Source organism: Anabrus simplex, chromosome 6, assembly GCF_040414725.1.
Source record: "Anabrus simplex isolate iqAnaSimp1 chromosome 6, ASM4041472v1, whole genome shotgun sequence".
Classification (NCBI taxonomy): domain Eukaryota; kingdom Metazoa; phylum Arthropoda; class Insecta; order Orthoptera; family Tettigoniidae; genus Anabrus; species Anabrus simplex.
Window position 1 is genome coordinate 54,360,980 of NC_090270.1, and position 144,179 is coordinate 54,505,158.

A 144,179-nucleotide genomic window follows, 5' to 3' on the forward strand; every position below is an offset into this window, starting at 1 on the left:
AATAAGTAGTAACAAGTAGAGTCTACCCGCACGAAGGTTAATACTATGAGTTTTGCATAAACATTAGGGGTTCGGCCCATTAGAACCCCTAGAATTCATGTTACTCCCACTACATTACGTTAGAGCGGGCTAGTCGACATTTCCTACTAACAAAATTATTTAGTAACAAAATTACTAACAAAATTATTTAGTAACAAAATTACTTAGTAGGAAATGTCGACTAGTCCGCTCTAACGTAATGTAGTGGGAGTAACACAAATCCTAGGGTTTCTAATGGGCCGAACCCCTAATGTTTACGCAAAGCTCATAGCATTACCGTCGTGCGGATAGACTCCACGTATTACTCGCTTCAGTAAGTTTGCATTCTAACCTAATACTGCATAAACATCCGGGCCCTAGTAATCACTATTACATTTTTATGTGGTGGTTGATAGTGTAGTATGTTGTCTGAATATGAAGAGGAGAGTGTTGGGACGAACACAAACAACCAGTCCCCGAATCAGAATAAATAATCACTTGCGATTAAAATCACAGACCTGGCCGGGAATCGAACCAAGGACCCTACGAACCGAAGGCCTCAACGCTGACCATCCAGCCAAGGAGTTGGACCTCATCCATTTTTCTTCTGATTGGTGTTATGGGGATGGTTACTTAGACAATAAACACCACCGCCATGTCACTTTGTAGCCAATATTCTGAAAGATACTTCTCCCTTAATGCTGCCACTCTCCTAGTAGGAACTAAAAAGTAATAGTTCCTGTTACTCAATACTGAGCTCCTGGTGAAAGGAAGCAGGTTCAGATAAAAAAGAAAGTTGAGACCAATATAGTGTGGCGTCTCTCGTTAAGAGACCTCTCAGTTAATTGGTAGGCTCTCCAAACCTCACGTAGACCTTCCCTGTCACTTCATAATCACCTGCGCCCACGGACCGGTTGATGACATAGCACCGCTCGATTGAGGAGCTCTTTCAGAATACACAATCACAGGAACAAAGCTGTAGGTGTTCTCAAATAAAGAGCGAAATATCGTTCGAGTAAGGCTAAGAATATCAAAACTGAAGTTCCCAGAAGGAAACCATAATTTAATTTAATCGATTGCAAATGTTAAAGAACATTTAGGGCATTTTTAATCGCGAAAAAGTGTAACAATCCAAATGATGAGTCCACTGCTCACTGGGGTGAAACGCTGGTAATTTCACGATTGAAAAGGCCTGAAAGGGTTAAATGTTTTTGAAATCTAAGAATTTTAACATTGGAATAGTACCTCACTGTACAATTGGTCCATTTTCACAAATCGCTTCATACTTTGAAGGGCCGGAACTCCTAGTTCTCACCCCCTATCGGGGTGGTAGAATAGACACACAGCATCCCATGACTGTCTAAGGAGGCGACTAAACGGGAAACCAGAGGCTCTCACATTGAGAACGTGGAGTAGCGTCCATGGTACTCCAAGCTGAGCCTCGCATTGCTTCAATTTACTCATGTCAGGCTCTTCATTTTCATTCCAACAAGCGAGTTGGCCGTGCGCTTAGAATCATTCAGCTATGAGCATGTAATCGGGAGACAGTGGGTTCGAACCGCACTGTCGGCAGCCCTGAAGATAGTTTTCCATTGTTTCTCATTTTCTTACCAGCTGGAGCTGTTCTTTAATTAAGGCTACGGTCGCTTCCTCCCCACTCCTACCCCTTTCTTATCCCATCGTCACCATAAGACTTACTGTACCTGTGTTGGTGCGACATAAAGCCAATTGTAATAATTTTCATCTTCCCATTCCAGTCTCTCTTGGTCAACTCTTGTTTTCTGTCGACTACAACGGTGCTAGGTTTGCGAGACCTATGAAGTCTTCCATATTCCCGCCCTTCGTACCCTTGCCGATACATTCTCTCGTCAAAGTGTCAGACTTCCTCTACTTTAATTTCTGAGAAGAGTTAATAGAGGAAGCTTGCTCAGTTGAACTACCTCTCACAGTAACCTTCCTGTTGTAAAAGGTGAATAAAAGGGGACCGAAGAGTTTTCATTTTGGAAGCGTGGGTTGTATGCCACGGGTCTTCTGGTTGAATCTGGCAATGCTTCCACTTACTTGTGCCAGACTCCTGACTTTCGTCAGCCGGGCTGACTGGCTCAGATGGTTCAAGCGCAGGCCTTCTGACCCCAACTGGGCGTGTTCGATCCTGGTTCAGTCTGGTGGTATTTGAAGGTGCTCGAATATATCAGCCTCGTGTCTGTAGATTTACTGGCACGTAAAAGAACTTCTGCGGGACAAAATTCCAGCAAATTCTGAAAACCATCAAACGTAATTAGTGGGACGTAAAACTAGTAGAATTATTATGAATACTTTCACTTTCATCTTTTACTGTCCGACCTCCGATCCTAACCGCACGGCCAACTCATTAGATGACAGGAAGGAGTAGCTCAGTTGTAAGTTCCCTTAAAACAATAAGTACCGGACGAGTTGGCCGTACCTTTTAGGGCGTGCAGGTGTGAGCTTGCAACCGGGAGATAGTGGGTTCGAACCCCATTGTCGGAAACCCTGAAGATAGTTTTCCGTGGTTTCCCATTTTCTCACCAGGAAAATGCCGGGGCTGTACATTACATAAGACCACGGCCACTTCCTTCTCACGTCCAGGCCTTTCGTATGTCATAGCCGTCATGAGATCCCTCTGTGTCGGTGAGACATAAAGCAAATTCTAAAATAATAAAAAAACAATAAATATAACTAGGGGCATGACATTTTCGCATTACTGTAATTTCGCGAAAAGGAAACCAGTTTTTCGCGTTAATCGCTTTAATTTTGAGTTAAAATATTTCTAAAATTATTCATGAAAATTTAATCTGTGAGGTTTGTGTATTATTTATATGAAAGGTACATATATAAAGAGACAAATTGATAATTATTTATCGTTACTTAAGTAATCTTGATTATAATAATATAGCCCGAATCACAATTACATAACAAATTATTATCCTTTCAGCCTAAATGGCCATACCATTAAGGAATTTCTTAGAAAATTAATTCGAAGAGATACTTCTGTCGAAATGAAAAGTCCTTATTCAGTCTTGTGTTTCTCTTGACACATGCGATATTGGAATACAATTTTAAGATCGTTATTTTCCACAAATTCCGCTGCAGTTTCGCACTTGTCGCAAAATAAGTAAATTTCGCTTCAAACTTGTCGCTTTAGTTCGCTGTAATTTGCGAAAACAGAATCACTGATTTCTTAACCAGAATCATATGATTCGTTAAGATATCTCAAAATCGCTCAAAATATTTTAACGGGTTTAACGCTAATGCGAAAATATCATGCCTCTAAATATTGACACAATACTGACAATAGTCAGTTTCAGCATCAACCTGTGAACGCTACAACGCACACGTTGTCTGAATGTGGAGTAATTACGATATTAACCGGGTTTGAATAGGCCCACTGTCAGCATCTAGTAAACTGTTCAGAATTCGAAGTAATTAATACGAAGTCCAACACAGATGCGAAGGGAATTGAAATACATATAATATTACGTCGATGCGAACAGTAATCGTCCTGCCAGCCATTAATATCGATAGGTGGTCATATTTCAAACAGTGAACAATAGAAAATGACATAACACCTTGTCATGTAACATTTTTCTGATAAAATAACAGATATGCATGGAACATAATATAGCTAGTATTTATTTCACGGACAAAGTAAATCTGTCTGAGGTAGTGTTTGACTCATGATATCAAGGTCTGTAGTTCAATGCTGGCCTAAACAACGTGGTGATAATTCTCATGAGTTCATACCATATTTTTTTTATTTTTAAGAATTTTATCATTCATAACGGGTGTCCATCACAACCAAATCCCATGTGCAACAGCCCCGAAGGGCCATGGCCTGTCAAACGACCACTGCTCAGCCTGAAGGCCTGCAGATTACAAGGTGTCGTGTGGTCAGCATGACGGATCCTCTCGGCTGTTAATCTCGGCTTTCTAGACGGGAAGTCTCCATAATAATGTGCATAATAATATATATTCATTTTTAAGGCTTCTTCTAAGTTTTCTTTTATTTATTTATTTATTTATTTATTTAATGTTTTTTGTATAACTGGGCTGCTGAGAGTCGGGTTCAAACCCAGTAATTTCTGAATTCAAGCTCACAGAGACGTGACAAAAACCGAGTAGCCAACTCGCTCGGTTTATTGAACGCGACAGGTGTATTTTACTCTCAGTTACGTCGAACCATCCTCACGTCCTGGCAGTCGAACTCCGATGAAGCTGAGGGAAATTAAGAAGTCTGCTGTGGTGTGCGTGTCCTCATTCCGGCCTTCACGAGGAGAGACCACTGTTTTGTAAAGGTAGACGAGAGCTCAAGGAAGATCTAGCCACTCTTACCTCCTAAGGAGAAAAATCCCTGGGTGTACTTATATGGTGCATCCGGGAGATAGTAGGTTCGAATCCCACTATCGGCAGCCCTGAAAATGGTTTTCCGTGGTTTCCCATTTTCACACCAGACAAATGCTGGGGCTGTACCTTAATTAAGGCCACGGCCGCTTCCTTCCAACTCCTAGGCCTTTCCTATCCCATCGTCGCCATAAGACCTATCTGTGTCGGTGCGACGTAAAGCCCCTAGCAAAAAAAAATAATATTTATATGGTGCCGGTTTCTTTGGGGTCTGCCGGGCTGAGTGGCTCAGACGGTTAAGGCGCTGGCCTTCTAACCCCAACTTGGCAGGCTCAGTCCGGTTGTATTTGAAGGTGCTCAAATACGACAGCCTCGTGTCGGTAGATTTACTGGCACGTAAAAGAACACCTGCGGGACTAAATTCCGGCACCTCGGCGTCTCCGAAGACCGTAAAAGTAGTTAGTGGGACGTAAAGCAAATAACATTATTATTATTATTATTCTTTGGGGTCTTCTCTCTGAATGAATGCATGGAGCACTCTGGACTAAGACGGAACCTCGGTCTGAAAGATAACACTCGAGTTCACACTACCTGAAGACGATACGGGGTCACCGGGCGAGTTGGCCGTGCGGTTAGGGGCGCGCAGCTGTGGGCTCGCATCCGGGAGAGACTGGGTTCGAACCCCACTGTGAGCAGCACTGAAGGTGGTTTTCCGTGGTTTCTCATTTTCACACCAGGCAAATGCTGGGGCTGGACTTTAATTAAGGCCACGGCCTCTTCCGTCCCATTCCTATGCCTTTCCTGTCCCATCGTCGCCATAAGATCTATCTGTGTCGGTGCGACGTAAAGCAAATAGACAAAAATCCGATACAGGTGATCTTGTTACTTGTGTCACGGGTGAGAAGGGCACGTAAAGTACCGGGTGCGCAATATAAAACAGATCCTGTAAATGGCTTCATTTGAAGAAATAAAAAACTGAGGATCCAAACGACCTGACTCCACTTGAGTCAGAAACCACCGGCAGAACTTAACACGCGAAGACACTTCAACGCATGCGCAATAGTATAAATTTGTAGGGATACAGGTAGAAGTCCTTCTTGATAATGTTTCGACACGATGATCTCTTAACTCCGTCTTGCACAGATAAACGCCGTTTTGCCACTGAGTTTTGCATTGCTGGAGGTTTGGCCAAAACACTTCCAGTCTTAAACTCTTGCGCAAGCAGTTCTGCACAGGTTTTCCACGAATCGTGCTTCGCATAACACTCGACAATGAACATTCGCTGTTTTATCCTGAGCACCATTTTGTGTTGCGTTCAAATGGTCACTAAACACGTCTGTTCCTCTCACTCCGACTCGTTGGCTGAACGGTCAGCGTACTGGCCTTCGGTTCAGAGGGTCCCGGGTTCAATTCCCGGCCGAATCGGGGATTTTAACCTTAATTGGTTAATTCCAATGGCACGGGGGCTGGGTGTATGTGCTGTCTTCATCATCATTTCATCCTCATCACGACGCGCAGGTCACCTACGGGTGTCATATAGAAAGACCTGCACCTGGCGAACCGAACCCGTCCTGGGATATCCCGGCACTAAAAGCCATACGACATTTCATTTTTACTCACTCACTCACAATGACACAGCGACGTATTCGGGAGATGGGCACGTGCAGACATGTGACAGCAACCAATTAGTGCATCTACAGGGTGGGTGGGAAGTAGCTCCCTAGATTTAAATGTCCATAAGATTTTTGTTAACAAATATTTTCACACGGAACAAGTTGTGTTTTTAAACAGACCCGGCCAATCGTCTCCAACGATAACTCCTGAACATAATGGGGCTTCCATGGTCCCCAGACAAGGTCCTTCTTTAACACAACACGCACTGTATTCCACTCTCACGAGCTGCCTGGCGTGTTGATTTACCAGGACTGCGAGTGAATAACTCCCTCACTGCCGCTACAGGTTCTGGCGATCGCGCTACCGAAGATTGTCCTCTTCTTGGTTTATCCACAACTGACCCAGTTGTCAATAGCTTGGTGTGACAATTCCTAATGGTTTTAGCATCAAGTGTGGCATGAGGACCATGAACACCCCGCCACCATCGCTGAACAAGGGCTACAGATTGCCACACTTCAAACCGCGAAGCAACCTGGGCGCGCTCTTTTAAAGTCAACCTTCCTGCCATCTCGTCGTTCACTGGAAGAAGATGCTACTGCAGGTCAGGGTATTCTCAGGGATACCGTAACAAAACAAAACAATTTTCATTAATAAATCTCAATAATTATAAAACTTATGGACATTTGAAACTAGGGAGCTACTTCCCACCCACCCTGTAAATCGCGGTTTCTAGCATTTCCTGTGATAAGTAATTCTCCTGTTCACTAACTAGGGTCTTATAAATGTAACCCGGACCAGTTTTATATTACCCACCTAGTATATCTAAATTTCAAGTGATCTACAAATCAAAGAACTTACGCTCCATTTTGACGTGTTAGTGTCCCTTTCTATTTCATACAACATAATAATTTTATGTACTTTTCTCCCTTCATTTTAAAGTTTAAATCCCTGAATATATGAGGGTCGAGTCGTAAGTCATGGCAACTACTTTTTTTCTCGCCACCAGGAGACAACACGGAAAATCTAAGATATGCATTTGGAAATATAGGGCATGTACTTATGCATAGTGCCTGAAGACAAATTCTGACTTCAGGAGATTCTCGTAGGAAAGTGACAGAACACAGGCCATTGGTAAACATTGTTTTATTATGGTATAGACAGCAAATACACAAGACTACGTACAAAGGACAGGTCTCCACTGGTTACAGACCTTCCAAATAATCTCCCAAGGTTTCCACTGTGCGTTGCCAGCGGTGGGGCAAGCGCTGAATACCATTCGCTGCATCTGTATCGCTAACGTGTGACACCTCTCTCCGAAATGCTGTTACGATGACCTCTTTGTTAGCAAACCGTTGTCCACGTAGTAGCTTCTTGACTTTGGGGATTAGATCATAGTCACATGGGCTCAGATCAGGTGAATAAGGCGGGTGTAAAAGAACCTGCCATCCCAACCGTTGTAAGCGACGCTGAACATTTGCTGCTGTGTGAGCTGTCGCGTTATCGTGTAGGATTATGGCGTTGTCCAAAAGATCTGGACGCTAGAGTCCAGCGCATGTCCTCATATAAACACAGATCGATCACCATTAACCGTACACTTTTGTCCATGGACACTGGACGGCCTGGGCGAGGCAAATCGGCAGTTGATACTCTACCCCGTTTGAACGTCTCCACCCACCTCGCCACTGTTCTATAAGGCATGGCATGCACACCTAATGCTTCCCGCAGCTCTGCATGGCATTGGCGTGCATGTCTGCCGCGGAGAACTGCTATTTTAATATACGATCGTTGCTCCTGCTTGTTGACTTCAATTTTGTGACGCTCTTACTCACACACTGAACTTGGGGGCATGCTTAGACCCACACTGTTGTTAACATACACCATCTAGTGGCATCATACGCAAGTACATACCGTACGTTTCCAAATTCATATCTTAGATTTTCCGTGTTGTCTCCCGTTCGCGAGAAAAGAAATAGTTGCCATGACTTATGACTCGACCTACGTATATATCTTTGTTTACATTTAATTTGCTAAAGCAACAAGTCACCATCACCAACCACTCCCTTCTGATTCAAGGAACATATACGTGAAGTTTTGTCATTAATTTTTGATACACCCTGTATTATTTATATCGATATGTAAAATAGTCGAGGTTTTCCCATCATGTATGGCTGTCAATATAATTAAGAATGTACAGGAGTGAATAGGAATTTATCTATAAAGTATTCAAACAATACCACGTATAAATTGGGCACTGAAAATGAATATCAAGATTCATAAATAAACAGTCATTGGGAAAACGCCCTGTATTCACAGGCATATCGAGAATAGGTTGTAACTTACACCACAATAAATTGTTAATTAACCAGTGGGCCAACTGTCAAGAGTCGCCGAACGTGACTCAAATGTTCTGTTAACGCCAACTGATTTGAATCTGCAGGTCTGCAAAAGGAGTTCAATAATATCACATTCCTTACTCACCGAAATGGTTGCTTTAGATTTAACTGTGATGTTGATATTAGTTTAAATTAGGGTTCTAGTAAAGATGTAAAACAGGGGGCATGTAAGTCTCTGGCAGGACCCTAACTAGAGTGTGATTCCAGTGCATGGGAAAATCCAAAGAAAATCAGCCGGATCTGTTCTGGGTGATTTCAGGCAAAAGAACAACCTTACGAAACTGCTGCAAAGTTTGGGCTGTGAAGACTTGGAATAAAAGAGACGAGCTCATCGACTAAGTGGTACGTTCCGAGCTATCACTGGAGAGATGGTGTGGAATGACTTCAGTAGACGAGTAAATTGCTAGAATTTAGTCCAATATTTTGAAATGTCCATAAGGCATGTACCACCTGGGCGACATCCTGAAAGCAGATGGTGATGATTATTTTCGAATGCAGGTCTGTAATGATTGCTTTGTTTGTGTTCCTAGAGGTCATATTTGATTCTTGATTGATACTACTACTAAACTGTTTTAATTTCTCCCCTGAAGGGGGAGCGGGCCTCTTGGACACTGACACCTTCTCTCAGGTCAGGGGATATGTGGTGGTGGTGATGGGGATGTGTGGAGAAGGTGAGCGATTAGGCGGCCGTGACCTATTCTAGGAATTGTCCCGGCTTTCGCCTTAGTGCAGGAGAATAGAAAACAATTCTCAGGACAGCCGATGATGGGGACTACCCAATCTTCGCGTCCCGAATGCAGAGGTGTAGAGCCACGGAGAGCCCACCGATCCTTTTTTACAGTTACTAGTAAAATGTTTTCATTCATGCCGTTGAATGGAGGAGGCGGGCCTGTTAGAGGGTTACGCAGTCTCTCAGGCCGGGAGATTTATTACGGTGAAGGAGTTGCTCGGAGAAGGTGAGGGGTTTGGCAACCGTGGCTGTACTAGGAGCTGTCCCGGCATTCTCCGTAGTGCAGGAGAACCATTCTCAGGACAGTCGACGGTGGAGACCAGTCCCTTTCCGTTTTCCAAATCCAGAGGCGTGGGGACACGGCAGAGCCGCGGCCACCCTTCCTCTGCTCGGTTGGTTGATCAATGTGCAGAGCTGTCGGAACACGGATCAGCCGTGACTACCTGCAGGCCGAAGCCCGCTCTGCATCCGCCGACGCCTTTCACTGTTTTCTCCGTCTCCATTTAATTTCTTGAGAGGGACAAATTGTCTTAAAACAATAATCGCAGCAGAGTACTTGGGCATGAATCCCCCAAAGCCACAAGTTCCAATTCATTTTCCATTTAAGCTGTATTAATTGGTTAATTAATTTGGAACTGCCGGCTGGAGTAACTCTGGAATACCAAGGATGAATTAGATGAACGCTAGAAAGACATGGGGCTATTGAATATCAATCAAGGGAGTGCGCAGCGTCCTAGGAGAGAAAGATAACCACACACTTGGTTCGGCTAATACAAGTGTAGCTGATTACATTCATTATCAGAAACTGCCCCGTGTGGATTTCACAGTGATGGACATTGAACATTGACAGCCTATTAACCTTCATCCGGTAATCAAAAGCGATTCAATTTCTAACAGGACGAAATAACTCTCAGGAGGTGGTGATTATTGTTTTAAGAGGAAGTACAACTGTGCAACCATCCTCTATTAACAAGAATCAGAAGGATAATGGAAGAGGTCTGACATTGCGAAGAATAAAGGTATTGGCAAAAGAAATTAAAGGGAACACTGAAAACCTTCAGTCATTTGCTGGGCCAGGTATGGAATGAATGAACTAGTGGCGAGGGTAGGAATTGTGCCAGCTGGCGAAGCCTGTCGCACTCCTACCGGGAATGACTGACAGATGAAATGAAATGATAATTGCAGTGTTGCTGGAATGAAAGATGACAGGGAAAACCGCAGTACCCGAAGAGAAACCTGTCCTGTGTCCAGCACAAATCCCGCATGGAGTGACCGGGATTTGAACCACGGATCCCAGCGGTGAGAGACCGGCGTGCTGCCGCCTGAGCCATGGAGGCTGAAATGGGCCACTAAGGATGTGAAATGAAAGTCTGCTTAGACTTCGTAAACCTGATATATTCGGGGTAGGAGGAGAATAAGGGTTGACCAAGAGTGGTCGCATAGGAAAGATGAAGGTAATGACAAGTGGACCCAAAGCCAGGCTCAGGCAGGCACCAACCCAATCTCCCAAGTTAGATCCATGTGTTAGTGCGAAATGCTATCTGATTCCCCTTTTAGTCGCCTCTTATGACAGACAGACGTTACTATGGATGTTATTCTACCGCCCCCTCCCAAAGTAGGTGAATAATTATAAGTTTAAATTATTAGTTGTCTACTCTTATCTTATCAGATATCATATCATTATATCGTTGCCTGCTCGATTAGATTAGCGGTTTGCCTTTCTCTACCACAATGCTGACACTGCACTATGTCTTCTGGTATGGGCTAGAACAAATTTGTTACCTTCATTGATCTGTCTCTGTCTCATCCTTGGCTTTGACAATATTAAAGTGACTGACGTATGAGCGATGCTAGTAATACCATTCCTTATGCAGCCAGTCCCTGTTATGAATGGTGTGAAAATATCGCTCATAGGGTCGGTTGTTGCATGCATTTCAGTGAGCTTGGCAGACTGATATGTAATAGCAACTTCCGGCTCGGTAAGGAAAGCAACGGGAAACTACCTCACTCCTCATTTCCCTAGTATGCCTCTTCAGTGACGCTTAGGCTATCTATGACAGCTTTTGATGTAACTGTGGAGAATCAAAGCAGCCTTTGGGCTGAATACCCAACATACACGAGCGCTAATGTGAGTCAATGCAGAATTTCACTTAAGCCCTTATAACTACATTCAGTGTGGGCATTTTTCCAAAAATCAAAGACACGCCTGAGGGTTGAATCAAAGAATACATTATAGAAAGAATTATGTAAATAAGTTAATTTGACTAGGATTTAAATCAAAAAGAAAACGAGTAAAGAAACAATCGATTTTAAGGGCCTTTTCCTGGAACTGCATTGAGGCCGAAAAGAGTTACTACATTTTATAAATAACCAGGTAAAGCAATTGTTATCACCATCACATCATTGAGGTTTTTTTTACAATGTTGAACACCACCATACAGAAGAACTACGTAGGCTACTCATTTTTTTTCACGTTTACAAATCCATTATGGTTTCAATATTATCTTAATAAATTATAATTTTACATTATTATACATATACATTAAGTACATTTGTGTGTATTCAACGTCTGCTTGTTTACTTCTACAGAGGATGGAATTTGCGACCAATTAAACATAGTAGTGAGAAGTCAATAGGACGCTGAATATAGAAAACTGTCATTATTTTTATAAAATTAACCAGTATTTTTCTAGTGAGGACACAAATACACGAGCGTTATTCCTACGCTGTTTATGCATAGATACTAGAAGGTTTTAAGCAAACAAGTGAACTAAATATTCGAGTTAAAATTAAAATGGTGTTACGTAAACTAATAATCTGCTGTTAAGCGATAATTTTAAAAGAAATGTCTTCTTAACAATTCATTACATAATCTAACATTAAGGTAGTTATTGTAGATTAATTACAAACTGACCGAGCAGTGTCCAGTATTCGGGAGATAATAGGTTCGAACCCCACTGTCGGCAGCCCTGAAAATGGTTTTCCGTGGTTTCCCAATTTCACACCAGGCAAATGCTAGGGCTGTACCTTAATTAAGGCCATGGCCGCTTCCTTCCCACTCCTAACCCTTTCCTGTCCCACCGTCGCCATAAGACGTATCCGTGTCGGTACGACGTAAGGCAACTAGCAAAAAAAAAAAAAAAAAATGCTTTAAATATAGAGTTATATTACTATGCAGAAGAGGTGCTGGTGGTGGTACTACTGTTTTAAGAGGAAGTATAGCTGGGCAACCATCCTTTATTAAAACTAATCACAGGCAAAAGAAATGGAAGAGATCCGACACTTCGAAAAATGAAGGTATCGACCAAAGGAAGGCAGGGGTCACGAAGGGCGTGAAAATGAAAAACACCCTAGAATTCGCAAACCTAATACCGTCGGTATCGGAAAAGAACAATAAGTTGACCAAGAAAGGTCGGATGCGATAGATGAAAGTGAGGAACCTGGCACAAGTAAGTAGAAGCAATGCCAGGACTCAGCTAAGTCCCCTTGGTCGTCAAGCCACGCTCCCAAGTTGAGACACTGGGGCTCCTTTTAGTCGCTTCATACGACAGGCAGGGCATAACGTGGGAGAGAAAAGCAATCTAAACTCAGGCCTGCGTGCATATATAAAAGCACCATCCTAATTCAGGTAGTAAACATTGCCAGCATATCCAGTATCCACATAATATGCATTGTTTCCGTCCCAAAATTTATTTATAGTGACATAAATGAGTTCTATTAACGAACTCTTAGAAACTTTCTCTCTTAGCCTTACTAATTTCTAACGTTAGACTGCATCTGTAACGCTGCAACATCACACAAACTATCCACTCATAGAAGAAGGTCGTTACTTCGATATCACCCGCCGGCGAGTGAGACATTAACCAAAATGCGCCAACTTTCTAACTTGGGGCAAATATTCCAGTAATTTCTATTACGCTTCACTTTATGGCAATACTTATTTCTTTTTAAAATGTTTGCAGTTTAATATCTCTTCAACGACTTGGAACTCCAAGATACGCCAGAACTCTTTCCTAAATGAGGTAGCTATCACGGGATATCAATCAAGGGACCCCCGGTGGTGGAACGGTAGAATGAACCACCACCACATCATTAGGCCCGGATGTTTATGACCAAAAATGTATTAAAATATGGCAATAAATATGACTTTAAAATTTTCTGGTCACATTTCTTGAAATCTTCAAAATTGTTCCGCCCTTTAAATTAACATTATATCGAAAATATACCTTTAAAATCTAGAAAATTCAATAATAATAATAATAATAATAATAATAATAATAATTGTTGTAACCAAGGTTGAAGTTTACAGAACACAACTTTATTTGCTTCACTTTATAATATTTACACAAATAACTGAAATTTATTTTGAAGCAAAAAGGAATATTGAATCTTGAGAAAAGTCTGTCTTTATACAATATGTACAGGTTTTCAGTCTTTATATACACTTCTATCTTGAAAAGATAGTCTTTGTGAATTGACACGTTGATAGTCGAGAACTATCTGGCACACTAACATAAATGTTCATGAGAGTCCTTGTTTGTTGAAGTGCTTGAATTCCTAAAAAGCAAGTTCAATTGATTGAAGAAATTCCACCTAGCGAAACTAAGGGAGCCTGCATAAGTTAGGGAATGAAAATGGCTTGTAAGAGAATTACGGAACATAGGCAGCGGAAACAGGTAAGGGAGCGGTGACCAGAGGTGAAACCTCGTACTGCCAGAAATTCAGTCCACCTGGTCGAAGCACATTTTCAAGAGGAGTAGCCTCCGTGCTCGACGTAGGGTGTATTCTGGAGCTGGACACCGGGGCGAGTGGGCGATTGAGCAGGAAGGGAGCTCCTATTTATACTACACTCGATGGTCAGGCACGCGCACTGAGGGCTGCGCGTCGAAGCTAGCAGAATGATACACAGGCGCGCGTGCAGCTGGCTGACGGAGCGAGAAGAGAGCGCCGGACATACAACACCCTCCCCTCCTAAATGCGCCGGTACGGCGTGAAACGGCGGCGGCGCTGGCGGCGACTGCGATGCTGGGGCGGAGCTGCTGATATCTCTGTTGTATTGTCCGGAGCTGGAACTGGGCGGAGTGGCGCTGTCTCGTCCTGAAAGGAACCCATTGTTATTAAATGATCTAAAGCGCGTTCAGCAATAGATTTATCAGGTTTAGCAATAGCATCAATAGCTGGACAGGGGCGGTAGCGCAGACGTATCTGATCTTGATGGCGGCAGATACGTTTCTCCGTAGTCTGTATCTCGTATAGACGATGACCCAAAGATCTGCAGATGACTCCAGGTATCCAGAGTGGGTTGGATTTGAATGTCCTGGTGTAGACCTTGTCGTTGAGGGAGAACTTCGTTGGTGATGTCTTATGCTGGGCCGGAAGAGGCTGTAACAGAGAAAGTAAAGTTCTGTGAGGTCGTCCATGGAGCTTCTGTGCAGGAGTGATATTACCAGCGCCGGGTAGAGTTCTGTAGTTGTTTAAGAGTTGGAGCAAGGCTTGGTCTTTAGTTAAGCCTGAAGAGACAGCTTTCTTCATACTTCTTTTAAATGTTTGTACGAAGCGTTCAGCTTCACCATTAGATTGAGGGTGAAAAGGTGGTGCAAGGATATGACGAATGCCATTATGTGTACAAAAGTTCTGAAAAGCAGTAGCTGTAAATTGAGGTCCGTTGTCTGAAATGAGTACTTGCGGTAAACCTTCTGTAGTAAAGATTTTCTGGAGAGCACGAATGGTAGCTTCGGTTGTAGTAGTCGAATGCATATCCACTACATATGGAAAGTTTGACAGTGAATCGATGACTATTAACCACATGGAATTGAGGAAAGGACCTGCGAAATCGATGTGAACTCGTTCCCATGGGGTAGTAGCAGGAGGCCATGAAGCAAGATCAGAAGACGGGGCGTTCTGATTCGTTTGACATTGCTCACAATGACGTATTAGCTTTTCAATGGCGGCATCAATACCGGGCCAGTAGCAGTGTTGACGGGCGAGTTGCTTTGTTCTGGATATACCCCAATGGCTTTGGTGTAATAATTCGAGAACTTGTTTCTGTAGGCTAAGTGGGATAACCACTCGGAAGATGGTGCCTGCTTCTAGTAGTACAACTCCGGCACGAGTCGTGAGACGATGCTGCATACGATGATAAGGTGCCAGGTGGGCAGGAAGTGTGCTCTGAAGAGGCCAACCGTTGCGGATGTAAGTACGTACAGTTGCAAGTGTACTGTCCTTATCCGTAGCTTTAGCTATGCAGGTAGCATCAATAGGAAAACTGGATACAGTATCTTCAAGTTCTATGTCCAACTGAAGACATTCAGATTCTTGAGAATCGAAGGCAGTATCAGGACCAACGGGTAAGCGGGAGAGGGCATCAGCATTACAATGCTGGGATGTGGCTCGATATACAATCTGATAGGAATAATCAGAAAGGAACATGGACCATCTTTGAAGCTTTCTGAGGGAATTCTCTGGGATCTTATTACCAGGATGGAATAAGTGTACGAGAGGCTTATGATCGGTAATGATCAGGAAATGGTTGCCATAAAGATATTCATGGAAACGGCGAATACCAAAGATGATGGCTAAAGCTTCTTTCTCTATCTGGGAGTATCGACGTTGATGGTCATTAAGTGTTTTCGAAGCGAAGGCGATGGGGCGTTCTTGTCCATGACGATCCTTCTGGGAGAGAACGGCACCGACACCATAGTCTGAAGCGTCAGTAGCTAGCGTGATGATCTTGTCGGGCTGAAAATGAGTGAGTTGTATAGCTTGAATTAAGGCGTTGTTGATTGTTTTCCATGCCTGTTGGCATTTCGGAGTCCACTGAAACATAACACCTTTTTTACGTAGAGCGTTTAATGGAGCTGCCACTGTAGCGAAGTGTGGAATGAACTTATTATAATAGTTCGCTTTGCCTATGAAGGACTGAAGCTGCTTGAGGTTCTGCGGTGCTGGCATGTTTACTATCGCGGAGACATTCTGCATACTAGGACGAATTCCATTCTTATCAAGTATATGTCCGAGGTAGTGAACTTGAGGCTGAAAGAAGGTACATTTAGCGAGATTCGCTCGTAGGCCATTGTCTTTCAATTTCTGGAGAAGAAGGCGGAGATTGGTGAGATGTTCCTGATGATCTTTTCCAGTAACAATAATATCATCCAGGTAGTTAGCACAACCGGGAATGGAGGCGGTGAGTTGAGCCAAATAGCGCTGAAAAATAGCCGCTGAGGATGAAACACCGAATGGGAGCCGCTGGAGCTGGAGCAGTCCGAGAGGCGTGTTGAGTGTGAGAAATTTCTTAGATTCTTCGTCTAAAAGTAGCTGGAGATATGCTTCTTTAAGATCAACTCGAGAGAAGAATTGTCCACCAGAGAGACGACGGAATAAGTCTTCTGGACGTGGAATAGGAAAGATATCGGTTTCGAGTTGTGCGTTGACTGTAGATCGAAAATCGCCACAAAGTCGAACATTACCATCAGGTTTCTTGATTACCACGAGTGGAGTAGCCCATTGACTAGAAGTAACTGGTACTACAATTCCAGTTTGTATCCATCTTTCTAATTCTTTCGTGACCTGGTCTTGAAGTGCTAGGGGTACTGGGCGTGCTTTGAGGAAGCGAGGCTTAGCTCCGGATTTCAGCTGTATGTGAGCTGTATAGTCTTTAGCTGTTCCGAGCTGAGAGTCGAAGACTTCAGGAAACTGCGCTAGGAGAGCGGTAACGTCAGAAGTAGGATGCAATGTAGATACGACGTTAATGTTGTCATGTATCTGGAAACCAAATAAATAGATCCATGCCCATAATGTTTGATGCAGTGTAGTTGTTAACTACGAGAAGAGGAATGGCCTTCTGAATTCCTTTATAACTAGCCTGAAGCTTGATTTGACCTTTGATGTCAATTTTCTTCTTGTTAAATGTCACGAGCTGGATGTCAGCTGGAGAGCATGCAGGTGAACCTAAGTCGTGGTAGGTAGTCAGGTTAATAATAGAGACAGGTGATCCAGTGTCTAATTGAAAATCGACAGATCTATCAGAGAATGAGAGAGGAATGATGATTTTGTGAGAATCCTTTGTGGGAAGAATAAGATTGATCTGATCAACTTCCATGTCTTGGCGGGGCTGTATATGCTTCCGGCGCGCTGCAGTAGTCGTAGCAGGGTGGAGCGAACTTTGACAGACAGTCTGAATGTGTCCAAGTTTATTACATCGTTGACAAGTAGCTTTGAAAAAACGACAGTCACGACGTTCATGATGCTTGAAACAACCTCGGCAGGAAGGCAGGAGTTTCGAGGTGTTTTTAGAATTGGGCTTCCGTGTAGCATGACGAGAGGGAACCTGGCGAGAATGTTTGGTGGAGAGCGCCTTATCCGTACGGTTCACTGTAGCAGAGGACTTGCGGGCCTGAGGCGAGACTTGTGCAACTTCGTGTGGAGAAGCTATGGCTGCGGCCGTCTTGGTAGTAAGCTCATAAACCGTAGCAATACGCTGGACGTCTTCTAAAGAAGGGTTACTCTGCTTGACAGCGTCAAAACGTATTTTGTCTTCAGGAGTATGTAAAATTATCATGTCCCGAATGAGAGAATCAGTGTAGGATGAACCACAACCGTCCTTGGAGCAGATGAACTGGCAGGGTTTAGCTAGACCACGCAATTCAGTTATCCATTCAGTATGTGTCTGATGGGGTTGCTTTCTGCTCTGAAAAAATTTATAGCGAGCAGCCACTATGTGAGGAGCTTTGGCATAGTGTTCCGTGAGACGGGCCAAGAGCTGTGTGAAGGGTACCTCAGATAAGTGTTCTTCTGGACTTAATTTACGTAGTAAGTCACACGTAGCATTGCCAACCGAACTAAGAAATAGTGCGCGGCGGCGTTGATCATCTGTGACAGAATGGCAGATGAAATGCTGTTGCAAGCGGGCTAAATAAACTGACCATTCTTCCTTAGCCGGATCAAAAGCAGAGAACGGAGGAATAGCTGATGGTTGTGTAGAGACAGAAATAGCTTGAATAGCCTGAATTAATGCTGCCTGTTGTTGTTGCATAAACTGTTGTTGTTGCTGTTGTAAGGCTTGGAAGACCGTAGCGAGTTGTTCCGCAGTAGCCATTGTGAGATGCGTGCAAGAAAGAGGAAGGTAAGCTGTGTGTCAGAACTGGTTGGAGTGTCGTTGCTGTGTAGCACGTTGCCGTAGAGTTGACAACTGGGCCCGTTGAATTGTAATGTTGGTTTCGTGTGTACCTCGTCGCTATAGAGTTGGCAACTGGGACCGAAGAATTGTAGGTGGTTGCGTTTTTACCTCGTCGCCATAGAGTTGGCGACTGGGGCCGATGAATTGGAGTGTCGCTTTTTTACCTCGTCGCCATAGAGTTGGCGACTGGGGTCGAAGAATTGTAGTTTGTTGCCTTTTTTACCTCGTCGCCATAGAGTTGTGTTGTAACCAAGGTTGAAGTTTACAGAACACAACTTTATTTGCTTCACTTTATAATATTTACACAAATAACTGAAATTTATTTTGAAGCAAAAAGGAATATTGAATCTTGAGAAAAGTCTGTCTTTATACAATATGTACAGGTTTGCAGTCTTTATATACACTTCTATCTTGAAAAGATAGTCTTTGTGAATTGACACGTTGATAGTCGAGAACTATCTGGCACACTAACATAAATGTTCATGAGAGTCCTTGTTTGTTGAAGTGCTTGAATTCCTAAAAAGCAAGTTCAATTGATTGAAGAAATTCCACCTAGCGAAACTAAGGGAGCCTGCATAAGTTAGGGAATGAAAATGGCTTGTAAGAGAATTACGGAACATAGGCAGCGGAAACAGGTAAGGGAGCGGTGACCAGAGGTGAAACCTCGTACTGCCAGAAATTCAGTCCACCTGGTCGAAGCACATTTTCAAGAGGAGTAGCCTCCGTGCTCGACGTAGGGTGTATTCTGGAGCTGGACACCGGGGCGAGTGGGCGATTGAGCAGGAAGGGAGCTCCTATTTATACTACACTCGATGGTCAGGCACGCGCACTGAGGGCTGCGCGTCGAAGCTAGCAGAATGATACACAGGCGCGCGTGCAGCTGGCTGACGGAGCGAGAAGAGAGCGCCGGACATACAACAATAATAATAATAATAATAATAATAAATAATAATATTAATTTTAGTATTATATTTTGAATTTTGAAGATAACTCTTAACTCTGCACAGAATTAAATAAAAGTCACATTCTGATGGACAGTCAGAAGGAATTACAATACCGTAGCAAATTATAGATACAGTATTTTACAGTTTTCAAATAGGAACGACCTCCTACTTTCTCGTAATATTGACTTGAATTCATGAAATCTGTCAGGAATGTGAGGGTATTCCTGGGATTTCTTGATGATACAGACCACTATCTGATCTGCAGTGAACTAAGAAACTTTAGGCCTAGGATAGAGAAAATGAAATCTTTCTGCAAATGAATAAGTATATCAAATTTCCAGGACGAGGAAATTAGACAGAAGTACACCGAGCTCGATAGCTGCAGTCGCTTAAGTGCGGCCAGTATCCGGTATTCGGGAGATAGTAGGTTCGAACCCCACTGTCGGCAGCCCTGAAGATGGTTTCCCGTGGTTTCCCGTTTTCACACCAGGCAAATGCTGGGGCTGTACCTTAATTAAGGCCACGGCCGCTTCCTTCCCACTCCTAGCCCTTCCCTGTCCCATCGTCGCCATAAGACCTAACTGTGCCGGTGCGACGTAAAGCAACTAGCAAAATAAAAAATGACAGAAGTACATGGATATGATTAGTGAGAAGTTTCTAGTAGTGGACAGTAAGCATGTTCAGGATATAGAAAGAGAATGGGTGGCATACAGGAATGCTGTAAGTAGTATAATGGGAGAGTTCGGGCGCCTCATCCTCCTCCCGCCGCCGCCTCCTCCTCCGCCGCCGCCCGCGGGAAATTTGAATTTTGGCGGGAAATTTGAATTTTGGCGCGAGATTTGAATTTGTAAACAAAGCCACGTGCTTTTTGACAGCTGTCATCGACAACAACGCATCGCTAACCTCACTGCTGCCATCTTGACGGGCCTAAACCTCACTAGTGCCAACTTAACCTAACTAGCGAGAGGTAAACAAACCCACGTGTTTTTTGACAGCCACGTGCTTTTTGACAGACAACAACGCATCGCAAACCTCAGTACTGCCATCTTGACGGGCCTAAACCTCAGTAGTGCCAACTTAACCTCACTAGCATGAGGTAAACAAAGCCACGTGCTTTTTGACAGCCACGTGCTATTTGACAGATTTGTAAACAAAGCCACGTGCTTTTTGACAGCTGTCATCGACAACAACGAATCGCTAACCTCAGTACTGCCATCTTGACGGGCCTAAACCTCAGTAGTGCCAACTTAACCTAACTAGCATGAGGTAAACAAAGCCACGTGTTTTTTGACAGCCACGTGCTTTTTGACAGATTTGTAAACAAAGCCACGTGCTTTTTGACAGACAACAACGCATCGCTAACCTCAGTACTGCCATCTTGACGGACCTAAACCTTAGTGGTACCAACTTAACCTCACTAGCTTGAGGTAAACAAAGCCACGTGCTTTTTGACAGCCACGTGCTTTTTTGACAGCTGTCATCCGCCATCTTTAAACCACAAAGCACTGTGCTGCCCTCTATATCGCAGTAGCTGCAAAATTCGTCACCTGTCATCGGCAATGCTACCATCTTGACGGGTCTAAACCTTAGTGCTACCAACTTAACCTCACTAGCGCGAGATAAACAAAGCCACGTGTTTTTTGACAGCTGTCATCCGCCATCTTTAATCCAGAGAGCACAGTGCTGCCCTCTTTAGCTACTTACCTTTGAAATGTGGTGGCGGATAATTTGAAAAAATGCTTTTTTGACAGCAGCCATCTTTGTGCACCGTGCTGCCCTCTTTAGCTAGATACCTGTGGTGGCAGGCAATTCCACGTGACAGCAGCCATCTTTAATCAAGAGAGCGCCGTGCTGCCCTCTATGTGGTGGCGGCAAATTGAAAAATTCCACGTGCTCTTGTTTGGAAACAAACTCATGTGCTTTTTTTTTGACAGCTGTCATCTGCCATCTTTAATCAACAGAGCACAGTGCTGCACTCTTTAGCTAGATACCTTTGAAATGTGGTGGCGGCAATTTGAAAAATTCTATGTGCTCTTGTTGGGAAACAAAGCCACGTGCTTTTTTGACAGCTGTCATCGGCCATCTTTAATCAATAGAGCACCGTGCTGCCCTCATGCGGGGCAATTTCGTCAGCTGTCATCCGCCATCTTTAATCCAGAGAGAACAGTGCTGCACTCTATGTGGTGGCGGCAAATTCCACGTGCTTTACAAACCCATGTGCTTTTCTGACAGCTGTCATCCGCCATCTTTAATCCAGAGAGAACAGTGCTGCACTCTATGTGGTGGCGGCAAATTCTACGTGCTTTACAAACCTATGCGCTTTTCTGTCATCCACCATCTTTAATCTAGAGAGAACAGTGCTGCACTCTATGTGGTGGTGGTAAATTCCACGTGCTCTTGTTTGGAAACAAATTCTACTCGCTCTTCAGCTGTCATCCACCATCTTTAATCAGGAGAGCACCGTGCTGCCCTCTTTGTGGTGGCGGATAATTTGAAAAAATTCTTTTCGACAAGCAGCCATCTTTAATCCAGAGGGAACAGTGCTGCCCTCTTTAGCTACTTACCTTTGAGGCGGTTAATTTGAAAAATTATTTTCGACAAGCAGCCATCTTTAATCCAGAGAGAACAGTGCTGCCCTCTTTAGCTACTTACCTTTGAGGCGGTTAATTTGAAAAATTCTATTTAACAAGCTGCCATCTTTAATGAAAAGAGCATCGTGGTGCTATCTTGCGGGTAATATTTTACGTCACAGCTGTCATCCACCATCTTGCATTGCTAACCTTAGTGCTGCCCTCTTTAGCTACTTACCTTTGACAAGCTGTCAACCGCCATCTTGCATCGCAAACCTCAGTGCTGCACTCTATGTGGTGGCGGATAATTTGAAAAAATCTTTTTGACAAGCAGCCATCTTTAATCAACAGAGCACCGTGCTGCCATCTTTAGCTACCGCCATCTTACATCGCTTACCTCGCTGCTGCACTCTATGTGATGGCGGTTAATTCGAACAAGTTTAATCACGCATCGGGGAAAGCTAGAGTAAGCACGTGCTGTTGTGATGACGTCATTGTGCATGTTTAAACCCGTTCGTTGACTAAAAGGTTTAGTCTTCGACAAACAGTGATAGAGTGTAGAGTGTAAACATGACGAAAACATTAATAGTTGATGTGCAAGGCTTTAAAGTAAATGGAAACAAATTTGTGTTTAAAGAGGTGGCTGTGTTAGATTGCAGTGTGTTGTGGGCTCCAAAACTTGTTAGTTTAGTATTTAGTCCACCGTTCCCTTACTGTTTGCAAACAGATGAAGATAAAAAGCAGACTCAGTGGATTGAAAACAATTTAGGTTTGAAGTGGGAAGAAAAAGGAATACCTTATCGTTTTCTACCTTTAATGATGAATGCACATTTGTCAAGAGCAGATCTTGTTCTTTTAAAGGGTTGTGAAAAGAAAGAATGGTTGCGTGATTTTCTACCATCATCGTGTGAAGTTATCGACATGCATGAATTGGGGTGCCCATCATTTAAAACTCTTCCGAAAGAGCATAGCAGAGAAACAAGTAAACAGTCTTTACAACATGTAGGTATGCTCTTTGATTGGTTATGTCGCAGTGCATGCCGGGAAGTGAACAACATATGTAACGTGCAGTGTCGAAATAACCTTAGTGTAAAAGAAACATTTGTAGAGTAAAGACATCATGTCATTTCTAACAGATACTAAGTGTAACGCAGTTGAAAAGGCGATCGTAAAGTTTTATGCATGCAAAAAGAAACTAAACACTTTTACTGAAGAAGAGTTAAATGCATTACCAAAGGCATTTTTGGTTAATGTAGCTGCGAATGCTGTAAAGAAGATTTGGGAAAAGGTGCCTCGTGAGTGGACTCAAGATCCTGTTTTGTCAGAGCTTCAAACGTGTAGTTTACATCATGAACACGTGAGTTTAGCTAGAAGACCTTCTGTGAGACAGTGCCGTACATGTCAACTAATTAAACTGTATCACGGACCTAAAACTAACGAGTTGTCTTCGCTTATAAACACTTATCATGGCTGTGGAGAGAGTAAACAAGGAAAAGGTGAAGAAACGTGCTGGGAGAAAGATGAGGAAGCATGTTGGGCGTGGACTCATCAATAGAGTGATTGATCTTCTTTTCTTCGTGCTTCATCTCCCCTGCAGCCCTAGAACACATTCGCCTGATACGTAGTTACATGCTGCCTGCATAGAGTGTAGCTGTTAAAATCTGCTTCGTAAAGTTATGCTGTGTGTGTATGTGTTATTACCTAGTGCTTTAGCTGCTCAGAAGAATATAGCAGCACTTGTCGTTGTTGGTGCAATAAAACGAGAACTGAGTGTCAAAGACCGTAACATAAACAAAGGATAAAAATGTATGTATATAGTCTAAAATAAATATGAATTGTCAAAACATATTACAGGTGTTGTTTAATCCTACAGCATGTCCTAGTGACTTAGAAGAAAGGAAACGTAGAGGATTAAAAGAAAACACACACATAAGATTTAAAGTACATCCTCTTTATTAATCCATGAATTAAAGCTGTTATTAAAACCAAGCCATTTAACATACAGTTTATTACCACGACGTCGAATAACACGTTCAACTAAATAGTGATCAGGATATTTTGTTTTCTGCAGTTCTTCGATGTAGAATCCTCCTTCAATAGGCTGTCCTCTGAGATCGCGGAGTAAATACGTAACTGGATTAGTAAGCTTAACACTTCTGATTTGAAAAATTTCAGTGCTCCAGTTAGGTGTGTATCCTTTCGCAAAGATAGACTTGTGTTTGCTGATGCGAACGAAATCACCTTCTTTAAAGCGATGGCGACGTGGATCAGCTGTTTTGATTACAAGATGAATAGCATCTAGACGAGGTGTATTCTTTGTAACAAGACGTGGCTTTGTTCCGATAGTGCGATGAGGTGTATCGTTGTAGGTAGATAAAAGTCTAGGTAGCAGATCAATCCAACGATATGAACCTTGCGCTGTAAATTCTCGCCACATCATTGTTTTGAGTGTACGATTAAAGCGTTCTACAACACTCGCCTTGAGATTGCTGAACGTAGAGTAGTGTTGAATGCCAAGTAACTTGAGGTAAGAAGAAAAATCCTTGTTGTAAAACTCTTTACCTTGATCAGTTTGAAGAAGCCTTGGGCAGCGTTTCGATTCTTCAACAATATGTTTAAATGCTTCTTTAACTTGAGCTGCTGTTTTAGAACGCACGGGTTGTGCAAAAGCAAACTTTGAGTACACATCGATAACAGTAAGTAGATACTTATAGCCCTTATTACTAGAAGCATATGGAATCATTTCTACTAAGTCTGCTTGCCAGAGATCATCTTTTCCTCGTGTAATAACGCGTCTGCGACAGTAGGTGCGACGTGCTGGTTTATGTAACTCATGCGCGATGTTTACCTTTACAGGTGAGATCTTCTCTTGACGAGCCATTACAAAATAATACCGGCATAACGTAGTTCTCTTTCTATTTCTAGAATTTCTGATCCGTGACCAGTGTGACCAGCCTCTTGCGATGCTCTTAAAAGTTGTAATCGTTCAACGAGTAAGTTTGGGTCATTCCAGTATCTTACATCCACATACGGCAACAAAGGCTTGTAGATAACGTCTAGACTACGTGCAGTCGGAAACAGCTTAGAAATAAACTCACGATACTTGTAACTCTTATTCGCATTTACAGCTTCTGTTCTCTTGTAATTACGTCGTGTTGCATCAGTAGCAAAAAGTATTGCTTTATACTTTTTAAGATCATCTTGTAAAATTATATCCTTGTCAGGTATTCGTGAGAAAAGAAGTTCTAAGAGTCCTTTCGTAGGTTTATAGGTAACACCTTTTACAATGAGTTTGTTGCTATTAATCTTAACATTTGAATTTCCTATCCGGAAACAGTCATCTTCGTAGCGAATACCATAGGTAGTGTCAGTTTGTCCTGTAAAACGTTTTTCTATATAAGGTGCAAAGAGAGATCCGTAGGTATCTTGAATAAAAGTTCTAAACTGATTGCGATACTCTGGTGTAATCATCACCTCAGACAAAGATGGTAGATTTTGCGTCGATGTAGTAGGTGTTTCTGCAATAACATCTGTAGTTAAAAACTCAACACGCTTAGATGGTGATGCATCATTAAGTTCTTCTTCTTCTTCTTCCTTATCTTCCTCTTCTTGATCTACATCCTGCTTCTTCTCTTCCGTATCTTCTTCATGCTTTTCTTCTTCATGCTTCTCTTTATGATATGATGTTTGCATAGAAGCAAAACTTGAAGTAGGCTGCGGTAATGAAGTAGAAATAAAAATTTCTTTGAGTGGTGTACTTAGCTGTGTTTTTAAAAATAAATCCGTGTCTGCTTGAATACGTTTAAGCTCTTTAAATTTCCGTCGAATATTGTTTCGAGCTTGGATGATATGTTTTGTGATCTCCTTGCTAGATGTTAACATGATGGTGGTTTTTAATCAAGTAGTTACTGTAATTCTGTGTTAATGCATATAAAATGATCGAAACCCATGCGATATCATCCATGCTGTACATCACTTTCTTTATCAATAACTAAAAAGCTGTAACGGTGTAATGACCAACATTTAGCACACATACGTTTAAAGTCATCGAATGTCATATCAGTGTTAACATGATCGTTATACACATGTCGCATGTTGCGCTCATCTTGCCGAAAAAGCACAATAACATTTGCGTTGTCGCGTATCAACTGCTTAGGCACACGAGAATAGGTTTGGCACAAATAGATGCAATCAACATATTTATGCCGACCCATACTAAAGAATGCACGAATAACGTTTTGCTGTTCTGTTGCAACATCATCAAAGATCATTCGAGAATTAGGAAGCACATCGTCTGGTGATGGTACTTGTTCATGTGAATTAAATTTAAAATATCTTATTCCATCTTTAACTAGATCGTGCATTACAGTTTGTAGAATAGTATATAGCGGCTGATAAAGTGACTTTGCGAAAACGTAAATATTCTCGAAGCGTACACCATTTACAGAAGTAATAAGTGTGAGTAAAAGATTTGTTTTACCGCATCCCGACGGACCTGATATAATACATCGGACAGTAAAAGGAAACAACGTTCCATGACGTTTTCTTGTAGTTGTACTAGAACTAGGTAAGAGATGTGGTACAATGTCGGTAACAGGTAGCGTGTCTTGCTGCTTTATAATCTTCATGATAACTGAATCATAAAGTACATAATAGTAATATATATATTAAACGAAACAAGAGGCAACGGTTAGTTTATGATTTGCTCTTGACTAGTAAAGTCGTGTCCAGCATGGTGAAACAACGATATCCAAACGACATGAAGAAGAAGAAGAAAGTAAAAACTGTTGGATGGAAAGATGTTATAAAGGCTGCGCAAAAAGCTATTCGAGGGGAATACAATCCTCGTGTAGCTATTACTAAGGCGTTACGCGCAGCAAGAGCGAGAATTTCTCCAAAGTGCAGAGCAATATTTAGTAAACGTGCGCGAATTATTCCTGTACCAAAACGAGGAGGATTTCTTCCTGCGCTGTTTGCTGGCTTAGCAGCTTTAGGGTCATTACTAGGTGGTGCTAGTGCTGTAGCGAGAACTGTCAAAGCTGTAGAAGAAGCGAAACAACAGTTGAAAGAGAGTGAACGTCATAACAAGACGATGGAGGCAATTGCGTTACGAGGCAAAGGTGTGAACATGAAGCTAGCGCCATACAAGAAAGGGCTTGGTATCTACATTTCTCCAAAAAACGTCTACTGAATGCACTGCCATATCGAGCTCTAACGCATGATGAAGTTTTTACGTTTGCTAAACAACTAGGAATTCATTATTGTCGAGGAGTGTATATGCGCGATCAACTACCAGCACGTCCACGTGAACGTGAAAGTGCCGTAATTAACTTGGACGACAGTCGTGGACCTGGAAGTCATTACGTTGCTTATGTAAAACGTAAATCTAAAGTATGGTATTTTGATAGCTATGGAGATTTACCTCCTCCTTTTGAGCTCATACGTTATTTCGGAAGCAGTGCAGACATTGTTTACAATAAAAACCGTGTGCAAAACTTTAATACACGCATGTGCGGACGATTATGTCTTATGTTCTTATATCAAACCCAGACAGTAGAGAAAGTGTATTAGTGTCTACGTGATGACGAACAGTGAAAGAACGTTTGCTGTACGTGGAGAAGGACCTGAAACAACCATCTATTTTAATCCGCCAATCGAACTTGGTTATCAGCCGCATAGTCTTGGACTAGTATCGTTTGAAAGCTACAATAAAATCTATAATGTGCGTGATGGTTTAAACAAGTTCTATTACGATGAGTATGTGCTAACACTACCCTCAGGTAGTTATACAGTAGATGATATTCACGACTATATTGAAAGTACGTTAATTGATCAGTTTGGGGAAGATAGTTTTAGTAATCATAATTACAAGTTCTCAATCACTATAAGCAACATTACGCATAAATGTGTTATTGAATCATCATTTAAGATTGACTTCAAATCACAACCTGATTCGATTGGACCACTGCTTGGATTTTCATCGAGGGAGCTCCTACGGAACGTACGTTACGAGTCTGATCAACCTATAAAACTCTTCGATGATTATAATGTGAACATTACTTGTAATATTATTACAGACTTGAATAGTAATCTACAACCTTCGCGCGTCCTGCATGACTTTATTGTTACAGAGGAACGTGGATATACTATTTGTGAGAAACCAGCAGTAGTTCTTTATCATCCTGTGTCTGTAAAACACATTAGCAACATTACTCTTAGACTTGTAAATAAACATAATCAGCTTATTCATTTAGATCAGCACGCGTACGTACCTTACAAACTACATCTTAAACCAGTATGAAAACCATCTATAAAACACGGTGTACATTCCGAAGACATACTACATGTGTGCAGAGACTCATCGAGTTAACAGATACCCATAAGCAGATACTCCAAGATTTAGGATATACACTACTACAACAGAATGGAAGAAATGCTAGACATTACGAATACAGTAGAAAGTCGTGAAGGTGTAGTACGAAGTGAGCTTCATTCCTATCAACCTTTTACGTTTGGATTAAATAACAATGATGAAATTCATTTTATTATTAATCAACAAGATGTTTACACCTTACCGCACGAAAGCTACCTCTATATTGAAGGACGATTAGAAAAGTCTGATGGAAGTGGACCAAGCACTTCACAACTAAACAACCATGCTCTAGCTTTTCTCTTTTCTGAAGCGCGATATGAAGTAAATAATGTTGAAATAGATCGAACGAAGAATGTTGGTATTACAAGCGCAATGAAACTCTACCCTTCTTTCTGTGATGAAGAAAGTAATCTTTTGCGGATGGCTGGATGGTGTCCAAAAGCTACTAACAACTGGATGATTAATGAGGATGGAACGTTTACGGGTATGTTATCACTGAAACATATTTTTGGATTCGCAGAAGACTTTACACGTATTATAATCAACGTAAAACAAGAGCTTATTCTAATCCGTGATCGAAGTGATTACAATTCTCTTAAAGCAGTAGAAACACCTGTAGAATCGAAAATAACACTGCATCGTATACTGTGGCGGATCCCACATGTAACCTTATCTGATCGTGAAAAACTTCGATTGCTCAAGATTGTAGAAAATGATACACCATTACCTATACGTTTTAGAAGTTGGGAGCTGCATGAATATCCTGTGTTACCACCTACAAACAAGCATAGCTGGGCTGTTAAAACATCACGTTTTACTGAGAAGCCCTTGTACATTATTTTTGGATTTCAAACTAATCGTAAATTCAATCACGAAAAAGATAGCTCACTGTTTGATCACTGCAAATTAAGACACGTTAGACTATATCTCAATGGAATTACGTATCCCTACGAAAACATCGACATTAACTTTGAGAAAAATAAGTTTGGGATGCTCTATGACATGTTTTGTAAATTTCAATCATCGTATTATCAGAAAGAAGATCGTCCGCTATTTACACCTCAAGAATTTAAAAATAAAGCACCGATTGTAGTTATAGACTGCTCTTATCACGAAGAATCTATAAAAGAATCTCCAGTTGATATTCGTTTAGAATTTGAAACATCTGAAAACATTCCTGCTAACACAGCAGCCTATTGTCTTATTATTCATATGAGTGATGTTACTTACCATCCGCTAACGAATATTGTTACGAGACTATAAATAAGAATAGATCTTTATCATTTTCATTAGTGTGTGCTTCGACATCGTACGCTATGGAACAAAACTGTAAATGTGCATGCTGTTTGCATGCTCATACGCAACATCTTATTTATGTTTCACGAGTGAGTGAGGCTATTAAGATGTTCTATAAACGTAGATCGTCGATGCCGAAACATCTTATTCAATACTTACCACCAGGATTTTTATATACGTACGCTGCCTCTTACGTACATAATTTTTGGGACATCCTTCCTCTACACAGTAAGATGTCAATCGAAGTAGCTTTATGCAGAACTTGTGAACGACATTACAAGCATCGAGGAGAAAATGGTGATGATGATTGGGATGGACCAAATCCGAGGATTGAACACTGTACACAGTGTATGAATGAACTTTCTCTAGTACTTCATGATGATGATGATGATGATTCCGAAAAGGAATAACAGCAAGGTAAGAAGTATATGATCTTCTCTGTAAAGCATAACATACTTAGTATAATATATTTCTAAATGCTTTGTTTAATTTGAATGTTGCAGGAGGCATTTCAGAAGCATACGTTGTTAAGAAGCACACCAACCTTGTCAGCAGCAAAAAACGAACACTGTTGTAGTACATTTGTAAATAAATATTTGATCGCATTCAAAAATGTTGTACTTATTGCATTGCTTTACACCGACTTACTCTTAAGAAAAACGATCAGGTCTAAACATGCACAATGACGTCATCACAACAGCACGTGCTTACTCTAGCTTTCCCGATGCATGTTTAAACTTGTTCGAATTTACCGCTACCACATTCCTTTACATCGACTTACTCTTAAGAAAACGGACAAGTCTAAACATGCACAATGACGTCATCACAACAGCACGTGCTTACTCTAGCTTTCCCCGATGCGTGATTAAACTTGTTCGAATTAACCGCCATCACATAGAGTGCAGCAGCGAGGTAAGCGATGTAAGATGGCGGTAGCTAAAGATGGCAGCACGGTGCTCTGTTGATTAAAGATGGCTGCTTGTCAAAAAGATTTTTTCAAATTATCCGCCACCACATAGAGTGCAGCACTGAGGTTTGCGATGCAAGATGGCGGGTGACAGCTTGTCAAAGGTAAGTAGCTAAAGAGGGCAGCACTAAGGTTAGCAATGCAAGATGGTGGATGACAGCTGTGACGTAAAATATTACCCGCAAGATAGCACCACGATGCTCTTTTCATTAAAGATGGCAGCTTGTTAAATAGAATTTTTCAAATTAACCGCCTCAAAGGTAAGTAGCTAAAGAGGGCAGCACTGTTCTCTCTGGATTAAAGATGGCTGCTTGTCGAAAAGAATTTTTCAAATTAACCGCCTCAAAGGTAAGTAGCTAAAGAGGGCAGCACTGTTCCCTCTGGATTAAAGATGGCTGCTTGTCGAAAAGAATTTTTTCAAATTATCCGCCACCACAAAGAGGGCAGCACGGTGCTCTCCTGATTAAAGATGGTGGATGACAGCTGAAGAGCGAGTAGAATTTGTTTCCAAACAAGAGCATGTGGAATTTACCACCACCACATAGAGTGCAGCACTGTTCTCTCTAGATTAAAGATGGTGGATGACAGAAAAGCGCATAGGTTTGTAAAGCACGTAGAATTTGCCGCCACCACATAGAGTGCAGCACTGTTCTCTCTGGATTAAAGATGGCGGATGACAGCTGTCAGAAAAGCACATGGGTTTGTAAAGCACGTGGAATTTGCCGCCACCACATAGAGTGCAGCACTGTTCTCTCTGGATTAAAGATGGCGGATGACAGCTGACGAAATTGCCCCGCATGAGGGCAGCACGGTGCTCTATTGATTAAAGATGGCCGATGACAGCTGTCAAAAAAGCACGTGGCTTTGTTTCCCAACAAGAGCACATAGAATTTTTCAAATTGCCGCCACCACATTTCAAAGGTATCTAGCTAAAGAGTGCAGCACTGTGCTCTGTTGATTAAAGATGGCAGATGACAGCTGTCAAAAAAAAGCACATGAGTTTGTTTCCAAACAAGAGCACGTGGAATTTTTCAATTTGCCGCCACCACATAGAGGGCAGCACGGCGCTCTCTTGATTAAAGATGGCTGCTGTCACGTGGAATTGCCTGCCACCACAGGTATCTAGCTAAAGAGGGCAGCACGGTGCACAAAGATGGCTGCTGTCAAAAAAGCATTTTTTCAAATTATCCGCCACCACATTTCAAAGGTAAGTAGCTAAAGAGGGCAGCACTGTGCTCTCTGGATTAAAGATGGCGGATGACAGCTGTCAAAAAACACGTGGCTTTGTTTATCTCGCGCTAGTGAGGTTAAGTTGGTAGCACTAAGGTTTAGACCCGTCAAGATGGTAGCACTGCCGATGACAGGTGACGAATTTTGCAGCTACTGCGATATAGAGGGCAGCACAGTGCTTTGTGGTTTAAAGATGGCGGATGACAGCTGTCAAAAAAGCACGTGGCTGTCAAAAAGCACGTGGCTTTGTTTACCTCACGCTAGTGAGGTTAAGTTGGTACCACTAAGGTTTAGGTCCGTCAAGATGGCAGTACTGAGGTTAGCGATGCGTTGTTGTCTGTCAAAAAGCACGTGGCTTTGTTTACAAATCTGTCAAAAAGCACGTGGCTGTCAAAAAACACGTGGCTTTGTTTACCTCATGCTAGTTAGGTTAAGTTGGCACTACTGAGGTTTAGGCCCGTCAAGATGGCAGTACTGAGGTTAGCGATTCGTTGTTGTCGATGACAGCTGTCAAAAAGCACGTGGCTTTGTTTACAAATCTGTCAAAAAGCACGTGGCTGTCAAAAAGCACGTGGCTTTGTTTACCTCATGCTAGTGAGGTTAAGTTGGCACTACTGAGGTTTAGGCCCGTCAAGATGGCAGTACTGAGGTTTGCGATGCGTTGTTGTCTGTCAAAAAGCACGTGGCTGTCAAAAAACACGTGGGTTTGTTTACCTCTCGCTAGTTAGGTTAAGTTGGCACTAGTGAGGTTTAGGCCCGTCAAGATGGCAGCAGTGAGGTTAGCGATGCGTTGTTGTCGATGACAGCTGTCAAAAAGCACGTGGCTTTGTTTACAAATTCAAATCTCGCGCCAAAATTCAAATTTCCCGCCAAAATTCAAATTTCCCGCGGGCGGCGGCGGCGGCGGAGGAGGCGGCGGCGGAGGTGGCGGCGGGAGGAGGAGGAGGCGCCCGAACTCTCCCATTATACTACTGCTGTAATAGGAACAACAAGGGAATGCCTAGGAACGAATGTGTGTAAAGATGGGAAAAAGCGAACGAACATCTTGCTGAAATAATGAAGTAAGAGCAGCTTGTAAACGTAAAAAGAAGGTTTGTTAGAAATGGCTCCAAATAAGAGCCGATGAATAAACGAAATTGTACCTAGATGAAAGAAACAGAGCGAAACAAATAGTTATTGAATCCAAATAGAAGTCGTGGGAAGATTTTGGTAATAACTTGGAAAACCTAGGTAAAGCAGCAGGGAAATATTTCTGGACAGTAATAAAGAATCTTAGGAAGGGAGGGAAGAAAGAAATGAATAGTGTTTTGGATAAATCAGGCGAACTCATAATAGATCTCAAGGTATCAGTGGAGAGGTGGAAGGAATATTTCGAAAATCTTCTCAAGGTAAAAGGGGTATCTTTCTTGTGATGTCGCGAACCGAGCTCATGGGGAGAAGGACAATGATGTAGGAGAAATTACACTTCATGAAGTGGAAGTGATAGTAAATAAGCTCCATTGTCATAAAGCAGCAGGAATAGATGAAATCAGTGGGAAGCCAGGGATAAAAATGGTTTTATAGAGTAATACGATTAGCATGGAGTGTTCTTAAGGTATTTTCAGATTGGACAAAAGCAGTAGTTGCACCTGTCTATACAAAAGCAAGTAAACAGGAAGGATTGCAACAAATATTGACCTATCTTATTGATTAGTATACCAGGCAAAGTATTCACTGGCATGAAAACTGGTGTGGTTTCAGACCACAGAGTGGCTGTCAGGATCAGATTTTCAATAAGAGGCAGGTAATGGAAAAATGCTACGAGAGGAGTAGACAGTTATGTTTATGTTTCGTAGATCTAGAGAAGACATATGACAGAGTACTGAGGGAAAAACTGTTCGCCGCTTCGCCGTACTGGGCGACTATGTGGCTGAGAGTAGATTATTAAAATCAATCAAGGCATTTACCTTGAAAATTGGGCTACAGTGAGAATTGACAGTAGAATGAGTTCAAGGTTCAGGGTACTTACAGGGGTCAGACAAGGCTGTCATATTTTACCTTTAGTTTTCATAGTTTGCATGGATCATCTGCTGAAAGGTATTGAGTGGCAGAGAGGAGTTCAGTTATGTGGAAATGTAGTAAGCAGTCTGGCCTATGTTGACGACTTGGTCTTAATGGCAGATTGTACGAAAGCCTTCAGTCTAATACCTTGGATCTTGAAAATAGATGCAATGAGTATGGTATTAAAATTAGCCTTTCATAAACTAAATTGATGTCGGTAGGTAAGAAATCCAAGAGAATTGAATGTCAGATTGGTGATACAAAGTTGTTTTTTTTGCTAGTTGTTTTACGTCGCACCGACACAGATAGGTCTTAAGGCGACGATGGGACAGGAAAGGGCTAGGAGGGGGAAGGAAGCGGCCGTGGCCTTAATTAAGGTACAGCCCCAGCATTTGCCTGGTGTGAAAATGGGAAACCACAGAAAACCATTTTCAGGCCTGCCAACAGTGGGGTTCGAACCTACTATCTCCCGAGTACTGGATACTGGCCGCACTTAAGCGACTGCAGCTATCGAGCTCGGTGATACAAAGTATTTTAGATTTGTGTTCTCCCAGGATGGTAGTATAGTAAGTGAGATTGAAACAAGGTGCAGTAAAGCTAATGCTGTGAGCTCGCAGTAGCAGTCAACATTATTCTGTAAGAAGGAAATCAGCACCCGGAGTAAACTATCTTTACATCGGTCTGTTTTCAGACCAACATTGCTTTATGGGAGGGAAAGCTGGGTGGACTTAGGACATCTTATTCATAAGTTAGAATTAACAGACATGAAGGTAGCAAGAATGATTGTGGTACATACAGGTGGTAGCAATTGCAGGAGGGTAATCGAAATGAGGAAAGAAAGGTTAACCTTGGGAGTAAATCAGGATGAAGCTGTACGCATAAACCGGCTCCGGTGGTGGTGTCATGAGAGGCGAATGGAGGAGTATAGGTTACCTAGGAAAATAATGGACTCTCTTATGGAAGGTAAGAGGGGTAGAAGGACACCAGACGACGATGGTTAGACTTAGTTTCCAATTATTTAAAGATAAACTAAACGAGGTCATAGGACTAGTTACAAATAGAGGATTGTGACGGCGATTACTAAATTGACAGAGGCTTGCAGACTGTACGCTGAAAGGCGTAACAGTCTATAATGGATATTTATGTATGTTATATTTGGTGGGTGGGTGGGAGGGAGGGTTGGCAACCACGGGATTCCTAACTGAGTCAGCATTGCTTTCGCTTGCTTATGTCAGGCTTCTGACTTTCATCTTTCTCTTGGTCAACTCTTGTTCTCTTCCGAGCCGGACGGTATTCGGTTTGTGAGGCCTAGGTAGTCCGTCATTTTCAATCCCCACTGTTGCTATTCCCTTTCATCTGAGCACATCCTCATGTTTCAAATCGTCAGAACCCTTCCATATTTGATTATGATTAGACTTAAGAGAGACTGTTTTTGCACTTCTCCTTAAAACAATAATCGGCGCCGCCTTCCCTTAATATTAAGACGCTTGTGTTTTTTCGTGCAAGTAGCAAATTACGCAGGAACAGTTGCAAAGAGAAAGGACATCTCCCTTCAAATACACAATATATTGTATTCCACAGAACAAGAAAGAGTCCGCAAAGAGGGACAGCATAAACGTGACAAATGAAGAACTAAATACAGTCGATGGTGTTATAAGAAGACTCAACGGAGCAAGACAGACTTGAAGCATCGTCATAATCGGAACGGTCAAAGAAGAGGGTTGAGATAAATGTAATATCCCAGACTTTGAGCAACAAAGTTTGCTCTTAAGCTTCTGGAAAGAAAGACGAATACACGTTGAAACATCCAGAGACAGGAGAGAATCGAGAGAGAGAAGACTATTCATACTTTTGAAAGAAGAATTTGTAAGCTATGAAAATGGCAGGGATGAAAAATATGAAATTCTAAGTGCAAGGCTCATCTGTAAAGATGATAGGCAGTTGATGTTCTGCGGGTTTGCAGATCTGAAGAGGGGGATGCTAACGCTCACACGGAATTTTCTGATAACACTGGATGACAAGGTTTTCTTCACAAGAAGTCTAATTAGTGAATCTAGTGCATTGTGTCGTACTGAATTAAGATATTTAGTCAGAATGTTTCCATCAGGCACAGTCTTTTTGTGACAGCAACTTTTTTTAAATTTTATTTTAGCATTCTCTTTTACCTGTCATAGGAAACTTTATCTCATATATATCGATTTCATTCAAACTGCATTTAAGGAATTGTGTGTAATATCATGCTGAAGCACCGAAAGACAGGACTGGGCAGATTCATTCCTGTTTTCACACGCGCAGAAATGCACAAACCTGTTAATCTGGCATGATGGTGTGTCAGTATTGTGTAGACTGTGAGCGTGTTAGCATGAGTATCACTAGTCAAATATTTATTTCCTTTCTGTTTACACTGTATTGTGTATGTTGTGTTTTAGTCTTTCGTCTTGCCATCATGCCAAGGAAGTTCGTAAATCATGCAGATATTTTCTGCTATATTTATGGTCTCAAGTCTCAGAGACGACATTTCACGCGACTTGTGAAAGAGTGTTATTAACTTTATTTTGACTGTCGAGTGGGTAATTCTGATAAGAGCTGGGCACAAAATATATGCTGTGTTTCGTGAGTTAGACTATTGAGTGTGTGAAAAATGGTACACATCGTATGCCATTTGCACTTCCCAATATTCGGAGAGAACCGGAGGATCATTGAAGCGATTGTTTTTTGTTTTCTTTAACACATATTAAAGGAATCACATCTAAATCAAAATATACAAATTCACATCCGAATTTGCCATCTGCAATGAGGCCAGTCTTACGAAATGAAGAGTTCCTTGTACAAATTATAAAATGTAAACTCCTGCCTGATGGGGTAAAACTGAAATGATATTTGAATTCAGCATGAAAAATATTTCTAGGAGCCTCCGTGATTCAATCGGCAGCGCGACGGCCTCTCACCGCTGGGTTCCGTGGTTCAAATCCCGGTCACTCCATGTGAGATTTGTGCTGGAAAAAGCGGAGGCGGGACAGGTTTTTCTCCGGGCACTCCGGTTTTCCCTGTCATCTTTTATTCAAGCAACACTCTCCAATCTCATTTCATTTCATTAATCATTCATTAATCATTGCCCCAGAAGAGTGCAACAGGCCTCGGCAACCGGCACAATTCCCATTCTCGCCACTAAATGGGGGCTTCATTCATTCCATTCCTGACCCGGTCAAATGACTGGAAACAGGCTGTGGATTTTCATGAAAATATTTCTAGAATCTCTTATTTTTATTCTTGTGAAAGAAGAAAGTTCAGTTTTGTCGACCAGTTTAAGATAATCAGTTATATGGGGAGATACACAGAAAGAAACGAGCCTGTAACAAGTGATCTCATTTTACCAAATATAGAGTGGGAAGATAATGAGAGTGACAGAAAGTATAAATAACATACTTAAGTTAATCTTGGATGGAGAGCTAAATAAAAATGTGAACGAATCTACTAGAAGGAAGGATATTCAGAACATGCTGCTGATAAAACAAAATAAGCTCTACAGAAAAATGAAGTTATAGATCATCAAGCTGTTTTAATAGTAGTTAAAATAAATGCGATAAAAGGGAAGGTTGTAAAATTAAGACTAACAAGAAGTACTAAAGATGATTGATAACAGAAGCATGAGGGACATTTTAGAGAGTAATTTTGATCGGCGGAAAAAGCTAAAGTATGCAGGATGTATCCGTGATGATGTTACAGACTTTCAGGAATGAAAGAGGACGGCAAATGGACCAATTTGGGATAGGCAAACCATACTCCGGAAACGATCGAGTCAAATGTTAAACAAAATTCTACTCATTTAAGTCCATTTACCAGCACAAGTTTCACAAGTTGCTTCTTTTACAACAATTGTTTGAAATGGCGTTCCCCTGCTTCAGTGCAATCATGGAATCGTCACACAAGCTTCTGTCGTACCCGTTCGAATATCCCCGGTGTCGTTTGAAAAGCGTCTCAGGCAGCGAGAATTCTTGCCAAGAGATCCTCTTTAGTCTCGACGATTGCCTCATACACAAGGCTTTTCACATGTTCCAACAAGAAGAAGTCAAGTGGGATAAGATCAGGTGAACTAGCGGGCCACGGAACACGAAAACTTCTTCCTACCCACTTTGCAGGGAATGTCTGACGCAGGTGTTCACCAACCCTCAGTCTAAAGTGAGGTGGGGGTCCATCATGTTGGAACCAAGAGCAAGTGGGATGTATTCAACGAACGTGGGTAGCACATCTGTGAGTACCACTGCTGCATATAGGCGGGGAGGAAAAACAACTTTATTAATAACTTCTGAATCGAACGTTTCTGGACTACGGATCCTTATCTCAAATTGTTCCATTTTCCGTCTTCCATCATTCCTGAAAGTTTGTAACATCATCACAGATACACCTGTATAAACCTTCTATGAGATGGGTTTCAAACAATTATTGAGAAGTGTTAAAAGAGGTACTTTTAAAGGCAGTAAGGAATGGTAATGGCCCACTATATTACAACGGACAAATAAAATATATTACGTGGAAGTGCAGGTTAGAAACAGATAAGAGTTAGGAATGGTTCTAGAAAGAAAGGAAAATTTAACTTAGCAAAAAAATCAGCTGAGGACAACATGATGACTGGCATAAATGGCAATCATATTGATAGCAAATAAGTGAAAGTGTATATACTTTCATCCAGGAACAGTTTTCAGGAAGGTCATTCCAGGAATAACACATGAACAAGGGAAGTGTATAAGTTAGGATTTCCAGAAGGCAGAAGTATGTAGTCAGCTGTACAGGGAGGTCGTGAACAGCATGTACCGTGCATATTGCACCCGACAGGGGCATGATCCAAGGACCTTTGGTTAACATCATGGTTTTATAAAAAGTTAACACTGGTATCACGGAGACCAAATCTATACACTATTTATGCGAATTCTATTATTTCACTTGAAATTGAAGTTAAATTCTCTTGAACAAGGAATTAATGAGAGCTTAGCAAACATAGCCCCGCCGTCGGCAAGATGCGAGTCCCGAAAGAGAGGCTGCGCCCTCGGCAGTGGTTTATACAAGGAGGCACTTTCCCTCTTCCCAAATCTGTATATGGCCTATTCACGGAACATTAGTGGTGTAATAGTAATACTATCAGGTGACCAATATTCACCTGATGTGATTGAGAACTATCCATTCAATTATTCTTCGTTGGATCTGCTTTAATTAATTTAAGGCTGTCCAGCTTCCCCTACCACGCGAGGGTGAACTCCCTTGTTGAGGATGTGTGCTGACGATAACCAGATGGCCCTCGGTAATTTTCCATGCAGAAATGACATGGTATTCTTTCTCCCTCCAAAAGTTAACAAGTAAGAGGGCATTAGAGACTCTAAATAAATGACCCAGTTATATTTATCTGTTTTAAATCGGGAAACGGCTCCAGAATTCAAATTACATTAATTTTTACATCGTAGATAATTAAGTTGGCTAGTCCGAATTAAAGATGGCGCCCATATTTCGTTTCGAAAAAGTTGGTTCCCCTCATTCTCTGAGTCTTGAGGAAGGGATGTCTTCTCTCGAGTTACATCACGGTGAATCCCCAATCGTAGCCCCTCCTGGGTCTAGATGGGTTTGCCTTCCGCTGCTGACCCCCACTGCATGAAGAAATGTATTGCGCAATAGGTCGCAAACAAAGAAATCCTGTAAAATAACTTTAAAAGACTCAATTTATCTGTCTTAATGATGCGGATATTAATTAATTTCGGTCTCCCTTTTTTAAAACAGCATTCCGTCCATAATTTCAAGGATCAGTATTAACCAACGGTCCTTGGATCATGCCCCTGTCGGGTGCAATATGAACTATACACAGTTGGTCACAGCAACGTTTAATTTGAAAAGATCCACAGATCTAGGCCTAGGGATATCCCAGGGATTTGCGCTACGTATTTTAGGTAAATAAAATAGGAGAAATAATTCAAGAAAATGGTTAGACAAATCTTCAGTGGAAGAAAGGGTACGCAAGATGGAAAGAGGATATGGTTTCACAAAGAATTTTTATAACAAAAGGTGTCTATCTAAAAATCTGAAAATAAGGGACTATTACTACGGTGGAGACACCTTAATGCCTACATTCAAGTGAATGCGTGGTACTAAACTATAGATTAGATAAACTCGAGGTACTCGAAAGGAGAATCATGAAAACAACAGAAGAATGGAAATTAAGATCTAAGGATGAAATATGCAGGAACATTTGAAACATAACAGAATCTATAAGAGACCGGGCGAGTTGGTCATGCGGTTAGAGGCGCGAAGCTGTGTCTTTCATCCGGGAGATAGTGGGTTCGAATCCCACTGTCGGCAGGCCTGAAGGTGGTTTTCCGTGGTTTCCCATTTTCACACCAGGCAAATGCTGGGACTGTAGCTTAATTAAGGCCACGGCCGCTTTCTTCCAACTCATAGGCCTTTCCTATCCCATTGTCGCCATAAGACCCATCTGTGTCGGTGCGACGTGGAGCTATTACCAAGAAATTATAAGACGAGGAGATTGCAATTTTTTGGACTTATTTACAGAATAGATGATTCTAGATTAACAAAAGGAATGTTCAAGTACCTTTGGGGCAAAAAGGCAACAACTAGCTGGATTCAAGAAGTAAAGAAAGATTTAGAAAAAAGTAATATAAGAGAAGAAGAAACTATGGACCTGGTGCGAAGTGGTCCGAGGACATAAAGAAACAGCATAGTGAAAGGATGAAGTATATTGGATGGAACGGAAGAGAAAACAACGAAGTATGAAGAATTGAATTGAAATTGGCACGTGGTCCTTAGAAAAAAGGAAAGAAAAAGAAAGTATGAGTATATATTTTTTATTTTACCTAAAAATTATACACTTTTCTTAATCAGCGTTAGTCGGTCGCTTACATTAGCATTTTGCCATTTTCTACCACCACGAGCGCTAATGTGAGTCAATCCAGAGTTCCACTTAAGCTCTTATAACTACATTCAGTCTGGATATTTTTCAAAAATCAAAAAACGCTTGAGCGAATTGAACCAAGGAAGACATTTCGAAAATCACTCCTGGCCTAAATGCAGTTACGGAAAAACAGCCTAAAATCACTTGTTGTCTTTACTCGTTTTCTTTTTGATTCAAATCCTAGTCAAATTAACTCTTTCTGTAATATGTTCCTTGGTTCAATACCCTCAGGCCTGTTTTGATTTTTCGAAAAATGTCCACACCGAATGTAGGTATAAGGGCTTAAGTGAAACTCTGCAGTGACTCACATTAGCACCCAATTGGTGCTTAAGTGAAACAATGCTTTGACTTGCATTACCGCTCGTAGTGGTCGAAAAAGGCAAACTGCTAATCTAATCGACCGGATAACGATCATTAAGAAAAGGATTGCAAATTTTAGGAATTTATATTATTTATTCTTATTATTCTTATTATTTATTCTCATTCTTTATTACATTTTATTTACCTAAAATTCGTAGCTCATATTCTAGGGATGTATTTAACAGATCTCGACGGTATTAGGATTGCGAGGCCTAGGGAATCTTATATTTTCAAGTCCTTCACGGTTGTTTTACTGATACTCTCTTTCATTGAAAATTAGACTTATTCCACGAACTATTTGATGAAGGATGCAATCTTTTAACATATGTTTGTCAACGGAATGAGGGAAATAATGAAATTCGACCCTTAAGATATACCTTGTTCGGTAACCCCCAGCCTATCCCATGAGGTGACCATAACGGGGACCAGGGACTCTCAACTGATTACTATCTGAGTCCTGGCATTACAGTACTTCCATTGACTTGTCTCAGGATCCTCACTTTCAGCTTTCCTATCAAACCATTATTTGTCAACTCTTGTTCTTTTCCGACGCCGACGGTATTAAATTTCTGATGCCTAGCGAGTATTTCATTTTCGAGCCGTTGGTGGCCTTTGCTTTTCCTTTGGAGATACGTTCATATTTCGAAATGTCGGACTTCTTCCACTTTCCTTCTGATTAGTCACCATCACCACCTCCATCTACGATGAAAGTGAGTACATACAAGGGTAGCTGTAAGATTTTTTGATTACAACTTGTTTTACGTCGCACCGATAGAGAAAGGTCTTACGCCGACGATGGGATAGGAAAGGGCTATCAGTGGAAAGGAAGTGACCGTGCCCGTAATTAAGGTACAGTCTGGTGTGAAAATGTGAATCCACGAAAAACATCTCGAGGGCTACCGACAGTGGGGTTTGAATCCACTATCTCCCGCATGCAAGCCGACAGCTTCGCACCCCTAACCGCATGGCCAACTCGCTCCGCGCTGCGAGAATTCCTGATGACAGAACTTCCATATTAATGTTCCTCTTTTGGTATGGTATAAATTGCAATAAATAATTTCCTTTTCACTGCGTTACTTATACACTTTGCCCGTAGTTTGAACCGTTTTATTTACCTAGTTATCTATTTATTTTCGATACCGGATGTAAGCCTTCATTGTCAAGACATGTATCCTGCAAATGTACCTGAATAAAATTGGGAGAATTACGTTCCAATCTCAAATTTATAATACATTAATTTACTGTGCAATAAGTAACAAAGGTCAAAAAATGTAGGCTAGGACTGTAAACTCCCATTCCGACATCCGCGTAACTTGAGCCATGGAGTTGGTAAACCATGACAACATCAATATTCTGGAAACAGCATGTTAGGCTGGTATTACACTATCAAAGAATTTACATGTAATAAATTTGTCGTTGTGCCATTTTAACAATTTACAATATAATAAAAGAGAAGGCTAGTTGTCCACCTAGCCAATAAAATTATATTTTATTTACAATTTAAAATTCAAAATACATTACAAAATTAGTGGTCAGGACATGTTTTGGCCTATTTTGATCATCTCCAGCTGCATTATATTATACCATAAGAAGATATATGTGAAATATCTGAATAGTGAATATTGCATTTCAGTTTCAAGCGATACGGAAGTAGGAGTTAGGAGTATTCTGTTATATTATATTCAAGTTCATGTTCAAGTGCATGAACATATTGTGATTATTCTTTTAATGAACATGGAAACAACAAATAAACTAGAACATCAAATGAAGGGGCTGACAAAACTATGTGAAAGTTAAACAAATACTGAACGCTTAATTTTTGAGTTTGAAAGAAAACCGGTCCGCCTCTGTGGTCTAGTGGTTAGTGTGATTAGCTGCCACCCCCAGAGGTTCGGGTTGATTCCCGGCTCTGCCACGAAATTTCAAAAGTAGTAAGAATGCTGGAACGGGGTCAACTCAGCCTCGGGAGGTAAAGAGAGTAGAGGGGGGTTGATTCCCACCTCAGCCATCCTCGAAGTGGTTTTCCGTAGTTTCCCAATTCTCCTCCAGGCAAAAGCCGGGATGGTACCTAATTTAAAGCCACGGCCGCTTCCTTCCCTCTTCCTTGTCTATCCCTTCCTATCTTCTCTTCTTCCCACAAGGCCCCTGTTCAGCATAGCCACCTGGGTGAGGTATTGGTCCTCCTTCCAAATTGTATCCCTCCAACCCAAATTCTCACGCTCCAGGACGTTGCGCTTGAGGCGGTAGAGATAGAATCCCTTGCTGAGTCCGAGTGAAAAGCCAACTCTGGAGGGAAAAAATGAAATGAAATGGCGTATGGCTTTTAGTGCTGGGAATATCCGAGGACAAGCTCGGCTCACCAGATGCAGGTCTTTTGATTTGAAGTCCGTAGGCGACCTGCGCGTCATGATGAGTATGCCATGATTAAGACGACACATACACCCAGCCCCCGTGAAAGCGAAATTAACCAATACAAGGTTAAAATTCCCTGATCTGCCGGGAATCGAACCCGGGACCCCTGTGACCAAAGGCCAGCACGCTAACCATTTAGCCGTGGAGCCGGACACTCTGGAGGGTAAACGGATTAAGAAAGAAAGAAAGAAAGAATGAAAGAGAAAACGGCCATTCCAGGATTGAAGCTTACCCAAAGTAGAAGAACTGTATTCTTGTAACAGGATTTTCAAGAACTTCACTCCAGAATGCGAAGGAAAACCTAATTAGAATTATATTAAATATTAAGTTGATCTCAGAAGGAAACCATAATTTAATTTCATCGACTGCAAATCTTAAAATCATTTAAGCACCTTAGGTGTTTTTAATCGTGAAATTACCAGCGTTCCGCCGCAGTGCAGCAGTGGGCTCATCAGTTGGATTGCTACACCTTTCCAAGACACTTTGCTCACTTTCAACTTTCTTATCCGACCTCCTATGGTCAACTCTTGTTCTTTTCTGACCTCCATGGTATTAGATTTGCGAGGCCTAAAGAATCTTTCATTCTCACGCCCTTCGCGGCCCTTGTCTTTCTTTAGCCGATACCTCTATTCTTTGCAGTGTCAGAACCCTTCCACTTTTCGCTCCGATTAGTGTTAACAGAGAATGGCTGCCCAGTTGTACTTCCTCTTAAGACAGTAATCACCGGGCGAGTTGGCCGTTCGGTCAGGGGCATCCAGCTGTGAGCTTGCATCCGGGAGAGAGTGGGTTAGAATCCCACTGTCGGCAGCCCTGAAGATGATTTTCCGTGGTTTCCCCATTTTCACACCAGGAAAATGCTGGGGCTGTACCTTAATTAAGGCCACTGCCGCTTCCTTCCAACTCCTAGGCCTTTCCTATCCCATCGTCGCCATAAGACCTATCTGTGTCGGTGCGACGTAAAGCTACTACCAAAAAAGACAGTAATCACCATCACCAGAGTACTAAAGCAAGCATGCCTGTAAAAATCGTTATAAAATTCAGTCTCCGTACACTGAGTTGAGCGGTACAGTATATATCTCGCCCTTAGTTTACTGAAAACATCAAACTCTCGCACAACCCACGACTTGGTGAACAAGACTCTGCAGTTTGGAATCACGCTCTGATTGTTTCCATTGTGCTAGGCCAAGCATGCATTTATTTGAGAGACGTTGAAGGAAACATCACTTATTATGTCTGTAAAAATAATTGTGTTCGTTCAGGAGTAGCATGGCTATGTCGAACATGTATGTTTCTGTGATAGCTGTTTATGTGATTTGGCTCCGTCACGTATACAGTACATGGTAGCAGATCCTCGATACAAAAATAGCGCTACCAGGGTTCCGGAATAGCACCCACAGATTGCCCTTTCCGAAGGTCAGGGAAGGTGAAAGATTTAAGCCCCTTGCTCCAGTCGTGACCTAGAGTGTCAAATTCTGAAGGGGAAAAAAAATTGAAATTAGAGGTTCGAATGGAATGAAGACTTGGAGGCCATGATCGTTAAGGTGTACAGACTTTCCGGAATGAGGCAGTGGGCAGCAGTTCGAGTCCTAGTGGTGGAAAAATCACCACAGAATGCTGGCCGGGGGAGGGAGAGAGATTGTGATGTACAGTTCCTAATCATTAGATGGGTACCGGTTCCACTGAGGGTGAGGATTGCAGAATATACCCATGGAATGTCCTACTTGTTGTAAGAAGTGACCAAAAGGGGGACCAGTGAGCAGGCACGGCGACTGCGGTTACCCTAGCTGAGTCTGGCATTACTTCCACTTGCTTGTGTACGTCTCCTATCATTCATATCCGACCTCACTGGGTCAACTCTTGTTCTCTTCTGACCCCGACGTTATTAGGTTTGTGAGGCGTAGGGATTCTTTAGTTTTCACGCCCTTGGTGGCCTTTCCCTTCCTTTAGCCGAAATTTCCGTCTTAGAAGTGTCGTAACTCTTTCAGATTTGTACTATAGAGGATGATTGCCGAGGTGTACTTAAAACAATAACCACCACCACCACCACCACCACCACCACCACCATTCTCACCCTAATCCACCTGGTTCTACCACGCTCGACGTGAGAACCCTATGGGTCGTACGATTGAAATGCTCCTTTAACAAGTTGAAACGTATTTTTTTAAGCAAAGTGTTAGAATTACAGAGAAAATGCTTATGGATATTTTCAGGAAATGACATTCTAAATCAGCGCTTCTCAAACGCCCAAAACCTCACGTGTGCAAACCGAGGCGCAGAGGTTCTCTGCACCGTGCATCGGTCCGAGTCGATTCGGTTCGGACCAGCGTTTTGTCTCGGGGCGACTCGGGTAAGCTCGGGTCAACTCTGCTCGGATGGTGGGGCGCTGCAGAGCAAGTGAGGAAGGAGGAAACAGCGCTATTGTTGAAAATCGAGGAGTGGGCGTTCTACACTCTGGTCAACCTAGAAAAGTCGTCTTTTGCACCTTGCGCCGCGCAATGCACTGGTGCATCCACCCTGAGAGGCCCTGTTCTAAATCATTCAGACGTGTTCCTTTTTGATACCACTAACTGTTTGCTCGTTTTTTTAGACTTTATCGGATAAAGAAAGCACCAAAACACAGACAGATTTATTTTTCGAAAATGTGCTAGTTAGGAAGAAAATGCATACGTGGGTTCAATTCCCCGTCAAGAAGTCGAAACATTTAAGAAAACAGATTGCCACTTCAGGAGGTGCACAAGGCCCTGAGGTTTACACAGCCTGCACTAAAAATGAGTACCAGGTTTTTTGCCGGGCTGAGTGACTCAGACGGTTGAGGCGCTGGCTTTCTGACCCCTACTTGGCAAGTTCAATTCTTGCACATCCCGGTGGTATTAGAAGGTGCTCAGTTAAGTCAGCCTCGTGTCGGTGGATTTACTGGCTGATAAAAGAACTCCTGCGGGACTAAATTCTGGCACCTCGGCGTCTCCGAAAATCACCAGAGGAGTTAGTGGGACGTAAAAACAATTATTATTATTATTATTATTATTGTTGTTGTTGTTGTTACGATGTTTTGTGGATTTGTAGAGGTGAAAGAAGGTGCTGGGTGGAATAGGTCTCAACTTACGAAATTAAAGTTAATTTAAAACTTTAACAAAGGTTATATTTTCTTTTCAAAATCAACAGATAACAACAACAGAGTAACAGGTACCAAGTAGCAGGAAAACAATTTAAGAAATTACAATAGTTCCAAGATTTGGGCTTCGAGCCCCAAGATTAATTTCTGAGCTCTCAGCTCACCACCACAAGAGCTAAAGGGCAGAAAACCCCTAAGTACAAGGAGCACTTGCTCCTAATTACAACGTTAAGAAAAAGAGCAGACCCGCTCTCAATTTGACAAGCCTATCAAAGGCTACAACAAACTCCATTTCTATCTGCCCTTATGGCACACCAAGAAACAGGGGTATTTGATACCCAACCTACAGGGCCTTTACACGAGGAAAATAAAACATCAGGTTAAGTTACTGGCCCATAATACAAAATAGAATGGAGGCGAAGCTTGCACTCCTAATACACTTTTGAAACCTACTTGGACTAGGCCGCTTACGCAAGGGCTAATCCCATACTAAGGAGGTGATACGATAAGAAAACTTTATTACGGTTATGAAAACGTAGTCACCTCAAAACAATATGAGTGGGAGCTCGAGAGGGTAGGCACTCTCTACCCCAATTTGTAGTTAAAGAGACGGAATGTTACCAAATGTCTATTACATTTTAAAGATAGATTACATGAGAAAAGTTTCGAACCTGCCCCTAGGGTTAAACTGCTGAGCTAGCAAGAAATAAAGTTATTAAACGGCCATTACCTTGTGGGTGAACTGCTGCCCGAAGAAAGAGGCGCTTCCCGCCCCCCGCTACATAATCACACACTAAGCAAAATGTCGATGAAGTGGCCCCGAGACAAGAAAGTCAGCAGTTTATATACCCTCGTGGAACATTCGACACCTTTCAAGAATGAGTACGCACACCCCCCTCAACTTTATTGGATAGCTTAAAGCAACCTCTCCATATCGGAGAAGACATACGTTATTGGTCAAAAATTAATTAGAGGAATTCGGGATTGGCTAAATTCAAAACAAGCGGAAAGAGAAGGGTTATACTGCCAACCCAAAAAATGACTGAAAGAAATTTAACAAAGAACAAACTTATGAATACCAAATTTCTTCAAAAAAACAGTTCCTTCACTTCGCACTAAGGTGCACAATTATAGTTCTTAAGTAGTGCCATCTAGAAGAGAATGTCCACACTTCTTGCTACAGAGCAAACAAATACAAATCGAAATAGACATCGTTCAGAACACTTCAAAATTTACAGTAGAGACATCTTCCGAGAAACCTTTGATTTAATACAGATTTTAAAGTTCAGAGTTTCTCCTGTAGAGAAATTTCAACTGGTGCAATATTTGAATTCGCGGCGTGGAGGTGTACCGCCCGGTACAATAATAATAATAATAATAATAATAATAATAATAATAATAATAATAATAATTGTACCGGGCGGTACACCTCCACGCCGCTAATTTAAAATGTGCGCCAATTGAACCTCCTCTGCTGGAGGAAGTCTGAACTTTATTGACGGTATTAATTTTCAAGTTTCTCAGAAGATGTCACTACGTGGAAAATTTGGAGTTTTTGAACTGTGTCATTTTCGACGTATTTTTGTTTTGCTTGTAGTAAGAAGTGTGAACTTTCTCTTCTAGAGGACACTACTGAAGATCAACAATAGTGCACCCTAGTGCGGAGTGAAAGAACTGTTTTTTTGGAGAAATTTTTATTTCAAAAGTGTGTTTCTTGTTAAATTTCCTTCTGTTATTGTTTAAGTTGGCTGTATACCCCTCTCTTTCCCCTTGTTTTGTATTTAGCCAATCCCGAATTTCTTTAATTAATTTCTGACCAATTGGATATATCTTCCCCCAACTTGAATATGTTGCTGTATCCTACCCAATAAAAGTTTTTGTGGGAGGGTTTTCTCATTCCCCTAACGCCTCGAACCTTCCGCGAGAGGATATAAACTGCTGATTTTAGGGTCTCCGGGCCACTTCTGTTCCATCTTTCAGTGTGTAAAGTACATAGCAGGGGGCGGGAAGCGCCTCTTTCTTCGGCGACAGTCAACAACCAGGTAATGGCCGACTAATTACTTCTTTTCTTGCTAGCTCAGCAGTTTAACTCTCGGGGCGGGTCCGAAGTTTTTCCTTTATGTAACCTTCCTTAAAATGTAAAGAAACTTGTATCTATTCTATCTTTTAAACTCATATGGGGATAGAGAGTGCTTAACCCTCTCGAGCTCCCACTCATATTGTTTTGAGGTGAACTTATTTTATCAACCTATTCTTCCTTAACATTATGTAAATTTGTTTCTTTTCTAAAGTCACCTCCGTAGTATGGGATTAGCCCTTGCATCAGTGGCCTAGAGCCAAATTAGGTTTTGAAACAAATACATTAGGAGTGCAGATCGCCTCCTCTCAAATTGTTATTTTAGAGGTCATGTAATTACCCTTTTTCATTTAATAGACCTCAGTAGGTTGGGTATGTTACCCCTGTGTCTATGTCCAGAGAGGACAACTTGAAGGTGGAGTTTGGTGTGGCCTTTGAGAGGCTTAAAGTTGAGAGCGTGTGGCTCTTTTTCGAAACTTGAGTGTTGTATGCCTCGAGGAGGCTTTTCTGTGTAATTTGGAGCAAGTGCTCCTGAGCATGAATGGGGTTTTCTGCCCCTGTGTTAATACTTATTTTGAAGTAAGGTTGGGCTGATTGCCCAAGCATTGTGAAATCGGGGCGCGAAGCCCAAATCTTGTAAATATTGTAACTACCTTTTTGACTTGCTACTCTGTACCTGCCATGCTTGTTATTTCTTTCTTTTGAAAAGAAAATATAACCTTGTTAAATTTTAAATTCACTTTAATTTCGTAGCCTGAGACCTATTCACCACCCCGCACCTTCTTTCACGCATAACTACCGCAAAAACACGGTAACAATAATAATAATAATAATAATAATAATAATAATAATAATAATAATAATAATAATAATAATAATAATAATAATAATAATAATAATTTATAATTTATTATTATTAATAATTTATAATTTAATTTAATTTAATTTAATTTAATTTAATAATTTATAATTTATTATTATTAATAATAATTTATTATTATTATTATTATTATTATTATTATTATTATTATTATTATTATTATTATTATTATTATTATTATTATTATTATTAGGTACCATGTTAATTCCTGGCGGCAAAGGCGGCCGGGCATTAAGCTAACCATTCTGCCACACCATGTGCCGAGGTTACGGATAGCGGAAAACTTTACCTTCCACCCCTTCACGGGCCTTCATGGCCTCAACGGATATGACTTTGTTTTGCTTACAAAGACTGCACATAATTTGGAGAAAATAATTATCCGTTGCGACAGGACAATATGTAGAAATTAGGTAATTGTATATGCCCGGTCCTTATTTATGTGTGACTATAAAGGATTAAATTTTAGCATAGAGTGAGAGAATTGAAACTTTTCATGGATCTCAGCCTAGACTAAGGCGGTCATTCGTTATCATTAGCCGTACGAAGTTCGTAATCTGCAGCGTTTTAAATTGATAGCTTCGACACAACGAACGCATTATGGCCAGTTTTGGCATGAACACATTCTACTACAATATCTCCAACATGAACCTGCGGTACTATTTACCAGTAATAGGAGGAATTCATTGTAAAGCAATCCGTGTGTAACTTACCAACAGACAGGTGGCATCAGGTGAGAGAGCGCTGTTGAAGAAAATTGTAATTCTGGTACATACCTGAAACAAAAGAGACACGATATTATATACCGGGTGAATCTCCTGTCATTGGAACTGAATTCAATGAAATCATAATTATATGCAATTAAAACAATACTGAAATAAACAGATCCACAATGGTAACTATTAGAGGCCTATACGAGTAAGTGGTAATGTAACCGATTAACCTTTTCATTCCCAAGTTTTTTCAGCCTTATGAATGTCTCATACCAGATTTTTCTGAATGTTTCGACAATGGTTGAAATAGGCTGAAAATACCTTTTATTTACACAGCTGCTGGACAGTAATGGAATGAAAACAATATCAATAGTTTTATCTTGGCTCTTTTACCAAAACATTACAATGGCGTGATAAATATCTACAGCTTGTTTCATTGCAGAGGTGCATACGGCCCTGAGGTTCACTCAGCCTACACCAAAAATGAGTACCAGGTTAATTCCTGAGGGCGTAGAGCTAACCACTCTACCCCATCTCGTGCCGAGGTTAACAATGGTGGAAGCCTTTACCTTCCACTCCTCCAAAGGCCTTCATGGCCTGTACGGAGGTGACTTTGCTTTGCTTTTTGTTTCATTGCAACTTATCTTCACATTACTCGCGAAAGTCAGGCTCATCATCATTCCCTCAAATTTCTAAAATATAATCTTCCTTCAGCTTTGTTTACGCTTTTGTGAACCCATCTCAGAAAACAGCTGTCAAAGGAAAACACGACGCACGTAACTATCGTAAAAATACGAAACGGCGATTTATGAATCGTCCGTCGTCTGAACAGAGCATGTGATGATCAGCGAAACTACAGTGTCAGACTGAACTCGGAAGTAGAAAAGAGCGTATTGCTTGAAATCCGAGTTTACTTGTGCCTGGGACAATGGGAAATATGTTGACATCCGAGTTAACTCAGGCGTGGCATGGAAAAGGTTAATAACCGCCGGATACCTTAAGCTCAATGCGAGTATTTAATTGTAAACTCAGCATAGCAACACTGTTGCACCGTTGGCTCGTAAAGACATGGCCAATAAGCAAATGTCGGATTTTTAGATTGAAGGAAAGAAACATTAGGTTCCTTCAACCCATTTTTAGGATTCTTTTACGATTCCAAATCTTCTCTTTAGGAATGTATAGCTTTTATGAAAAAAAAATGAAAAATATAAGCAATATATTAATGTATTGCAATAACTATTAGACATTCAACTATGTGTTATTGTAACGTTATTACCCTGGCAAGTAGCCTGGAGATTCACGTGGGGGGCTCATGGAACTATTTAGCAGTATGAATTAACTGTACCTTCTTAAAATCACTGCACCAGAAAACTACTCGTTTCCTGTGCTTCTAACATGACACTGAACGCCGAGGTATTTTCATAATTTTCAGGATTAAACAATCTATAGAAATCTGTTCAACCCGTCGGAAAACTGCGTTCCATGTCGTACGAAGTAAGACTCCGAAGATCATAGCGATGACTTCCTTAGGATTCCAAGCCAGTGCTGCTTGCAACTTCTCTTCACAGAGTAAACGATCCACTGAAGAAATTATCTCATTCATTACGGAGTGTTGCTCTCGAAATTCCTAGAGTTTACCACCCCCTGTGGGAAAGTTTTGGTAGAATACATCACTCACATCCCCTACTGTCGTAAGAAGTGAATTAAAGGAGAACTAGGGGCTGGTTGGCGACCACTGGTCTAGCATACTTGTTACTTGGCATTACTGACCACAAGTATAAAATTAGAAGGAATTTTAGCAGAAGCGACTGGGGTAAATTTTCATTCATTGGGACAGGCGTGAAGGAGTGGAACAGTTTACCAGTGGTAGTGTTTGATCCTTTTCCAAAATCTGTCCAGGTATTCAAGAAGAGAATAAACAGCAACAGGGAAAATAAATGAAATGTTAGAGGGCATTCGACCAGTGCAGGCTATTGTAAATAAAAAAATGTGTGTTTAAAACAAAATTAATTCCATCCCCTGGTCCATGGAGTTTGGACAGCCAAAGTAGGGGACTGCCCATAGGGGTGAAGTACAGTGGGGACTTCGAGGGCCCTGGGACCGCTACGGTAGCTGTGAAGGCCCTTCAGGAACTCCGAAAAGTGGTGGCAAAAGGGGCTCTGGTTAAGACGCAGCAGGTCGTTATGCTACTTAGGTTGCAAAATGGGTTTTAAAAAAAGTAAATAAATGCAATGTAAATTTTAATCTTATACCAAGTGCATAGTATTATTTGAAGTATTTCCACATACTGTATGTATATCTCCTTATAATATAGGAGATATTATAAGTAGAATTTTGTAAACAATATAAATTAATTAAGGATGATCTGTGTGTTTTATAGAAAAAAAATGTTAGCATAAATTGTATATTATTGTATTCTAGAAAAAAAATGTTTTCTCTTGTCAATTTAAAATTTAGTTCTTGACAATAATGTATTTTAGTGTACCATTTGCCACCGAGGTAGACACCTCATTTGCAAATAAAGAGATTTTGATTTGACTGATTTGACTTGAGTCAGGTTCCTCGCCTTCATCTATCCTATCCGATCTGACTTGGTTAATTCTTGTTATTTTCTGACCACCCATTCCCGGTGTTAAGTTTTCAAGGCCTACGGAGTCTCATTTTTACTTCCTCCATGGCCCTTCCCTTCCTTTCTTTTACTTTTTTACAATTTGTTTTACGACGCACCGACACAGATAGGTCTTATGGCGACGATAGGATAGAAAACTGCTAGGATTAGGAAGGAAGTGACCATGGCCTTAATTAAGATACAGCCCCAGTATTTGCCTGGTGTGAAAGTGAGAAAACACGGGAAACCATTATCAGGGCTGCCGACAGTGGGGCTCGAACCTACTATCTCCCGGATGCAAACTCACAGCTCCGCTCCCCTAACCGCACGGCCAGCTCAACCGATCCCTTTCTTTCACCGATACCTTCATTATTAGAAGTATCGGAACTCTTTCGTTTACCTTCTGGTTAGTGTTAATTGGAAGGGTTTCCTGGCCAAGGTGGTAAAGACGTGCTCGGTTCATCCGGAAGAACGTGCGTTCGATTCCCTGTCAGAGAGTGAAAAGTTTAAGAAACGAGATTTCCACTTTCGCTAGTGGACACTGTCCTGAGGTTCACTCAGCCTACACGAAAAATGAGTACGGCCAGATTTCGTGCTAACCACTCTACCCCAATAAGTGCCGAGGTTACGGATAGTGGGCAGGACCTTCATGACCAGTGCAGAGAAGACTTTGTGTTAATGGAGGATGGTTGCACAGTTATAGTTCCTCTTAACATACAGTAGTAATCACCACCACCTCTCTGATCTGATATTTCCATATGATATCTGGAGAGAAGTGGCTGCCAACAATGAAAGGAGACAATAACCTACATGACCTCACACCCACTCTACTGATATCAACCCGCTGAAAAGAGATTAAAATCGAGAAGGAGCTTCCTTTTTATTTTTTTATTTATTTATTTACAATTGACTTTACGTCGCACCGACACAGACAGGTTTATTTACTTATTTATTTATTTATTTATTTATTTATTTATTTATTTATTTAATTGCCGGTTTACAACATTGATAAACGTCTTATATCTTAATAATTAAAAATACAATTCTCAATAACTAAATTATTCAGTCTTATATCTTAATAACTAAAAAGACGTTTCAATAACTAAATTATTCGTTCAGTTATTCAATTATTCGGTATTCGGTAGCTACAATAATTTTCTGACAGCGCAGCTGCAAAACGTTTTGTGAATACAGATATTGACATGTCGAAGTCCAAGTTATTGTCTATATTAACCGCTTCATTATAGCTGCTATATAACCTATAGAGTGGTGAATGGTTGTAGGAGGTCGTGAGAGTTCTTTCAGTCCTAAACCTTCTGCGTTCTCTTGAGTGCAACCGAGGTAAGCGAAAATTCAATAGGGACAGTAAATACATATTATCTATTTTATTGTTGAATAGGCTTAATGTATGCAAGTACTTGGCATCGATTATTTTTCGCTGAATTTCAAGGCGGGTCATTCCGACACTGGTTAGTAAATGTTTGTATGGCACCATAAATGGGTACCAGCCATGTGTTTGGTAGGAATCTTACAAAACGTTTTTGCACTCTTTCGATTAACTTAATATATTTATCAACCCTTGGATTCCATACAACGCTAGCATATTCTTATGGCGACGAAGGTATAGGTTAGGCCTAGGAGTGGGAAGGAAGCGGCCGTTGCCTTAATTAAGGTACAGCCCCAGAATTTGGCTGGTGTGTAAATGGGAAACCACGGAAAACTATCTTCAGGGCTGCCGACAGCGGGGTTCGAACCCACTATCTCCCGGATGGTAGCTCAAGCCGCGTGCCGCTAACCATACGAAACAGCTTCCTAGCAACTACTTGACCGTTACAAGGAACAATATTGCAAAAGTACAAGCTGCCATGTGAAAGGAGAGAACTAGTAATTTGTCTGAATGGATGGAATCGAAGGAATCTCTATCTCCTGGCCACAAAGAGAACTGGCCGATCTGTAAGTCCTGAACAGACTGAGAGCTGAAGTTGCAAGAACAAGGGAACTTATGTAAGTTTCATTTTCCGACCAAAGGAGTTCTATATTATTGTGACGAATTTCAAACAACACAACATCTCTTATGCTGTCCGTTGAGCCCATCCAGATGTACGTTGAGTGATTTGACTCAAGGTAATTCAAATGCTGTCTAGTGGTTAATTTCTTTTGGGGAGGCTATTTGAAGTCACTTTATGAACACATATTTGTGTACTTTTGTCCATTCATGCTTCTTCTTTTTTATGCTTCTGACACGAGTAAATAAATAAAACCACCTCTTCATCATCTCTTAATTCACTTGTCCGTCCGATAGGTGCCTACTGTCTTTTTTGTATTTTCTCTCTCTTTCAAATTAGGCACTGAAGTCGTGTAGCAATATGGTGGTATGCCTCTCTGGGATTTTAGAAAGAATATTCTGAAAGTATTCTCAAACTTTGTCCTTTTCTTTCATGGTTCCACCTGTTGTCCTGTTGATTGGGGCGTGCTCATTGATTAAAGTGTAGCTCTTATTAGCACACTTGAAAGAGAGGATGGTAATCGATTGCTGGGGAGGTAAAATAAATGACTCAGTTAGCTATAAATCCTGTATTTAAGTAGGGTACATTCTGCATTACCCGCTGCCTCACTTTACCTTGGAGGATTATGGAGCGTCATATTATTTGTTTATATTAATTTCATACCGGGCGAGTTGGCCGTGCGCGTAGAGGCGCGCGGCTGTGAGCTTTCAACCGGGAGATAGTAGGTTCGAATCCCACTATCGGCAGCCCTGAAAATGGTTTTCCGTGGTTTCCCATTTTCACACCAGGCAAATGCTGGGGCTGTACCTTAATTAAGGCGAGGGCCGCTTCCTTCCAACTCCTAGGCCTTTCCTATCCCATCGTCGCCATAAGACCTATCTGTTACGTTGCGACGTAAAACCCCTAGCAAAAAAAATATTGATTTCATTACCATTTCTTTGACAACACAGCAGTTATGAATGCAATATATATATGCATTTGATGAAAATATAAATACTAGTATAGTATAATAAATGAATCCACCGGAGGAGTTGGCCATGCAGTTAGTTCCGCACAGCTGTGAGTTTGCATTCGGGAGATAGGTGGTTCGAATTGCGCCGTCGGCAGCCCTGAAAATTATTTTCCGTGTTTTCCCATTTTCACACCAGGCAAATAAAAGGGCTGCACCTTAATAAAGACCACGGCCGCTTCTTCCCCACTCCTAGCCCTTTCCCAGCTTTCCACGTGTTACTGCAACGTTAAGCAAGTATAAATAAAAAGAATCCTATGATTAATTTTTTAGCCGAATATTTATGCGTCTTCACTCCGAAGAAAAGCAGGCACAAATAATTCACTTTTCTGACTACACAGAAGGTATTGAAAAGTTACCTTTCAACTCATTGTCTAGCAAATTACCGGGTATATAATTAAACGAAGATATACGATTAATTCTGAATATTGTTCAAATTTTCCAGCCTATCGAATCGTTAAAACTTTTATATATCTTGTCCTAGTTATACTCTGCAACTTGCGGCTGATCTCGTTATTCGCTTGAAATGTTGGAGTGGACTAATCAAGGACATATATATTTTAAGTGTTCTGTTACTCAAGGAACTTACGTTCCCTTTTGTTGTGTTTCAGTCCAAAAAAAATTTTCTTCATTTTTAATTTCGTTCGTTGGGTAAATAATGTCATTTCATTTCATTTATTTTTCCATTTAGTTTACTGAGAGAGAATTGTTGTCAATTTGTACTTCCTCTTAAAACAAGAACACTAAAACACCGATATGGAATGGCGGTGGAGGGAGTAACCATCCAGCACTCGCCAATCAAATTATACCCTACGAAGAGAGCTGGCCGAGTCGAACACAATGTTGAAAGACTCGTGGAAGGTACATTATCTTCATCGGATCAGAAGTTATGCGAGGACAAAGTTAGTTTTGTTGTGCTGGTAAGTCTATACCGCATCACCGTTGCAAGGTCATCGCTTTCAGCGCCGCGAGAGAGAGTCACTGAAAATCAACGACAGTATCCAATGTGCAAGGAAGATGTGGAATATTACTGAACGTTGACTTTATGTGTAATATTTTCGTTTTACTTGTATGTCAAATATTCTTATAACCTACGAACTTTGAAGGGTATTCACTTATGTACACTTAGCGCGATGATGCAACCTCTCCCCGCAGGGGATAAGTATGTAACCTTTCCGATCGCGTAGTAAATAGTGTTTCGTTTCTTTAGTTGCAGTCAGATGTTATGCCACGCACAAAACGCCCACTTCTTTTCACGACAGATTATAGAAAAATATCGAAATGGATTGAAAAGTGGAACTACCTAATTCTTGTGCCTCAGTTATGTTTAATTACAATACATAAATTTCATTATTAACCCGTATTTTCAACCTTGAACAAGTATTACATACTTTTTGAGGATAAATTCCACATTTGCAATACATGACATTATTTTATTTCTTTAAATACAGGCGAGAAAACTTATCTTACTCCATAAAACACACGGAGCCACTATTTAAACCAAACCCGGCAAATCAACAATAATAATTTGAGAGAAGTTCCACCTAAATTAAGCCTAACTTCAAAACTTAGTATTAGAACATCAAGAATAATAACACATCAGCCAAGTGTTGGATTGTCATTCAGTATTTTTAACTGAACATTTACAGGGTCAAAAAGAACTGCCAGTATGATCCTAAAGAAAATGTAATCAATTTTATACCTTGTAGTCTCATTTTAACTTGATCTTCTCTGAAGATCCAACATTACGTCTTTATTAAATCATTTTAAAAACGCTTTTTGATTTTAATGTATACAGGTCTCTTGAAGTGTATATCTTTAACTGTGACATTTGACTTAAGTTCTTACTTTATAACTCAAAAATATTTATTTATTTAATTTATTTATGATTTTTGCTATTGGCTTTATGTAGCACCGACACAGATAGGTCTTATAGCGACGATGGAACAGGAAAGGGCTAGGACTGGGAAGGAAGCGGCCGTGGCCTTAATTTCAGGGCTACCGACAGTGGGGCTCGAACCCACTATCTCCAGAATACTGGATACTGGCCGCACTTGAGCGACTGCAGCTATCGAGCTGTTTTAGAAATTAGACTGTTTTAGAAATTCATGTGTATCTTCACTATTTTTGATCTTTGGCTGAAGATATCTCCTAGCGAGGGACAAAACATCATTTGATGCTGTTCTGAAAAGAAATAACATTAATAATCGTAAAAGTGGAATTTGTCCTCAACAATGTTTTAGTGCTAAAATGTCATTTAATATGTGTGGCCAATGAAGCACTGTACGGAACTGGCTTCGTGGAGGATTTGCAGTCGTTGGGGCAAGGTCGACAACACTGGGGATGTTGAACTTTGGGAATCGGCCGGCTTCACACAAAGACTGTTGACTATTGGATATCACTTCTAAGGAGGTCTCACTAGAGGTGTGATAACATCTGCTCACTAAGAGAAGTAACTCAGCCATGTCGTATGTGTCGAGCGATGGACGGCGGCGGAATACTCAAGCATGTCTCCCAGGGAGGGAAGCAACATTTCACTGGCGTCAACCCGAGTCAATTAGACGATCTTGCCTTAGATTTGCCTGCTTAGTAGCCTAAACAAGGAGCCCTGCACGTAGCTTTTGACAAGCTGGAGTGAATCGTAAAAGCATACCGCGATCATTCAACCAGTTTTAATCATTTCTACCAACTGGGACACATGCTGAGACGGCAAATCATTGATATGAGTTCAATACTGTGTACCTTTACTTGTGCCATACTCCTCCTCCTCCCATCCCACATCCGTCGGAGAACTCACGCTGTCCTCAAGCTCTGATAGTACCGGGCGAGTTAGCCGTGCGGTTAGGGCTGAGCAGTTGTGAGCTTGCATTTCTGGAGACAGTAGGTTCGAGCCCCACTGTCCGCAGCTCTAAAAATGTTTTCCGTGGTTTCCCATTATCGCACCAACCATGTGCTGGGGCTGTACCTTAATTAAGGCCATGGACGCTTCCTTCCCACTCCTATCCCTCTTCTATCTCACCTCGCCGTAAGACCTATCTGTGTAAGCGCGACGTAAAGCAAATTGTAAAAAAAAAAGAAGCTCCGGTAGCGTTAGAATACTATGGTCCGCCACTGTGGTGTAGTGGTTAGTGTGATTAGCTTGCCACCCCCGGAGGCCCGGGTTCGATTCCCGGCTCTCCTACGAAATTTGAAAAGTGGTACGAGGGCTGAAACGGGATCCGCTCAGCCTCGGGAGGTCAACTGCGTATAGGTGGGTTCAATTCCCACCTCACCCACCCTGGAAGTAGTTTTCTGCGGTTTCCTACTTCTCCTCCAGGCAAATGCCGGGATGGTAAAAAACTTAAGGCCACGACCGCTTCCTTCCCTCTTCCCTCTCTGTCCCTTCCAATCTTCCCATCCCTCACCAAGGCCCCTGTTCAACATAGCAGGTGAGGCCACCTGGGCGAGGTACTGGTCATCCTCTCCAGTTGTATCCCCCGAACCAGAGTCTGAAGCTCCAGGACACTGCCCTTGAAGCGGTAGAGGTGGGATCCCTCGCTGAGTCCGAGGGCTAAACCAACTCTGGAGGGTAAGCAGATTAAGAAGAAGTGTTAGAATACACTACGCCAAAAATAATCTATATTTTCCTTCATGCGTGACCCAATATATCTTAATCCTTTAAGGACTTCCATTGTGGGTGGAGTTGATAATAAACATCCACGGCATCCTCTGCCTTTCGTACGAGGCGACTAAAAGGCGGTTAAGGGCCTCTTGATTTTGGAGTGCGGGTTTACAACCACGTGGCCCTCAGGTGGGCCTGGCATTGCTTCCACTTACTTACTATCCGACCTCCCTTCGTCACTCTTCTTCCTTTCCGACCCCGCCGTTGTTACGTTTCCGAGGCCTAGGGAGTATTTCATTTTCACACCCTTCGTAGCCCTTATCTTTTGTAGGCTGATACCTTTATTCCTCGAATTGTACGACCCCTTCGTTTTTGTCGCTAATTAGTGTTAACAGAGGATGTTTGGCCGGTTGTGTAGAGTAGTTTCTCTTCCACTTCCACCATCACCACCTCCTCTAGCTCTCTAAGAAGCAGTGCCCAAACCATTAAGGTCTTGAATTCAACAACTGCGTATTTTGTAGTGCCATCTTTCGACGTCATCAAAAAATGCTCCTTTAAGTTTTAAAGTCCAATTGTGATAGCTTTCCATGGTGTCCCACTTCTCCTCCAGGAAAATGTCGGGATGGTACCTAACTTAAGGCCACGGCTGCTTCCTTCCCTCTTCCTTGTCTATCCCTCTAATCTTCCCATCTCCCACAAGGCCTCTGTTCAGCATAGCAGGTGAGGCCACCTGGGCAAGGTACTGGTCATCCTCCCCAGTTGTATACCTCGAACCAGAGTCTGAAGCTCCAAGACACTACCCTTGAGGCGGTAGAGGTGGGATTCCTCGTTGAGTCCGAGGGAAAAGCCAACCCTGGAGGGTAAACAGATTAAGAAGAAGAAGAAGAAGAAGAAGAATTTTGTTAAGAATTAAACGAAATAAAGGAAATAATTAGCTGGTAAGACAACAGAGTTTGTAGAAATTGGTTGTTTCAATAATTCCTTTCTTCAGCCCGCTAAAATGGAACACAAATGTAATGTTTTCTCTACAAAGCAGAGGAGGAGGGAGGCGCCTTAATTAAGGTACAGCCCCAGCATTTGCCTGGTGTAAAAACGGGAAACCTCGAAAAACCATTATCAGGGCTGCCGACAGTGGGGGTCGAACCTACTATCTCCCAAATACTGGATACTGGCCGCACTTAAGCGACTGCAGCTATCGAGCTCGGTAGTCGCCGTTACTGTAATGTAGAACCTGTTGCTGGTTTATGAGATCGTCCCGACATAAATAATCAACACTGCCCCACCCTAGTACTAAATAGGAGGAGCGGGAGTCAAGGGGTAGTGTTGAAGGTCACTCCAGTATCGAAAAGCAGGGCAAGGGAATGAACGGATAGTGCTGGAGGTACACTGTGGGTATTGCTACGCATCCACCATTGTACCCACAATATCCGGCTGTCTACCTGCAGCAATGTGTTAAGCGAGAAGGTGAGTGGACGCCATACTTTGTTTATATCGGGACATCATTTTTGTGCATGTGTGTAGTACATGAGCGTAACGAAGCTTTCGCGATGACTGTAAACAAGGCTGAAGGCCAATCGCTAAAAGAAGCAGGGATTAACCCGGAAACACCGCATTTCTCTCATTGTCAATATTATGTAGCTTGCTCTACGGTTAGAACTATGATGAATTCACATACGCTTCTAATTGTGTGACACGCATCGTCGTTTCTCCTGTGGCACTGAATTAATGATTTTGATGTTAGAAAAGATGTACTAAATGAGCGAATCGATATCAATAATTCTCAATACATTAAAAAAGTTACCAAAGCTCAGAGACGTAAATGTAATTCAATTACAAAGATGTACAGATTCATAGAGCCGTGAATCCCAGAGGGACAACTAAGCAAAGCTCACAGAAAGAAGGGAAAGGAACTGCCTACCTTCCTTACACCCACAAGATCACAGACCGTACTGCCAAGGCCCTCCGCAAACACAATATAAAAACCGTGTTTGGCACCGTCACCAAACTTGCTCACAATTTAGGTAAAAGCAAGGACAAATTGTCCCCACTATTACATCCTGCGGCAAGGTATACGTTGGCAAAACATGCCGGTCCATTGGGATTCGCATCAACGAACACCAAGGAAATATCCGTCTCAACCAGCCTGACAAATCAGCAATAGCTGAGCTCGCCCTAGTGTCGGGTCATGATGTCGTGTTCCAAAATGTTCCAACTCTTATCCAGATTAGACACTACAGGTCCAGGATTATACGGGAAGCTGTGGAAATACGTAGAAATCCTAACAATTTCAACAGGGACACAAGCTATCAACTAATTAATACGTGGTTGCTAGCCATTAAGGATTTACATCGGTGGTTCACTTCTCTGTCCTTTCACTATCGCTATTTCGTCTCGGTGTTTTCCAAATTCGTACGTTCTTCATCACCAGATGTTTCATTCCAGGCTTGTGTCAGAGTCGTACTTTTATAATGTATATACACAAGTTATACCTCCTCCTAGACCGATTCTGATGGCGCCGTCAGCTTCCGCTTCGAATGTTAGCGCTGTACCGCATACGGTGAGCCATCTGGTGACGAATGAACGTACGACTTACACTTCTATTACCAACATCGCAATTCAAACATTCATTATTAGAGAAGTCATCCTCGGGAACAGTTGAGATTTTCTTCTGAAGACGCGGGGCGAAGTTCTCTGCGAAACGTGAAAAGATTCACCTCGTTTTCTTGACACGGCGTAAGCCCATGTCTAAAATTTAATTTTTTTTTGGTGACTAATTGATATTCAGCGTGCGCTGCTACACGTCAATATATAAAACGTGTTTTAATTAAATCTAGTTTATGTAATTTTTATTAACATTTTCCTCATTAATTTTGGTTGTTGTTATTTAAATTTTTGTTATTATATTAACTTGCAATTTCACTTGCAAAACATTGTTTTTTTGCTAGTTGATTTATGTCGCACCGACACAGATAAGTCTTACGGCGACGATGGGAGAGGGAAGGGCTAGAAGTGGGAAGGAAGCGGCCGTGGCCTTAATTAAGGTACAGCCCCAGCATTTGCCTGGTGTAAAAATGGGAAACCACGGAAAACCATTTTCAGGGCTACCGTCAGTGGGGTTCGAACCTACTATCTCCCGAATACTGGATACTGTCCGCACTTAAGCGACTGCAGCTATCGAGCTCGGTACTTGCAAAACAAAGAAATAATTATTGTAAATATCTTCTATTTTCTAGATTCCTGTATCTATTAATTTGATCAACTATTCGTATTTGTTTATATAAATGACGATTTATTTTCATGATACATGATCTTCATTGCAAAGCGAGTGGATACACGACATTCTTTGTTTTTCTGTCTGCAGCAAAAATGAACAGATTCCTCGGTAATGAGTTGTCTAGTTACAATAAAGTACATCTCAGTCACTGCATGTTGGATTGCTATTTCCATATAACAGTCAATGAGTTGCAAGAAAGGTACTTCATAAAACATGGCGACATGTTCCCATCCTCGACACGGAATACGTCGCTGTCAGCTAGTGACAATCTGTTCACCAACGCCGATCCAAATTTGGTGCGGTTTTGTAATTAAATTAATTACACAAAATTACTCATCATAAAAACTATCAATCAGATTTCGTTCAAACCACTTCTTAAACACCCTTAGAATAATAAGAAAAATTTGTAAAATTTTCAGCGAAATCGGTCCAGTGATTTTTGAATCTATTTGAGACAAACTAGCAAATAAACAAACAAACAAACAAACAAACAAAAAACAAACAAACAAACATAGTTTCACTTTTATATGTATATACAGATGTGTTTTCAAGATTTTGTTGATATAATATTACATTCTATTACAGCAACAGTTCAAAAGTATTATTTCGTTACCTCGAAAATTTGCAAATATATCCGTGTGGTTATTAACTAATTAATTAATTTCCTTACAGGCTGAGACCGTGGAAAGCTGCTAGTTTCTAATAAATGCCCGGCAAGGATTTTCATTTTGACAGCCCAAGCTTTGCCTGGAGCGGTTACTCAGTAGACATTGGAAGAACGGAACGTGAGCGAATCTTATTTCAGTAGGCCAAGGTTAAAACACTACACTGACCTCTGTACGCTTTTATTGTAATTGAGTTCGAATCCAAAGCTGAATCAGTTCGAAGAAATGTACATTTATTTGGTGGTGTGGCGCATATTACTGGCCCTGTGTGTTCTAACCCTATCAGTGAAATAATACTGTAAGTCTAAACGAGCGAAGTATGCAGTAGAATTTGAAATGCTCTTTCTATTCGTTTCCGCATGTTAGCCTTCGACCGCTACTTTTTTTTTTTTTTTTTTTTGCTAGTTGCTTTACGTCGCACCGACACAGATAGGTCTTATGGCAACGATGGGACAGGAAAGGCCTAGGAATGGGAAGGAAGCGGCCGTGGCCTTAATTAAGGTACAGCCCCAACATTTGCCTGGTGTGAAAATGGGAAACCACGGAAAACCATCTTCAGGGCTGCCGACAGTGGGGTTCGAACCTAGTATCTCCCGGATGCGAGGTCACATCTGAGCGCTCCTAACCGCACGGCCAACTCGCCCGGTACCGCTACTTTTAAAGATGTCTATGTACCGGGGGAATCAGATGAAGTTAGAGTTTGAATACTGCCGAACGGGTAATATGATTAACACTTAGCATCACGAGGAAAATTTAATGTAACTCCAAGCTTGATCAGCTAATCTATTTACATGAAGATCAAGTGAACGACTTCCAAATGTAATTAGTGAAGTAGAATCACACGGATAACGAATAAGCTTAAATGAATGACGAAGTCGAAGAGGCAATTCTCTATCTTGTACGCGATTTCTTGAAAGGGGTCACCTGGCTTTCAGTTTGGAAATGAGAGTCTCGCCTCTCTGTTTAAGTAATACTAACTGACCTAAAAATCAGACCGTTCTTTTCCAATATTATGCCCCATTCATCAGAACTAGTGATTGCCTAGCGAGTTGATCGTGCGGTTAGGGGCGTGCAGCTGTGTGCTTGCAGTAGCCCTGAAAATGGTTTTCCGCGGTTTCCCATTTTCACATCGTGTAAATACTGGGCTGTAGCTTATTACATTTTTACAAGTTGCTTTACGTTGCGCCGACACAGATAGATCTTAACGTGACGATGGGACAGGAAAGGACTAGGAGTTGTATGGAAGTGGCCGTGGCCTTAAATGTGGTGCAGCCCCAGTATTTGCTTTGTGCGAAAAGGGAAACCACGGAAAACCATGTTCTGGCCTGCTGACAGTGGGGTTCAAACCCACTATCTCCCGAATACTTAATGCTGGCCGCACTAAAGCGACTGCAGCTATCGAGCTCGGTACTAAAATTAAGGCAACGGCGGCCTCCTTCCCACCCCTAGGCCTTTTCTCTCCCATCTGTCTGTGTCGGTGCGACGTAAAGCCAATTGCATTTTTAAAAAATTAAAAATTAATTATATTAATTAATTGATTAAATTAACATTATTATAACGACCGCAGGGCTTTGAGGTTTTCGTAGATTTACTTAATAAATTGTATTCGCTGTTTCAGACAACCTCCAACTGAACGTGTAAGACCTGGTTGTCTGTGTCACGTATCTCCGGAGAGATAGGTGGTGTGAGGGATACCGATGTCGGTGCGCTCCTCTGTCAGTCATGTATTTGTTGAGTTGCATTTAAGAATTTATTAATTGTGATTTAATTTGATAAGTATAATGCATATAATTACTTCATGTGTGTTTGTTCGTGTGTGTGTGTGTGTGTGTGTGTGTGTGTGTGTGTGTGTGTGTGTGTGTGTGTGTTATCCTGGCTGTGATGTGACCAGGGTCAGAGTGAACACAGCGCCACCTTATAACAGAGCATGCGTGTGACGTCATATACTTAACACAAATTTTGCATTGTTATGAAGTGGTATTTTATGAAAACTAAGTTTCATAATGAAAATATTTCTTTTCGACAGGTAGTATTCTCTTTTATCTGTCAATTGAGACATTAAATATAATCGTACGTTAAATACTCTAGGTGATATACGCGTTCCACTCAAACACTAAAGGCGTCTTAAAATTTGTCTTTCCATGTACCCATTGTCGAAGAACGTAAGTTTACGTTAAGAAGGAACTAGTTAGAGTGATGCTGGGAGCTAATATCACGGGAACCTGGAAACTAAAACGTCTAGTCATCGGAAAATCAACGAAGTCCCGCTGTTTTTCGGGTGTGAACTAATTGAAATGAAATGTCGTATGGCTTTTAGTGCCGGGATATCCCAGGACGGGTTCGGCTCGCCAGGTGCAGGTCTTTCTATTTGACACCCGTAGGTGACCTGCGCGTCGTGATGAGGATGAAATGATGATGAAGACAACACATACACCCAGCCCCCGTGCCATTGGAATTAACCAATTAAGGTTAAAATTCACGACCCGGCCGGGAATCGAACCCGGGACCCTCTGAACCAAAGGCCTGCACGCTGACCGTTCAGCCAACGAGTCGGACTGTGAATTAATTACCGGGCACGTACGAAAGCAACCCCCGAAGTCGCAACCTGTTTTCCAGTCAATGACCGTGTCAGGGATGGAATGAATGAAGCCCCCACCTTGCGGCGAGGATAGGAAGTGTGCCGGCTCCCGAAGAATGTTGCACTCCTCTGGGGCAATGATTAATGAATGACAAATGAAATAAAATGATAGTGGAGAGTGTTGTTGGAATGAAAGATTACAGAGAAAACCGGAGTACCCAAAGATAAACCTGTCCCGCCTCCGCTTTTCCCAGCACAAATCTCTCATGAAGCGACCGGGATTTGAACCATGGAACCCAGCGGTGAAAGGCCAACGCGCTGCCGCCTGAGCCACGGAGGCTGTTAAAAAAAGAACTAGTTATTCAATTATAATAAAAAATGTATGCTCACAAATAACTAACTTCACGTTACAATATAGCGTGATTAAAATCTCGAAAAAGAAAATAGAATCTCTCACCCCTATACATTAGGCAAACGCAAAGATTAATGTCCCCAAAGAAACAAGTGTTTCAGGTTTCCCTTAAATTGTTTTTTCTCCTTCCAAAATCGTCATAGTCACGAAATAAATTTCAATTTTGTTCTCAAGTGTAATGAACAATATAGGTACAGTCGAACCTCGATATCTCGAACCTCCATTACTCGAAGGACGTGGGTTCGAATCCCCGTCAGGAAGTCGTAAAATTTAAGAAACGAGATTTTCACTTCCGGAGGTGCATATGGCCCTGAGGTGCACTCAGCCTACACCAAAAACGAATACCAGATTAATTCCTGGGGGCAAAGGCGGTCGGGTGTAGAACTAACCTCTCTACCCCATCACGTGCCGAGGTTCACAATGGTGGAAGCCTTTACCTTCCACTCCTCCAAGGGCCTTCATGGACTGTACAGAAGTGACTTTGCTTTGTTTGCCATTACTCGAATTTTCAGTATCTCGAAGTAATTTAAATTTCCCGGCGTTTTGTCCTAGTCTTCACGTGTATTTATTTCCATATTACTCGAAATTCGGTTAGATGATTTTCTCCATTTCTCGAACCTAACATTTCTTCCCTTGAAGCAAAAAATACTCTGTAACTCGAAGTTTGTACAACATTAACTGTGCAATACGGCATTTGTAGCTTCTGGGGAACAGTCAAAAAGTAAAGAAAGGGTATCAGTGATGCTGGGGGCTAATATGACGGGAACCGGAAAACTAAAACGTCTAGTGATGTGAAAATCAGCGAAGCCCCGCTGTTTTTCGTGTGTGAATTCATTACCGGTCACGCACATAAGCAACCCCCGGAGTCGCGGATGACAAGCTCAATTTACGAATCCCGGCTGCGTGGTATTGACGAGAAGTTTCAACGTGAAGGGAGGAAACGTTAACCGTTACAAAGAGAAGAGGCTAACGGATTTTTTCCGAAGGTGTTAACGGAGGTATATATCTTGTTGCACTACTGTATGTACTGTATACTGTCTTCTAAAAAATTACTTTAGGGGTTCGGCCCATTACAACCCCTAACGGTTATGCAAACCTCATAGCACTACCGTCGTGCAGGTAGACTCTACTTGTCACTCGCTTCAGTAAGTTTGCATTCTAACCTATTACTGCTTAAACATCCGGGCCCTAATAATAAGTGTTATAATTAAAGTGATGTAAATAGAGTTTGTTCGTATATGTTCAAAAACTGTTAAAAATAATGTATTCAGCATAAACCCGTAGATATATTATGATTCAGTTGTGCTACACATGCTCAAAAACGGTATTCTCTATATCTTGAAATTTCGATAACTCGAAATAAAATTTAGCTCCCGAGCTGATTCCAGATATCGAGGTTCCACTGTATTATTATTCATCACACTATTGCACAACCACTTACGAAGATACCCCAATAATTCCACGTTGATGCTGTAGTGAACGGGCTCACAAACTCAATAGCATTGGCATCGGAAGAGAAGATACTGGTGACGTGGTTATTGTTTCAAGGGTAGTACAACTGTGCAACCATCCTCTATTAACACTAATCGGAAGGTGGTTGTTTTTTTTTTTTTTTTGCTATTTGCTTTACTTCGCACCGACACAGGTAGTTCTTATTGCGACGATGGGATAGGAAAGGCCTAGGAAGTGGAAGGAAGCGGCCGTGGCCTTAATTAAGGTACAGCCTCGGCATTTGCCTGGTGTAAAATGGGAAACCACGGAAAACCATCCTCAGGGCGGCCGACAGTGGGGCTCGAACCCACTATCTCCCGATTACTGGATACTAATCGGAAGGAAAAAAGGAAGGGGTTCGACCTCTCAAAAATGAAGGTATCAGAAAAAATGGAGGGGCCACGAAGGAAGTGAAAATGAAGGACTCCTTAAGCCTCGCAATCCTAATACAATCGCCGTCGAATAAGGAGAAGAAGTGAGTTGACCCACGCTCACTAGTTCTGAGCCTTTGTTCCACCTTTAAGGCGACACTCTGGAGATAACAATCGATATATTAGTCATTTTGTCGACATTTTTTATGACGGAAATTTAAAAGATTGAGTTTCTTTTTTCTTGTCGCGAAGTTACTCCGCTGAATTCAAACAATTTATCACTTTAATAATGCTTTGTTTGCCAATTATAATTCTACATTTAAATCCCATTTTCCTCCCATAATATTCTGCCAAATGTAACAAAATTTGCATGGTATATGTATCACAGCTATATTAAGAAACCTGCGTATGGAATATTTGATTGCTGAATTTTCCCACTAGTAGGGATTTTTCAGTCCAAAATGTTAGATCGTAAAAATTACACGAACTTTATTTAGTACAATATATCTCCTTATATAAGGTATGTACATAAAATCGATACGTAGTGATTTTAAAAGAAGTATTATCTACCTAATTACGAATTTACACTAACATGTTAATTACATTTTATGAAAAAATGGAATTAAAAATTTCAAAAGAATATTTTGGAAATACTATTGATTGTATATGAAAGAAATGTTCGTGATATATCTGCTTCTATGTAGGTGACATTCCCAGAAAGTTTCGTGGTGTACGATGCGCATTCGTATCCCTGAAATATCCCTGAAATTTGTCGCAAATGGAACATAATAATTTCTTTTGCACATATCAAGTGAAAAATATGCGGTAAATTAAGAAATACCGTCGTTATTTGAGAAATATGAAAACAAACTTAAGGCTTGTAGACAGGACTGGTTTATGTCGTACTCCGCTGCTGGTGCCGTCTTTTGTTACTTTGTTCAGGTCCAGGGCTAGCACCATGGAATGGGAGTGCTATGTCTGTGGATTCTCATTATCTTTGTCCATATGACTAGAGCGGCCACTTCAAACAGCAAAATGGAGGTCAACAGAAAAATAGCATGATCCCTGGACCTATAAATATTTTTATTTTTGTTCGAACGAAAGTAGCTCGACCCCTGGACCAATAAATCACTAGTCCACAGAATTATTCTTATGTACATTGGCCATACCATTTTGTCGCCTATTAAATATTGCATATCGCGATACAATTCAGGAAATGATGTCATTGACAATTGAAGCAATGAAACGAAAGCAAAGAGCTTCAGTGAACACAGACTCACACACGAAATTGTTGAAAGTGTAAGACAAAAGACATACGTTTGTCACTGTGAGCGTAACACCAAATGTACTTGTAAAGTGGTAAAGTACGTGTATATAATATTCTCCAAAAATCAAATATTTCTTAATTTGCCGCAGATTTTTCACTTGATATGTGTAAAAGCAATTATTATGTTCCATTTGTGACAAATTTTATAGTGATATTTCAGGGATACGAATGCGCACTATACCCAGTTTCGTGAAAATCCATGCGTTGGGTAAAAAATATATTTTTATCTCCGGAATATTGCCTTAAGTCGCCTCCTACGACAGGCATGTGATATGCCCCCACTCACAGTATCTTACCTCACATCAGGTGCCAGGGAACGTACCAATGGTAAACGAGACTGTCACAGTGTGTACCTGCTGGGCTAAGTGGAGATGATGCACGCCGTCACTAATCGAGGAGGAATCCTTAACAAACATTAGACTGCAGACTTCACAGGTCATTATCTCACCAACATTCCAGTTAGCAGCTGCTCAAAACTTGATGGAGCAGCTCTCAAATGACTTCATCGAAACTAACTACCAGCTGCTTAACTTCATGTTCTTGTTCGTTTCTCGCAAGGAACATAACCACAGGCATACAAGCGACATCACTTCAAATGAATATTTTATTACAGAGTGCTTTGTACTGAAGTTTTTCATCATTAAGTTCAGCTGCAAAAAAAGGGCACTATGCCATTATGTGAATAAGTAAGTGTATATTGAATATGATGTTTATATTCTCTTTGTGATCACCTGCATTCAATATACAGGATAGTTCAAAAATTCATATAAGGATTTCGAAAGGGATAGAGAGGGAGAAAACACGCATGTCTTGGGGCCTGTACTACGATTGTCAGATAAACAGCCAGATACGTAGGAGCAGTTTTGCAAACTAGAAGTTACACATTTTCTTGCGAACTGCCAACGGAGTTTAACTACGGCATTGTTATGAGTAGGGCCCGGATGTTTATGCAGTAACAGGGTAGAATGCAAACTTACTGAAGCGAGTAACGAGTAAAGTCTACCTGCACCACGGTAATGTTATGAGGTTTGCATAAACATTAGGGTTCTAATGGGCAGAACCCGTAGTGTTTATGCCAACCTCATAACATTACCGTCATGCAGGTAGACTCTACTTGTTACTCGCTTCAGTAAGTTTGCATTCTACCCTATTATTGCATAAACATCCGGGCCTTAGTTATGAGGAAGGTTCAGTAGCATTTTTTTTTTTTGCGTTGGCAATAATGGTACTGAAAATGTTGTGAAATTCAACTCGGTGGTATACCTGTTCCTTGGTATTTTAGTTTGTTTAGTGTTATTCCTTTTGAAATTGTATTACTAGAGTCCAATATTAGACTATAATGTGGAAGTTCAGGTCAAGAAAAGAATTAGGACTGAAATCCACACATACAAAGGAATTTTACAATTAGTTAAATATGTAACGAAACTCGGAAATTGTTGTAGAAAATAAAAATACCAAAAATGTTATCTGGACGCAAATAGTAATATTCAGGTTATGCATCTTATCAACCGTATTAAATAATTCTGACCACAAGATATCAGTTTGTTTGTTTTATGTCTAATGCTAAAAACGATGATACGCGTTACGGCAAAAGTAAAGTTTATATTCGCAATCAATGCCACCGCATGCGGCGAAGGATCAATAATTTTATTAATTATTCAGTTTATTGTCACTAATTTAATAGGTAGTTAGTTTAATTTTTACAAGACAATGTTAGAATAGTAACTGGCTAGCATTCATCTCACTTTAGTGTAAATAATTAGTAGTAAGTTGTTATGAAGTCAAAGAAATATAATTTCTTTAACGTCCTCATTCGACGAACGAATCACCGTAAACAATGTCGTATACTCTTACTCCATATGTGTGCCGCGAAGAGATTTGGAATAGAATCCAAGCTTTTGGTACGCACTGTAGTGATTAGGGAATGTGTACTATTACCTCTAGTACCCTGCCGACTAACATTTAGAGAGTAAAGCAATTTTGAATTATTGGGACTCGAACTGATAATTAACGGCGTGGCAGCATCAAGCAGTGACCTCGTAACGACTGTGGCTACCTAGGAATATTGTCGTTGTAATACTTGTGTGCAACTCATACAGCTAAAGGCAACATTTTTTATAGATTAGGAAGTCTTTATTATGCGATAGCTGAACATGAAGCGTATGATATATATATATATATATCTCACATAATAACAAATTTTTCGTATAGCATCATGCAGATGTAGATTCATCACGATGTGTGGCCATCTCAGTTCTTACAGCAGCGTCCTCGATAGGACCAAAGTCCCAGATAAGAGGATTAACTGCCTCTCCAACTCGGCATAGCTAAACTAGAAAATATTCTCCCAGACTGCATATAAAGGAAAGTAGTAGTAAATATTTTCAACCGAAATTCCAGATAAGTGTGCAAACTGCCGCACTCCCTTCAAAAACATTTCCCCTTCATGGGTAGCGGAAAAACAATGATCTATTTCAAGTCGACTGTAAACTAAGGCCAGCACATTCTCCAGGTTAATTTCATTTTTTTTTCTTTGTGGAGCACTCTAAGTGTCATTATATTTCAAAGGATCCAGTGTTCTGTCTGAAATATCATTCAGGCATAATGTGACGTAATGGATATACACCCACCATGTCGAAGTATGTTATGTGATGCGTCGATGTTGTATTGAACCTCTCAGAATTAAACAGGAAGTGAGCCCCTTGCCCTGTCTCTACAAGCCCTTGCACGTGACCGGGTAGTCCGGTGCCAGGAATCATCTCGTGTTGAAACTCCTACAAAATATATCCGGTGATTCAAAAATTCGTATAAACTGAAATAGCTCGTAGACGGGAAGAAATACAACCTTATAATTAAAATGTGTAGCATAGGACGCATGCCTGGATATGTGAGGAATGAAATACATTCTTTTATTACTCGGGAATCGATCATCCAGGGACCACGATAAGTTTCATTATAATTCTGGCGTTTACACAATTTTTCGATTGATTTGGTATGTTTCCATTAGCTCGGTATGTCAAACACGGCGTTCATCCGAACACTTTGCACCAGTTGTGCACTTCACAACCCCAACAGTCACGATGCGTGTTCTGTAAAGGTCCCGTCTGATCGTAGACCCATTTCTTCGAAGTCTTTCTTGGCTTGTTATTTTTGGTTTAGAGTCAGAATTGTTAAAAACGCATTTTAACCATCGAGAGTCGTCTATCCGTTGATAGTGACCGTAGAAGAGAGCCCTGCCTTTGCGCATTGTGTCCGTGATCTTCTCGATCTTACAGTAGATTTCTTGTCTGGATTGTCTTATGTACATCCCGTTTTCGTAGTTTGGGCCGAGGATGTTGTGGAGAATCTTTCTCTCTTTTTGCTCTAACTTGGCGAGCGCACAATTCTGACAGAGAATAAGGCATTCTGACGTATAGAGAGATACCTGCTTGAAGACATTATTATTATTATTATTATTATTATTATTATTATTATTATTATTATTATTATTATTATTATTATTAATATTATTATTATTATTATTGTCCGGCTCCATGGCTAAATGGTTAGCATGCTGGCCTTTAGTCATAGGGGTCTCGGGTTCGATTCCCGGCAGGTTCGGGAAATTTAACCATAATTGGTTAATTTCCCTGGCACAGGGACTGGGTTTATGTGTCGTCTTAATCATCATTTCATCCTAATCACGACGTGCAGGTTTTCTATGTGTGTCAAATCAAGAGACCTGCATCTGGCGAGCCGAACTTGTCCTCGCACACTCCCGACACTAAAAGCCATACGCTATTTCATTTCATTTCATTTCATTTCATTATTATTATCATTATTATTATTATTAATATTAATTCAGGTCTCGTAAATTTCCACGCATCCACGAATGACACAAACCGGACAAATCTGGAAAATGTAGAACAATGCTGGGACACCTAAGAAGAAACTCTAGATAAGATCCCTCCCCACCATTCCATCATACTGTTCGGATCCATGGCTAAATGCTTAGCCTGCTGGCCTTTGGTCACAGGGGTCCCGGGTTTGATTCCCGGCAGGGTAAGGAAATTTAACCATCATTGATTAATTTCGCTGGCACGGGGGCTGGGTGTATGTGTCGTCTTCATCATAATTTCATCCCCCATTACGACGCGCAGGTCGCCTACGGGTGTCAAATCTAAAGACCTGCAGCTGGCGAGCCGAACTTGTCCTCGGACACTCCCGGCACTAAAAGCCATACGCCATTTCATTTTTTCATTCCACCATACTCATGGGAGACTTCAATGCACAAGTCGGTAAGGAGTGGAAGTACCGGAAGATAGTAGGCCGTTATCCAGCCCATAAGAGAACAAATAGAAATGGATAACGTCTCATTGAACTCTGTGACAACTTTGTCCTAAATCCAACAGCCTTCAAAAGTCTACCTAGAAAGGCCAAAACCTGGAAGAGTCCAAATCCTATGCTCGGTGTATTCCAGTTAGGCCATGTTGCTATAGCACGGCAACATCATATGGATATACAGAAAGTCAAGGTATTACGAGGAGCCAACGTAGACTCTGATCACTACCTTTCACTTGTCAAGATTAATATTATGCAACACTTTAGGAAAACACCAAATCTCCAAAGTAGTCATAAGATAATCAGGTTCAACACTCTGCGACTGCGCGATGAGGATTGTGATTTTCAGGATACCCTCAGGAAGAATACAGAGAAAGAAGGATGGCCTTGCCTTACAAAAGGCCTTGCTGGATGCCGCTCAAGAAACTATCCCTGCCTCATCAACCAAAATCAAACACCCATGGTGAGGTGTGATGAGGTTATAGAAGAAAGGCGTGAAGCCTGGACTAGGTTGAACCAACATAAAATTGAAGTCAATTATGAAGCTTTCCTCACGCAAAGAAAAGCTGCAGCTAACACCATCCGCAGAGCCGAGATAAATTACCTCAGGAACCTAATGCAACAGGTTAAAAGTAATTTTGAGAGAAACAACTCAAGAGACCTGTACAAAGAACTTAAGAAACAAACGGCCCAGTAGCATCTCTTACCCTCATCCTCCACGGACCAGATAGAAAACTTCAACTGAACATTAAAGACTGCACCAAAACTCTTCCATATTATTTCCAAAAGCTACTAAACGTGGAGGTGCCTAAGGAAGAGCTTATTTTCCATGAGCCTCCACACAGGAACCCTGATTTTCAACCACCTACGAAAGAAGAATTAATGGACATCATCGGTTGTCTCAAGAACAACAAGGCTTCAGGTAAAGACGGCGTAGTTGCCGAGATGAGTAAAGATGCAGATGGCCAGTCTTTGCAGAGCATCTATCAAATCATATGGACGACAGAGTCCCTACCCGAAGGATGGACGTCTATTGTGATTCATCTCCACCACAAGAAGGGAACCAAGACAGACCTCAACAACTTCAGCAACAACTTGTTACAAATTAACTAGAAGATCATCTCTGTAGCCCTGCTCAGTAGAGTCACCACACAGCCAGACTCACAATTAGGTGAATACCAAGGTGGTTTTCGTAAGACTAGACCTTGTCCAAAACAGATACACAATCTTAAGACAGTTCTCAATTACAAGAGCCGAGGTGGACATCTCTGGGTTGTGGTCCTAGTAGATTTTCAGAAAGCTTATGACTTTTTGGACAGACACACCCCTTTCTCCATACTATCGAAACTTGGTCTGGTTATGGAAGATCCTACGATTAGTTCAAGCCACTCTGAGGAACACGACGTCCAAGGTCAGGTTCAGAGGTGAACTATCCGAAAGCTTTCCAATCAGAACAGGGGTTAGACAGGGTGATGGTCTCTCCTGCATTGTCTTCAACTGTGTCCTAGAAAAGATCATTAGGGAATGGAGAACGATGCTACCACCGGGAGCTGGACTGAAGGTTGGGTGTAAGAGAGACAACGTCCCTTGATCTCATTCTACGGGCGCACAATATATAGGAGGCTACCTAAAACTTATAGAGTCTTTATAGTGTAGCGATTAAGACTGGTCTGAAGATCAGCATCCATAAGACTGAATTTATGACCAATATCAAGGAGGCCCCTTCTTTAATTCTTCTCACAGGCACTACCATATCAAAAGATCTGCAGTTAAGTACTTGGGAGAATGGATCTCTGATAATCAGAGCGAGAACCAAGCCATAGATGCCAGACATACCAAGTTTGAAAGGGCTTATAAATCCTGTCGTAGTATCTACTCATCTAAGTGCCTCTTCAAGAACCTCAAACTCAGACACTACAACTCGGTCGTCAAACCATCTGTTTTGTATGCTTCTGAGTGCCTTGTAATAGCCAAAAGGGCCAACTCAGAAAGCTGGAGTTAAAAGAGAGGAAGATCTTGAGGAGGGTATTAGAATCAGAGAGGAAGGAGGCATTTACAGAATCCGACATAATGATGAACTGTATGAACACCAGGAGGACATCGTCACGTCTATAAGGAAAAGGCGCCTGACCTTTTATGGACACTTGGCCCGTCTGGATTCCGAAAGACTCACCAACGGGATATTCACAGTAAGAGGAAGAGGCAAGGCTTCTAAGAACAAATCGATCACGTCAGCTAAGTGGGATATGGAACAACTAGATATCCCACTGGGACAAAGTCATGAACGACTATTGTTTCGTCAGGAGTTTTCCCAACGTCCCTTACAAGTAAGAAGACTACAAGTACTAAGTGGACAGGAGAGAAAACTGGCTCATAGTCAGCAAATGAAGGAGTTTTGTAAGAAGAAGAAAGCAACAACAAGCAATCTTCAGGGCTGCCGACAGTGGGGTTCGAACCCACTATATCCTGAATGCAAGCACACAGTTGCGCGACCATAACCGTACGATGGGAATGATATACCGGACAATTCGGTTTCATTTTTCGAAGACGCCAGAGTTATTCCTGCACTGAATGTCGTGAGCGACAATTCGAACAACTGTTTTAAACAACTTTCAGTGTCCAGTGTCCAATTTCACTGAGTGTACAAATTACTATCTCTACTGTAGAGATTTCAGACGGATTTTAAATTAAAACATTTGTGTGACACCCAAATGGACTTGGATTCTCTTCAACTGTGTCCTACAGAAGGCAATAAAAGAATCGGAAGAGAAACTGAAAGAAAAGAGACTCCGTCGCGAGATAAGATTAGGGTCGAAGCACACAAGGCTTGGTGTAAATTGTTTGGCTTTCGCTGATAACATCGCAATCCTCTCTGAAAGTAGAGAGACAGCATACGAACAAATCAACCTTCTAAAAGAAATAGCTCCGGTCTAGAAAGCCAGAAAAACGGCCCAGAATATTCGTCGCCTCGTAAATTAAAGGCCTTCAGGCTGAGCAGCGGTCAGTTGGTAGGCTAAGAATCGGCAGGACTGTAGCACCTTAGATTTGTTTGTATGTTTGTGTATTAAATAGCAGGAAACGTTGGGCTTTAGATATATTTTCCGAAAACTCAATTCATGACCAATACCACGGAATGGAAATATCAACAAGTTACTGAATGCCTAGGTGAAGTAAGTAATACCAGTGAATAGACAAGGAAGCAAATAACCAAAAGCAAGAAAACTGAAACTAGCATTCCATCCGAATAAGGATATCTATAATAGTATCAATCTCTCAAACAAAACGAAAATATAATAATAATAATAATAATAATAATAATAATAATAATAATAATAATAATAATAATAATAGTCCGACTCGTTGGCTGAATGGTCAGCGTACTGGCCTTCGGTTCAGAGGGTCCCGGGTTCGATTCCCGGCCGGGTCGGGGATTTTAATCGCTTCTGATTAATTCTTCTGGCTCGGGGACTGGGTGTATTTGTCCGTCCCAACACTCTCCTCATCATATTCAGACAACATACTACACTACCAACCACCACAGAAACACGCAATAGTGCTTACATCCCTTCATAGAGGGTTGGCGTCAGGAAGGGCATCCGGCCGTAAAAACAGGGCCAAATCCACATGTGCGACGCAGTTCGCACCCTCGAACCCACAGGTGTGGGAAAAAGCGGCAGGAAAAGAAAATAATAATAATAATAATAATAATAATAATAATAATAATAATAATGTTATTGTTGCTTAGGTCATCCGACCATGGACTGGTTGGACGGTGCTCTCCTTTTGCCACCGTATCCTGTGCTAACATTTTCATTTATACGTAACTGGTGCATCCTACAAGGGCGAATCAAAAAGTAAGTTTCACTTCCAAGTTATGGTCATTTATGAAACCACCTACACACAGGCAACACGGCTATGACAACGCATAGTCCCCAAGAGATTGTAAACATTTCTCAGAATGGTCAACCTACTTTTCGATTCCGGGTGCTTAGAAACCACCTCCAGCGCTCTGTAACCACCTGGAAACAGCTGCTTTCACCTCCACATCGTTTCGGAATCGTTGTCCACCGAGATCCTTTTCCAGCTTATCGAACACATAGGCCCTAATAATTGCATGGTGCTAAATCTGGACTGTATGGAGGATGTTGCCATACCTCCCACTTGAATTGCTGCAGCAGTTCGGACGTTTGGTGGGCCGTGTGAGGTGTTACGTTATCATGCAACAAAATCATACCGGTGCTCAATTTTCCCAGCCGCTTTTCTTTAATTGTCTTGCGCAACCGGTTCAACGTTTAACAAAATGAAGCCGAGTTGATTGTCGTGCCTTTTGGCATAAATTCCACGTGCACCACACCCTCCATGTCACTGAACACTGTCGCCAATACCTTTCCTGCTGAAGGTTGTATGTTGGCCTTCTTTCGTGGTGGTGATGTGGTGTGCACCCACGTTTCATCCCCTGTGATGATTCGCCGCAGAAACTCGTTGTCCTCCACAGAATACCGTTGCAAAAATGCCAGTGACGATTAGAAACGTTGTCCCTTGTGAACATCGGTGAGCTGAAATGCGACACATTTTTGACATAGTTTACGAAATCCAAGGTGCTAGTGAACAATGGAGAACACACTCATTCAGTGTTATGATTCTCTCTAATGATCCCATCCACACGGTCAACATTTGTCAACGTTGCGGACCTTCCGTCTCGATATTCGTCCATGAGATCCGTGCGTCCGGCGTCAAATTGCTTACATCACTTTAAATTACCTGGACGAGAAATTGCACGCTCAAGATATACAGCAGTGAATTCACGAAGAAAGTGCGTGCAATTGAGCCGTTTAGCCAATAGACATCTGATCATTGCACGCACTTCAAATTTGGAGTGAACATCCAGTTGACGCACCAGCGAGCCTAGCCCGCTCTGCACACACAACATGACGGGATACCACACGAACATTCCTATCGGACGTGTCAGCAGTTACTGTTGCTTGCTCCGCATTGGCCACGGTCACGACACTGAGCGTGCTCACGTGGCGAACTAGTCTAACTTACTTTTCGATTCGCCCTCGTACATCTACTCTAATCTGTTTGTAATATTCATACCTAGCTCTACCCGTACCATTATTACCGCCTACACTGTCCGGCTGCATGGCTAAATGGTCAGTGTGCTGGCCTTTGGTTCGAGGGGTACCGGTTCAATTCCTGGTCAGATAGGGGATTTTAACTTTCATTAGTTAATTCCTATGACTCGTGAGCTGGGCTTTTATGACGTATTCAGCATTCGATTTCGTCTTAGGTAAGGCCCTATGCTCACAGACGCCCAGGTCGCCTATACTGCGTCAAATCGAAAGATCTGCACACGATCAATCCGCAGACCACACGTCATCATCATCATTATTATTATTATTATTATTATTATTATTATTATTATTATTATTATTATTATTATTATTATTATTATTATTATTATTATCGCCTACACTTCCCTCGAAAACTAACTGAACTAGTCCTGGGTGTCTCAAGATGTGTTCTATCACTCCCTCTCTTCTCTTCTTCTTGTCAAATTTTACCAAATCATTGTCCTCTCACCAATTCGATTCAGTATCTTCGTAATTCGATGAACTCATCTAACCTTCAGCATTCTTCTGTAACACCACATTTCAAAAGCATCTATTAATTCTGAATTCCAGAGGAAAATCTTCAAAAAACGCCTTCTCTAATTCCTATATCAATGTTGGAAGTGAACAAATTTATTTTCTTAAGGAAAGCCTTCCTTGCATGTGCTAATTTACATTTTATGTGCTCCTTACTTCTGCCATCATTAGTAATTCTGATACCCAAGTGACAATATCATGATAATGTTATTGGACTTTACGTCCCACCAGCTACTTTTACGGTTATTGGAGACACTGAGGTGCCGAAAGATAGTCCCTCGGGAGTTTTTCTACGTGCCAGTAAATCTATCAACACGAGGCTGATGTATTTAAGGACCTTCAAATACCAGAGGACTGAGCCAGGATCCAGTCTGCCAAGTTGGGGTCAGAAGGCCAGCGCCTCAACCATCTGAGCCACTCAGGCCGGCTAACAATATTCATCGACTTCCTTTAAGACTTCATTCCCTAATCTAATGTTTCCTGCATCACCTGACTTGTACTCCTTCTCCACGGCTGCGTGCCTATCACTCAGCAATTTCTCCACATCTTCTGGAGACTCAGATAAAGTAACAATACCATCGGCAAATATCAGAGTTTTAGTTTCCTCTCCTGCGATTGTGATTCCCTATCTAAATTATTCTCTGATTTCCTTTACCGCATGCTGTATATAGCGGAGAGGGACAAACTGCAGCCTTGCCTCACTTCTTTCTGAATTGCAGCTTCTTTTTCATAGCCTTCGATACTTATCACAGCAAACTGACTTTTGTACAGTTTCTAGATAATTATTCTTTCTCGGTGTCTGATCCCGATCCCCTCCAGAATCTCAAATACCCCGCAGCTTGGTCCAATCAACATTACCGACACCTTTTCTAGATCTATGAACGCCATATACGTGGCCTGTCCTTGTTATTTCTATCCTCTACGATCAGATGTAAAGTCAGGATTGCTTTACGTGTTCCACAGCCTTCTTTTCGCTTGAAGTCCAATTCATTTTTTCCCAACTTAGATTCAATTTATTTTCCCTTTCTTCTGTAAATAATACGTATTGAAATTCTGCAAGCGTGAGAGGTGCGGTAGTTTTCACTCTTGTCAGCATCTGCTTTCTTGAAAACAGGTATTTAAAATATTCCGTTAATAATAATAATAATAATAATAATAATAATAATAATAATAATAATAATAATAATAATTCTATATTTCCTCCAACTGGAGGCAGCTACCAGGTGTGTGCATAAGTTTTTCCGGTTTTCGTGATAAAGAAAACACGTAATTTTCAGGGGAAATTCATTGTTTGTTTATTCAAAATATTGGTCATCGGCTTCTACACATTTCGCGCATCTTATCTTTCAGGTAAGTTATGAATACCATGACAGAAAAACTGCTCGTCTTTTGCGGCAGACCATTCGTAGAGTCATTTTCCAACTTCCTCGAAATTGCTGTTCTGCGAGCGCGTGCCCCATTGATGTGAAGAGGTAATAGATGGCGCCAGGTCGGGGCAGTACGGCGGGTGTGAAAGGATGTCCCATTCAAGCGACTTCAAGGTGTCTTTCACACTGGTTTTGCTGTGTTAGACGGCACATTGCCGTGTGATAAAATCACTTTCCCATGTCTTCTGGCCCATTCCGCTCGTCTTCCAGAGTTCATAATACACAATACCGCTCTGGTCCAACAATATACAAAGCATAATTTTCTTGCCGAAGCGATTGTCGAAACCATGTCTTACATGTTTTAATCGATGTAGCGTGTTCTCCATATGATTCTACCAGCAAATGATGACTTTCCACAGCTTTTTACTTTTGATTAAAGAAGAAAAGCATTGTGTGTCGCAAACGTTCTTTTTCAGGCACAAATATCGACATGATCACTGAACGATACAATACAGACAATAGTGTTTGGCGGTCACAACTTTTGTGTGTTGGTAGATTGATGTCAGATTAACAAACTGACATATGTGTCAAATTCGTACGCTACGTATGGTTCGCTGGCGCCATCTCTTAGTGAAACCGGAAAAGACTTGTGTATACACCTGGTATGTACAAAGCATTCTCAAAACGTCCGACTCGTTGGCTGAATGGTAAGCGTATTGGCCTTCGATTCGGAGGGTCCTGGGTTCGAATCTCGGCAGGGTCGGGGATTTTAACCTTCATTGGTTCATTCCATTGGCTCGAGGGCTGGGTGTTTGTGGTGTCCCCAACATCTCTGCAACTCACACACCACATATAACACTATCTTCCACCACAATAACACGCACCTACCTACACATGGCAGATGCCACCCCCGTCATCGGAGGGTCGGGATTACAAGGGATGCTCCCGGCTAGAAATAGCCACACGAAATTATTATTCTCAAAATATAAGGATACAGAAATAAAATAACAAATATCAAAATAAAATTTCTTTTAAACATAAAATTGTTCATGGTACACAATGCATGCCATGCAAATGATACTTCAGAGTTCGAGAGTATATAGGATGAACGAATTGACCAATAAGAAACAGTCGGTTCGTAACTACTGCGCTTTTCGTTGTGGACTTCTATCCGCTGTTTGTCGCCATTTTCCTATCTGATAGTTGGAACTATAATGTTTGCAGTCACTGAGTCAGATTCTGTTGCTATGATATTGATTATTCTGGGCGATCGGTGGTCAGAAAAACCGCAGACCTCTTTGTGAATCTAGCATCAAACTTTCTGCATAATGTCTGCTATTTCTCATGGTATCGCCAAACGGACAGGTTCGCAAGAATATGAGGAATGATATTTCAATTTTTATTTTTATTTGCACAGAATAAGTTATTTTATTTTTCCTTTTCTTCCCATTATTCCGTAAATAATGGCTAAGCAGTGCAACTGTAGGAACTGTGGGTGTGGCCAGGCATTAAGGAGTATGAGGGAGGAGTTGGAGAGTTTGAGGGAGATAATTAGGATTCTCTCAGAGGACAGGAAGGAAAGTAGGCCCCCTCAAATAATGTACAGGATACAGTAGGTGTAAAGGAGGGATGGGAAGGAAATGGGGGAATTGTAGAAGACAGGTGGTCTAGTTTTGTAAGGGGAATGAGATTGCAGGCTAAGGGCTCTGTTCAAGATCAGAATTCAGGACAGGTGTCTGTTAAAAATCGGTACGAGTTACTGCAGGTAGAACAACCGAGGGAAGATGAGGAACAGGGAATTGTTGCTGAGATGTGTGGAAGTAGGAGGAAGGGAAAAGGTAGGAAACGGAAATGTAGTGTAGTGGAAAGGAAAAGACAGGTGGAACAGGGTCATGGGAGGGAGAAAAGGGAGGAGGAAGTAGCTTCTGCAGCAGTGAGAGAAGATAGGGCTGACCAGGAGGGGAGAGGATCAAATGAGGTGGGTAGGGTTGAGTCTCTGATCATGGGGGATTCCATCGTTAGACATGTGGGGAAAGTGTGTGGAGGAAAGGGAACCAGAGTAGAGTGTTATCCAGGAACTAGGTTGAGGCAGATGTTGAGGAAAGTAGAAGAGAAGAAAGAGGGAAAGGAGAAGGTGTTAGTGTTTCACGTTGGTACTAACAACGTAAGGCAAGCAGGTATAAGTACCAACATAGTTGGGGATGTGTGGAATCTGGAAAATGCAGCACGGGTGGAGTTTAAGGAAGCGGAGATTGTTATCATTGGAATACTCTGTAGGAGGAATACTGACTGGAAGGTGAATGGGGATTTAAATGAGACTATGGAGTGGGTATGTGGGAAACTGGGAGTGAGATTTCTAGATCCTAATGGGTGGGTAGGAGACAGCTATCTGCTCCCAGATGGCCTTCACTTAAACCGCAGTGGTACATATAAGTTAGGAAACTTGTTTAGAAGGGTTATAGGCAGGTACATTCAGGGAAACGGGGTGGCCTAAGGAGCGGTGTTAAGCGAACAGGGAACTGGAAATCAAGTAGGGATGACATAAAAATGTTAGTGCTCAACTGTAGAAGTATTGTAAACAAAGGAATCGAATTAAGTAATTTAATAGATATATACTTACCAGATATTGCAATAGGAGTTGAATCATGGCTGAGAAATGATATAATGGATACAGAAATATTCTCACGGAACTGGAGTGTGTATCGTAGAGATAGAATATGAATGGTAGGAGGGGGAGTATTCATTCTGGCGAAAGAAGAATTTGTAAGCTACGAAAAAGTTAAGGATGAGAAACATGAAATTATGGGTGTAGGGCTCTTCTCTAAAGATAATAGGCAACTTGATGTCTTAGGAGTGTACAGACCGGGAAAGGGTAGCGCTGACACTGATTCAGAATTATTTGATAAGATAATCAGCTATGTTGGAAATGATATGGAAAGGAATGTGATAGTAGCAGGTGATCTCAATTTACCAAATGTCAATTGGGAAGGTAATGCGAACGACAGGAAGCATGACCAACAAATGGCAAATAAGTTAATATGGGAAGGGCACCTGATTCAGAAAGTGATGGAACCAACTAGAGGGAAGAATATTTTGGATGTGCTGATAAAACCAGATGAGCTCTATAGAGAAACCGAAGTAATAGATGGTATTAGTGATTACGAAGCTGTTCTTGTCGTAGTTAAAAATAAATGTGAAAGAAAGGAAGGTTATAAAATTAGGACTATTAGGCAGTACTGAGCCGTATCCTGCCGGCTCATAATAATAATTGGAATATTATTTGACCAAATATGTGAAATTTATTCATAAAAGTTACAGTCTAACATGTTAAAGCATCGTATCCTAAGATAGTTGATACCGGATGTTGAGCAAGACAGTAAGTCGCTGGAAGTTGCTTCATATTTCCGTATGAGCGTGAGAAAGGATAGCGTACCCAAGCGTTGGTAAGGATCGACACGTGTATTAGATGCTGACCAAGCAAGATATTTCAGCCAATGGGAACTTAGGGATTTGGCAAACCTGGAGGCTACACCGCGCCAAATATTAATTCCAGGATGACCAACGTGCTCTGTGGATAATGTCAGTTTCTGTAGGTAATCGGTTTTCCACAGTTTCTGAAGTCAGATATATTTGGAAATGAATTATAAAAATTGGTGGAAGAGATTTGCTAGTGTTTGAGCTGTGTTCTGTAAATATATCACAATAAGTATTGTGTCATCATACATGACGAACTCTCTGATTGGTGGTTGGTTCAGACACCCGGGAACCCCAGCATTATTGGCGTCACCGAAGCCTCCTCAGTAACCCAAGCTCTGGAGAGCGTCATTCCGTGGTAAAGATTTGAACAGTGTGGATGCACTAACTCTGTATCTCTGTGGTAAAGATTTGAACAGTGCGGATGCATTAACTCTGTGACTGGTGATCGTGATTAACGTGGTGTTATTCCAGTAATAGTAACTGGTTCTCATTGATACTTCAAATTGTGCAGTCGCAATATTTTACTGTACTTGAGTAAATGAATTAGTATAATTTTGGCAGAGTTTACTTTCAAATGATAAAGACGGTGTTTAGTGACCGCTGAGTAACAAGTGTAGTGGAAAAGTGCTATTGTTTCACTATTTCGCGACGGGCGCGTATTCGCGTGGAACTTCCGTACCGAACCGTGGGCTGCTTTTCAAACTGTATTTTTACCCTTTAAGTGAAGTGTGTAATATATGTGAATCAGTGTGTTTAGCTAATCTGGTAAACAGAAGGGGTATTTCGGCTCGCAGCATTAAGCAGCGAAGAGATTATCAACTATAGTCTTCTGTGTTCCAGTGAATTATTTTCCAGCAAGATGATGGATACACCTGCAGAGGAAGGAAGTGCATTCACACATGTTAATGCTGTGATTAACATGGAGTAGATCCCAAAAGCAGTGGGGATGTAAGCTGCTATCCTGGTTTCCCGAGAGTCATGTAAAGTAAGACGCATGTATTATTTATGGCATGATATGTAAGTTATGTTAAGGTACTAGGGCAGTGTAGATAGAATTTTTATTTTCATTTAAAGTAAGCCTGACGGCATGTGTTTGTTTAATTTTGTTACTGTGATAGATTCGGATACGAGAATAATGCATGTTTATTTTATTTTCATTTTGCTTTGTGAGTAGATGTTTGGGAAAATGAGGGATTGATAGGATCAGTTGTTGTTTATTTGTGTATATTACTTAGCGTAGGATATTCCGAGTTTTCCTTAAATATATGCTAGAAGGGCTAGATCGACAGGTTCATTTTTATATTACGTCAAACACGTATCAATTCATTTTATTTCGGTTATTCAGAGAGACAGGTATAGCTATTTTGCATGATGCATGGTTTTACAGAAGCTGCCAGAAGGAGCTGCAGAACGTCGTTGTTAAAATAAGATCTTTGAAGTTAAGTTGGATTCTGTTTGCCTGGTGGTCTGCCAAGGACTTGAACTGCGTCTCATTATGTGGAAAGGCCAGTGGGATTCATGAGGAATATTGAGATAATATTTGCATGCTGAATTATAATGTATTGGTGCAGGCTGATTGTATGCCTGACAAGATAAAGAGTATTGTGCAGATGTGTGTGCCTGCCTAGTGTCTTCTGAGTGTATATTGCGATCAGAATGGACAGTGTTAATTCCAGACTATTGAGTCTGATGTTGTTAAATGGCCCAAGCATGCTAAGAAGGAATGAATATACGTGAGTTTCCGTGTAGTTGATGAAAGGCGTTATCTCATGGCAAGCTGATTCCTGGCCTGTGTTTATCTGTATGTGCGAAGGAGACAGTATTTCCTGGTGGCGGCCTCGGGAGACAAAATCCAATCTTTAGCATAGTGGAGTTCAACATTTCTTTACAGCCCGTAATCTACCCGGAAGTACATGACGGATGACCGCGCTGTTAAGCGCTTAAATGCAGCAGAAGGAGGCAATGTTGCCCATTGCTTTCTTCATGATATTAAGGATTATTTTTATGTTTTTCCTTTACAGGATGATATTTTACATTATTATTTGTGATTGTATACCTTGTCTCGTTGTTTTTAAAGGGAACAGCCCGAGTGCTGAAGTATTGTTGGTTTATCTGGTTCTGTCTAGATCTTTTGCTGTGAACCGGGATTCACATTAGAAGCAGTGTAGCATTTAAGACTTTACTCGATATCCGATGTATATATATGTTTAGTTTGATTATTTGAATTGTTGTAAATATAGCGTAGGATTTGCCCCTAGTATTTTGCATAAATTACATAGCGTCCATTGCGTCTTAATTATTTTTCTTTTCGTCGTAACTTTTCTGTATAATGTAACTTTTATTTAATTGTAAATTCGGCGACTCTCGGGAGTAACTTAACTTTGAAACCGTATCGTTGGGATGCGATAGTGTGAAACTCCATACGGAAATACCACATGGCAGTGTTTGCGTACACTTGTTGCCATACAACATAAACATTGGACTATAAGAAGAACTTCAGTTTTGATTTATATAAATGTTCTTTCTTGAACTTGTTTTTTTATGTCAAATTTGGTATGATCATTCAATTAACGTTTCTAATTTCGACTTATTTCAATACTTTGAGTTCATTTTGTTTTTACAAATTATTATTTTTCTTGATTCAATTATTTTCGTGTGATTTGATCGGGGATATTTATTAATAAATCCATCTTACCCCCTATGATTGTTTCTCATTCGTGTTATACTTCCATTTTCTGTCATTGATTGCTATTTTAGAGCAGAACTTCGACTTTTTATCCTGACCCAATCGACAACCAACCCACTCTCTGCCCAACCCTGAGTTAGTCGGATGTTCATACAGGAATGGAGGCATCGTCCTAGAGGGTATTTACCCCTGGGTACGGTACAGTACCATATGCCTGATAAAACAGGCAAGAGGGAGTTTTCAAAAAGTAACTATGATCGCTGGAAAATGGTAAATAAAAATGTAAACAGACTATGGGATGGGCTTAAAGCAATTGTTGAGGAATGTGAAAATAGGTTTCCTCCTTTAAAGGTGGTAAGGAATGGTAAGGATCCACCATATTAAAACAGAGAAGTAAAGAGACTAAGAAGGAGGTGCAGACTGGAAAGAAATAGAGTTAGAAATGGTTATGGAAGTAAGGAGAAATTGAAGGAACTTACTAGGAAATTGAATCTAGCGAAGAAGTCAGCTAAGGATAACATGATGGCAAAAATAATTGGTGGTCATACAAATTTTAGTGAAAAATGGAAGAGTATGTATAGGTACTTTAAGGCAGAAACAGGTTCAAAGAAGGACATTCCAGGAATCATTAATGAACAAGGGGAGTGTGTATGCGAGGATCTTCAAAAGGCAGAAGTATTCAGTCAGCAGTATGTAAAGATTGTTGGTTACAAATATAATGTCCAGATAGGGGATGTGAGTAATACTAAAGAAGTCTTAAAGTTTACCTATGATAACAATGACATTTACAGTAAGATACAAAACCTGAAAACTAGAAAAGCAGCTGGAATTGATAAGATTTCTGGGGATGTACTAAAGGCAATGGGTTGGGATATTGTACCATATCTGAAATACATATTTGATTATTGTTTGGTTGAAGGAGCTATGCCAAATTAATGGAGAGTTGATATAGTAGCTCCTGTGTATAAAGGAAAGGGTGATAGACATAAAGCTGAAAATTACAGGCCAGTCAGTTTGACATGTATTGTATATAAGCTTTGGGAAAGCATTCTTTCTGATTATATTAGACATGTTTTTGCAAAATTAATAACTGGTTTGACAGAAGGCAGTTTGTGTTTAGAAAAGGTTATTCGACTGAAGCTCAGCTTGTAGGATTTCAGCAAGATATAGCAGATATCTCGGATTCAGGAGGCCAAATGGTCTGTATTTCAATTGACCTATCTAAGGCATTTGATAGGGTAGATCATGGAAGACTACTGGCAAAAATGAGTGCAATTGGACTAGAAAAAGGAGTGACTGAATGGGTGGCTATATTTCTAGAAAATAGAATTCAGAGAATTAGAGTAGCCGAAGCTTTATCTGACCCTGTAATAATTAAGAGGGGAATTCCTCAAGGCAGTATTATTGGACCTTTATGTTTTCTTATATATATCAATGATATGAGTAAAGAAGTGGAATCAGAGATAAGGCTGTTTGCAGATGATGTTATTCTGTACAGAGTAACAAATAAGTTACAAGATTGTGAGTGGCTGCAGGGTGATCTCGATAGTGTTGTGAGATGGACGGTGGGCAATAAAATGATGATAAACGGGTTAAAAGTCAGGTTGTGAGTTTCACAAATAGGAAAAGTTCTCTCAGTTTTAATTACTGCGTTGATGGGGTGAAAGTTCATTTTGGGGATCATTGTAAGTCCCTAGGTGTTAATATAAGAAAAGACCTTCATTGGGGAAATCACATAAATATGATTGTTAATAAAGGGTACAGATCTCTGCACGTGGTTATCAGGGTATTTAGGGGTTGTAGTAAGGATGTAAAGGAGAGGGCATATAAGTCTCTGGTAAGACCCCAACTATAGTATGGTTCCAGTGTATGGGACCCTCAACTGGATTACTTGATTCAAGAACTGGAAAAAATCCAAAGAAAAGCAGGTCGATTTGTTCTTGGTGATTTCCGACAAAAGAGTAGCGTTACAAAAATGTTGCAAAGTTTGAGCTGGGAAGATTTGGGAGAAAGGAGACGAGCTGCTCGATTAAGTGGTATTTTCCGAGCTGTCAGTGGAGAGATGGCGTGGGAGGACATCATTAGACGAATAAGTTTGAGTGGTGTCTTTAAAAGTAGGAAAGATCACAATATGAAGATAAAGTTGGAATTCAAGAAGACAAATTGGGGCAAATATTCGTTTATAGGAAGGGGAGTTAGGAATTGGAATAACTTACCAAGGGAAATGTTCAATAATTTTCCATTTTCTTTGCGATCATTTAATAAAAGGCTAAGAAAACAACAGATAGGGAATCTGCCACCTGGGCGACTGCCCTAAATGCAGATCAGTAGTGATTGATTGATGATTGATGACACTTATCAATTCAGACAGTATCTCTACCAAATAATTTATTTTCTCCGTTAAAACAGGAATGGAAAATTCCCAAGAAATGTTGGGGACCATCGAAAACGGACAAAAGAGAGCTAAGACAAAGGAGAAATGACGAAGAAAATTAAGAGCTCTCAGGCATTTTCAGAAGGAGAATTATTATATCCAGTTTCTCCAGTGAATTATAAGTTAGAGCGCTGCTGTTAAGTGGACTTAACACACAATTTAACAAAATGACCGTCTCATCAAGAATTGTTAAGAGTAACAAATTGTTAACACTAAAATTAACATGGCGCCAGACCTGTGTTAAACCTCTTAACAGCTGCTTAAATTTCAAAATGGCAGCATATAGAAGACGTACATATGGAGAATCGCTGCTGTATTGTGACTGTCTATATATTGATAAAAGCAAGGGTGACCCGTACTAAGAAAATATGACGTTTTAGACTTGTCAGAAGATATTTCCACCAAGGTACCGGTTTTGCAAAGCAACTATAAACAAGGTAGTAGAAGAAACTGAAAGTAGATTAGAGTTGCCCATAGATAGAAACTGATGTTTCCAGTAGAACAGCTTCTGCTAGTTCTAGTCTACTATGCTTCTCACTATTTCCAGGTCAATATACGTTACTATGATTAAGTGCGCAAAGCATGAGTGTGTAGATTTGCATAAAGAGTTTCTGCTGCCATTTTACAGCATTGGTAATCCTTTACATTGTTCCTTCCGCAGTAAAATAATACCCGAAAATCATTCAAAACGTAGATCAATGATCACATTTTCCTAGCATTGTAGTAACCCTACATTGCACTCACATAAAAATGTGTTGAATATTGTGAGATAGCTGTCCGTTCCTTTACTTTTGAGTCACAGCCGCATAGTTTCAAATTAGATATACACCAGCGATTTTCACGTTTTCATTATAGTAACGTTTGTGTTGCCTCTTGATGTTCATGTTCGCTGGAAATGAAATGGCGTATGAGTTTTAGTGCCAGGAGTGTCCGAGGACATGTTCGGCTCGCTAGGTGCAGGTCTTTGGATTTGACGGCCGTAGGCAACCTGTGCGTCTTGATGAGGATGAAATGATGATGAGAACGGTATATACACCCAGCTACCGGGCCAGCGGAATTAACCAATTATGGTTATAATTCCAGACCCTGCCGAGAATCTAACCCGGGGCCCCTGTGGCCAAAGGCCATCGTGGTAACCAATTAGCCATGTATCTGGACATGTTCCGCTAACCATAACCTACAATAGCCTCATCTGAGTGAGACAAAATACCGCTCTGAACATTTTGTATAAAGAAACCAAATATATATATATATATATATTTATTTTTTTTTTTTTTTTTTTTTTTTTTTTTTTTTTGCTAGTTGCTTTACGTCGCGCCGACACATATATGTCTTATGGCGACGATGTGACAGGAAGGGGCTAGGAGTGGGAAAGAAGCGGCCGTGGCCTTAATTAAGGTACAGCCCCAGCATTTACCTGGTGTGAAAATGGGAAACCACGGAAAACCATTTTCAGGGCTGCCGACAGTGGGGTTCGAACCTACTATCTCCCGAATACTGGATACTGACCGCACTTAAGCGACTGCAGCTATCGAGCTCGGTAGAAAGAAATAAAAGACGCTCACTGTCAAACGCTTTCATAAATCTCACGGAAACGAGTTATTTTGTCTCTAACAATTGTTTCATAACAAATAATGGAAATGTGTTCGTTAAACAGGGGACTTTTACCGAAATGTTAAATTAATAACATTTGTTAGTTAACATTTGTTAAGTTAAATTTAATAATAAGAATAATGGTATTTTCTTTACATCCCATTAACTACATTTTTTAAGGTTTTCGGAGGCGCCGAGCTGCCAGAGTTTTGTCCAGCGGAAGTTATTTTACGTGCCAGTAAATCTACTGATACGAGGCTGGCGTATTTGAGCACCTTCAAATACCACCGGATTGAGCCAGGATCGAACCTGCCAAGTTGGGGTCAGTAAGCCAGCGCAGCGCCTCAACCATCTGAGCCACTCAGTCCGGCAAAGTTAAATTTAATACAAAGTAAAGAAACCCACCCAGCATTAGTTTCTTTGGCCACATGAGGATGGATAACAGCAAACTTATACGAGGAATATTCTAACATGTTTACAAGAACAAGAATGGCAACCAGTGGATTCAAGGATAAAGAGAGGTATGGCAGAGAGCAGGATAAGGCTGATGCAAAACTTCAAGGGTTTTCAGGCGAAAGAGAAGGAGAAGACGATAGGAAGTAACATGTTGATGGAACAGAGGAGGAATACACAGCATAAAAGGATGAAGATACTGTATATTTGACAGCAATAATAATAATAATAATAATAATAATAATGCATAACGATACTTTACGCGGCCCTTAGATGGGCAAAATTGACAAGAAGAAATCCGTATTCGAGATTCTCACACACAAAGAACGTGGAATAATTACACCCGCTTTTTTTTTTCAGGACGAACTTGGAGACACGCATAGCCCTTAAAGATTCTCTAGATTACCTTAGGGAGGAAAAATTTCCATCATGTCTACTGCCCCTTTTTAACAGCATGGGCAACATCCCGATTTCGATGAGGTATTTGACGAGGATTCTCACAGATGAATTTGATCATGAATGCAACAACGGCATCTATACTTGTAAGCAAAGTTACAAATCTGCTTATCAGATTGATTGGCGCTCCTTTAAGCCTTTCGAAAACTAATGATTGTGTGAATTCTTGGTTCCTGAAAGGTTAATATCAGGCGATTGACGCCGAAAAGAGGAGAAATCGTGAAAATTACAGTGATCATGTAACACTGGCAGTTTAGAACTAGCTTCCTCTGTGCATCAGTGGTACAGTGTCGGCCTCCCGAGGCTAGCATAGCGGGTTCAAACCCAGCAGAGGGAGTCGGATTTTTGAAGGGCGGAAAAAATACATGCCACACTCCACGTTGTACGATGCCGGCACGTAATAGTCATCTGATGGCACATTTGGTGATCGCCCGAAAAGAGTCATTGACCCTTTGGCACTCAGCCTATATTCAGCGGTTTGCTCGAAGACACTCAAACTAATTTCTGTGATTTTTCGAACAGTTTAACACACATTAAAATAAAATAAATCACACTAATACAGAAAATTATGAGCATTTCAGAAATGAATATACCTAGGACGTATTGTTATTGGCAAAGCCAAAAGAATATTATATTTGAAAATAAATTTGAAAAAATAAATTATGGATATTGTGACAGAAAAATCGAACATTATTGCGTCTTCCTTCTTTACTCTTAGACGTGAAAGAAATAACATTTAATTCTGGATAATTTGATATCAATATGGTGTGTGTGCTGCAATTAACTCACGAAGCATGGCACAAAGTTATTCACTGTACATGTAACGGTTATCGATCTCAGGTCTTCGCGGTCCGATGCACGGTGAGCAGCTGTGACTGTGTCATTTCCCACATAATGGGAATCACTTTCGGCAAAAGAAGGTCATTATTACTGTCTATATAATCTGAAAATTCAAGGATATCGGCCTCATTCGGCCTTTAATATGGCCTAGCCATTACGATAAAAAGATGACGCAAGCACGTGCAACAACGGAGTTATGAAAAGGATTAAAGTTATAGTTTGCGAAGTACAGCAAACACACGATATACCAAAAAAAAAACGAAATAAAATCTAAATTAAACTCATAGCAAGATCAAATTGTTGTATTCATAAGCTAACCAGAACAAATCCACGCAATAACAACTTCAAATAACCACTACATAAACATTCACGGTCAACAGATTTCATTTGTCGAAACTAAAAGTATTTTGCAGGGCTGGTGGATATATCTGTAGAGTAAAACGCAAATTCAACGCTTTAAGGTACCGTTACGATCAACAGTTACGATTTAACAGCCACGCAAATGACCAAAATCCCTAAATAGGACAGAGCCGATGTATCGTCGCCATGAGCTTTCTCGCCATAACCTCTCGCGCCGATAGATCGGCGCGCTGAGTGCGAAAGGGTTAAAACTCAGCCATAGACGCCCAAGAGAGATTCGGTTTACTTTGCCATCTAGTAGGTCTAGAGTAAAACGGAACGTCGAAATTGACGAGCAGACAGCCAGAAGGCGTCAAATTAAATTGCTTGCACACGGTAGCTGAGGCCATAAGATTATTATTACTACTAGAGGACCCCTACTGATCCGCAGCATTCGTTATAAATAGGTCAGGAAACTCGTCTTGATATACCTGTCGTACTCATATTGCACTGCCTGCTCTTTTCAACGATTTTATGAACATTTAATACGAGGCGCGTTATGGTATGTTGCAGTTCGTAGTGACGTCATCATGCCGTCTGTTTGGGAAACATCTATCCATATATTAGCTTTTTATCCCGCAGTTCTTGATGTAAAGCTTGGTATTGTGTCGCAGAGAGCGATGGTATTTTTAATCGCAGTTCTTCTATAGATATAGAACTGTTTTCTTGTGAGCTTCCTTCGATAAATGTTCCAAAATAATATCCAAGACGTATGCCATGATGGGGTCTGTTTGTACGTAGGAACGCTCTGCCATCTGTTGAATATATTTGGAAGCTGGGAGAGGTTAGATAATCAGAAAGTATCTAGCAAGGTATAGTATTCTTCCGTGATCGGAGGAAGTGTATACTCTCTGGCTTGACATGTAGTAATCAAACATGGCTTACTAAGGATGAACATCACGTATCAGAATATTCATGACAGTGTTGGTCGCTTAGCAACCCGCTAAGTACAGAATGTATTGCGGGTTAGGGTAAGCTTTCGCGTGCTATTTCTGGAGTGATCATTTAATGATTTAATTTTATGATTACTCAAGGTTTGCTTAATTTAGAGACCTATCAATGTCTCGTGCTTCACTGGCAGGTAATCCCGGAGAGAATAAAATAAAAATGAAGCACATCGGACCAGTGGAAACGACGGACAGATTTTTTTTTTTTACAATTTGCTTTTCGTCGCGCCGACGCAGATAGGTCTTACGGCAACGATGGGATAGGAAGGGGCTAGGAGTGGGAAGGAAGCGACCGTAGCCTTAATTACGGTACAGCCCCAGCATTTGCCTGGTGTGAAAATGGGAAACCACGGAAAGCCATCTTCAGGGCTGCCGACAGTGGGGTTCGAACCTACTATCTCCCGGATACTGGATACTGACCACACTTAAGCGACTGCAGCTATCGAGCTCGGTACGGACAGATTTGCCAAATTTGTGTTTAGTAAAAGCCTTTAATATTCAACCCATGACCTTTTGGACCAAAGGGTTCAGTAAATATATTATTTCGTTTAAAACTATTTATAATCACGTCAGCAATAACAGAATTTGTTTATATTGGCTTGTCTGTTTACATAAATTTTAAGGTGGTGATGACTTAAAATATTCAAACAAAGCAACCCCTTAAATTTATTCTGAAAAATTCACTGATTCCGCTATTTGAACATTAACAATATAAGGTAAGGTAAGAGTTATTCTGCCCGAAGGCAGGTCCGAACCTCCACAGAGGTGTTCCTGAGCCGGAGTTTACGTGCGGTAGGGTGGCCAGTTCCTTTCCGCTCCTCCATTCCCTTACCCCCCACCAACAGCGCGTGGCAACCCATCCAACTCCTGACCACGCCCAATGTTGCTTAACTTCGGAGATCTCACGGGATCCGGTGTTTCAGCACGGCTACGGCCGTTGGCTTAACAATATAACTATACATTTAAATAAATTCAGGTAGCTCAATCGTAAAAGTACCATTGTTTGGCCCAAGTGTGGCTTGCGCTCATGAGATGGAAGTAGCCTAGGAGGGTATGTATAGCAAGTGGAGAGGCATATCTCCCCTAATGCATCGACACTACATTGGGTTTATCACAGCATAGCTCACAGTGGTGTCACAACGGTGTACTAGCCGACCAGTACCTTGGAGAGGTCAGGTTTCGAACTGGTGAGCCCAACCCGCACTGCAGCGAAACACTCGTATTCTTACGACTGAGCTACCTGAATTTATTTAATGTTCTTAATAGGAATAAATTAAAGTTCCTTTATGGGAACTTACTTTTCTACTATCTTTTATGTCCTGTACCTTTCATGGTAAAATAGCTATGCATGTTTGATTCAAGACATCCAACGTTGCACTGTGAAGACGTGAAATCACAAGAACCATAAGGAAGGAATTATCAACTCAATTACGAGACACTCTGTCTTAATTTACAAGTCTAAACAAACCGAAGTCGTCAACTCCTACCTGGTCGTAAGATGTTGTACATTTATAATAGGTATAAATCATGAAATAACGAAAGGACTAATCAGCTTAAAGAGCAACACCTGCGTTAGTAATAAAATAGAACTCCCTTCTGGACTACAAGATTCCGTTCTGAAACACACGGCTATAAATAAGTGTTATTGCACAATCTGCAGTCCACCCAGCATGAAATAATGAAACGTGATTTGGTGCCTAATTAACGTGTGTTAAAAATGACAATATAATTTCGAAACTGAAGTTTTAATTAATCTACATCGACATATAAAACTGAATTGACATCGTCCGTTGGTCTAGCTTCCGAAGTGACATTACGTCTGGCGGAAACTTTTAACGACCAACGTACTCAGAAGAAATTGGCACATCACTGGTGATGATGAAAGTACTACTGGGGAACTATCTCTTATAACGGGAAGAAATTCATGAGGTCAACCCCTTTTAAGACAATCCTGACATTAATAAAAAAAACGGAACGAGCCACGAAGGGCGTGAATATGAATGATTCCCTAGATCTCGCAAAAATAATACTGACTAGAATGGAAAAGAATAAGAGTAGACGAAAGGATTTGGGATTTGAAAAGTTAGAAGTCTCACAAAAATAAATAGAAGGAATACGGGATTTATTTAGGGACCTCATGATCGGCAAACGTAATCTGCCTGGAAGGACTTCAAGCAAAGAATAGCAAAGGCGTTCCACAGGGATGTGGACTATCTCCACTATTGTTCAACCTATACATAGTGCATTATGAAAGAATTCTCAGAAACAGAAACCAGGAGTGGCATAATGATGAATGGAGAGTGCAACAAAAACAATCCATTTTGCAGATGACATTGCTTTGTTGGGAAATGAAGAAGAGCTGCAAGACGTGCGATATCTTATGAATGGTATACTGGAGAATAACTGCAACATGAAGATAAACAGGAAGAAAACGAAGACCATTAATTGCTCAAGAGACGGAGAACAAATCGCGTAAGTATGGCTAAAAGGAAAACGGACAATATAGATTACTTCCTTCAAATATCCGGGGAGCTTTATAAGATCTGAGGGAGAAGTACACCCGACATAAATTCAAGGAAGCATTTTTTCAAGAAGAGAAGTCTGTTGAGTGTCTCATTCGGAACTAGGAAACGATTTGTCAAAAGTTTAATGTGGGGTTACGTCACTTTCGCCTCTAAAACTTGGATTTTAAGAACAACAGAAAAGATAATTTGAAACTATCGAAATATGGTGCTGGAAGAGGGTGGTGAAGATACCATGGACAGAGAGAGTGATTGACGAGGAAGTACTACCTCGAGTAGGCCAGAGAAAGAACCTGCTGAAAACAATTTTGAAAAGGAGCAATGGTATGGTTCATCACCCACTGCGATATTCAAGATGTTTCACAACTTTTCTGGAGAGGAAAATTGAAGGATGAAAAACGAGAGGGAGACCAAGGCAGGAAGAAAGCACAGTAAAGTGAAGATACTTGTCCTAGAACGAAGAAATCTGCAACCACACCAACCTCTGGGTTAAGGCGAAGAAATTTTGCTTGAAGGTTTGTATCTGCGCAGTGTTAATGGAAGATGTGTGAGTAAAAGAATATAGCAAATACAAAATTTTCATGTTCATGAAGTAGAGTTTCCTATCAATAAAATTACTTAATATCATTAGTCCAGATAACTTGGTATGAGATGGATGTTTTCTGAAATCAGAACTCACGTTCCTGTGGTATGATTTGCTGTAGGTCTGCTGACTATGATCACGATACCAGCGATCACTGTCTAAGACTAAACTAACTTGCTTCTACTTGGGATGGAAATATTCAAGTAACGGCAACTGTTATGTTGTACTGCTAAGGTCACACATATACCAAATGAATGCCCGTGTATGGCTGCTTGAACCTTACTTGTTCCCAAATCATTCACAAGACGATACATTCCTCTACAACGTTTGTAATTCCAAGATGAGGGGCTGTACGTGATGAATGAGCCTATATGTATCTCAGCCTGTTGACTAATGGACACATACCTACGTGTCTAAGGTCAAGAGAGCGCAGTTTGGAGAAATTCAGTTCGTAAAGGAGAGATGTTACAAACAATTGGACGGCACGCAAAACCAACAATCATACTCCCCCACCAACAGGCAAACATTACATACATTGCCGTTAATGCTTTCACGGCACTTACTTATAGAAATGATACTGTATTGCAGGGCCTCTCAGGGTGCATGCGCGTGGTGCATGCACTGTGCACGGTGCAAAAGACGACATGGCTAGCTTGACCAGAGTGCAGACCCCCCACTCCACGATTTGGAGCAATAGCGCTAACTCTCTCTCTCCTTGCGCCTCTCTCGCTCGCTCCGCCTGTCTCCCTCTCCCCCACTTGCGCCGTAGCGCTCCAAATCCGGGCTGAGTTGAGCCGAGTAGAGCCGAGCATAGCCGAGTAGCCCAGAGACGAAGCGTTGATCCGAGCCATACCGAGCGGCACCGATGCACAGTGCACGGATCTCTTGCGCCTCGCTCTGCACGCGTGAGATTTTGGGCGTTTGAGAGGCCCTGCTGTATTGGCTTTTGGGCTTATGCCGTGTCAAGGAAATAAGGTAAAATTCTTAACGTTTCACAGTGAACTGTGCTCAGCGTCCTCAGAAGAAATCTCGACTGACCACGAGAAAGGCTTCTTAAAAAAAAAAAAAAAAAAGATTTCTTTGCGTTCCATTCAAAACACCCATCAGTGTCATTGTGCATTTCAAGTTCCTTCCCATTACGTATTCCATTTCAGAATATTATAAACTGTACTAAATAAATATATAAACTTGTGAAAATTTAGATTTTATAATTCCACCTTTACAATACTGTAATACTGCAATACTGTAATATTGTAATACAATACTGGAATTATAAAATCTAAATTTTCACAAGTTGATACTTTGATAATACGCGCTCTAATATGAAATTTATAACGTGCAATAAATAAATATATTACATTCAGTAATTATACAAACTGAGCAGCGTCCACCTGGAATTTAAACTGTGACGTCTAACTGTGGTAATGAAGATAAGAAAAGAAATGCATACTACAAAGTAATTCCACAGTTTTTCAGCGACTTTAAAGAAAGAATATCCCAGGAGAATTTTTTTTTTTTTTTTTTTTGCTAGTTGCTTTACGTCGCACCGACACAGATAGGTCTTACGGCGACGATATCCCAGGAGAAAAACGAGCTCTGTGATTAAAGTATCACAATTATAAGCGACATCACATTTGTTCAATATAATTGAGATTTTGCTGTCCGACTCGTTTGGCTGTGTTCTCAAGCACAGCGTCCTTCGGTCCAGAGGATCCTGGGTTCTTTTCCCAAATGAGTTGGTTTGTTTACAATTTGTTTTTAGTACCCACACAGTTACATCTTACGGCAATGAAGGTGTAGGAAATGCATTAGAGTGGGAAGGAAGTGACCTTGCCCTTAATTAAAGTACTGCTCCAGAATTTGCCTGGTGTGAAAATGGGAAACTACGGAAAACCATCTTCATGACTGCCGACAGTGGACTTTGAACTCACTATCTCCCGAACGCAAGATGATGATTGAAGGGAATCAATCAATAATTTTCAAAATGCGGCTGAGTGTACGAACAACTCTACAGTGCCGTCTTCTCAGTAGTCTGCAGAGAAAAATGAAGTAATTAAAAAACTTCGTACCGTCATCACATAAATCACTGGATCGTTTAGGGAAAAGTCCTTTTTTTACAAACGATCTTTCAGCTTAGGATGTGAATGAAACCTACGAAGTTTTCCTTCTTTCTTTTCGACAGTGATGAGAGCAGCAAGAGACACTCCTCTGCTTGAGAACTCATGATGAAAACTGTCACAAGGCTGCGGAAGGCGGCTAAGTAACGCGACAAGCAACCGCTCGGCGAAACAGAATTCACCTGAGCTACTCTGTAGGTAATACTGGCCACTGATTCCTGTCGCCTAGTGTGAAGCGGCCCTACTTCTGTCAAACTCCTCAGTTCCATCCTTTCAAATCGACCTCTCTCTGTCATTCATGTTCCCCTCAGAAGTCGACGGTACTAGATTCCTGAAGCCTAGAGAGTGAGTATCCTATCTTCACTCCCTTGGTGGTCCGTCTCCACCTCCTGACTAACAGATGATGGTTGCCCAGTTTCACTTCCTCTTAAAACAATATTAACCATCTCCACCTACTGACTAACAGAGGATGGTTGCCCAGTTTCACTTCCACTTAAAACAATATTCACCATCTCCACCTCCTGACTAACAGATTATGGTTGCCAAGTTTCACTTCCACTTAAAACAATATTCACCATCTCTACCTCTTGATTAACAGTGGTTGGTTGCCCAGTTTCACTTCCACTTAAAACAATATTCACCACCTACACCATATAAAATGGGCTGAACCAGGCTAGCAATAACCGCACGAAGTTATGATTAACTCTTTAACGAGTGTCTTTCATTCGCCACTTCCACAACTTGAAGACCTGATATCCTATCATTCCAGCTCGTTCCTACACAGCCTCAAGTCGAGCTCTCTCCTTTCTCCCAATGGTCCATCTTTCACACCCACATAATAACGCAGTTCAAATTCAGGACTTTGCTAAGGACTCCCTTATCTCAATACCCAGTTGCATGCTAGTCAAGATATCGTTCTTGCTTTGGGAAGCTTATTTGGCCAATGCTATCCTCTATTTTATTTATTTATTTATTTATTTATTTATTTATTTATTTATTTATTTTACACCACGTTGTGGCCAAATTAGGAGCTCGACCGAACTCGTTTAGCAGATGAATTTTCTTTCTTCTCTTCCCAGAATCCTTCTTCCTCTCGCTATGATTTTTCTTCCGTTCTTCCGTCCATGCAGTGATGTCTCTCTTTGGGGTTTTCAGCAAAATGATGTTTAAAAAAGTAAGGTTCCTAGAAGGAAACCATAATTAAATTTCATCTATTGCAAATGTTAGAAACACTTAAGCTCTTTGCCTTTAGGCTTTCCCAATCGTGAAATTACCAGCGCTTCGCTCCAGTGTAGCAGTGGGCTCATCAGTTGGAATGCTACATCTTTCCAAGACGCAGGCGCTAATGGCGTGCACATGCTTCCTCTAGTGCACGGTCACTGCATTGTCCTGCATGGGAGGTTTGAAGTGGTGTGTTCATCAGCGCACTAGCATCAGCTTCTTGGAAAGGTGTAGCATTCCAACAGATGAGCCCACTGCTACACTAGGGGGAAAACGGTGGTAATTTCACAATTGGAAAAGCCTAAAGACAAAGAGCATGAAATGATGTTTGCTTACCAACGTACTAAGGCTAGCCCTGTTCCATACAATTTCACCTGTTATGCCGATTTCTTGAATGTTTTCTTCAATTTCAATCATCCAATTATTCTTAACTTTTAGAGAAGGGGCATAATTAAATATCTTTTTAGCAAGTCTTCCATTATCCAATCTTTGAATATGGCCATAAAATTTTAGTCGTCTTTTTCTAATAGTGTCTGATATTTTCTCACAATGCTGGTTTAACTCAGAAGACTTCCTTTTCATCCACACTCCTTCTATGCATACTGGACCAAATATTTTCTTAATGATTTTCCTTTCTTGCTATTCTAAAGTTTTAGTTAGTGATCTGACTCCATTGTTCAAGGTTTACAATGCGTATAACGCCTCAGGATTAACTGCAATGTTAGTGTTTTAATTCAGAGAATTATTTATGTACATAAGAAGCACATCCGTTGTCCCCAATGAAAAGGTAATGCTTCCCAGGTAACTTGTTCTATTTCAGAAGCTTATAGCTTCAAATTTACAGTAATAATTCAAGTTTCCGTCACTGAAATGTCGCCGATCCCGAATTACTATTATTCTGGAAAGTTGTGTATGATATTTGTGAGACGATAGTAACAAAAAGTTTTATGTCATGCATTGCTTCAAAGCTCCTATGTTCGTTGAAACTTTTCTTTCGTTTTCAAAAACTCTGCTTCACAGAGAGAAGCCATGTAGTCGTGAATGTAAAGGAAGGCTTGTAACGGGGAAAGCAGAGAGGTAAAATATACAACCTGAATTAAAACAATGTAGAAAATATGGTGGGATGGCTGCGATCCCAACAGGACATTTCGTTATTGTAGTTTGAACTAGTAACTGTGACATTTGTATAGAAATCAAAATTCAGTAATACGAAACAAAGCATACGAAAGAGAAGGCATCACCTAGAAATAATTGAGACAGAGTTGCACATTCTCCACCCATTCGTTTTCATGTTTGTATAGAACTGGTGGTAAAGTTAATCAAAGTAGATTTGGAAAATTATCACAGCTGAAAAATATTTCAAAATGTTGACCTTTGAGGGTACTTCTTTTAGTTTCTCGATTACAAGACGTCCATCCAAAACGTTGCTACGTTGACTGCCTTCTCATTTATATGTAAAGGATCTTCCTGTGTCCGGGTTGACTTAGATTTATACAAGTAAGCAAATTCTGGTCCGCCTTTGTGGTGTAGTGGTTAGTGTGATTAGCTGCCACCCCCGAAGGCCCGGTTTTGATTCCCGGCTCTGCCACGAAATTTCAAAGCTGGTACGAGGACTGGAACGGGGTCCAGTCAGCCACGGGAGTTCAACTGAGTAGAGGTGGGTTCGATTCCCACCTCCGCCATTCTGGAAGTAGTTTTCCGTGGTTTCCCCACTTCTTCCCCAGGCAAATATCGGGATGGTACCTAACATAAGGCCACAACCGCTTCCTTCCCTCTTCCTTATCTATCCCTTCCAATCTTAACATCCCCCCCCCCCGCAAGGTCCCGGTTCAGCATAGCAGGTAAGACCACCTGGGCGAAGTACTGTTCATCCTTCCGAGCTGTATCCGACCCAGAGTCTGAAGCTCCAGGACACTGCCTTTGAAAGGTAGAGGTGAGATCAATCGCTGAGTCCGAGGGAAAACCGACACTGGAGGATAAACAGATGAAGAAGAAGAAGAAATTCTGGTGTTCATGCACTCTTCCAAGAAACACAAGGTGTGTTTCCTCCTTTTAGGAACAGCCCTCATCACTCTAAATGAATTTTGCATTTTGCAACCCCTTCAGGAGTCATACGGGAAAAGGAAAACAGTGTCCCGGTGATAGCTTTTCCTTTAGTGAAACGACGGGAAATTTGTTCTCGGTTGCCTTTTACCGAAGCCTTCTAGCTTCCTACTACACGTGTTGTTCTTGCCAGGAAGCAATGATTTAATCGAAGTCTAGGTTTGGTTGATTGATGGCCATACAATGGGTGTCTAGGGTCCGTCTCCTGCTTCTTTCTTTCTGCCCCTGCAGCAACGTCCCTCCTTATCTTGTGTGGTGGAATACCAGCAAGGGATGCAGATACAAAGGGTGGATGGGCGTAGGTTGAAGATTCAATTCTTCATTGGTTAATTCCAATGGCCCAGGGACTGGGTGTGTGTGCTGTCCCCAAAATCCCTGCAACTCACACACCACACATAACACTATCCTTCACTACAATAACACGCAGTTACCTACACATGGCAGATGCCGCCCACCCTCATCGGAGGGTCTGCCTTACAAGGGCTGCACTCGGCTATAAATAGCCACACGAAATTATATTATTATCGCAAGTAAAGTCGACCCGTGGTGTTCCTCGCGTGATGGTACTAATCATAGGCAACCTCATGGCCCAAGATCCATTATCCATTGGTCAACCCTTTTAGTCGTCTCTTATGACAGGCAGGGGATACCGTTGGTGTATTCTTCATCTGCATCCCCCGCACACAGGGGGTGCTTTATACGAACGAGTTCGTCCGAAGAAGCCTCAAAGGATACGGGAAGTCAGGCTCAAGCGTTAGAACCAGGCTTTCTCTCAAACTACAAACTGGGTTACAGTCTTCATTTCGGTCATTATAACGCTGTTAAACTGTTCAGACACGGGCGAGAATGCGTGGAATGTCAATAAAAGTGTGGCTAGAAACTTAAACAGCGGCAAAACGTCACCATAAATAACACAGATCATAATTAAAATGTTTTTAAAATGGGATGGTTTACGTTTAGAAATAACATGTTGCATGTTAGATATTTAATGGTCCTCTTTATAACTTAGGCATTGGGAAGTTTTAGAAACACCCATAACCCGTGTTTTAAAGACCGGGCTGCATTATAAATGACGGCCTCACAAATAAAATGTCAGATATTTATATCAAGGTGTGGTGAATGGCTGGTCCTTCCTCCATAACCGAACAACTAAGCGCTTTAACTTGAATATATGAATCATTAAAGTTTGAAACATACTCGAGAAGCAGTAAAATATGTGTCGCGTACTGCTACCCCTGCATGTACACTCATCAAAAGGAGTTTGAATCACCTACGAAGAACTCCCTCTGGCTGGAGGCGGCAGAATGCTTTCCCCCTGCCTGTCGTAAGGGGCTACTAAAATGTGAACCGAGGAGCGTGGGCCGGCGGCCACGTTTAGTATTACTATTATTTTACTGTAATGTTGAGAACATTTCTTAGCAAACACATTACGGGTTCCTATGCTACGAAAAGTGTAAAATTAAGCAATTTCCTCAATTATGCCTAAAGTTTAAAGGATAAAGGGATTTCAAATTGTGTGTCTTGTATGGCTCTATCAAACTTTAAAAGCAAACGTTGAAAATCACTTCTAGCCTAAATGCAGTTACGGAAAAACAGTATAAAATCGCTTGTTTCTTTACTCGTGAAAAATGAAAACTTACAACCTGTTTTCCAGTTATTGACCGGGTCAGGAATGAATGAATGAATCATATATAGGCTATTAGTACGATGGGATCGCCACGCCCAAAGTGATTTATTAATGAGTGATAAATGCTATGAAATGATAATGGAGAGTGTTGCTGGAATGAAAGATGACAGGGAAAACCGGAGTACCCGGAGAAAAACCTGTCCCGCCTCCGCTTTGTCCAGCACAAATCTCACATGGAGTGACCGGGATTTGAACCACGGTATCCAGCGGTGAGAGGCCGACGCGCTGCCGCCTGAGCCACGGAGACTCCTTTCTTTACTCGTATTCTTTTTTATTCATATCCTAGCCAAATCAACTTATTTACATAATTACTTCTGTAATGTGTTCCTTGGTTCAATATTCCAAGGCGTTCATTGAATTTTTGGAAAGAAAGGAAAACGTCCACACCTAATGTAGTTATACGGGCTTAAGTAAACTCTACATTGACTCACATTAGCGCTGGTAGTGGTAGAAAAAAGGCAAACTGCTAATCGAATCAACCGGATAACGATGATTAGGAAAAGAATTTTATTTTTTAGGAATAAATTAATATATTCTCATACTTTATTATATTTTATTTACATAAAATTCGTAGCTCATATCCCGAGGATGTATTCATCATTCAGTTGCTTGTCTGAAGGGCTATAACTGTGGAATTTTATTGACTACAATTCTTTGCATAAATATGTACGGTCTAGAGAAAAGGGGTGAGTCCCTATGTACATATAAAAAGTTCCCTATTACAAAATTTCCATAGTTTACGAAATACTCAAATAGTGCAGTGCAAAATATACACTTCTCACGTCGCATTCGTTCTCTCTATCCACAGTTGGCTAATCACCCATTCATTATATCACTGAATAGCTCCCCGGAATAAGGATGTAACCAATAATTTTTTTTGAAAAGTGAGGATTCAGTGGAAATGGAGCGTGTCATCACGCCTCTATGCCGTGCTGTCCTAGTATGTCTTATATTGAACTTCAAGCCGGCAGAACTTTGTCCTCCGTGGTGTAAGAATGAAACAACAGTCTGGATCAGGGGTTTCCAAAAGGCGGCCCGCGAAGATAATTTTGCAGCCCGCAAGGGCACTGTAAGAAATAATGTGAAGAAAAGTCACAAAAATATTTAATATCTCGTTAAAAAACGTATTAATTTTATACACCTTATAGACCCAAGTCAAAACTAATTATTCTTTAATACTAGTTCATCTTTTCAAGTAATCACTTGTTCTCAAGAGATTATTTTTTATTTTAAAACATTTAAAATCCATTTTTGCGTCCCAGTGACTACTTTTTATGTTTTTCGGAGACGCCGAGGTGTCGAAATTTTGTCCCGCAGGAGTTCTTTTACGTGCCAATAAATCTGCCGACACGAGGCTGACGTACTTGAGCATCTTTAAGTACCACCGGACTGAGCCAGGATCGAACCTGCCAAGCTGGGGTCAGAAGGCCAGCGCCTCAACCGTCTGAGCCACTCAGCCCGGCTCCAAATTTCACTCTTTTATGCAATTTTAAAATAATGCTTTAAGAAATTAAAATGATCAAACCCTCATTTCAATTGAACTATGCATATTATTTCATAATGATGCTTCTGTACTATTTGCAGAATTTTACGAAAATTGGTCTATTCAAGTGCGGCCCGCGAACATGACTAAGGTTTCCAAAATGGCCCTCGATCCCTTACAAATTGGAAACCCCTGGTCTGGATAGTCGGTAGTGCTTGTGTTGGTTCATCACCCGTTGTAATAGATCATTTCAATAAAGACCATAGACCTCTATATTTTGAAATATGTTTTGACATATTTCTCGTAAGTTATGAATTTCATTATGATCCATATTGACAATTGATCACTATCAAACGTCCATCTATTCAATACCATTAGCTTAATATAGTGTCCAATATAAATGGTATTAGTTCCGACCCTACATACATTGGGTCATCTTCAGCCATGATCTAATTGGAAACATGCGTTTACATACAACCGACAATGGAGAATACAACTTGGTATGTCTTAATTTAAAATCTAAGTCTGAAACATTGATGAAGTCGGGCTACACATTAAAAGTGTTGTGGTTGGTGTTGAACTATGTCAATGTCCCTACAGTAACCAAGTGTTCTTCAGTAGATCTTGGAGATGGTACTCCTTATCTGTATAGATGAGGCATTTGATTTATAAATTATGTATTTTAATAGTAACACGAGTAATGGTTTATATGTAGCTTGAAGAGAACATTAATAACTTGAATAAGTGTTCCTTTCAATCAGATGTACTGATCTATTGTTTAATTCGGTTTGAAGTGAATGTTTGAAAAAGAAAATATTTTGAAGTGAATTATTGAGAAATGAAGGGAAGCTAGAAGATCGAGATTAACATTAAATTAAGACATGCCAAATTGTATTCTTTCTTGTTGGTTGTATGTAAACATATGTTTCCAATCATGGCTGAAGATTACCCAATGTATGTAGGGTCGAAACTAGTACCAGGTTCGATTCCTGGCCGCGTCGGGGATTTTAATCGCCTCTGATTAATTCTTCTGGCCCGAGGACTGGATGTTTGTGTGTTCCAAAACTACAGACACACGCAAGAGTGATTACATCCCTTCATATAAGGTTGGCGTCAGGAAAGGCATCCGGCCGTAAAACAAGGTCAGATCCATATGTGCGACACAGTTCGCACGCGCGATCCCATTGGTGTGGGAAAAAGCTGTAGGAAAATAAGAAGACTTTTTTTAAGCTAATGGTATTGAATAGGAGGAATTTTCTCTACCCTTTGATAGTGATATTTTTATTGTTTTTAATTTTGGTTATTACATTAATAGTATTTGCTATCATGTGCATTCCAAGTACATGTAAAGTATTTCTCTTGCGTTATATACAAATATAAGAGACACTTGCAGATTATTTTAAATTGTATACGTATTTTCCTATTCATACATTATGTTTGAAACGTTAAGTTATAATAATAAAACATTGTTTTTAATAGATGAACTCATTTGTATACTTACATATGAAATTCGATCAAGTAGTGTGTACCATGAAATAAACCTCAAAAATAATTTTCTTCTGTCCTTGATTTGTTGGTTATATCCTTATTCCTGTGACGTCTTCATTTCCTGTGCTCACACATATTTCCCTCACTCTACCAATCACTCATTCACCCAAACACCCACAGGCACATGGAGAAGTGCCGTAATATCACATTTTTCCTAACATATATCTGAAATTTTGCAAGACGATTCTAAGATGAGCCCGAGATTAGTCTGGAATTATTCCCAATTACTCATGCCAGTCTCCTCACTTTAATCTGTCTTGGCCAAATCTAGTTGTTTCCGATCCCGAAGATGTTAGGTTTGCGAGGCATTTCATGGCCCTTCCCTTTGCCGATACCTTCCTTCTTCGAAGTGTCGGATCTATTCCATTTTCCCTCTGATTACAGGTCCGACTCCTTGGCTGAATGGTCAGCGTTGAGGCCTTCGATTCAGAGAGTCCCGGTTCGATTCCCGGCCCGTTCATGGATATTAATCGCGTCAGATTAATTCTTCAGTGTAAGGGAATGGGTGTTTGCCCCATCATTCTCCTCTTCGTATTCAGAAAACACACCACACTACCAAGCATTACAGAAACACGCAATAGTGATTACATCCGTTCATATAGGGTTGGCGCCAGGAAGGGTATCCGGCTGTAAAACATGGTCAAATCCTAATGTGTAACACAGTTCGCATCTGCAACCCCTCAAATGTGGGAAAATTCATAAGAAGACAGTAGTGTAAAAAGAGGATTTTTGCCAAGTTGTACTTCCTCACCATAATCACCACCATCGTGACATTACCACTGGCAAGGGAAAATCAGAGCTATTGGGTCACCAAATTCGTTCAAACCTTGAAAGCTCATCTACGTCAAACATAACCAGATCCGTGTAAGAGGGTTTCTGCTCGTGAGTTTCTCCTGTATTACTGGTGAAATGGTCTGCATCCCATATTTCCATGTTAGAGTCTCGTGGTCGAAGGGAAGTAGCCCCTTTACCTTTCTATATATTACTGTAATTGTCTTGAAGAGTCACTGGTATTCATGTCCGGCTCCATGGCTAAATGGTTAGTGTGCTGGCCTTTGATCACAGGGGTCTCGGGTTCGATTCCAGGCAGGGTCGGGAATTTTTACCATCATTGCTTAATTTCGCTGGCACGGGGCTGGGTGTATGTCTTGTCTTCATCATTATTTCATCCCCATCAAGACGCGCAGGTCGCCTACGGGAGTCAAATAAAAAGAAGTGCATCTGGCGAGCCGAACATGTCCTCGGACACTCCCGGCACTAAAAGCCATACGCCATTTCATTTTACTGGTATTCATTGATGAGTATTATTTTTTATTGAAATATTTGCGGTAGGCTCATCATATTCCAGTAATTAATAATTTGTAATCACTACATTGCGTGCCTGAATACAATTCCAAACCTCATCGCAGTGTGAATATAGAGCGAGAGAATATGACGCTGTTGATGATGATTCGTCCCTCAGACAGAGACGCCCTTAGCAAACCCCTTGGTGCTATCCGACAGGAGTAGGCTATGTAGCGGGATCGTATTTCACCCTGTCTCTTCTTAACATCACGTATCACATCATTCATTTCATCTCATGAGATTGCCGTTGAGGAAGGGCATCGGGTCGTAAAAATCTCGCCCTTAGAGAAACAGGGAACGTTGGATATACACAGTATTAACACAGGCTGATGTACTTCATCCTAAGACAATAATCATCATCACCACCACTACGTCCCAAATTGCTCACTATCAGATCAACCCATTGCCTTTTCTCGCACATCTAAAACGCGGCTCCTTGCCTCACTTTGTTTCGTCTGACGTATTCCCATTTGTTCTTATTTGTACAGACTGTAGTTAAGTCTCATGGCACGAATTTTTACGGTATTTCTTGTTTAGCTCTCGAGCCTGGAGATAAAATTAAAAGGAATGAGGAAAGTAACCTCCTAATATATATACAGGTGGTCGGGAACAACGTGAACTGAACATTTGAACGTTAGGAGGTTGGTCATACTGATGAATAATTCCATATCTAGCGCCATTGCCATTTTATCAACAACTGAAATTAGCCAATCAGATCACTTCAAATGAATTCAAATGGGCTTTGCGAGAGGTGGTGTTCCTAAATCTGCACCGGGTTGAGAGCCATGTTGAGAAATTAGCGTCAAACTCAGACACACCGTGGATTTTAGCCAGTGTTACGGTGGCGTACTTTCTACGGCCCAATCCTAACCTTGTTCAAATCCCTGCCCTACGGGGGATTTTGTTCTTCCATTGCTGCTATTTAGCCCGTCTTGCGCCACGTGAAGATTTAGTAATACCTGCTCTCAAAGCCCATTTGAACTCACCCATGGAGCGATCTGACTGGCTAACTTCAGGAGGTGATAAAGTGAAAACAGCACGAGAGATCGATTTTTCAATTTATTTCTTATCTATATATTAAAAGAGATTACCAAAAACAGCTTTGGCATTCTACTGGACCGATTTGATTCATTTTTGTTTTATTATTATCGGAATTACATGCCGGTGAACTTTAAGTAATCATCAATTGAAATCATTAAATGTTCACTCCAATAATTGCAGGTGAAGGCTTACCTTAGCGGGTAATACTTAGCAGGTTGCTAAGCGACTAAAATTTTCTGACGTACATGACTTTTATCCTTAGTAATATCCCTGCATGCAGCCAATTTTTATTACTATCTGTCAAACCAGAGAGTATACACTTCCTCTGATCATGGAAGAATACTATGCCCTGCTAGAGTAAGAAGACCCAGTCATTTATATCCTCAATAATACTCCTGTATACACACTCATTCACAAACACCCTCACACCCGCACGCATACAGATTCGCCCACATTCAACTGTACTTGCACACATCATTCTTGAAATAATTATAATTTTACAAGAGTAACTCCTTGGCCTCTCTTAAAAGAGCGGTAATTAAGCTGCAGGCGGTGGAAAGGGGAGAGATGTGTGGGTAGGTGACCAGTATGGCCAATCCTCTAACACTCATATACCCGGTTCATGTTATTTGCGACCACCCTGTATACCAAGTAGCCCTCCGGCCCGCACTTTTTACTTATAAGTGTCCCACATGCACCAGTGATGTAAGGGATGCCTAAAAACTATTTTACAAAGGAGCGCTACAACGTGCTTTATTTTGGATGTGAAACAAATAGCAGTCGTTTTCCTAGACCAAAAAATTACTTTTATGTTTTATGTGCCTTGAACTATTAACTAGTTCTTAATGGCAGTTCTGTTCGGTGAAATATGAGTATAGAAGGCAGGTGGCTATTTGGAAACTCCAACACATACCGTTTATGGACTTCTACTGCATTCCGACCAGATTCTCCATAGAATAAAGTATACCTCTGTATTCGTTGCTGAACTCAACAGCCGTTTTCAATATGTTGACAGCAACTGTAATGTTACTGTACCAAATACCAATCTACTACTATGTGTTCGAAACCGAGGCTTACTAACGCAAGGGGGTGCATTAGACGGGTAGCGCTGAGGAACATGCAGCGAGTGGCCGTCCGGTTGTTCTCTCTTCATATTCTGACGTAACTTACCTGTAGGCAGTTTTACCCCTGTGAAAATCAGTTATTAGACATCCCATCCATCATTAGTGCATGCGGAACACTTATGAGTAGGAAGTACAGCGCTAGCGGGCCACCTAGTAATGTATACATACTGAAATTCTAATCCCTGACATTGCTGTAAAATTCCTCGTATAAATCCGCCGTTGGGACGGCCAAAGTAGTTATAAATAGTGCTCTCATTCGTTTTTGAGTGATTGTAGAAAATATCCTGATATCACCAGATGTAGAACTATTAAAAGTTAGTTCTGGTTAGTTTCTGCTATTAAAACAAAACAACGAAAATATTGTTCACTTACGTTTGCTGATGTACCTCAGATTTTGCATTAACTCTTATCGTACCCTTTCAACTTACCGAAAATAGTCACATTTGGCAAACTTCTCAACAGCATTAACTAATTTACAACCAGTTAAGACCAGAAGTTTCGAGTTTAATGGATATTGTAACAGAGATAACACCTCCACATTTTCACACAATTGACAGGAGAACTGCAATAGTACATTTTCTTTTTTATTTTGAACGATACACTGAACTAGGACAGGGTGAATAAGCAACTTTGCGCACTTGCACATTGAAAAGCCACAATGCGTATAGGTGAATCTCATTTATATCGACCAACGGCATGTTTGCGTTTGAGAAATCAGTTCTAGAGAAGTGATTATAATGTTCGCTGCACTCGTAACGGTATCAAGAAGACCACCACCGCAGTTCTAGCAATGGTATAAATTAGATTACCGAATTAAGCACAATAATGACGTTCGATTCGAAATTCTTAGGCGAATCGAGAATTGTTAGGCATTATTAGTACTACTTCACAGCGTCCAAAGATGGGCATTAAATTTCTCTCTGTGAGTGGAGCAAATTGGATACACCTACGATATCCCTGCCTGTCTTATGAGGCGACTAAAACAGGGGCCTCAACTTAGAAGAGTGAGTGGCAGACATTGGGCTCCTATCTGAGTCTGGCATTGTTTCCACTTACTTGTGTCAGCATTTTCACCTTCACCTTATGCGACCTCCCTCAGTCAACTCTTGTTCTCTTCCCAGCCCGACAGTATTATTAGGTTTGTGAGACCTATGTAGTCAAACATTCTAGCTCATCATCTGTCCAAATTTTGCCAACCATCTGTAACACCACATTTCAAAATTCTCCATCCTCTTTCCTTTTTAGCTAGTTACTATCTATGTTTCATTTCCATTTAATGCCACGCTCCACACGTAAGTTTTCAAAAACGTTCTTTTAATTCCTATAATAAAGATGTTATTGGTCTTTACGACCCGCTAAAGGCGGTTTTAGGGACGCGGAAGTTACTAAAATTTGTCCTTCAGCTGTTTGTTTACGTGCCAGTAAATCTACCAACTCGAGGCTGACGTATTTGAGCACCTTCAAATACCATCGGACTGAGCCAGGATCGAACCTGCCAGGTTGGGATCAGAAGGTCAGCGCCCTACCATCCGGCCTGCTCAGCACAGATTTCTAATTTCTGCGTCAATATTGGAAGTGAGCAAATCTCTCTTCTGAAGAAAGACCTCCCCTGCTTGTACTAGTCTGCAGCGTATGACCTCCTTACGTTTGCTGTCGCTAGTTATTCTACTACTCAAGTAACAATGCACACTACCTGAACTCTTTGCTTCGTCCGACTGCACTCCATTACCTTTGTTTTGGACTTATTTTCATCTTGCACTCCTTTTTAGTACATACATACATACTGAACCCATGACATTTGTGCCCTAAGAACATTATGCATAAATTGACAATATAACTAGAAGTTCGATTCTTGATAGCATGGATTTGACACGTGACGAGGGGGTGATTACCTTCGGTCCCACGCTCTGGGATACGTGCCGTCAGTCGCACGTGTCAACGGCGAAAGAATCTTAAGTCAGTTTTGTGAACTATTTCAAAGCGCGTGTATATGGCGTACCCCAAGCCAAGTCAAAAATATAGTGCCTATCAAAGTAGATCATTTATCCCACAAATCGAACACGTATAAATTTTTAATGTCCATGAACACTACCGCCAGAAATATAGCAAGTACGTAGTCTCTTTCAAAACGCATGTAATTACAGTTTAGTTAAGTCAGAAAATTTATAGAAATTTTCTTGGCGACAAAGGGAGATGAAGGGACGCCATGACGAAGTATCCTTCTCCTGCATTTATGGTACGAAGCGGACTATAAAGTGTTGAACTGCTCTGTGAAAGCAAACAACAAAAGTAGACTAAGTTCAACCGCAGATTTTAGCCATTGTGGGTGGGGTCTTGACTCCATGTGGAGATAGTTTTCTTAAGTGGAAATAATTGTACCAGATAGGACGGTCAAAGTACTGAATAAATTCTCCTGTGATAATTAAAGTAATTCGTGTGCGGAAGTGACTACAGTCCATCGTGTGCGCTCAAGAGAAAAAAAGTGAAGGGCATTTTTATGCTTTATTCCAGAAAACCTGAAGAAAAATAATAATCTGTAAACCCAGAAATGTAAAAATGGCTAAATAAAAATGGCTAAATAAAAATGCCAGGGTCGCAGGTGAGCCCTATGACGAACACTGGCGTGACTACATAAGGTATGTGACTTTCCATCTTACTACCTATTGTATCTTGTTTCATGATCTCTAAATGTGTATTTTAATGGGGATATGCGACGCAGAGGTCACCCCTACTAAGTTTTTGTAAATCTTAGAATACGACTAAAAGAGTCATTTGTTTATTTTTCACTTGGATAAAAAAATTTAAGTCTTGCGAGTGCCGTATGATGTTGTAAAAAGTTATTGAATAGGGTTTCGAAGTGATATCACATCCAATGTAGATCGTCATTTCCGTGTGTTTACTGCCTATATTTTTTATGTCAAATTAAGATATTCATTCGACGTAAAATTTTTCTGTCTGTAATTTTGACGTAAATAATATAAGAAATCCATGGTTACTCATTTTCAATCGAGTAGAAGCGCGCTGTCGGGTGAGAGTCTAGTGTGATGAATTTGGTCACGGAGAGAAACGCTTTTCTAGGCCCATTTTAAACTGTGTCTGACTGACAATAAAAAATGATCTAGTAGAATTTTTCAGTCATTTTCGTGAAAATCCAATTATTAAATACGATATCATTTTATGCGAAGTATTCATTATTAATGCATTGTGCGATATTAGACGTCGGGATTTCTAGTAGGGATTTTATTCCAGTTCTTTTGTCGGTAATAGTTGTGAGTGGGGAAACAGAGGTTAGTTTTGTCGTATGAGTCGAGATGAGATTTGTGAATCAGGGTGTAGACCTGTCAATGAAGCCGGGACATGGAAGCCCGAGGAATATTTTATAATGTTGGGAATGGAAAGCAAGATATAGAAATCCATGGCAGTATTAATTTGCGACGCGTATAATTATTGTGGGCACCTTGACTCATAATCTGTGCATTTTGTTGGTTAGAATATCGTATTTGTTTAATTATGTCGGCAGAGTTTAAAGATTTAAAGAGAGAGGCCAGTTAGGTTGAACGACAGATGTATCGTGTAACTGCCAAGCAAGCTTGGGGGTGAGAGGCCGGCAGCTGATAGGGACTCACCGTAAGGTAACGGGACACGCGTGGAATTGAGATTGTATTTCTCGGCCGGGGAGAACGTTAAATGTTGGATTTAGTTGAAATTTTCATCCGGTAATAACCTGAGTGTTGTGGAATACTGTAAATTTGTTTAATTGGGGACGTAATGTGCATTTGATACGACGAACTTAGAGTACAAAGAGTACGATTAGCCAAATTCAGGGTTGTCCAAAATATAGAGCGATGGTAGTGGTGATTGTTTGTCTGTGAGGGGTGCGCAAACTTTATAAATGTTATGACGAGACATGACATCGTAATTATATGGCGAGTTGCTTTTGGTTTGTACGTAGATTATTAGGATATCCAAGTGATAATAATGGCTAGGATTAGATTAGATTTAAAGTGTGAGATCATGAGACAAGATATATAACTGGACATGAATTATGTAGCAATTCTTTCCCAGCCAGATAAACATCACAGGATTGAATTTACATCACAGCTGCGTAGGAATTTGTGAAGAAACCAGAGTCCGCGGAGATAGAATTTGTTGTCCTTCAAGATTTCATTAAATCATTTTAATTTATTTAATTATTAAATTCAGTGAAACCGCATTTTGAAATAACTTTAATAAAGCGAATAACTTGGAGATGCATTCTGGAAATCTTAGTTTGTTTTCTGGGGAATATGTAAATGGTAACGTAACGATTAAGGGGACATATCCGAAGGAAATGGATTTTACTGCCACAAAGCTTGTGAGCATTGCTATTGTTGTATTATTTAACTTTGATTGATTAAGCAGTGAATGTGCTGGGGATAGTAAAGTGGAAACATTGGTCATCAATCGATGTAATTTAATTGTGTTTAGCCTTCAGCCTAGAAACTTGGATGGTCAGGGGGTCATCAACCTCAGTGACTTAGATTAGGGCCATATGTCACTGTAGCATCATTTTCTTTGCGGTCGTCATCCACAATGACTTTAAAGTAACTTAGAAGTTTAGATGTCGGTCCATGACATAGACGCAGGTCACATCGATTCAATTAAGGGTCCATGTTGTATAACCACTGTGTGGCACAACACCGATTGGACGGCCTTAATTATACCCAGAGTCCAGAGTTCGTTTTACGAGGGCTGGACCATAACGGATCACTATGATGGTACATGTGGTCTCACATGAAAGCTGAATTTAAGGATTTCCAGGCTTTCCTTTCTTTAATAAAAATGAGACAATGGTTTCTAGTAAGAATGCCCAACAGGCAGACACGTCAAAGGCTCACCAGTGTTCTAACCTTCTATGTAATAAGATGATTGTGGTGTCCAGTGGACACGCTTGATTTCAGTGATACCGTTGACATATCGGAATGCTTCAAAATTTCCTGAATAAATAGGAATCCTTTAAACAGACCTTTCATTTAGTAGATAGATTAGAATTACCGAACCCTACCTTTACCTCAGCAAGTGACGAAGAACCCGATACGACCCAAGAGACAGATCTCATGAACTTTCCTGATAGGTAGGAAAGGTAGGTATCCCTAAATATGGACCAAAGGGTACAATACATACATACATACATACATACATACATGCATATATGTATTGCCCACCCTGGTATACACCATCGGCTTACAGGTAATAAAGACAAAAGAAAAGTAAAATCACCACTACATCTCTCCTAAAATTACTTAACTAGATTAACTACCTCTACATCTACTCCGTATCATCCCACACGTGCGCGGATAGCCAGCACACACGCATGTTGCCACCTCACTACAAACTACCCTATTCACCTAACTCGAACTCACCACCTAAAAACTCATTAAAGAGATAAATAAAACTAAAAAACAAATACAAAATATATAGTAGGCTCGTCGCGGTGTGATCTCCGGTAAGGAACACAAGCCAACCAACCCTTTGACACCGCCACCAGCCTCGCCACGTGAGAACGGAGCACTCCTTTTCTTTACATATCATTCAGCAATTTCTCCAAATCTTCTATAGACTCAGATTTAATAATAATAATTGTACCGGGCGGTACATCTCCACGCCGCTAATTTAAAACGTGCGCCAGTTGAAACTCCTCTGCTGGAGGAAGTCTGAACTTTATCTACGCTATTAATTTTCTACTTTCTCAGAAGATGTCACCACGTGGAAAACTTGGAGTTTTTGAACTGTGTCATTTTTGATGTGTTTTTGTTTAGCTTGAAGTAAGAAGTGTGAACTTTCTCTTCTAGAGGACACTACTGAAGATCAACAATAGTGCAACCTAGTGCGGAGTCAAAGAACTATTTTGTTGGAGAAATTTTTATTTCAAATGTTTGTTCTTTGCTAAATTTCTTTCTGTTATTGTTTAAGTTGGCTGTATACCCCTCTCTCTCCCCTTGTTTTGCATGTGACCAATCCCGAATTTCTGTTATTAATTTCTGACCAACCATGGGTATCTTCTCCCAAATTGAATATGTTTCTGTACCCTAGCCAATAAAAACGTTGTGGGAGGGTGTTTTCATTCCCCTAACGCCTAGAACCTTCCGCGAGAGGATATAAACTGCTGATTTTGGGGTCTCCGGGCCACTTCTGTTCCATCTTTCAGTGTATTAAGTACATAGCAGGAGGCGGGAAGCGCCTCTTTCCTCGGCAGCGGTCAACAACAAGGTAATGGCCGATTAATAAATTCTTTCTTTGCTAGCTCAGCAGTTTAACTTTCGGGGCGGGTTCTAAGCGTTCCACTATGTAACCTTTTCCTAAAATGTAACTTCTCTTTTCATCTATTCTCTTGTAAAGCTACATTCTGGGATAGAGAGTGCTAACCCTCTCGAGCTCCCACTCACATTGTCTTGAGGTGAACTTATTTTCTCAATCAATTCTTCCGTAATGTAATGTAAATTGTTATTTTCTTAAGTCACCTCTGTAGTATGGGATTAGCCCTTGCACTAACGGCCTAAGGCCCAGTAGGTCTTAAACAAAGTGTATTAGGAGTGCAAGTTCGCCTCCCCTCAAATTGTAATTTAGAGGTCATGTATTAACCCTCTTGTCATTTAATAGACCTCAGTAGGTTGGGTATTTTACCCCTGTGTATATGTCCTTTGAGGACAGCTTAAAGGTGGAGTTTGGTGTGGCCTGGGAGAGGCTTAAATTTGAGAGCGAGTGGCTCTTTTAAAAATTGTATGTTGTATGCCTCGAGGAGGCTTTTCAGTGTAATTTGGAGCAAGGGCTCCTAGGTATGAATGGGGTTTTCTGCCCCTCTGTTAAAATTGTGTTTGGGGTAAAACTGAGCTGATTGCCCAAGAATTATGTTTCTGACTTTTGAAGCCCCAAATGGGGTACCTATGTAAATGTATTTTTTCAATCGTGTTTCGGCTACTAAGTACCTGTTCTATTTGTTGTTACCTAATTTTGAAAAGAAAATATAACCTTGTTAAATTTTAAAATTAATTTCACTTTAGTAGCTTGAGACCTATTCACCACCCAGCACCTTCTTTCATGCATAACTACCACAAAATAACGGTAACAATAATAATAATAATAATAATAATAATAATAATAATAATTTTATCATTTTGGTGAATGGGTTCAAGCCAGCAATTCTGAGAAGTTCGCCATTTTATGACGTGTCAACAAGTTTAAAACAACCTTCCGACTCACTCAAAACATATATAACAAAAAGTCCATCTCTAGAAATGCAAAAGTTAGACATTATCAAACTGTAATTAGATCTGATGCATTGTACGCAGCAGAATGATTAACACTTCGAACGCATAGGCTGTTTGAAAAACGGGCAATTAAGAAAAGGAGGATTATTCGAAAAATTATTGGTCCATACCTCAAAGATGCCAACGGCCATAGCCGTGCTGAAACACCGTATCCTGTGAGATCCCCGAAGTTAAGCAACATTGGACGTGGTCAAGACTTGGATGGGTTGTCATGTGCTGTTGGTGGAGATAAGGGAATGGAGGAGCGGAAAGAAACTGGCCATCCTACCGTACGGAAATTCCGGCTCAGGCACACCTCTGTGGAGGTTCGGACCTGCCTTTGGGCAGAGTACAACCTTACCTTACCTTACCTTACCTTACCTTACCTTACCTCAAATATGGTGTTTACAGATTTCGAAGTAACTTAGAAATATACACCGACACCGAAAAGATATCAAGCGTAATATGGAAAAGAAGGATAACTTTTTGCGCTCACCTGTTCAAATTGCCAGCTGAAAGAATCTGTAAACGTTTGTTAACTTATTTCAGAAGTATCAAAAAGATTCCTCCTCGGTTGGTGGAGATCGATAAAGTTATTTTAAAGCATAGAATCACAGAAAAATATATTCAACTCTGAGCACCACTCAGACACAAACTTAAACAGGTTCATCAAGAAGTCCCAACTCGACTGAGGCAAGTCCATTCTGATGCATGGAAGAAAGCACACTACGAAAGGATAAAACTTTGGTGCGCCCGCAAGAAAACAAGCAGCTGAGATCTCGCGATCCTTAGTGGCCCTAACGATGAAGAAAGAAGGAAAAAAGACCTTCATTTTTCTATGGAATGGACCTCTACCTTTTCCCATCTGATAAATGTTAAAAGAGGATGGTTGCCCAGTTTTACCTCCCCTTCAAACAAGGTTTCGTCAATAGCAGAAATTGAAATGTGAATGTATGACAGAATGTTGAAGATTCCATGTATACAGGATTACCACCCGCCCCAAATCTCCCGGTATTTTCCCGAATGTGATAAATATGTCCCGTGTCCCAGATGAAAGTCTTCTTGGTCGCAGAATGTCAAGAGTTCGGTGTCTTGTCCATCAATCAATTTTAATGCTACAGAAATGCTCATGGAGTACGGATTCGTGACCACGGAACCACTACCTGGGTCTGGCATTGTTCCCACTTACTTGTGTCACTCAGGTTCCTCGCTTTAATCTCCCCTATCCGACGTGCTTGTTGAACGTGCTAAAATATTGCTGCCCATCTCGCAACGGTTCGGTACGGAAGGACATTATTCCCCACAGCTCCCACAAGATCTCTATGTCATTCTTTGGCATTGCGACCCTGACCATGTACGCACGCTGTTCTTGCCTCGTCGCATCCATTCTGCACGGAGCCTGACTCGCTGCTGCAGTCCCATCACCCTGTGCGTGGTACCTGTCCTGATGTGCCCATATACTATGAGTGTCATGCTTTCCAGGACATATGACCATTGTATGGTAACACCGTCCTAGTGTGAAGTGTGAAGCTGCCATACGTATGCCGCAAACCGCGCATTATTATTTTATTTTTTATTTTTTTTGCTAGGGGCTTTACGTCGCACCGACACAGATAGGTCTTATGGCGGCGATGGGATAGGAAAGGCCTAGGAGTTGGAAGGAAGCGGCCGTGGCCTTAATTAAGGTACAGCCCCAGCATTTGCCTGGTGTGAAAATGGGAAACCACGGAAAACCATCTTCAGGGCTGCCGATAGTGGGATTCGAACCTACTATCTCCCGGATGCAAGCTCACAGCCCCGCGCCTCTACGCGCACGGCCAACTCGCCCGGTACATTATTATTATTATTATTATTATTATTATTATTATTATTATTATTATTATTATTATTATTATTATAGTAAAACTTGGACATTTTTGAAATAAAAGCACTATTTATACGGTCTTGAATAGAGATCTGTCGTGTTGTTTAGTTCTCATCTAACAGTCGTAGCTGTACACTGTCATGTTGTTTCATGTCTCTGTCTTCTTATCGGCCCCCGGTCAAGTGTCCTCACGCTCATTCAAGTAAGATTACAATCGCTGTACACGCAATCAGAACGTTAGTTTTATGACTTGTGATTCCATCCTGTGACAGGATCAAATGACCAAATCTTCATAAATCCCTCGACCGCTCCTGTTTCTTTAAGAAACTGTGTCGTCAGACTTTGGTAGCGTATCAATTAGAAGCAGATGCCATAAACAAACGATTGTGCAATTTATTTAAATGTTACCTTCATCGTTTTAACCCACTAGCAGCGACTTCCTCTAGTAGCATCACTTCCAGTTCTAAGGGCCGATAAGAGACGTTCCACGTCAAAAAGTGGGAGGAGAATATATTGATATTATTAAAATTTGAATTTAAATGAGGTATTTAAAGAAATGTCTTGGAGATGGAGGTCATCCAAGGATTGGTGTAACGAAATATAACCATATAACAAGATGAGTGACGATATGTTACCTAGCAACAGTACTTTGAGAGCTGCACAGACAATGGTTCTGTATATCATGGCCATCCACCAATACTTCACATCACAGCCTGCACGGTTCCTAAGTAACATCGCGTCACACAATTCATTGAATATGGATGACAATTTGAACTTTCCTAAGGAAAATGTAATAATTATTTGTATCTCTGTTAGATTGCTGATTTTTTAAATTGATATTGTATAGTGGGCGTGGCATTTAAATATGCTTTACTTTACTGCTTATATCCAACATTCACATTTTCTCTGAAAGTATCAGTTCAATTGTTGATAAGGGTGAGTTAAAGTCGTGCATCGATCTGATCAGAAAAGATTAGTAGTAGAATAGAAAAGTTTTCACCCAAAATTATTGTAACAAACTCGACTTAAATGCACCATTTAAAAACAATATATACCGGGCGAGTTGGCCTTGTGGTTAGGGACGCTCAGCTGTGAGCTTGCAACCGGGAGATAGTGGGTTCGAACCTCACTGTCGGCAGCCCTGAAGATGGTTTTATGTGGTTTCCTATTTTCATACCTGGCAAGTGCTGGAGCTTCTTAATTAAGGCCATGGCCGCTTCCTTTCCACTCCAAGTCCTTTCCTATCCCATCGTTGCCATAAGATCCATGTGTGTCGGTACGACGTAAAACAAATTGTGAGAACAAAAACAATATATATTTCTTAGAGTAGTAGTATTGATTACTGTTTTAAAGGAAGTACAACTGGGCAACCATCCTCACTTGATTCTAATCACAGGAGAAGAAAATTAAGATAACGGCCACGAAGGGTGTGAAAATGAGACTCCCTGGACTTCGCAAACATACTGTAATACCGTCTGAATCCGAAAAGAACAAGAGTTTATTACGAGAATAATATCCCCGGGATTCTATGTCTGTCGCAAGAGGCGAATAAAAGGAGCTTGAGGTCTCAATTTCTGAACGTATGAATCTAGCTGACTCTGGCATTGCTTCTACGAACATGTGTCAGTCTCCTCCTATATGACCTCCCTTGGTTAAAACCCGTTCCCTTCCGATCCGGACTGTATTAGGTTGCGAGACCTAGGGAATCTTTCATTTTCTCGCCCTTTGTAGCCCTAGTCTTTATTTAGCCGATACCGTCATTCCTCGCAATGTCGGACTTCTTCCTATTTCTTTTCTGACAAGTGTTAAGAGAGGATGATTACCCAGTTGTACTTTTTCTTAAAATAATTATCACCACCACCACCACCACCACCACCACCACCACCTGTGCGAAGGTTGCTGGCTAAAAACACATGATCGAAGGTTACGAACAAATGTCTCAGACATCGTCAACTATCAACCCGTCAAAGGCGGATACGTTCTCCTAGATTTTTTAAAATTCGCTGTAAGTCGCACCGACACTGATGGCGACGAGGAAATAGGAATGGGTTAAGGGTGGGAAGGAAGCGACCGTGGCCTTAATTGAGGTGCAGCCCCAGCATTTGCCTGGTGTGGAAATGGGAAACCACGGAAAACCATTTTGAGCATTGCCGTCAGTGGGCTCGAACCCACTACATCCTGACTGCAAGTTGATAACTACGTTACCCAAACCGCCTAGCTACTTGCTCGGTGGTTCTGCTAGTTTTTTGATAAATTTACATGGGCTAATTCCGCGTAATGATAAACAATTAATTATAAGGATTATCACCCTGTACGATCACTTGTACCTATCATTCAATGTACGGTATCGATTTCCGTTGCAATAGAAATCAATTTCCATTTGGCAACGTCGAGAAAAAAAAAGGCATGTAACCGAGGGACATAGCCTGAGAACGTACATCCGGTAGATATCGGTTCGGGGTAGTAGAGTTGTGCTAATGGATCACTATCGCGACGTTCCATCTTCTGTCAAGAAGCTCTGCTCTTTGGGCAAGCGTCGTCAGAAACGGGGTTGCGTTAAGTAATAAATCCAAATGTTCATTTATTTATAGATGTTGAAGACAAGATTCATCCTCGTAGAAATTTATAATCACGAACCCTGCAATATGCCGCTATGCCAGTTCATTTCCAACAGTTTAAACAGGAAAGCAATGGAGGAAATCGGCGAGATACCTTTAAAAAGTAGCATAATGAGATATTATTCTCATCATCATCATCATCATCATCTGTTTACCCTCCAGGGTCGGCTTTTCCCTCGGACACAGCGAGGGATCCCACCTCTACCGCCTCAAGGGCAGTGTCCTGGAGCTTCAGACTCTTGGTCGGGGATACAACAGGGGAGAATGACCAGTACCTCGCCCAGGCGGCCTCACCTGCTATGCTGAACAGGGGCCTTGTGGAGGGATGGGAAAATTGGAAGGGATAGGCAAGGAAGAGGGAAGGAAGCGGCCGTGGTCTTATGTTAGGTACCATCCCGGTATTCGCCTGGAGGAGAAGTGGGAAACCACGGGAAACCACTTCCATGATGGCTGAGGTGGGAATCGAACCCACCTCTACTCAGTTGACCTCCCGAGGCTGAGTGGACCGCGTTCCAGCCCTCATACCACTTTTCAAATTTCGTGGCAGAGCCGGGAATCGAACCCGGGCCTCCGGAAGTGGCAGCTAATCACGCTAACCACTACACCACAGAGGCGGACTATTATTATTATTATTATTATTATTATTATTATTATTATTATTATTATTATTATTATTATTTTAACATCATAACGGATTCATTGGATCACGTTTATTTAGGTTTCCAACCATGTTTAAGTATCCTGGCCCACATTCTTTTTTTTTTGCTATCTGCTTTACGTCGCACCGACACAGATATGTTTTATGGTGACGATGGGATAGGAAAGGCCTAGGAAGTGCAAGGAAGCGGCCGTGGCCTTAATTAAGGTACAGACCCGTCATTTTGCCTGGTGTGAAAATCATTCAATCAATCAATCACTACTGATCTGCATTTAGGGCAGTCGCCCAGGTGGCAGATTCCCTATCTGTTGTTTTCCTAGACTTTTCTTAAATGATCGCAAAAAATTGGAATATTAGTGAACATTTCCCTTGATAAGTTATTCCAATCTCTAACTCCCCTTCCTATAAACGAATATTTGCCCCAATTTGTCCTCTTGAATTCTAACTTCATCTTCATATTATGATCTTTCCTACTTTTAAAGACATCACTCAAAATTATTCGTCTACTGATGTCCTCCCACGCCATCTCTCCTCTGACAGCTCGGAACATACCATTTAATCAAGCAGCTCGTCTCCTTTCTCCCAAATCTTCCCAGCCCAAACTTTGCAACATTTTTGTAACGCTACTCTTTTGTCGGAAATCACCCAGAACAAATCGAGCTGTTTTTCTTTGGATTTTTTCCAGTTCTTGAATCAAGTAATCCTGGTGAGGTGCCATACACTGGAACCATACTCTGGTTGGGGTCTTACCAGAGACTTACATGCCCTCTCCTTTGCATCCTTACTACAACCCCTAAATACCCTCATAACCATGTGCAGAGATCTGTACCCTTTATTTACAATCATATTTATGTGATTACCCCAAAGAAGGTCTTTTCTTATATTAACACCTAGGTACTTACAATGATCCCCAAAAGGAACTTTCACCCCCATCAACGCAGTAATTAAAACTGAGAGGACTTTTCCTATTTGTGAAACTCACAACCTGACTTTTAACCCCGTTTATCATCATACCATTGTCCACTGTCCATCTCACAACACTATCGAGGTCACCCTGCAGCCGCTCACAACCTTGTAACTTATTTATTACTCTGTACAGAATAACATCATCTGCAAACAGCCTTATCTCTGATTCCACTTCTTTACACATATCATTGATATATTTTAGAAAACATAAAGGTCCAATAATACTGCCTTGAGGAATTCCCCTCTAAATTATTACAGGGTCAGATTAAGCTTCGCCTACTCTAATTCTCTGAGTTCTACTTTCTAGAAATATAGCCACCCATTCGGTCACTCTTTTCTTCTAGTCCAATTGCACTCATTTTTGAAAGTAGTCTTCCATAATCTACCCTATCAAATGCCTTAGATAGGTCAATTGCAATACAGCCCATTTGGCCTCCTGAATCCAGGATATCTGCTATATCTTGCTGGAATCCTACAAGCTGATCTTCAGTCGAATAACCTTTCCTAAACCCAAACTGCCTTCTGTCAAACCAGTTATTTATTTCGCAAACATGTCTAATATAATCAGAACGAATGCTTTCCCCAAGCTTACATACAATGCATTCAAACTGACTGGCCTGTAATTTTCAGCTGTATGTCTATCATCCTATCCCTTGTACACAGGGGATACTATAGCAACTCTCCATTCATTTGGTATAGCTCCTTCAACCAAACAATAATCAAATAAGTATTTCAGACATGGTACTATATCCCAACCCATTGCCTTTAGTACATCCCCAGAAATCTTATCAATTCCAGCTGTTTTTCTAGTTTTCAACTATTGTGTCTTACTGTAAATGTCATTATTATCATAGGTAAATTTGAATACTTCTTTAGTGTTACTCACATCCCCTATCTGGACATTATCCTTGTAACCAACAATATTTACATATTGCTGACTGAATACTTCTGCCTTTTGAAGATCCTCGCATACACACTCACCTTGTTCATTAATGATTGCTGGAATGCCCTTCCTGGAACCTGTTTCTGCCTTAAAGTACCTATACATACTCTTCCATTTTTTACTAAAATGTGTATGACCACCAATTATGCTTGCCATCATGTTATCCTTAGCTGACTTCTTTGCTAGATTCAATTTCCTAGTAAGTTCCTTCAATTTCTCCTTACTTCCATAACCATTTCTAACTCTATTTCTTTCCAGTCTGCACCTCCTTCTTAGTCTCTTTACTTCTCTGTTATAATATGGTGGATCCTTACGATTCCTTACCACCTTTAAAGGAACAAACCTATTTTCACATTCCTCAACAATTGCTTTAAACCTATCCCAGAATCTGTTTACATTTTTATTTACCATTTTCCAGCGATCATAGTTACTTTTTAAAAACTCCTTCATGCCTGTTTTATCAGCCATATGGTACTGCCTAATAGTCCTAATTTTAATCTCTTCCTTTCTTTCACATTTATTTTTAACTACGACAAAATCAGCTTCGTGATCACTAATACCATCTATTACTTCATTACTTCGGTTTCTCTATAGAGCTCATCTGGTTTTATCAGCACCACATCCAAAATATTCTTCCCTCTAGTTGGTTCCATCACTTTCTGAATCAGCTGCCCTTCCCATATTAACTTATTTGCCATTTGTCGGTCATGCTTCCTGTCGTTCGCATTACCTTCCCAATTAACATTTGGTAAATTGAGATCACCTGCTACTATCACATTCCTTTCCATATCATTTCCAACATAGCTGATTATCTTATCAAATAGTTCTGAATCAGCGTCAGCACTGCCCTTTCCCGGTCTGTACACTCCAGAGACATCAAGTTGCCTATTATCTTTAGAGAAGAGCCTTGCACCCAGAATTTCATGTTTTTCATCCTTAACTTTTTCGTAGCTTACAAATTCTTCTTTCACCAGAACGAATACTCCCCCTCCTACCATTCCTATCCTATCTCTACGATACACACTCCAGTTCCGTGAGAATATATCTGCATCCATTATATCATTTCTCAGCCAAGACTCAATTCCTATTACAATATCTAGTAAGTATATATCTATTAAATTACTTAATTCGATTCCTTTCTTTACAATGCTTCTACAGTTGAGCACTAACATTTTTATGTCATCCCTACTTGATTTCCAGTTCCCTGTTCGCTTACCACCGCTCCCTAGGCCACCCCGTTTCCCTGAATGTACCTGCCTATAACCCTTCTAAACAAGTTTCCTAACTTATATGTACCACTGCGGTTTAAGTGAAGGCCATCTGGGTGCAGATGCCTGCCTCCTACCCACCCATTAGGATCTAGAAATATCTCTCCCAGTTTCCCACATATCCACTCCATAGTTTCAATTAAATCCCCAATCACCTTCCAGTCAGTATCCCTCCTACACAGTATTCCACTGATAACAATCTCCGCTTCCTTAAACTTCACCCGTGCTGCATTTACCACACATCCCCAACTATGTTGGTTCTTATACCTGCTTGCCTTACGTTGTTAGTACTAACGTGAAACACTGCCACCTTCTCCTTAACCTCTTCCTTCTCTTCTACTTTCCTCAACATCTGCCTCAACCTAATTCCTGGGAAACCACGGAAAACCATCTTCAGGGCTGCCGGCAGTGGGGCTTGAACCTACTATCTCCCGATTACTGGATACTGGCCGCATTTAAGCGACTGCAGCTATCGAACTCGGTAGCCCACACTTGCTTCATTCTCTTAATGTGAGCGTTTCTTCTGTCCTTTGACCCAGGAAGTCGTTTCGCTCAACTCCAGGTACGCTCCAATCCTATCCGGTTTTTGTTTTGTTTATAGATGTGTCTATCTAGGTCATCTTATTCCGCTATCTCGCTCAGCCTCAAATCATCAGCCACTCCTTGATGGAACTGGGTTTACCTTTGAAATTCCAAACTTGTGTTATGATCTCTTTCGTCAGCCTCCTGTCAGGCATACGGAACACATGACCAAAGAAAGTCAGCCTCCTTTTCTTGATGACGTCCGTTTTTTTGCCCACCTTGTTATGCACTTCGTCATTTTTCTGAGCTTCCATGCCCCTTCCTTTCTAATAAGTCCTAAGATCTTTCTCCCTGTCCTTCGCTCTAGTTTCTCCAGTTCTCCTTTTGAGGTTTTATTTCTCAAGCTCAGTGTTTCTGACGCACATAAAACTTCTGGTATTACAATTGTCTGGTAGTTACTGTATTATTATTATTTTTATCATCGAACCACTTCCCGTCTTGATGAGATGCAAAGTCCGTGATCACTTCTTCTCGATGACACTCAAATTGCAACCAGAATTTTCTTTAACGAACACTTTTAGAGGAAAAAGTAATATAATATACTTTCAAGAATGTCAGTATTTCTCACCATGTTATGTCCTGACGCTGTGGTTATACTGTTCAAGACCCGTTGGTGGAAGAAAGCTTCACCATCATAATGTCGGCCGGCAGGGTAGGAGAGGTGGTGGTGTACAATTTATAATCAGTAGATTGCCTGCAAAAATGCACGGACGTATTTCCACACCTCTCCGCAGTTTCCATATGGAGTTATGACATGTAACGACCGTAGCCGTGTTGAAACACCGGATCCCGTGAGATCTCCGAAGTTAAGCAACATTGGGCGTGGTCAGGAGTAGGATGGGTTGCCACGCGCTGTTGGTGGGGGGTAAGGGAATGGAGGAGCGGAAAGGAACTGGCCACCCTACCGCACGTAAACTTCGGCTCAGGAACACCTCTGCGGAGGTTCGGACCTGCCTTCGGGCAGAATAACACTTACCTTTATGGCATGTGACGCTGTTGATGGCGATTCGGCCGTCAGATGGATACGTTAAGCCTTGAGCAGACTCTTTTGTGTTATTCGAGAGGTGTAGGCTATATACCGACACCGAGTTTCACCCCCTCCCTCTCTCATTATCATGATCATCGCACGCCCAGGCACGCAAGTCACTCTAGGACGTCAAATAGAAAGATCTGCACCAGGCGAGCTAAACATGTCCTTGGGCACTCCCGGCTAATAAAGACGCTAATAAGCGGATAAATAAATAATTAAATCTTTTTGTATTATTCATTTTAAGTTTTTTTATTATTTCCTTTACATCGCAACGATACACATAGGTCTTATGGCGATGATGGGAGAGGAAAGGACTAGGAATGGGAAGGAATCGACCGTGGCCTTGATTAAGGTAAATTCCCAGTATTTGCTTGGTGTGAAAATGGGAAACCACGGAATACCATCTTCAGGGCTGCCGTCAATGGGCTTCGAACTCAGTGACTCTCGAATACAAGCTCACAGCTAAGCGACCAAAACCGCACAGCGACCAAAACCTTCGGTTGAAATAAATAATTTCGCCGGAAGTTGGCGAATGCACCACCTGCAGTGTAATAACAATGATTGTATGAGCATGCTTCATCGAGCAAGGGGTATTCATTCTCTGTCATGTTTTTAGAAATACTGTAGGTAATACGAGGATGTTTCCGCTCCACTTCACAGTCGAGCGCAAAATCATGTGAAATGTCTGCAGCTACAAGTAAAAGAATTCGCTTACATCTCCCTGTCTGCAAAATCATTTAGCCTTGCGCAGTCGTAGTGTCTTATTATCATCTTCAGTTCTCAGGAACTTCACCACATAAAATAATTGACTTTCCGGCGGCGTGATAACCGAGTGGTATAGTCACTGGCTTATGACAGTGGTGGTGGTTATTGTTCAGAGTCCAAGTAAAACTACAAGTCTCTTAGCTACGATCACGATATCAACAGTCACGTGAAACTACGGGCTAGCTTATACTGTAATTGGCTATTAAATAAAACAGGCGGCCCGCGAGCACCGTACTTTCTACTTACAAATGTACCGCATGCACTAGTGATGCACGGGATGCCTAATCATTTGTTTTCCAAGGAGCGCTGCATTTCGGATGTTGTGAAACAAATAGCAGTCATTTTACTGTGCACGTTCCATAACAGGGTGCATTTGTAAATAGACATTTTGTAAATAAATATACAGAAAATTAAAATTTAATAACTTGTTAATTTATATGCATGTAGACATTTTACTCTATAAAAGAGTGGGTTTTAGTTGTTTAAAAGGAAGTACAATTGGGAGTTTATCGTCTAAGTCACTGGCTTTCCATAGAGGCCACGCTGAGTGGCTCAGACGGTTGAGGCGCTGGCCTACTGACTCTCAACTTGGCAGGTTCTATCCTGGCTCAGTCCGGTGGTGTTGGAAGGTGCTCAAATACGTCAAGTCAACCTCGTGTCAGTAGATTTACTGGCACAAAAAATAACTCCTTCGGTACTAAATTTCGGCCATTCGGCGTCCCTATTAAAACTGCAAAAGCAGTTACTGGGACATACAGCCAATCCATTATTATTATTATTTTTATCTCTATATCAAAAGAGTTTACTAAAACTAGATTTGACAAATCCGTCCGCCCGGTCTACTGGACCAATTTGCTTCATTCTTATTTTATTCTCTCCGGTATTACTCGCCGGTGAATCATGAGACATTGAAAGGCCTCTATGTTCCGCGAACTTTGAGTAATCATAAAATCAAATCTTTAAATGATCACTCCAGTAATTGCAGGTGAAGGCTTACCGTAACTCGCAATACATTCTGTACTTAGGAGGTTGAGAAGCGACTAACACTTTCATTAATACTGTATTCTGATGTATGTGATTTTCATCCTTAGTGATGCCACTGCATACAGCCATGTTTCATTACTACCTGTCAAGCCAGAGAGTAAACACTTCCTCTGATCACGGAAGAATACTATAGCCTGCTAGGTACTCTTTGATTCTCTGACTTTCCCAAGCTTATGAATATACTCAACAGATGGCAGAACGTTCCTGTTAAGAGAAATCAGTCTACGTGCGTACAGATATCACGTCGACTAGCCTTCTGTATGACCATTAATGAAGCGCAGGAACAAATTCTTGAAAAAGTGGGTATCTACTTATTCGAACCAGTATTCAGTTACGGTCAATTGTATGTTGCACTGTCTCGGGCAGATACGACCGAATGATCGAAGCTCAGACAATATTGTATGATTGCGACGGGTATATCAAGACGATTTATCTGAACTATTTATAACGAATGTTGTAGAACAGCACGAGTCGACTAGTTACTACTATTATTACTTTTTTAAGAAGCGAATGGACCACTAAGGATCACGCTACACTGAATATTGAATTTTCACTGCATTGTAATTGAAACCGACTTTCAACGTATTAGGTCGTGTTACGTACATTTAGTACGTATGGAAGAGATGTTAAGTACAGAATAAAAATGGCCAACCAGACACCAGTGGGATCCGAACCCACCATAACTCAATTGGTAGAGCAACCGACGCGAAATCGGGAGGTTGTGGGTTCGGATCCCACTGGTGTCTGGTTGGACATTTTTATTCTGTACTTAATATCTCTTCAACACGTACTAAATGTACGTAACACGACCTAATAGGTTGAAAGTCAGTTTCGATCAAGCTACAACATTTATTTCTCTTCGTGCGGAGTTTTCTCTGTGTCCGGTACTCCTTCATGCGTTCGCTGGCCTGCTTCCGTTGTTCATCTGTACAGGCTCTTCCGGTCTTCCTAGTTCTTTCTGCGGTTTGAACACCTTCCAAATTCTTCAGTGTGTTCCTAAACATATTCCTTTCTATCAGGTGGTCTTTCAAGATGCTTAACATTTCCAAATCCTTCTTCGTTTCCTTAATCCATGCTGTAGTGGTCTTTTTTCTCCAGAAGTAATCAAATATCTGTTTGGTAAGTCTGTTTGCGTTCATTCTGTATAGATGTCCAAGAAACGCCAGCCTCCTTTCTTCATGGTCTCTGAGATTCTTTCCACCTTCAAGCAAACTTCTTAGTTGCTCCGAAGTTTCCATCCGCTTTCACTTTGAACAGCTCCCATAATTTTTCTGAGGATTCTCCTTTTCAGGACCTCTAGCTTCTTCAGCTTGTAGCTCACGGACAGGCATTCTGTTTTGACCACGGTGCTGTAATGTTTTAATTTGGAATGGAATTCCATGAGAAGCACTTCTTATTGTAGATGTTTTTTGTCAAGCCGCATGCTCTCTCCATATTATTATTATTATTATTATTATTATTATTATTATTATTATTATTATTATTATTATTATTATTTAGTGGTTTAACGCCGCACTTACTTTGGAAGGTCTTCGGCGATGGAAGGAACGAAACGGACCGACGACGGCCTTATCTGAGGGTCGACCCGTTACGTTCATTTTCTTCATGGTCTCAGATTCTTTCCATCTTCTGGTAAACTTCTTTGTTGCTCCGAAGTTTCCATCCACTTTCAGTTTGGATAGCTCCCATAATTTTTCTGAGGATTCTTCTTTCCATCCACAGTGCGCGTTTGCAACAGTGGAACGAATCCTGTGCGTGAAGCGTCAGTTAAGAGCCAGAATTTCAGCCATCACCACGTGTTTTTAGAGTTATGTATATAATTTGTGCTTTGAGTGAGAGATTCTGATTTGAAATGGCGGGAGAAAATAACTTCGGTCAAATTTTACATACTGACCAGCGGTCATACATCAATATTGAAAGCATGCGAAGAACAACACCTACTGAAACTCACAACGCTGTAGCTGTTGTTTTGTGGGGATAGTGTACTGGATCGAATCACAGCGTCACGGTGGGCTTCTCGTTTCCACGACGACCGGAGGAGTAGGGCCTACTGTGTAGAGATGAGAAGAATGCAAGAATGAGGAATGTGGCCTGCAAGCACGAACTTCCTGTTCTGCCCAGATAGATCGGCTCTTATCTGCTCTTATCTCCTACACGAAAACATTGACTCACACTTTGCAGTTTGCTGGATTACAACTGACAAGAGGGAAGAGCTGCCAGTAAAAGATAATATAAAGTCGCCTGGGCAGTAGCGGAGTTGCTATGGTAACCACTGAGTCACTGGCTCCGCTGGTGAAAACCCCTTCGCCCCGTGCCTCACCGGGGGGTGTGCATTCTTTTGAGCTCCCAACAATGCTGTAGACCACCCAAAGATTGAGCGGCCGGTAATTATAACAGACTACACTTCCGATGTAATTATTGACAACATTTTGCAAGAAGACCGACACAAAACATGCGAAGAAATTGCAAATGGAGCAAACATGTCTATCTCTTCGGTGTTCAGAATCATTACCGAGAAACTACAGAGAAATAAAAAGGCGTATGGCTTTTAGTGCCGGGAGTGTCCGAGGACATGTTCGGCTCGCCAGGTGCACGTCTTTTGATTTCACTCCCGTAGGCGACCTGCGCGTCGTGATGAGGATGAAGTGATGATGAAGACGACACGTACACCCAGCCCCCGTGCCAGTGAAATGAACCAATGATCGTTAAAATACCCGACCCTGCCGGGAATCGAACCCGGGATTCCTGTGACCAAAGGGCAGCACGCTTACCATTTAGCCATCGAGCCGAACACTACAGAGAAGAAAATTTGCTACAGCTGAAGTGCTCATTCTATAGTACGCAGAGTTTGGGGGATTTTTTTTTTCTATTTGCTTTACGTCGCACCGACACAGATAGGTCTTATGGCGACGATGGGATAGGAAAGGCCTAGGAATGCGAAGGAAGCAGCCGTGGCCTTAATTAAGGTACAGTCCCAGCATTTGCCTGGTATGAAAATGGGGAAACCACGGAAAAACATCTTCAGGGCTGCCGACAGTGGGGTTCGAACCCACTATCTCCCGATTACTGGATACTGGCCGCAATTAAGCAACTGCAGCTATCGAGCTGGGTAGTTTGGGGGAATTATGAATGGGAAATATTTTCCCCATCCATCCTACAGTCCTGATATCAACACAGCAGGATTTGATTTGTTTATAAAACTCAAGAATCTACTCCGAGGGAAACGTTTTCAAACCATTGAGGAGCTTCTGATACAGTGACTCAAATAACCGGACAGATCAAGAGATATGGCGTCCTAACGGGAATACAAGACTTGCCAAAACAATGGGGTGCTCTTATTGAGACGAATGGAGATTTAATAATAATATAATATAATATATAATATAATATAATATAATATAATATAATATAATATAATATAATATAATATAATATAATATAATATATAATTTCGTGTGACTATTTCTAGCCGAGTGCAGCCCTTGTGAGGCAGACCCTCCGATGAGGGTGGGCGGCATCTACCATGCGTAGGTAACTGCGTGTCATTGTGGTGAAAGATAGTGTTATGTGTAGTGTGTGAATTGCAGGGATGTTGGGGACAGTACAAACACCTAGCCCCCGGGCCATTGGAATTAACCAATGCAGGTTAAATTCCCCGACCCGGTCGGGAATCGAACCCGGGACCCTCTGAACCGAAGGTCAGTACGCTGACCATTCAGCCAACGAGTCGGACCATAATAATAATAATAATAATAATAATAATAATAATAATAATAATAATAATAATAATAATAATAATAATAAAAAAAAATTATTATAATGCTATTGGCTTTATGTCCCACAAAATACTTTTATGGCTTCCAGAGATGCCGACGTACCGGAATTTAGTCCCGAAAGAGTTCTTTTACGTGCCAGTAAATATCCCGACACGAGGCTGACGTATTTTAGCACCTTCAAATACCGCCGCACTGAGCCAGGATCGAACCTACCAAGTTGGGATCAGAAGACCGTCTGAGCCACTCAGTCCCGCTGGTCATTAAATCTTGACGGAAACGTTTTGAGTGACAGGACTACAGATGAATGTTATTAGTGCCATAATGGCAACACCTTAGCAATCCCGGTTATCGGATATCGAACTGAACTCTTGTACTACGGAATTGAATGGAATAACATTGAAATAAGTTGAGGGTAATTATCTTTCAATTCAAGGATGAATTGCATGTCCATTACTAAAGTATTGTCAGTTTACATTTCAAGAGATTGATTCCTATTCGAATAGTAAAAGAATTAATATTAACATTCTCTTCCTTCTGGTACATGGCATTCCCATTCAATTCTCCCCTTCTTACACTCAGTACATTTAATCTCCTTTTCCATTCTGTGAGTGGCAGCTACGGTATTCATTCTCCTTGAAAGATGTAACTGCGTACTTAACTAGAACGACGTCTATCCCTCTGCTAATCACACAGTATTGTCAACAAGATCTCATTTCCTTCTCCAGTGCCCCCATAATACCTGTTGGGTGTTCGTGGGAACAGAATAGCAGCAATCAAGCAAATGATCTAGAAGACGAGAGACGTAAGTGCCTCAAGTACAAAGAACGGTAGATGAGGAGACTTTCCTTACCTTAGTAGATCTTTAACAAAAACGTCACAATTCCAGAAATTATTTACAAAGGTGCACATTGTTACCCTGAAGGGAGAAATGCATGCACTAGTTCCCATTTTAGTCTACAGTTGTATGTTGTATCTGTAATATCAGGGTCTTCAGCCTACAATCCACTCGCCAGATCCGGCCAACGTAACAATTTACCGGCCACTGACCTAAAATAAAAGTACCAATGTAACACTTTAACGACATCATAGTCTGCCTCTATGGTGTAGTGGTGAGTGTGATTAGCTGCCACCCCCCGGAGGTCCGGGTTCGATTCCCGGCTCTGCCACGAAATTTGAAAAGTGGTACGAGGGCTGGAACGGGGTCCACTCAGCCTCGGGAGGTCAACTGAGTAGAGGTGGGTTCGATTCCCACCTCAGCCATCCTGGAAGTGGTTTTCCGTGGTTTCCCACTACTCCTCCAGGCAAATGCCGGGATGCTACCTAACTTAAGGTCACGGCCGCTTCCTTCCCTCTTCCTTGTCTATCCCTTCCAATCATCTCATTCCCACCTCAGCCATCCTGGAAGTGGTTTTCCGTGGTTTCCCACTTCTCCTCCAGGCAAATGCTGGGATGGTACCTAACTTAAGGCCACGACCGCTTCCTTCCCTCTTCCTTGTCTATCCCTTCCAATCATCTCATCCCCCCTGCAGTCCGGCTCCATGGCTAAATGGTTAGCGTGCTGGCTTTTGGTCACAGGGGTCCCGGGTTCGATTCCCGGCAGGGTCGGGAATTTTAACCTTAATTGGTTAATTTCGCTGGCAAAGGGGCTGGGTGTATGTGTCGTCTTCATCATCATTTCATCCTCATCACGACGCGCAGGTCGCCTACGGGAGTCAAATCAAAAGACCTGCATCTGGCAAGCCGAACTTGTCCTCGGACACTCCCGGCACTAAAAGCCATACGCCATTTCATGTTTTCATCCCCCTGCAAGGCCCCTGTTCAGCACAGCAGCTGAGGCCACCTGGGCGAGGTACTGGCCATCCTCCCCAGTTGTATCCCCCGACCCAGAGTCTGAAGCTCCAGGACACTGCCCTTGAGGCGGTAGAGGTGGGATCCCTCGCTGACTCCGAGGGAAAAGACAACCCTGGAGGGTAAACAGATTAAAAAAGAAAGAAAGAAAGAAAGAAAGAAAGAAAGAAAGAAAGAAAGAACGACATCATATTATATAATGTACAGGTCTACTTATACACAATGCTATTGTTTTTAAAAAATACCGACCGGGAGAGTTGGATGTGAGCTTACATCTGGGAGATAGTGGGTTCGAATCTCACTGTCGGCAGCCCTGAATATGGATTTCCATGGTTTCGCATTTTCACACCAGGGAAAATATGGGGCTGTAGATTAATTAAGGCAACGGCCGCTTGCTTCCCACGCTTAGTCCTTTCCTATTCCATCGTCGCCGTAAGACCTATCTGTGTCCGTGTGATATAAAACAAATTGTAAAGGAAAAAACGAGCGGAATAACCACGTTTTCCAAGGGTCGACTGTAGCCGCCACGGCGGCCAGAGCCGCACGACTGGGGTCGCCATATACTTTGGCGACAGTAAGCGTAAGCAACGGGCACGTGGGGTGTTTTCTTAGACATGACTCCAGCCGTCCAGTGCAGTTCAGTCCGTCAGAAATGCACGAGAGCACGGGCGAATTCGTTACTGGCAGGGCTTTCCTTGACATTTTAATGGAAGAAGAAGAAGAAGAACATTTTATTGTCATTTTTGTACCAATCTCATTCCAAACATTGGCTCGTACAGACTCCGGGGGGCTTTAAATCGTACACATTTATGCTCGGAAACTAAGTGGCATGGGAGTGACTGAACACTCCCTCGACTTTTCGTTGTTGCGGCATCGTACCCAAAGTCAATAATTCATTGTTACACAACAGATATTTATATCAATTGTCGCAGCGACTTCGGCCGCCAGCACTGCTCACTGAATCAGTGTTGCGGCTCAAGCCGCAATCGCCGCGAGTCGCAGACCAAACTCAAAATGCACATGTGCGCAGGTGGACACTCCTGTCGCCGTGTGGCTACAGTCGCACCTTGGAAAACGCACCTCGGAGGCGCTAGGGCTTCTGGAGATAAGCTCTTCATTCGGGAGGCACTTGGCTTAGAACCCCACCGTCAGCTACTCGGAGAATGGTTTACTTGGTTCTAGGACATTTCGTACCTTTATTTATTTATTTATTTATTTATTTTTTTGCTAGGGGCTTTACGACGCACCGACACAGATAGGTCTTATGGCGACGATGGGATAGGAAAAGCCTAGGAGCTGGAAGGAAGTTGCCGTGGCCGTAATTAAGGTACAGCCCCAGCATTTACCTGGTGTGAAAATGGGAAACCACGGAAAACCATCTACAGGGCTGCCGACAGGGGATTCGAACGCACTATCTCCCGGATGCAAGCTCACAGCCACGCGCCTCTATCCGCACGACCAACTCGCCCGGTCATTTCGTACAACTTGATCGACTGATTACTTACAAAGTGTCAGCTATTGACTAAAATATTTAGGAGAGGACATTCCGTACCACTTGAAAGAGTGGCAAGTATCGCGAAGTAAAATAGATTGACTAATTAATGTACAGTATTCACTTGCATATCCATTGTCCACTACTGACGCAGAAGCCTCCGCACGGTGTGACCACTACTTCCGTCGGGCGCAACTGATCCGATTGGAACACGTGTTTATTCATATCACGTATTCGTCATTCATGGGGACATAGCTACTTCAACCTTTCAGTAGTTTTCTGTTTCCGCGTGACCTTCAACTCCATATCGGTCAGTTCATCAGAATGTTTTATTTTACTCACTTGATAATGAAATAATGCAGTGGTTTATAAATATTCACGATCTTATGATAATATATACGTAAACATAAGTGACGAGTAAATTTAAAGGTAAGGTAAGGGTGTATTCTCCCCGAAGGCAGGTCCGAACCTCCGCACAGGTGTGCCTGAGCCGGAGGTTACGTACGGTAGGGTGGCCAGTTCCTTCCCACTCCTACATTTCCTTACCCCCCACCAACAGTGCGTGGCAACCCATCCAAATCTTGACCGTGCCCGATGTTGCTTAACTTCTGAGATCTCACGGGATCCGGTGTTTCAATACGGCTACGGCTTTTGGCTCTTAGTTTAAAGGGCAATAATTAAAATAATATAGAAGTTCGCTTCAGCAAATGTAAATAATTTTTGTTTCTGATTTTTAATGTGTGTCTGTCAGGCTCATGCGTGGAAATGAAATTTCAATTTGACATCAAGTGGCATGGAATGTACGGACACCGGTTTACTGTGGTTTCCAATTCAGTTCCTATTCATAGATCACAGCTGATTCCTTCCAGTTCCAAACACAATTTAATTCACCATTATTCATATCATCATCGTTAACTCCTCAACTAAGGTTGGCATCACCAAGGGTATCCGCCGTAAAAACGTACCATATCATCTCACCTCATCCTCGACCTCGTACCAGTAAAAGGGACAAATGTGTAGATATTATTGTTTTACCTCCCTAGAAAACGGGCTACCTGGCCGAGGCGGTAAAGGCGTGCTCGGTTCGCCCGGAAGGACGTGGGTTCGAAATTTAAGAAACAAGATTACCACTTCCGGAGGTGCATATGGCCATGAGGTTCACTCAGCCTACAACAAAAATGAGTACCAGGTTAGGTCCTGGGAGCAAAGGCGGCCAGGCGTAGAGTGTAGGCGGCATCTGCCATCTGTAGGTAACTGCGTGTTATTGTGGTAGAGGATAGTGCTATGTGTGGTGTGTGAGTTGCAGGGTTGTTGGGGACAGCACAAACACCCAGCCTCCGGGGTCATTGGAAGTAACCAATGAAGGTTAAAATCCCCGATCCGACCTGGAATCGAACCCGGGGCCCTCTGAACCGAAGGTCAGTACGGTGACATTCAGCCAACCAGTCGGACGATATTAAAAAGAAAGAAAGAAAGAAAGAAAGAAAGAAAGAAAGAAAGAAAGAAAGAAAGAAAAAGAGAGGAAGAGATTCGAAGAGGTAGTTCGACGTAGGCCTGGGGAACTGCGGCTACATGAATGCCTAAAGAAAACTGTGAAGCATCCTACAGAAATGACAGTATGGGGTGGGGTTTCAGGAAAATGAATGAGCTAACTTCATTCACCAAATTAAAATGAGGAATGAAATTCAGATTGGTCCGAGTGAGGAGTCCGAACGACCAAATGCATTTTTATCAAACCGCTCTATTCTTTTTAACTTCACTGGTCTCTCTACACAACATAACCGTCGTATCAGATGACGATATTAAGTGCAAACAAGAAACCAACCCGTGTATAATATCCTCACTTCTTTTTACTACCTACATACAATTGCAGCTGTAGCATGTTTAGTTTTGTTTGCTTTTGAATCAAGTACCTTCTTGTGGTCTTCAAACTTCACTTTCTTTGATTTGTGAACTTCATTCCAATCATAAAACGATTTCCCTGCTCAAATGGCAGGCAATAATGCCAACATTAAAATGTATTAGCAGTAAATTTTATTGACGGGAGAAGACAATTTAACGCTGCTATCAGGAATAAGGGAACTGATTTACAGTGTCGTGTTTTCGTTTTTATAACTTGGTGACATCCTTTACGACTCCTGCCAATTCATTCTTCCGCCATGTAAAGAGCATTTGATTAATTTTGTTTTTCCTTCATTTATTGTTTCTCCTATTATATATTTTCGTTTCTCTGATAGGAGAAAGAAGAGGAGTAACTAACATATAAAAACCAGATGAACAGGCAGGTCAATATTTGGCATGACTATATAGTAAGATCTTCACCTGATATACTATATTTTCTGAGTACTGCTCTGTTGTTCCATTTAGTAACATCTGAAGGAACGATCATATCTCACCTGTCTATCCAAACCCTCTGGGTTTCCAGAGCCTGTCGTATAAGCCGACTAAAAGGAGACACAGGGAGCGTGGGTTCCCTAGCCGATTTTGGCATTGCTTCCATTTACTTGTGTCAGTCTCATCGCCTTCATCGGGGGTTGCAGCGTGGGTTTCGGCTCACAAGTGGCCACAAGTGGCTGGTCTATGGTCCGAAAGCTCTGCACTCGGACCGGCCAACCGAGCTGAGGAGGGGTGGCCACGTCTCTACCGTGGCTCTACACCTCTCTATTCGGGAGACGGAGAGGGGTTGTTCCCCACCGTCGGTTTTCCTGAGAATGGTTTTCCATTCTCTTGCACTAAGGCGAAGGCCGGGAAAGTTTCTAGTTTGGCCACGGTCACCAACCCTCTTACCTTCTCTGCACATCTCCATCTCCCATACAAATCTCCTGGCCTGAGAGGCGGCGTCACAGTCTAAGAGGCCCACCTCCCCCTTCAGGGGAGGAATGGAAACATTTAGTAGTATGTTTATTATTATTATTATTATTGTTAACAAATACATCCCAATGATCACTTACAGCAGTGTGATAATAATGTAATGTTAAAACATACTTACCCAACAACAACAACAACAACAACAACAACAACAACAACAACAAGCAGTGGCGTATACTGAGGGCTACCAAGGCTATCATTGAAGCCCAAACCTCAATACCGAGAATGATGGAAGTCTAAAGCACATTGTAATGTAATGTATTTCTGAGAGCAAGGCATCGGAGACCGATATTGCAGCCCAGACTCTCGTCCCTCTCCTCTCGACTCTGCGCACGCGGCTTGCTGCCGTATAACGGTTTATTAGAGTGGGACCCTTTGTGGGGATTCATTAGATCGCAGTTTTATAGCTGGATGCCCTTCCAGACGTCAACCCTATGTGAAGGGTTGTATTTACAATTGCGAGTTTCACTGGTGGTTTGTAATGTGATGTGTTGTATGTAAACTAATATGTGTATCATGACTAACACAAATACCTAGCCCCCTCACTAGAGGAACTATCTAGACAACTTTAAAGTATGAAGGCTTTCACGGCCGGTGTCAATATAATAAAAATCTTCCAGCGGTATACAGGAGAGCGTATCGACACGACGCCACAGAAGATGACTACCGCAGCAGTAGTCGAAACGTCTGGGAGAAGCGAGAGGATTGGACTACAGCATAATAGCCCGGAAGATTTTTATTATATCTAGACAACGTTAAAATCCCTAATCGGACGGGGAATGGAACCGGGAGCCCTCTGAATTAAAGGCCATTACACTGACCATTCAGCTAAGAAGTCGGACAAACGAAGTGAGTAAAGTCGGTTAAGAAATTACTTTAAACATTTTTCATTTACGTTTTGAAGGTCCGTGGCTCATGCGGCAGTGCGCCGGCTTCTCATCGCTGGCTTCCGTGGTTCAAATCCCGGTCACTGCATGTGACTTTTCCGCCGAACAAAGCGGAGGCGGTACAGGATTTTCTCCGGGTACTCCGGTTTTCCCTCTTAACTTATCTTTCATTCCAGCAATACACTCCATTATCATTTCATCTGTCAGTCATTAATTATTTTCCCAGAGGACTGCGACAGGTTGCGGCAGCCGGCACACTTCCGATCCTCGCCGCTAGATGGTGGCTTCATTCATTCCATTCCCCATGCGGTCGAATGACTTTAAACATGCTGTGGATTTTCACTTTCATTTACGTTTTAACTATGATTACACATCGTTCCATACAAACTGTTCAAAAAAACGTATTTGAATTATTTACTGCTTTACACTGATAATTGCCCGTCTGAGTGGCTCAGACGGTTGAGGCACTGGTCTTCTGACCCCAACTTGGCAGGCATGATCCTGGCTCAGTCCAGTGCTATTTGAAGGTACTCAAATACGCCAGCATCGTGTCGCTATATTTACTGGCACGTAAAATAAGTCCTTAAAGACTAAATTCCGGCACCTCAGTGTCTCCGAAATCCACAAAACTAGTTAGTGGGACGTAAAGCCAATACTATTATTACACAGATAATTTCGTTTAATTCTGTGAGTTTCCTCTCAATGGACTGGGAAACATATCATGATTATGGCACCTTCCATTTAGCGTGGAGACCGAATAAAAAGGGGTTACTTTTAATTCAGTAATCACCAGGGGAGTTGGCCGTGCAGTTAGGGGAACGCAACTGTGAGCTTGCATCCGGGAGATACTGGTTTCGAACACCACTGTACGTTAATTAAGGCAGCGGCCGCTTCCTTCCCACTCCTTGGCATTTCCTATACCATCGTCGCCATAAGATCTATCTGTGTCGTTGCGACGTAAAGGAAATTCTAAAATAAAACAAAAGTTTAACAAAATCCACATATATTTTTGGGAATCGAAATGCTGCTACTTTTGTGAGAGATCTGTAGTGATCCATTCGGCTATTACTCTGCCCTCTACTATCAGACTATTACGTGCTATAATGAGGACATATTTCAGTCAGTCCACTTGAGAAGTTTTATGTAGGTTTACTCTAAATGTAGTTAGAACTGCAAACTTGAACATGCTACTTGGAAATAACTATGTCGATACAGCAAACAGAGAGGTATTTATACTGTAGCATAATTAAAGACACAATCGGGTTTTACAATTGAAAAGCTTGCTGCTATATTTTTAAAGCACCAATCAAAAAACTTCCAGAACTTTACAGAACAGCATTAGTAACGAAATTTACCTTTCATTCGATCTCATACACCCACACATAGAGTCCTCAAGGTACCTGCAATTATAGATGTAATTAATAAAATTGTTAAAAAACCAAGTTTAGAATTAAATTTACCGGACGAGTTGGCCGTGCACGTAGAGGCGCGCGGCTGTCAAGCTTGCATCCGGGAGATAGTAGGTTCGAATCCCACTATCGGCAGCCCTGAAAATGGTTTTCCGTGGTTTCCCATTTTCACACCAGGCAAATCCTGGGGCTGTACCTTAATTAAGGCCACGGCCGATTCCTTCCAACTCCTAGGCCTTTCCTATCCCATCGTCGCCATAAGACCTAAGTGTCGGTGCGACGTAAAGCCCATAGTAAAAAAAAAAAAAGAATTAAATTCAACGACTCAACTGATCAGGACACGTGTTTTATTGTAAAGAAAGAAGGTTATAACAATCAAGAAATCGAACACAAGACTCGTCATCTTCTGCTGATACACCTCCTCCTTTCTTCGTTCTGGAAAAATGGAAACCTGCAACCTGTTTTCCAGTCATTGACTGGGTCAGGGATGGAATGAATGAAGCAGATATGGGCTATTAGTACGATGGGGTCGCCACTCCCGAAGTGATTTATTAATGACTGATAGATGCTATGAAATGAAAATGGAGAGTGTTGCTGGAATGGAAGATGACAGGGAAAACCGGAGTACCTGGAGAAAAACCTGTCTCGCCTCTGTTTGTCCAGCACAAATCTCACATGGAGTGACCGGGATTCGAACCACTGTATCCAGCGGTGAGAGGCCGACGCGCTGCCGTCTGAGCCACGGAGGCTCCTTCTTCGTTCTAATAAGGGTAAAGAGGGTATAGTTGCTTAGTTGTACTTCCCCTTAATACAACCCGCACTACACCACCACTTAGGGCTTGATAATTCCTTTCTTTACAGTTATCCTGAGAGTCCGGATTTTTACGCACTAATAGGTTAGAATGGAACCGGGCAGGGTGAAACTGTAGAAAATGTAGCTTCCGATGTTTAGTTATGTCTCGGAAACTAAGAGAGTTATTTCCTTGAATGTACTTTAGATATATTCAGAATAATTCATAATTATTTGGGTAGAATATGAAGTTTCTATGTTTATATTTTGTGTCAGAAAGAAGATTTCAAAAATATTTTTAAAAATACTGTTATAAATTCCCTTAACAGATGTGGCTTTATCTTCTCAAACCAGAGCGAAAAGGTTTGCAAGCATAAAATATTAAGACTTTTTTGAGCTTCATCATCATCATCATCATCATCATCATCATCATCACCACCATCATCATCATCATCATCAATGTCCTACTCCAGTCGCCCGGATTTGGTTAACAAGCCTCCTCCACTACTTTCTGTCCTTCAACTTTTCCAGCTCCATTATTTCCGCCACATCCTATTCAGCTTCTCTAATGTCCTTCCAAATCTGATTCATCCACCTTCTTCTCGGTCTTCGAACTAGTCTGTTTCCCTTAACTTCTCCTTCCAATTCCCTTCTTGCTACCCGTTCCTTTCAAATTCTTTTTACATGTCCGAACCATCTCAGTCTTGCTTTCTGTATGTTCTGTACTAACGGTTCTATATTTAGCTCTTCTCTGATTTTAATATTTTGAATTCTATATCTTCTTGTCTTTTCTTTTTTGAGCTTCTGAAGTAAAATTATTGTCCTATTGTTTCCGGGAGATGAGAATACTTTTTCAAAATCCTTGTTGAAAACTGAAATTTTCACTACTCGTCAAGCTGTCCACCGTGAACTAATCAAGATATCTGATTAAATTTACTTCAACGAGTAGATCTATAGAGTGTCTAAGAGAGAACCAAGTTTCATATACATTGATGTGATAGTTTCTAAGAAAAAGGAACACAAACATTCAAAAAAACATGACTTACGGAGAATCCCAAAACAATGCTTGACTGGTAGCTGGCATCTAATGTTATTCAGCGTGCAGAGTTATGTTTAAACCTGATTGTATTGCCTCAGA